At 42.5% G+C, this 144,179-nt stretch overlaps 4 protein-coding genes, 2 long non-coding RNA genes and 1 pseudogene across 6 annotated transcripts; 5 read left to right on the top strand and 2 right to left on the bottom strand.

The window, feature by feature from the left end:
• The first annotated feature begins 12,297 nt into the window (after positions 1-12,297).
• On the top strand, positions 12,298-12,700 carry LOC109277402 (60S ribosomal protein L31-like). Its single transcript, XM_019467066.2, has one exon. It carries the CDS (start codon positions 12,298-12,300, stop codon positions 12,601-12,603), a length of 306 nt encoding a protein of 101 aa, XP_019322611.1. The 3' UTR covers positions 12,604-12,700.
• A 4,199-nt stretch (positions 12,701-16,899) lies between these two features.
• Positions 16,900-19,622, top strand: LOC109277401 (uncharacterized). The gene is made up of 2 exons (XR_002085128.2): positions 16,900-17,115; positions 18,464-19,622. It is a non-coding gene; the product is annotated as an uncharacterized LOC109277401 (long non-coding RNA).
• A 30,049-nt stretch (positions 19,623-49,671) lies between these two features.
• On the top strand, positions 49,672-52,344 carry LOC109277400 (uncharacterized). The gene is made up of 3 exons (XR_002085127.2): positions 49,672-49,780; positions 51,176-51,233; positions 52,151-52,344. It is a non-coding gene; the product is annotated as an uncharacterized LOC109277400 (long non-coding RNA).
• Positions 52,345-76,344: 24,000 nt separating this feature from the next.
• Positions 76,345-76,698, bottom strand: LOC109277399 (60S ribosomal protein L34-like; annotated as a pseudogene).
• A 4,324-nt stretch (positions 76,699-81,022) lies between these two features.
• LOC109277398 (60S ribosomal protein L12-like) lies at positions 81,023-81,751 on the top strand. Its single transcript, XM_019467064.2, is given in 2 exon segments — positions 81,023-81,314; positions 81,543-81,751. Coding segments are annotated over 2 exon segments (501 nt in total).
• A 5,206-nt stretch (positions 81,752-86,957) lies between these two features.
• On the bottom strand, positions 86,958-112,954 carry DCTN6 (dynactin subunit 6). The gene is made up of 7 exons (XM_019466817.2): positions 112,826-112,954; positions 103,991-104,055; positions 94,501-94,606; positions 92,813-92,901; positions 91,477-91,524; positions 90,322-90,464; positions 86,958-87,420 (listed from the first exon to the last, which is right to left on the bottom strand). Exons 1-7 carry the CDS (start codon positions 112,846-112,848, stop codon positions 87,322-87,324), a joined length of 573 nt encoding a protein of 190 aa, XP_019322362.1. The 5' UTR covers positions 112,849-112,954; the 3' UTR covers positions 86,958-87,321.
• Positions 112,955-115,197: 2,243 nt separating this feature from the next.
• On the top strand, positions 115,198-125,361 carry MBOAT4 (membrane bound O-acyltransferase domain containing 4). Its single transcript, XM_019466819.2, has 3 exons — positions 115,198-115,661; positions 119,393-119,617; positions 122,758-125,361. The coding sequence occupies exons 1-3, from the start codon at positions 115,543-115,545 to the stop codon at positions 123,719-123,721; spliced, it is 1,308 nt and encodes a 435-aa protein (XP_019322364.2). The 5' UTR covers positions 115,198-115,542; the 3' UTR covers positions 123,722-125,361.
• The last annotated feature ends 18,818 nt before the right edge of the window (positions 125,362-144,179 follow it).

Here is a 144,179-nt window from a genome sequence, read left to right as displayed (position 1 = left end):
TGATGTTCATAGGAGCTTTGTTCATAATGGCCAACACTGGAAGCAACCAAGATGTCCTTCAGTGTGTGAGTGGAAAAATAAACTGTGGTACATCCAGACAGTGGAATATTATCTAGGGCTAAAAAGGAAATGAGCTACCAAGCCATGAAAAAACATGGAGGAAACTTAAATGCATATTACTTTGTGAAAGGAAGCCAATCTGAAAAGGCTACATACTGTCAGAGGCCGACCGTATGACATTCTGAAAAAGGCAAAACTATGGAGACAGTAAGAAGTTCAGAGGCTGGGGGAGAGAGGGGTGAATAGGTGGAGCACAGGAATTTTAGGGCAGTGGAGCTGTTGTGTATGATACTGTAATAATGGATACATGTTGTTACATATTTGTCAAAACTCACAGAATGTACACCTCATTCACAAGAATGAACTGTAAACTGTGGACTTTAGATGATAATTACGCATCAATATTGGCTCATCAATTGCGTTAAATATACCACTGTGGTGCAACTATTTCAATAGCATAAATGAGGGTATGGGAAATATGGGAACCCTCTGTACCTTTCTCTCCATTTTGTTGTGAACCTAAAACTTTTCTAAAAAAAAATAAAGTCTATTTAAAAATAAACACAGGGGCACATGAGTGGTTCAGTCAGTTGAGCATCTGACTCTTGATTTTGGCTCAGGTCATGATCCCAGGGTCACAGGATTGAGCCCTACATTGGGCTCCATGCTGAGCAGGGAGCCTGCTTGGGATTCTCTCTCTGTCTCCCTCTGCCCCTCTCCCTCGTTCTCTCTCCCCTGCCCCCGATAAATAAATAAATAAATAAATACACACAAACAAAAACCAAAACATCAAAAGAAGCAGCACATAGGAAACGATCAACAAAGCTAAAAGGCAACTGAAAGAATGGGAAAACATGTTGGCAAATGACATAGTGGATACAGGGTTAGTATCAAAGATATAAAGAATTTCTCAAACGCAACACCCAGAAAACAAATAATCCAGTGAAGAAATGGGCAGAGGACATGAATACACACTTTTCTAAAGAAGACATCCAGATGCTAACAGACATATGACAAGATGCTCAGCATCGCTCATCATCAGGGAAATACAATCAAAACCACCATGGGATACCACCTCACACCCGTCAGAATGGCTAACGTGAACAACTCAGGAAACAGTAGATGGTGAGGATGTGGAGAAAGAGGAACTCTTGCACTGTTGCAAACTGGTGCAGCCACTCTGGAAAGCAGTATGGAGGTTCCTCAAAAAATTAAAAATAGAACTACCCTAGGACCCAGCAATTGCACTACTGGGTATTTATCCAAAGGATATAAAAGTGCTGATTTGAAGAGGCCCACGCACCCCAATGTTTATAGCAGCACTATCAATAATGGCCAAATTATGGAAAGGGCCCAAATGTCCATCAACTGATGAATGGACAAAGAGGGTGTGGTATATATGTACAATGGAATATTACTCGGCAATCAAAAAGAATGAAATCTTCCCATTTGCAACAATGTGGATGGAACTAGAGTGTATTATGCTAAGTGAAATAAGTCAGAGAAAGACAGATACCATATGATTTCATTCATATGTGGAATTTAAGAAACAAAACGGATGAACATAGGGGAAGGGAAGGAAAAACAAGATAAAAAGAGAGAGGGAGGCAAACCATAAGAGAGTCTTAAATGCAGAGAACAAACGGAGGGTTGCTGGTGGGGTGTTGGGTGGAGGGATGGGTTAAATGGGTGATGGGCATTAAGGAGGGTACTTGTGGGGACGAGCACTGGGTGTCTTATGTAAGAGGTGAATCACTGGGTTCTGCTCCTGAAATCAATACTATACTGTATATCAACTAGCTTGAATTTAAATAAAAAAAATTTTTTAAAGGACACACTGACTATCTCTGGATGGTAGAATTACTGCTTACTTTTATATTTCGTTTTGTCTTCCCAAAATTTCTATAAAGAATATGTATTACTTAGAACAAGCTGATGGTTGCCAGAGGAAAGGGGGTGTAAGATAAACAGAATGGGTGAAGAGGAGTGGGAGATACAGGCTTCCAGTTCCAAAATGAATAAGTCACGAGAATAAAAGGCACAGACTGTGGACTCAGAACTAAATGCAGTCAAGTTCCACCCCTTAGGTAGCTAATGTGACCCAGCAAGGCACTTAGCACGGCCAGCTTCAGTTTCTGTATCTGTAAATGAGGATAATAAAACCTGCCGCACGATAGTTTTGTGTGTGTGTGTGTGTGTGTGAAGATGAAACTACACAAGGAGTATGAATGTGCAAGGCGCCTGGAGGATGTTCAATATGGATTAATTTCTGAGCCCTTTAAAGATATTTGGGTATTTATGGGTTCCAAGGAGATTCTGTTGGGCATACACAAGGCCTTTTGTTCATTCTTCACCCTTTCCCGTCCCAGCATTCCTGCTGAGACAGACACAAGAGGCGTAGGGCGGCCCACCCCCTTTTCCACGAAGCCCCTCCATTTCGGAGGAGAGAAGGGAGCCCTAGAAAGGAAGCCATGTAAACATTTCTACTTTGAAAACCCTACAAAGCGCAAGGCTCTGGACCAAGCTGATATTTGTTCTTTTTCTCCCTCTGCTACCCTTTAAACATGTTTCTGTTTTCCTGTCCCAGCCTGAGGGAAAGGCCAAGGGTACATGGCACCCGAAAATAGCTGCAGGGCCAGAGTCTTACATGAGGATTTGGATACACAACGGGCTTTGGACAGACAAGGAGGAGACTGTTGCCGGCATGGGGCAGCAAGGAAGCGTGCCCAGAGCCACAAGGAGGAAGGGAACAAAGAACTGAGTCTCCTAACAAGCCTGGACCAAATGAGGTGGGATTGGGGCCGTCATGAGCAGAAACCACCAGTCCCCTCCGGCTAAGGGTGAGGTGTGACGGTGAAAGGAAGTAACAACAGAGGGGACTTAGGCTCTTATTAACATTCAGTTTTGCTCTGAAGCATTCCAAACATGGTGGGAACAAAACCTGTCTGGAAAGGATTGTTATCTGAGGCCACAGCAGGACAGAAGGGACAGGGGGAGGCCCTCTGGGTGGTGATGGCTGATGGCTCAAGAGACCATTCCAGCTTGGAGATAAGTGAAGGCAGGAGGTCAGGGATGATTCAATGGAAGTCTACAGAACTGCTTGTTCGGCCTCTGACATATTTTAGAGAGAACTTTGGTGCTGCATTGGCCGTTTCCTAAAGCTGAAATAGATCAGTTGCTGTCAGATTTCCACTAAAGACGGGTCCCCTTGCTCTAAATTTTAATTTCAGAAAACTTGCCCATTCTTTCTTACTTCTCTAATTTTCACCGGCAGAATAGGATTTTAAAAGATAAGAAAATGTGAGTTAAAAAACCAATGACGGTCACATACTGAAGCTGATTGTGCAAGCAGTGTAGCGAGAGATGACGACAAAATTCTATAGGCACCTTTTAATGAGAAACCTGACTCTCTTACCTTTGTCACCTTGAGTGCCTCCAGCCAAATTCCCTTTTGTCCACATGGCCTCTTCCTGTGCGCTCGGGTGTAAGGCAGTTCCTGGAGGGCAGGCAAAGGACGGTGTGGCAAATGCACCCTCAGCATCACCCACATTCGCTGAGCATCACGAGGATATGAAGAGATAGGGGACTCACTCCCTGCTTTCAGTGACCTTATATTATACTCTTGGGAAGCGGAAGAGTCTTTGACATTTTGAATAAATGGACTATGAGGTTACGGAGGACACCACTAAGAGGTAGATGGGTCATCTCTGAGCTTGGTGCTTTAGACTTTCTCCCTTGACCTTCCAGACTCTATAGCAACTCACCAAAATGTTGTTCTGAAGGAGCAAGCAGTGTCTTTCTTTGCATTTGCTGTTCCCTCTGCTGTTCATGCCCTTCCCTCAGATCACAATGTGGTTCACTCCCACCCCCCACCTTCAAGCTTTTGTTCGAATGTCATTTGCACAGTAAAACCGTGTTAGGGTTTGAATTGTGGCCCCACAAAAGATGTTGAAGTCCTGACTCCCAGGACCTGTGAATATGACCTTCTTTGGGAAGAAGGTGCTTCCAGATGATCAAGGTACGGTAAAGTCATTCATTACAGTGGACCCCTAATCCAATATGATTGGTGTTCTTTTTTTTGTTTAAACATTTTCTTTTTTTCTAAGTTTATTTATTTTGAGAGGGGAACGGGAAGGGCAGAGAGAGACAGAGAGAGAGAAAATGAGAATCCCAAGCAGGCTCCGTGCTGCCAGCCCAGAGCCTGGCACGGGGCTCCATCTCACAAGCCCGGGATCATGATCTGAGCTGAAATCAAGAGTCAGGCGCTTAACCAATTGAGCCCCCTGGGCTCCCCTGACTGGTGTTCTTATGTAAAGGGGAAATTCAGACACAGAGACAGACACATACAAAAGGAAGATGGTGTGAAGGCACGAGAGTAGATAGCCATCTACCAGCCAAGGAGTGTCTGAGGTGACCAGGAGCGAGGAGACGGATAGGAACCAGGCCTCAGAAGGAACAAACCCTGCTGAGACTCTGACTGCACACTTCTGTGAGACAACATGGTTCTCTTATTCGAGCCACTCAGTTTGTGGTACTTGATCAGAGCAGCCCCAGAGAGCAAATACACCTTCCTTGACCCACACCGTTTAAAATTGCACTCCCTATACCCTTTTCTCCAGAGTACTCGTTACTGTCCAACACGCTGTCTTTTTAGCTATTTGCTTATTTATTCGTGTATTTGTTTATAGTCTGTCTCCCTCAGCTAGAATGTAAGCACCATGAAGGTGGAGATTTTTGTACACAGTCTTCACATATTCTCAGCATCTAGATTCAGTCTTGCGCCCGTAACTGTCGAGGTGCACGAGGCTCCCTCTGGTCCTCCCCCAGGTCCTCCCCCCCAGGTGAGGAGTCAGTGTGGCCGAGTGGATGTACTTTCTTGATGCAGGTGGTCCAACCTGGTTAATACCTACCGAATACTCACTTTTCGTAATAAAAATGGTTTACTTTTTGGGTAGAGTTTTTACTAGACTCATTGAATGTTAAAAGCTGAAAGGAGTCTTTGGTGATCATAACATCCAAACTCCAATTGTATTAGTTAGGAATATTTTATTGTGTTTCGTTTCGTTTCATTTCATTTCATTTCATTTCATTTCATTTCATTTCATAGGCTCCATATACAATGTGGAGTAATCTCAACAATGGTCCAGTTTATTTTCCCATCTTTCTCTGCCTTCTACACTGCCTGTTATAGATCAAGGCCAGGTTCTGTGTTGTCATAAGATGATTACCAGCAAATTTCATGGACTTTTTCATTCATGTCCAGGTACATAAGAGCATCCGTGTACATCACTTCCATGGAAGGATGAAGAAGTTTCTTTCCTTGTAGTCTCTAGCAAATGTCCCCTTGTCTTGCACTTCATTGGCCTAGAGTGGGGTATTTGCCCCTCTTTGACCAATCACTGCGGCCCACAGGGTGACATGATGTGGTGACTGGTTTAAGCCAAACTGGATTTGTCCTTTGTGATGGTTAACTTGATTGGGATATGGGGCTCCCAGATGTTTGGTTAAACATTATTCTGGATGAGATTAACATGTGAATCAGTAGACTGAATAAAGCAGATTGACCCCCTCCCCCCCCAATGTAGGTGGGCCTCATCCAATCTGTTGGAGGCCTGACTAGAACAAAAGGTGAGGTAAGGAAGAATTTCTTCTCTACCCGTTCCTGAGCTGGGACATCAGTTTCCTCCTTTACTCGTAATGGAATTCATACCATCAGCTCTCCTGGTTCCGCAGCTTGTAGACAAGAGACTGTGGGATTTCTCAGCCTCCATAATCACATGAGCCAGTTCTTTATACCTCTCCCTATCTCTCTCTCTCTCTCTCTGTCTTTCTCTCACTTCTGTTTCTCTGGAGAACCCTGACTAATTCACTCCTGGAGCCAAGAGTAGGGTCAGATTTTCCCAAAGGGCATTGACTGCTTCAGCAAGGAACATATGACTGACGAGAACTGGGATTCTTGGTCAAAAGGAAGGACGAACAAAAACTAGTAGAGAAAAAGAACAAGCATCCGCTTCACTTGAGCTTATCCTGTCTTGAGTGGTAGAGCCAGGTCCGGCACTTACATCTCTACATTCCATACTGCCTTTGATTATTTATTGCTTATCACGGGCAACTCACTGAGCGAGGTGCTGTGGGAAAATAACTCCCCAGAAGAAAGCAGAGATTTAGCATGATGCGGAAAGCACACGTGAATCGTTACAGAGGAACATAGTGTAGAACGTACGCCATCAAAAAGAAAGAAGTAGGGCGTTGTTCCCGATGGAAAAGCTTCCCCGTATAGACACCTAGTGCCTCCTTCCTTAGTAGACCGGCACACCATGTGTTGCACTGTGTGCCGAGAATCCTTAACCCACGAACTATGGGTTTCACAGACCCCATGCATTGCACAATATTTCCTTAAAGTTAACACGTAAGATGAACTAATACGGAGAAAATGTAAATCTCTTATGTCCGGGACTCTTACCACATTCTTTAGAAAAACTAAAGGCTTAACTGAGTAGTGTATTATTCAAACTTAAGTTTTAAAATGTGCCCTTGAGCCTCCAGGAAATATTCCTGAAATATTTTCCCCTACATGGGATAATGTCTAGTGAGAATTTTCTTCCTTCCTTAATCCTAAAATAGTTTACTTTTTTCACATCTCTCTGCTCAACACCAAAGAAGGGGCATGACTCTTTTTTTCTGAATTTAATGGACTGTGGTTTTAAAAATACCTAGCCTGGGGGCGCCTGGGTGGCTCAGTTGCTTAAGCGTCTGACTCTTGATTATGGATCAGGTCATGATCTCACAGTTCATGGGATCGATCCCTGAGTTGGGCTTTGTGCTAACAGCATAGCACCTGCTTGGGATTCTCTCTCTCCCCCTCTCTCTCTGCCTCTCTCCTGCTCACACACACACATTCTCCCTCTTTCAGAATAAATAAACATTAAAAAAAAAAAACAAAACCAACCTGGTGCACAGAGCATAATGGGTCCTGTATAAATGCTTGTTAAACCTGGTTCTATAGCTATAAATGATGATCATGTTGTCTTCTCTTTAAGTAACATCTGTTTTCAAAATCTCCCTAGCTAAAGGTTTCATTCCTCTGTGCTGTTTAAATGGAAGTTACTAATCTCTTCACTGGGCTCCTTCTCTTGGGCACCTAATATTAATGACTTCATCAAACATTGCAAACTCAAATTGCAACAGGGGCCAAGCAGGCAAACAAAGTAGTAAAGCAGTTATGATCAGCTTTCCAGGTAGGCTAATACCAATCTTGACATGGCATTGATTTTTTAGCATCCCCCCCAAACTGAGATAATTCAACACAGTAACGAGAAATTATTAACCTATTGAAAATGTTGGAGATATAGGAATGAGCATTTGAATACTAAGAGCAAAACAGTATTCCAAATTCTCCATTTCCCCCAGAAGATCTTTTTCCCTACCATCTACCTTGCTTCTCGGCCTTCTCAATCCCACATAGGCTCCATATGGATATCGCAGGATCCAAAATCAAACAAGGACAGAATTTGACTGTGGGGTGCACGTGCCCATCTTTCTTCAGGTAGATTCCATGCAGGAGGAATAAAGTGTGGTGAACACTCAGCATATTCACCACGCTGAAAGCCAGAGACCACAGGGAAAGGACTACAGCAGGCAGCCTATCCATCAGATGTTTTCTCTTCCCAAGAGTGCACTTTATACGTGGAGGGAGCGCTTTGAGTACAGGATGGAGGAAGTATTAAGAGATTCCAGAGTGGAAATTCTGACTATCTCCAATCCCTTTAGGATTATTTGCCTCAAGACAGTTGTAAAACTCTAGCTTTCCAAAGATCCTTAAACATTTGACTGACACAGAGTGGATGCCCTTGCCTCACCGTAGAGAATGAGGTGTTAACTTCCAAGAAAGGAGCTAAATCAAATGAAGGCCTGAGGCGCATTCACTCTCTGTGGCCAGATACTGTTTTTTATGGTAAGTCAGATTATTAGGAGATACCTTTCGGCGAAGAGCATCTAAAAATAATGAATAAAAAAGTTTTAAGATCTTCATAAAAGGACCACATTACTGATGAGATGGAAAAGAAATATCAGGCCCAAAGCGAAAAGAAAGCAAAAATCCAGCGGTAAACAGAGCTCTCTGAACTACTTTTGTCCTGATGGTATTTGAGAATTTGGCCTGAGACAGAGCAGTGGTTTTCACAGACTCATGGTGTGAGAGGCACAGATGCTAGGTCCAGGGTCCTCTAAACATAAAGATTTAGTGGAGGCCTTCACATTAAGGGGGACTCTCAATAGTGAAACCACCTTCCTGCTTTCACCCCCGGGGAGGGTGAGGAGATTTAACTGGGCCAGAAGGAGCAAGGGAGAAAACCAAAATCCACAAAAAAAGTTATAACTACAGATAGTTACTCCTGTGGATTCAAAAGACTTGAGTGGGCTAAGAAACTTTAAACCCTAAATGAAGTATAAAGTGGTAGCGGACAGAAAGGTACCCACACGCCTCAAAGAAACAAATTCAAATTCTCTTAGACCTTCATCTTCGACGATAGAACATCTCCACAGATAATTTTCTTTTTTTTTCTTGTTTTAAATAAATAAATATATGTTATATATATTTATATAATTATATAAGTTATATAAATATATATAACATATATTTATTATATATTTAAATATATATTTATTTATTTTGAGAGAGAGAGAGCACATGCACAAGCAGGGGAGGGGCAGAAAGAGAGGGAGAAAGAGAATCCCAAGCAGGCTCCACACTGTCAGTACAGAGCCTGACATGGGGCTTGATCTCATGAACTGAGAGATCATGACCTGAGCCTAAATCAAGAGTTGGATGCTTAACTGACTGAGCCATCCAGGTGCCCCCACAAATAATTTTCTAAGGGCAGTGAGCAGCAGATAATTAAAAACATTCAAGCCTACAAGGAAACCAACGGAAGTAACAAAGAGCCACAAAAAGACCCATATAGATGTAGATTAATGAATTAGCAGTTATAAGTTACTATAAAAAGTATCAGTGCATTTAAAAAATAACTAACTTTAAGTTTATCAAAATTAAAAGCTCAGGGGGTAGATTAAACACAATTAGAGAAACAGTGAAACAGAAAAACAATTTTTTCTAAATGCAACACAGAACCAAAAGATGAAAAATGGGAAAGAGGGTTTGAGAGACACGCAAGATAATGTTAAATAGGAGTTCTAGAAAAAGGGAGAGAAAGAACTAGGCAATATTTAAATTCATAATAACTGAACATTTTCAGAACTGCCAGACACGTATCCAGAGATTTGGTAAACCCGTTAAATCCCAAGCAGGGTAAGTAAAACATACTTAGGCACATCATGCTGAAGTTGCAGGAAACTAAAGATAAAGAGAAAAATCTTAAAAGCAGCCAGAAAAAAAGAGAGAAAAGATTGACTTTAAAGGAGTAGCAGCTCAGCTGACAGCAGATTTTCAACAGCAAACAATGGAAGTGAGAAAAACAGTGATACGCCTTTAGTGCACGGAGAGAACTAATGTGCCAGCCTAGAATTTTTCTATCTAGCAGGGGTAAAAAAAGTCTTTCAAGAATAAGGACAAAATAAATACTGCAGAGAAATAAAAATTGCTAGTTCATCACTAACAAAAGCTCTTAAAGGAAATGCTAAAGAAAATGCTTGAGGCAGGAAGAAAAAAAAAAAGGTCCCATATGGAATGTTTGAGACACACAATGAGTGAAGAGCAAAGCAAATGGCAGACGCAAATGAACACTGACAATAAAATGTTGGAATAATTCTTGGTTGTGTGTTAAAAGTTGACTTCATGGGACGTGTGGGTGGCTCAGTCGGTTGAGCTCTTGATTTTGGCTCAAGTCGTGATCTCACGGTTCGTGAGTTCAAGTTCTTCATAGGGCTCTGTGCTGACAGTGCAGTGCTCGCCTAAGATTCTCTCTCTTCCTCTCTCTGTCCCCCTCCCCCGCTCTCTCGCAAGCACATGTTCTCGCCCTCTCTCAAAATAAATAAACGTTAAAAAAAAAAAGTTGACTTAAACTATATAAAAAAGTCAATTTATAAGTAGCTAAGGAGGAATGGAATTTAAATGTTCTGAAGTTTTTGGATTGCCTGAGAGGAGAGGAAAGATGTTGATTAACTTACACTTTGGTGGGTTACGGGTGCAGGTTGGAATTTCTAGGGTAACCACCCAAAGAATAGAAGCAGAGTGTATATAACTTCCAAATTAATGTGTGTTAGAGAGATGGAATAATTCAAGACTCTCAGTTAAACCAAAAGAAGGACACACAGTGTAAACATCCAAGATTACACCATTTCCATCTAGTTTTGAGACATGTTGGAGACATGGAAAGAGAAGACTGTCTAACTCAAATGATTTTGCCACACAGAGAGTTGAGACCCTTGACTCCAGCTGTATTAATTAGATTCTCTCACGGGAACTTAATAACATGAACAGAGATGACAATAGGGGTAAAACACATGATAGCAGCCACTCCAGAAAATCTCCACAACCCCTGAGGTCGCTGAAGGAAGCCCCTGGTCCCTGTCCCCTGGTCTCCCTGACCCCCAAGGTCAAGCTGGCCAGCTCTTCCTAGGTGTGACCTCTCCCTCGTTCTTCTTCTTTTTTTTTTTTAAGTTTATTTGTATATTTTGAGAAAAACAGAGACAGCATGAGAAGGGGAGAGGCAGAGAGAGAGGGAGAAAGAGAGAACACCAAGCAGGCTCTGTGCTGTCAGCCCAGAGCCCCACGCAGGACTCGAACTCATGAAACCATGAGATCATGCTGAAACCAAAACTGAGAGTTGGACGATTAACCGACTGAGCCACCCAGGCAGCCCATCCCCTTGTGCTTCTAACACATTCTACCACCAATCCCTTCCCCCACATCCTCTTCTTTTTTTCTTGCTTAATTGGCCTTGATTCCGTTGAAACAAAAGAAACTTAAACTGATGCCAAGAACCATTGTGGCTCATGCCAGAAGTATCTTCACTCTGTTACACAAAATTCCAAATGTTTGGCATGGATGGTGAGTTGTCTTCTTAGCAACGACAATCTAAAATGCAGCTGGAATCTTTAACTTATATCAAATATGCAAGATGAGGATCCCCAAGATGTAACCCAGATGGGCTGGGCCTCCCATGGGGAGCCTTGGCTCTCACTTTACATTCACTCTGAGGCCCTACTCACCACTATGTCATATCCTCCAAAACATAGCTAATACTACAACACATTAATAAGAAAATTGGTGTTCTGGTGAAGAATTCTTTGGAGTCTAGGAAAGAGCGGTCACATCCCATACATATCACCAAGCAGACATTTAATCCATTACCCTATCAGACATTTTCCCTCTTCCTACCAAAGAGCCCACCTCTGCCAGTTGCCTCTTTCTCTTTTTTCTTTTCTCCCACCCAACTTGTTTTTAAATGTTTATTTATTTTATCTTTGAGAAAGAGATAGAGACAGAGACAGAGCATGAGCGGGGAAGGCCAGAGAGAGAGGGAGACACAGAATCTGAAGCAGACTCCTGGCTCTGAGCTGCCAGCACAGAGCCCAACGCAGGCACAAGATCATGACCTGAGCCGAAGTCAGATGCTTGACTGAGCCACCCAGGCACCCCATCTCCCACCCAACGTTAAAAGTTCTCTTTGTTCTCTTAAGAAAGTCAGCCTTTAGTGGCACCTGGGTGGCTTAGTTGGTTAGGGTCTGACTCTTGATTTCGCCTCAGGGCCTGCTTGGGATTCCCTGTCTCCCTCTCTCTCTGCTCCCCCTCTCAAAAATAAATAAATAAATAAATAAATAAATAAACAAACAAACATTTAAAAGGAAAAAAAAGTCAGTCTTTAACCAGTTTGTATACACCATTCAGCAAAAGAAAAACCCTGGTAGTTAGCAGAACAGCATATCCCTTGGGAGTGGGGATCTTGGTTCTTTTTACCACCTTATCCGATGAGTTCTTCCTCAATGAACAGAGTCCCTCAAGTATGGGAACTCTATAGCACTCCTAGCACCTTGAATAATGGCCTGGCAAAATAGACTTTTCATAAAGAGTTTGTTGAATTAATTTCATGTATCTTTGTGTACCTTTGTAGAGCCTAAAAAAGATCAACACATGAAATGTGTGCTTGATAAGTGGTCCTTGCATAGATGAGTGCCTCACTTCTATTTAGCTCTTACTCAATATTCTGATGCTGGACTAAGCTCTACAATGTATTCAAAATTAGAGGCGATCAGCTTTTCCAACCAGGGCCAGGCAGAATGGCTCCCCCAGAGAAGGGTAGCAAGAAGAAGGGCCATTCTGCCATCATCACGGTAGTGACCAGAGAATACACTATCAGCATTCACAAGCGCATCCATGGAGTGGGGTTCAAGAAGCGTGCCTCTCAAGCATTCAAAGAGATCTGGAAATTTGTCATGAAAGAGATGGGAACTGCAGATGTGTGCTTTGACACCAGGCTCAACAAAGCTGTCTGGGCCAAAGGAATAAGGAATGTGCCGTACTGTAACCATGTGTGGTTGTCCAGAAAACGTAATAAGGATGAAGATTCACCAAATAGGCTCTAGGTGTTGGTTATCTACGTACCTGTCACCACTTTCAAAAGTCCACAGACAGTTAATGTGGATGAGAACTAATGGCTGATTGTCAAATAAAGGTATAAAACTGCAACAACAAAAAAATTAGAGGCAATCAAATTAATAATGCACATACTAACAGAATAGAGCATTAATGCAATGTATCTATGGATTAAATTATGTTGCTTTAGTGCTCCATGCTAAGGGTGTGGGCCATTTAGAAGAAAGTTTGGAATTGAGAAGAGCAGTCTAAATTTCCATTTCAAAGATGGTGGAAAGGTAGATAAGCCATGGAAAGGGCTTCATTTCTATGGATAAATGTCTTTAAAATTTTTTTTAAAAATATTTATTTATATCTGAGAGAGAAAGAGACAGAGCACGAGCAGGGGATGGGCAGAGAGAGAGCAAGACACAGAATCTGAAGGGGCTCCAGGCTCTGAGCTTCCAGCACAGAGCCCAACACGGGGCTCGAACTCACAAACTGTGAGTTCATGACCTGAGCCAAAGTTGGACACTTAACCGACTGAGCCACCCAGGCACCCCAATGGATAAATATCTTTAAAAAATGACTATTGGGGGGTGCCTGGGTGGCTCAGTCAATTAAGTTACTGGCTTTTGATTTTGGCTCAGGTCATGCTCTCACAGTTTGTGAATTCAGGCCCCACATCTGGGCTCTGCATTGACAGTGTGGAACCTGCTTGGAATTCTCTTTGCCTCTCTCTCTGCCCCTCCCCTGCTTGCATGCTGGAATCAAAATACATAAATAAACTGAAAAAAGTGATTACTGGGTTAAAAATAAAATTCAGGGGCACCTGGGTGGCTCAGTCATTTAAGCATCTGACTTCGGCTCAGGTCATGGTCTCGTGGTTCGTGAGTTCAAGCCCCGTGTCGGGCTCTGTGCTGATAGCCCAGAGCCTGGAACCTGCTTTGGATTCTGTGTCTCCCTGTCTCTCTGCCCCTCCCCTGCTCACACTATCTCTCTGTCTCTCACAAATAAATAAACGTTAAAAAAAAATTTTTTTTTAAATAAAATTCAGACTGTGTCTAGACAGGGCCAAAATATTTAATCTAAATAGAATTACCAGATAAAGTACAGGATACCTGATTAATTTGAATTTCAGATAAACTACAAATAATTTTTAGTATAAGTATGTCCTATGCTGATACATAGTATGTATACATAGGATATACTTATACTAAAAAGTTTTCACTGTTTATCTCAAATTCAAATTTAACTGGGCATCTTACATCTTTATTTGCTGAGTCTGGTGACTCCAAATCTATGGGAAAAAAATATTCAGTGTTTTGTCTAGATATTTGATTGGTGTCTCATCTGGATAAATTAATCCCCTTTTCATATAGATGTTTGTTGTGTAAAGTGTTAAAGGCCCACTTTGTCCTATTCTTACAACTCTTCACTCCTTTCCTCCCTTAACCATAGTGTTCAGTTGAAATAAAAGATTTTTCTTGCACCCCCCCCCCCCCCCCCCCCCCCAGCTCTCAAGGACTCAAGAACAGAGGTTCTGGGTAATTCAGTTATTATTGACTTTCAGTGGAGGTGATATTGATAAAAGGGGTCAAAATGATTACTCTGAATATTGGAGATCTCAAAGTGTGAAAAAACTCAAAGTGAAAAAATCCACTCATCCTTGATATACTTTCCGATCTGAGTCACACAGCCCTGGCCATAGGGACCATGCCAGAAAAGCCGATCTTCAGGAATATGCCCAAAATTCTTCATACTGAATAATGACCAACATGGTCAAAGGAAACAAAGATTCTCTCCATAGAGCAAATCCACAAATGCTGGGAATCAAGGTACAGGATGTTGGTGACAGTGGAGGGGAGGAAACTGATCAAAATACAGAGGAATCTGTACACTAATAAATAGCTATAGATGGGCTCGATGCCATTTTGTTGTTGTTGTTGTTGTTGAGAGCCATATGTATACACCTGGGCATTTTATCAACCCATTTTAATTGGAGGTAAGGCCTATCTAGATTAGAGGGAAGTTTGATTTTAAAGGCCCCTTAAGGAAGAATCAGTTTCCTGCAAGTATATATTCTACTTGGAATTAGATTGACCAAGTGGAACAATTAAAAGTCCTATTTTAATGAATAGGTAAGAATAAGGTACATGGTTAAGATGACAAAGAACCACCCTGAGTGCTGATTGACTTTTTATGGCACCACTACATGGAGAATGGCTCCAACGGGTAGGGAGAAGCAAAGACACAGAGCATGTGTGCTGTTGAATTCACGTTTCTAGTTCGTTCTAGTAGTCCCTGAGGCCCAGCTGTTTCCCTGTACTTCCCACTGCCGTGTGATCTGCGGTGTGTGTTTGCCTAATAATTTCTCTTTTTGGCCTGTGTTAGCTATGTTCCTGCCATTTGTGATAAAAGCATCCTGAATTGCCCCACATGGTATGCCACTGCTGTGCTGTTGCTAGGAGGCTTTTACCCTTAAGAAGCTTACAGTTTTGTCTGTCAACCATAATACAGGGTGGAAAGTTATAAATGTTGCAAGAGGATTCAAGAGCTATAAGAAAGCAAAGGTGGGAAAAATCTCTTCTAGCAAAGAGGGTCTAGGGACAATTTCTTGTCGGTGATGGCTTTTGAGCTTGCCTCTAAGGTAAGATAAGATTTGATCATGTGGCAATGACAGACAGAAGGCCCTGAAGACAGAGAAAATAATGTAAGCAAAGATTTAGTGTCAGACAAAATGGAGTATGTGTGGAAAACAGCCATGCCTGGCAGGTCACATAATTTAGCAGCAACGGGGAAACCTGAAGATTTTTACGCAAGAGAGGAATGTGGTCTTTGGAATAATAAATCCAACACGGGGTTGGAAAGGAGGAAAGGATGGGTTGTGCAGTTAGGAGCTTAGTACAGTGTTCCAAGCTGAAAACAACAAGTGTTCTAATGAGGAGAAGGCTGACAGGGAGTGGAAAGACAGGAGGAAGCTCCTTATGTCAGATAATCCCAATGTTGTCTGTAAAGAAGGATCTCAGGAGAGAAAGCAGGGGACAGAGTTGAGCTGGGCCTCGGGGAGTAGAGTAAGAGCCTCGGAGGGCTCTGTGTGGGGGATGAGAAGGAGTCAGAGGTGACTAAAACACTGCCAAGGGCCACTGAAGTCTTCCTTGAGGTTAAATAATAGGAACTAGGTGCCTGGGTGGCTCAGTTGGCTAAGTGTCCAACTTTTGGTTTCAGCTCAGGTCGTGATCTCACTATTGGTGAGGTTTGAGCCCTGCATGGGCCTCTGTGCTGCCGGTGTGGAATCTGCTTGGGATTCTCTCTCTCCCTCTCTCTCTGCCCTCCCCCACTCTCTCTCTCTCTCTCAAAATAAATAAACTTTAATTAACTAATAGGAACTAGAAGTAAAACCAGCAACCAGCCTCCTCAGTTGGTGGTCTTGCAGCAGAGGAGAGAAAATGGAAGGCACAGCTTACGCAGCATAGGGACCCCTTGAAGTCTGTGAAAGAGAAACACAGAAGGAATGCTGCAGCGAGAAGCTTACAGAAATGCGTGAGGCCAGGAACGGGCCTCCCCCATCCCCCACCAGGGGATTGCGTAGCTTGAAGGTAGGACATCTCTGGTCTGGGTGAGGACACAAGCAAAGCCTGGAGGACACTCAGAAAACAGTGAGAAGAGAAGTGATAGGATCATTGGTTCAGCAGGAACAAGGGAAGTGAGGTCCTGTGGAGCTGAAAGGAGAATGTCTGGACTCGAGAGCGTGGGCCTGGAGTGGTTCTGTATGATGACCTCTTTGTGTCCTGATGACATAAAATCGGTGGAGATAAAGGTCTCTAGGCCAGAGACGGCTGAGGAACTGTTACAAAAGGATATCTAGGGGGTGCCTGGGTGACTCAGTCAGTTAAGCGTCCTACTCTTGGTTTCAGCTCACGTTGTGATCTCATGGTTCGTGAGTTTGAGCCCCATGTTGGGCTCTGCGCTGAGAGTGTGGAGCCTGCTTGGGATTCTCTCTCCCCCTCTCTCTGCCCCTTCCCCACTGGCACTGTCTCTCTCTCGAAATAAATAAATAAACTTAAAACAAAAAAAGGATATCTATAGATGTTTCTAGAAGGGGGGAGGGAGAGAGTAGGACACGTGAAGGCCATCTTAGACAGTGGTAGACAGGAAGGATTGGGAAAGGTGGACGGGCAGAATGGTGTGGACTTGCACAGGGCTCGCTGAGAGTCGATGAGGGAAGACAGAGTCAGGAAAGAGAGAGAAGGAGGGACAAGGAGAGGCACTTCACGGCCTGTCAGCTTGGAATGGGGAAGGCCGGAGACAGGAGGTATGTGTTGGAATGCAGCACAGGGCGGGGAGGACGGTGTCAGCCTGTAGATAAAGTCAGCTCTTTATTAAGGTGAGGTAATGAAAGGAGCATCTGAAACAAAGATGAAGGATCTGGGATGGTTTATTTCCAAGAGCTGGCTGGTCTCCCCGGGCGCCCTGAGGAGAGCTCAGGCCGAGCTGTGGAGGAACAAGAATGCAGAACGAACGTGAGCTTGGTTGACAACAGTCCACAGTGAGTTTAACAAAGTGAGAGGTGGCTCGAGACTCACACTGATGACCAGGAAGCAGATACAGGAAGATGTATTCTCCCGAAATTCTTTTCAAGATTGTTTTCACTAGTGGGTACATATTCTCCCTCCCACCCTTGAGACCTTTATTTGCTTAGCAAATCCAAGCGTGTGCGTACCTATGCCCGTGTGTGTGTGTCCGCGGGCATACGCGTGCATGTATGTGCGTGTGTGCACAAGATAACAACGGCTTACTGCACCTTTGCTATGTTTGGAGATGGGGGCCGGTGTCTCCTTTGTGATCCCTGCAGTAGACAGTTGAGTGTAAAAGATTCCAGAGCAAATAGATGCTTCCCTGACTCTCTTATTCAGCCTGCTGGAAAAGAAACAAAAAACCAAAGCAATGTCAGTTCTGACTGAGAGCTGAAAGTGGAAGCAAAGGTTATCTAAGGACCACCTTAGGAGATAAGCTCAAGTTCCCTTCATGGCATATTCTTTCCAAAGTCTCATGATCTGAAGATTTCTTGCTCCTTTTGTCTTCTCCCTACAGCAGGGGAGAAGGGAGAAGGTGACGGTCCCTCCTCTGGCCCCTTGCTGGGAAGGACACCAATACGAAAATAGAGGGGGACAGACCTTTTTTTTTTTTAATGTTTATTCATTTTTGAGAGACAGAGAGAGACAACATAAGTGGGGGAGGGACAGAGAGAGAGGGAGGCACAGAATCCGAAGCAGGCTCCAGGTTCTGAGCTGTCGGCGCAGAGACCAATGTGGGGCTCGAACTCACGAACCGCAAGATCATGACCTGAGCACAAGTTGGACACTTAACTGACTGAGCCCCCCCAGGCTCCCATGGACAGACCTTTTTGAACACCCAGCAGTGCCTTGTGATTTGAAGCCTCAGGAAAGCAGCTAAAACAGTAGGGAAGCAAATTAATGCAGTGACAGGAGCAAAGGCATGAGAATGTAAGTGAGCCCCATAAAGGCTGTGTTTGCAAAGTATGTAGGGCTGTACTCACAGATGTGTGTGTGTGTGTGTGTGTGTGTGTGTGTGTGTGCATACTCATGTGCATATGTGTGTGAACAATCCTCTGCAATAAAACACGTGGTCAGGAAAAATGTCTGCTTTCTTTCATAAACAGAACCAATGTGCCCGGCATAAAAGGGAAGAGCATTTTATTAAGACCTCTTCTGAGAGTACAAAAACCTCTCTCCAAAGATAAGGAAGGGGTTTTCCTTTTTCGTGAAATATAACTGGTCTCCGGATCCAGCTCTCCCTTCACTTTGTCTTGGCCCCAACAGCTTTTCTTTCTGTTGTTATTTTTAACAGAGAACACAAGTTTCCAGTTGACAGAGTCCACGGTCAGCTCCTTCACTGAACATTGCACAAGTGACACAGGCCTCTGGCTGCCCCTGTAAATAAACAGGGCAGGGGACACCGGAGTGTCCCAGCAGGTCCCTCCAAATGCCCCTGCCGGCGGCGTGGCCCTTCCTGGAGCCCCACTCGGGAGGCAAGACGCGGTGGGGCCCCTGCACCTGAGGCGACCCGGGTGCGGTCAGCAGAGACCTCTGTCCACACCAGCACTCCTTCGGAATCTGTCCTGTGTTAGTCAGGAATGTTCTTCAGATAAGGAACTGAGCAGAATGCAGGCCCTCAATCAAAGTTATCCAAGGACAGCAGGGATCTTTATCATGTGGCAGGCAAGGGCAGGCATGCTTCTGAGACTCCTCAGCGAGAAACCCGAAAACGACGATGACACAGAACGCACAGACTGAATTGCGGAAGAATGTGGCCAGGGTACTTTCTCCAGGATACCTTTGACCTGGAACTGCAAACAACCACTTATTTCCTTGCCTCGCTCCTCCTATGAGAATGACCCCAAGGGACTGCAGATTACTTAAAGTTATATTTAGCAAGTCATGGAGGCGACTAGTTAGCTCCAGTCAACTAGCCTTCCTGCAGAGGCCTGGATTCCTTCATCTTCTCCCTCTGCCTCCCCTCCTAGTCCTTCCTGCTGGCTGACCCTTAACCCCTTCATGGCTTGAGGAATCCCCTGCTGGCCCCAAACGTCCAGAACAAGTGCCCAGGTCCCCATACTTCTCCCTTGGCAGCCTGAAATTCCGCTCGACAGAGTTCTTTCTCTCTTGGAGCCCGAGTATTTTTTGCCATCCAGTGTTTCCTAATAAAATGATGCAAGGACCCTTGGGAAGAGACATGACTCAAGCTTTTATCAGCTCACAGACCGAAGAAATGGGCACAAGTCATGGCTTTGGAGGAGAGAAGACTGGCTGGAGACTGAAGAAGATGACTTCTGGCAAAAACGAGAAGACTGATGACTCCCCAGGATCCACTTTAGTGGAGCAGAAGGAATGAAAAAGAGCATAAACCCACAAGGACAAAGTGAGTGGAAGAGGGCACAGAGGACAGAGTACATGACTTGATCTCAGCTGTGAATAAAGGTCACGATCGGGGAAACCCTGAACATCGATGTAATCGAAATCTGTGAGAGGGAGGAGGGGGCGCGGGCGGGAGGCTGTGGGGGTGAAGCCCCGGGTCTACATCTGCCGTCTTAGAAAGGCATAGTCCACGGAAGCACGGAGAGATGATCTCTGAGCAGGCTTGCATTTTAGAAACGCAGAATAAATGGGGGGGGGGGGGGACCTGAAAAGAGGGGGATTAGAAGCCAAAGGAATGCAGCAAGGACTCTTGCTTTCCTTTCAAATTCTAGAGGTGTTGGGGCATGGGGCTGGCTCAACCGGTGGAGCATGTGACTTGCGATCTCAGGGTCAGGAGTTTGAGCCCCAGGTTGAGTGTAGAGATTACTTAAATAAGTAAGCATTTTTAAAAGTCTCAAATTCTAGCGGTGTTTAGTTTTTAGACCATGTGATGTGTTTCTTTTTCCATGAGAAAAATTAAAATGTAGAAACGTGACAGAAATGAGATGGAGTAAGAGGGAATGCCTGGGATTTCAAGTTCCTCCCCAGGGCTGGCTGGGCTGGCGTGTTCCTGACCCTGAGCCACGCAGAGACTGACTCCACCACACCCTTGAGAGGAGGGCAGAAGGCCCTGCCAGTGCTTTTCCGAAGTGTGACTTAGAATTCTCCGGAGTCCTTGTTTGGCTTGAAAGGGGGCAAAACTGGGGTGAACCCGGAGGACTGGAAAGCTGCAGGTCTGCGGGGCGGGAGAGAGGGAAAGAGGAACTTGCAAAAGGCAAGTTCCAGCCGAAGAATTTGCATCTTCTTTGCTTCCCAGGGATTTCTGTTTTCCAAGTTCGCTGAGGCCACAAACCAGGCCCCTCAGCCTTCCGGTGACGGCTCCCGCGCAGCGACTGCACTTGGGGACTCAGCAGCACCTGCAGGAGGCACCGCGGAACGGATGTGCCCGGGAGGGCGGGGCCTGGGCCGGCAGGGCCCAGGGGCTCAGAGCCTCTTCCAGGACCCCACAGGCCCCTGTGCTCCGGTGTCTGGGGAGCTTGGCCTGGGTGGGCGAGCAGGTCGTTGACTCTGCAAACCCAGCTCCCCCCTATAAACCTCCCACTGCTTCTCCTTAAAGCTAAGAAGTGCAGTAAATAAACCCCGGGACCTGGCTGCCAGGATCCCCAGGCTGTAACTCACAAGCTACCACCCCTCAGCATCATCCCCCTGGCAGGAATGATGCCTAGGGGGAAAACAAATTGCAACACTGTGCATGGGTAGGACTTGCAAAATGCATCAAATGAGATAGTATAAGGAACTCAGCAAAGCCCCCCAATATCCAGCACTAAAGAAAATCTTAGTTATGACTATGATAATTATTAGCACCTACTTTGGCCGCGAAATGTGCTAGAAACGGTGATACTTTTACGCTGTATTCTCTTACCGCAATACACGCTTTTCATCTTCTAACTAATTTTTAAAAGCTTAATAAATCCATTGTTTGGTTATAAACAAATCCCTGGATTCCAGACCTTTCAGCTTTGTAATGCATGAGAAATGAAAGGGCCTATGTTGCCCAAACAAGCTGAAAGGAGAGTTGATAACCTTCTGGAACCAGCTCTCTTTGTCCTACAGCTGACTAGACCTTCCGACTACCCGTCCTTGAAGACGATGTAATATTCTACTGAGCGAACCTGTCACGTTTTTTTATAATCATTCCCCAAGTGCTGAACATTTAGATTGTTTCTTACTTTTCAAAGTATTTATGATGCTGGATAAACATTTTTGTTCAAAAGGCTTTTTTTCCCCCATATTTAAGATTATTTCCTGTGTTAGAGTCACTACAGGGAAATATTTAAGGGGAATGAAGAGTGTAAAGGGCTCTTGAATTTTATTCCCTAGGTGTTGTACTAATTTATAGCCTTACTGAGACTATTCCCATTTTATTGAACTCTTGCTAACATCAAATACTATCATTTTAATATTTAATATTTAGTATTTTAAAAATACTTTTATTTATTTATTTATAAATGCTTATTTATTTTTGAGAGAGAGAGGGACACATCATGAGTGGGGGAGGGGCAGAGTGGGAGACACAATCTGAAGTAGGCTCCAGGCTCTGAGCTGTCAGCACAGACCCTGATGCGGGGCTCAAACTCAAGAATTATGAGATCATGACGTGAGCTGAAGTCTCACACTTAACCGACTGAGCAACCCAGGTGCCCCCATTTCAAAAATAATTTAATTATTTTTAAAAGAAAATGACATTTTCTTTTAATAATATTTCTTAAATTACTAGTGAGTTTGAACATTTTCTTATATGCCTGCTAATTCATTTTGAATCTTCTGTTCATATTCTTAAAGCAATTGTGCCTCTTTGGGACCAAATATGATAAATATAAATATTGATTATCCAGATCCTAAAACATCATACTGTTAATTACTTGACTTTTATTGTTTTTTTTTTTTTTGCATTATTTTCCTACTTTGCCTTAACAAGCCCTTATGGCTTATTGGTCACAATTTTTAAAATTATGAAACAGTTCATGTATACAAAGGTATATGTTATACATGTGAAGGTATAAACATTAATTTTCAAATGAGATAATTCGGGGTGCCTGGGTGGCTCTTCGGTTAAGCATTGGAGTCTTCATTTTGACTCAGGTCATGATCTCACAGTTCAAGAGTTTGAGCCCCACCTGGGGTTCTCTGCTGTCAGCGCAGAGCCTGCTTCAGATCCTCTGTCTCTCTCGCTCTCTGCCCCTCCCCCACTCTCGAAAAATAAACATTTAAAAAAATAAAATAAGATAATTAAAGTATTAAATAAAATGCTTGTAAAAACATTAGACTTTCACTTATTGCTATGATGGAACCAGAGTTCAGAGTTCCCATCCTACCTTAACCAATTAAAAACATGGGGGAAAATATATGGAAAAAAGCAAACCATTTTTCGGTCACTAGACAGCAGACAGTGTCTTGACAGTGACCCCGAGAGAATGCAAATGAATGAGATGAGCCCTAAAATCACCCTCTCTATTACCTGGAGAGAAATTTCCAGGCCAAACCATAGGGAGAAGGAATCTAAGCACATCCTGAGCTGAGGAGACAGAACTGAGAATTTGGGGAGGCCAAGGCAGCTAGAATTTGTAGGGTGGAGGACTGTAGAGGACAGAGTTGCCTAGAGAGGGCGCTCTAGAACCTGCCATTAGTTCTTTGGATTTCTGCTGCATGCCATTCACCGCAGGACACTAAATGAAGCTGGAGGAAGTTGTTGGGGGGAGTTCTTTTTGTGATTCTTTTTTCTTTTTTTCAAGATCTGCTTTATTAGTTTTTAAATGTTTATTTTTGAGGAGGGGGAGGGGCAGAGAGAGAGGGAGACAAAGGATCTGAAGCAGGCCCTGTGCTAACAGCAGAGAACCCCAGGTGGGGCTTGAAATCATGATGACCGGAAATGATGAGCGGAAATCAGACGCTTAACTCACTGAGCCACCCAGGTGCCCTTCTTTTATTCTTGCAACTTCTTCCAAGTTTGAAATTGTTTCAAATTTCAAAATAGAAAGGTGTTTTAAGTGAAAGGATGTTAAATGGTATATCATGCTAACATTTACCAAGAGAAAGGGGGAGTGTCTGTATTAATATCACACAAAGTAGATTTCAGAGCAAAGACTTGCCAGAGATAAAGAGTATCTTTTTATAATAGCAGTGGAGTCAATTCAACAAGAGCACATAACAATCCCAAGCATTTATGCCCCATGGATATTTATTTCCAGTATCTTTATATTATAAATATGGTGACAAAATTCACATGTGCAATAAGAGGCAATATATTATAGGTGAATTTTGTGTCTCTCTTGAATCTCCATTCTCTGTGATATCAAGAGACAGAATACTCAGCTGTAGATATTTTCAGTCATTTCAGGTTTAAACTTGGCCATTTTGTATTTTCCTTCACTCTCTACCTCTACAGAGATGATTCAAGTTCCAGGGCTTGATGTGGTGGCGGCAGCTGGTCCTTCATCATGGGCTCACCCAGGTCACTCCTGAGGTGTGCCGTTTCCCATCAGGTCTTGTTATCACATCTGTCTTCCGGGCATGCATCCTTGACATCCATATCTTAAGATGGTCTCTGGTTGTTTGTCCATGCACTCTATACCCTCATTGTAACGACCATGGGCTATTAGAACTGGAGAAAAATTGGAAGGTTACCTCGGCTGTTTCTGTCTAAGCCTACTCTGTTGGTTCACGGGGTTCCAGTAGAAAGTGGGCATAAAATCTGTCCACTCTTGGACTCCAATAATGTATATGGAATTCTATTGTTGAGTGAGCATTAAAGAGGGAACAGGGTGCCAAGACCAAATTAAGAGGTGAGCAGCATCTTATTCTCTTATGGTCTCTTTAACTCTCTTCCTCTAGCCTGGGAATCCTTGTCTGGCCCTCCCAGGGAGCGATATAGTCCAGCTCTTTGTCTGCTCTCTTTCTAGTCAATTGTTTATGGCACAAATTTTAGATTCTTTCATAGTTTTGACACTTAAAAACTAAGTTTTTGAAACGAAAAACTCCTTTATGTCTCAAAATGTCCATTAAAAATTAGGTTTCCATTCTTTCCAAATACTTCAGGGGTAGATCATTGTTTAGTTTTCTTAGTCGCTTAAACCAATACGTGTTTATTTTCTTAATCAGAAGTTGAATGCAGGTCTCACTTGGCTAAAGTCAAGGTGTTGGTAGGGGTGTGTTTCTTCTGGAGGCTCTAGGGGACCATCTTGCCTTTGGCATCTCCTAGAGCAGCCCACATCCATTGGCATGTGGCCCCTTTCTCCCCCCAAAAGTTACCAGCACAGAGCTGAGTCCTGCTCATGCCGCCATCTCTCTGGTTCTCTCTTCTGCCTCCTTCTTCCATTTATCAGGATCTTGGTGATTACATCGGGTGCAGCACGATAGTGTCATCTCAAGATCAACTCATTGGCAAACGTAATTCCATTTGAAACTTCATTTCCCCTTTGTCATATAACCTAGTATGTTTATAGGTTCCAGGAACTAGGGCATGGACATCTAAAGGGGGGGGGGCATTATTATGCTCACCACAGGCAGGCCTAGCTTCAGCCAATTAACACGATCCATTCCTCTGGCTACAGTCTTTGATGTATAGTTACAGGCACACAGCCTTATCATGGTATACAGTCATTGGTATAGCCATAGATGTATAGCCTGATCCAGTCCAATTAGACTGAATGTCAACTCTAGCTAAGAATGCTGGGACAGGAGGACTCTCCCTCTTCTTCTAGACCTGGCCTGCCCAGTACAGTAGCCAGTAGCTACTTGGGCAATTGAGCACTTGAAATGCAAGCAGTGTGACTGAGATGTTCTGTTAAGTGTCGAATACACACGGACCATTGAAGCCTTAGTACAGAAGAGAACATATGTAAGATATGCTATCAATAATTTTTTTAAGTTTATTTATTCTGAAAGACAGAGAGACTGTGCACACACTCCCCTGCGCGAGCAGGGGAGGGGCAGAGAAAGAGGGAGTGAGAGAGAATCCAAGCAGGCTCTGCACTGACAGTGTGGAGCCTGAACCCACAAACTAGGAGATCATGACCTGAGCCAAAACCAAGAGCCAGCTGCTTCACCAGCTGAGCCACCCAGATGCCCCTGTCATCAATCATTTTTAAATGATTTCATGTTGAGATGATATTTTGTAGATATTAGGTTAAACAGAATATATTATTGGAATTAATTTCACTCTTTCCTTCTTGTTTTTTTAAACATGACTACCAGAAACTTAAATCACACACTGTGGCTTGCGTTATATTTCCACTGGGAAAGGCTGTACTAGATGGTGTTGAGAATAGAAGTGAAGGCTGGGACTACCATAGCAATTTTTGTCTGTATGTGGGAAGTCAGCTTTGGATGAAGCTGCAAGTGAAGCAGGCAGAGCCGAGAGAGAAAGAAATTGGCTACTTGTTAACATCACTGGGCCACTGGTTCAACCAACCGCGAGCCATCCAACCATAATCTTTCCTCTCTAACGTCCCCACAGACTTTCTATCCCCTCCTCCTCAGCCCTACAAGTCAACACTCGCCCTTCCACTCAGAGACTGCCTGTGTTAATGTTTATTCTTCCCAACTGAAGCCAACATTCTATTCCGGAATGTGTAACTCAAATTGAGTTGAAGTCAAAAAGTACAACAATCATTACATCATCCTGTGAGCAGCGTCCAGGATGTGTTTGCTCGCAAGACAGAGCAGCGGGGAGGGGTGACTTCCCACTTCCTTCTTCTGGCACCTTCTTGATTTCACAGTCCCTCCTCTCATCTTCAAGACTTTGGAGGATTTGATCCCTCTCCTCAAACGGCCATTTCCAACTCATTCTCACAGAATATAGCTGCCAGCTCCTTGAAGATGAAGCCCTGTGGCTTCCCTTGTCGTTTTGCACTTCCTGGCCTTTTTGACCCCTTCAGCTTTGGTCTGTTCTGCGACTTCCACTGTGTAGGATTCTTTTCAATGCTGTAGGACTGAGCAAGTTCATGGTCAGCACCAGCAGCTCAAGTTGTTCTGTAAGCCTCCTGTTATTGCTGTCTCCTTCCGTTCCAATGGCCTTAAAGCTGTGTCTGTCTGCCCCTAAGCAAACTCTAGGATGCCTTAGAAAACTGTAGACAAGTTTTCAAAATTAGAATAAAGCTTTGCCAATAACAATACAGAAATCCCATAGGCGTAAGGTGAGAATGTCACAATAACAAAAACAGCATGAGGCTCAAAGCAAAAGCCCACCGGAGCAGCCATGTGCTCTTGCTTCAAAAGTCGTCCAGGCCTGGCAAGCTTTGTGTCCCCAAACATAACGCAAAATTTTCTGTGTCTCTAATGTTGTATTGTGCACCAGACTAACATTGACCCAGTTTACCTTTATTTCTAGGGAGGCTTTTGTTATGGGGGTGAGGGCAGGGAGGAATCACAGATCTGAGATACGGATATTCTAGGATATTTTCTATGTCATTGCATGCTATTTTTTGCCAAAAAAAAATTAAATAGCTTTTTAACAATTCAGAGGTTATTTCATTTATGAATAGAAGTAAGATTAAAATTATTCAAAGACCTTATAAAGACTCTATGACTAAAACAGGCTGTATTAGAAGTTAGAAGTGGGATTTTGCCATTGTTTGATTGCATTATGGCCAGGGGCACAGGACTTCCTCAAGCCTGTGGCTCACACCTCCAAGGGGCTGATCTGCTGGGAAGAAAAGTCGAATGGGAAACAAAGCATGACTTGGTAATCGTTGGCCAAGTCCTCCATACTCCCAAATTGGGTCGCGTTGGTGAACGTGGGTTGGAGAATGTGGCTGAGGCCAGGATGACACAGTGGGACTTTCTGTTCTCTGCCCTCTTGCCCCTAAGATGGCCTCAACAGAGCTGCCTTAAGCTAACAGACCCACCCCAGTGCAGGGAGAGAGGAGCAAGGACAGAGAGACTTGGCCAGACTTGACCACTCAGGGAAACTGAAATTGGCCCTTTCTTCTGCTTATTATCTCAGCAGGCAGGAGGCAGAAAGGGCCTAACACTGCCTGGAAGAGGAAGCTGCTTCAGAGAGTGCTTACCACAGGGGAGCAGAAAGTGTGAGGGGGAGTGCCATGGTGCCATAAATGACAACTTTTAAAATGCCTCATGATGAATCATCAAATTTACCCTCCCTCTGCATAAAGCAGAGCTGGGGAGGGGCACAGAGAGGGGCCAAAAGGTGAGCTGGGGGGAGTCTGCTCTCTGAAAGTCAATACTTAGCATGGAACCTCATACCTAGGAGTAAACTAGCAGCTATTTGCTACTTGTTTGTGGAATGAGCATCTTTGTTCTTATTTATTATGGAGTTATCAACTTGTATCTTCATGCAATGCTTAATTGAGCGTTTGTAATTAAAAATACTTTTTTGTGTGTTTTATTTATTTTTGAGTGAGTGCATGAGCAGGGGCGGGGCAAAGAGAGAGGGAGGGACAGAGGATCTGAAGTGGGTTCTGTGCTGACAGCAGTGAGCCCAATACAGGGCTTGAATTCCCGAACTGTGAGATCATGGCCTGAGCTGAAGTCAGGCACTCAACTGACTAAGCCACCCAGGAGCCCCTGTAATTCTTTTTAGAGAATTTTTTTTTTTTTTTAATTTTTAGAGACAGAGTGCATGAGGTGGCAGAAAGGAGAGAGAAAGAGAATCTTAAGCAGGCTCCATATGGAGCCCGATGCAGGGCTAATCCCACAACCCTGGGATCATGACCCGAGCCAAAATCAAGAGTTGGACGCTCAACTCACTGAGCCACCCAGGTGCCCCAAGCATTTGTAATTTTTAAGCTATAATATCTAGCTCTTCCCTTCAAAGAGGTTGTAATCTAATTGAGACGATACATAAACACAAAAAATTTTATTTGTAAAGATTGACTTAAATGCTGAAGAGAATAATATAAGACATAAAGCAGCCAACGGCTGCTCTCCGGTAAGTTTTAAGGACAATACTTACTGAAGCCTTTCCAAAGAAGGATGACCACTGAGTGAGGCTGGCCAGGGAGAGGCTGGGGGAAATGAGATTTCAGCTGAACCTTATAAGACAGTAGTTACAAGTTAGAAAGGAGAAGGGAAGTTGGGAGAATGTTCCAGGAAAGTATAGGGAGGACCAAGGTTGATTCCAGAGACGGTGAGTAAAATCATTTGACCAGAGCAGAGAGTTCTTCAGAAGAACTGTGGAAGGTTGGATTGACAGGTTATGTTGGCATCACATTTTGAAGGAGTTTACATGCCAGGCTAAGGGATTTGGACTTTATTTCTAGGCAATCAGAAGCCATTCAAGGCTTCTAAGCAGAGTTACAACAAGATCAAAGGGGAGTTAAAACCAAGTCTTTGGAAAATAAGGCTTAAAAGTAATGATATAGGAGTGGGTATGTTTTTCTTCTCTATTAACATTCTGCAATGATTTAGTTTTCATCATTCAAAATTATAATCAAGTCTTTTCTTGCTAAAAAGTAGAAGTGATTTTCTTCTTGGTCTCTCTATGCTGTGTTTCCTCTTTGAGAGCCTTCTTGGTTTTAAGCATTTGTTTTCAATTTGCAATAAGTTGAGGTGTCAGACTAACTTGCTGTCCCTCTTGTGATTCCTGACCAATAGAGTGTGGACACCCCCTTACCATAGGCATAAGATCTCCACTGCACTTAGCTAGAGAGTCCCTTGCCATGGGAGATCATGAGTTGCTCCTACAAACACCTAATTAGAAAACTTTGTTTCTCTTCTTCCATAATCTCATCAGCAGAAAGGAGTAGATATTTCTAAGTCAGTTCATTTCCCCACCAAATACACAGAGAGGACTCACTGGCTTTTTACTGGACTCCTGTCCCGGCATGTAGTACAAGGGTCCCTTCGAAGAAGTTATGCTGGGGGGGCATCTGGGTGGCTCAGTTGGTTGAGCATCAGACTCTTGATTTCAGCTCAAGTCATGATCTCAGGGTCGTGGGACCCAGCCCTGTGCTGGGTGAGGAGCCTGCTTAAGATTCTCTCTCCCTCTCTCTCTCTCTCTCTGTCCCTTTCCCACTCGTGTGTGCTCTCTCTCTCTCTCTCTCTCTCTCAATAAATACATAAATAAATAAATAACCAGATAAATAAAAATCAGATGCTATGCTGGGAAGGTATCCATGCTGCCAACCACAGAGCTGACGGTGTGGTCGTGTGGTGGCTTTGCGACGTCAGCCTGGCTGAGCTGCCCTACGTACCCACTACTCTCCTTCCCGTATGTTTCTAGCTGGGGTTGGCCACAAAAGGGATCTGCGCAAGAACTGGAAGATGGGAGTGGAGCAGTAGCCATGTCTACTCTCGGAAGGTCCAGGCAAGCCAGTCCCTCTCACGGCACACGCCGGTTTTTGTGGATCCAGTGGCTCCACTGTAGGGAGGGAAGCAGACTGGCAAATGCCGCAGCTCCCGTGGGCTCTCTTTCTCAGCTCTTCCACATCCTAGACCTAGGCCAGGTCCCAGTGTGGCACCATTGCCAGAGCACCGGCCTCTCCTACAGGCCCTCCATGGTGATGGAGTCAGGGGCTTGGAGCCGGGGTTCCGGTGAGAGGCAGATATGCTTTCAACTGCCCCTCCTGTCTGCCATTTTGCACTCGTCTTTCCTTCCCACCGCTCTGCCTAGCACGTGGCCCCAGGCACAGGAGGAACAGCTGGACTGAGACTGTTTCACCCGCTCTCTCAGTTGAGTTAAATCTCTACAATAAATCCCTTATTTGATGTCACTCCTAGTGGTTCTGCTTCTCGAGTTAGTGCTACCTCGTACATGAGGTTTTCCCCCAAACCAGTCATGATACCCCTAGATTATATGGAGACACTTAGTACGGTAAAAAGAGCACAAGTTGGGAAGTCAGATAAGTGTCACAATTTCATCTTTTCAACCAACTTGCTGTGTGACTTTAGTAATGTCACTTAACCCTCCAAATCTTGGTCTCATTGCTGTTTTTTTTTCCTATTTTTTTTTTAATGTTTATTTATTTTTGAGAGAGTGAGAGAGACAGACTGTGAGCAGGGGAGGGGCAGAGAGAGGGAGACACAGAATCCAAAGCAGGCTCCAGGCTCTGCGCTGTCAGAACAGAGGCCAACGCAGGGCTTGAACTCACAACCTGAGCCGAAGTTGGGTCGGAAGTTAACCGACCGAGCCACCCAGGTGGCCCCTCATCACTGGTTTCAAGGGGGTTTTGACTAGGTGGTCTCTAAAGAGGTTCCCAAGTTTAAACATACAAGTGAACATATGATATCAAAGTTTATTTTTAAGAGTTTCTGAACTCTTTAAAAGCAGTTGTGAAAATTACACTGTAACAGAACTATTACTGACTGGTTAATTCTAAATTTTATGACGATTCTTCTGCTACTCAGTTATGGTAAACACTTTCTGGGGCACATGCAAAATTCACAATTCCTCGTTCTTTGGGAACTGCCCCTGGTGCATTAGGGTAGGTCCCAGGCAGCCATGTTACTATTATATGGCCGCCTCCTCCCCTTGGCTGTTACTAACTAGACCAGAGGTGGACACCTGGCCCAAGGTGGACCTCAGGTTCTCCCTCCTGGAATTGAGAATTGGGACCAGAAAACTGCTGGTCAGCCTCTGTTGGTGCCCCAACCCCCAGAAACACTGGGGTGGCCATGTTCCCATGTTCCTCCACGAGGTCCAGAGAGGCAAGAAAAATGTGTCTGAGTTGAGAAAGACAGTGAGGCATTGCCCACAGAGAAGCAAAGAAAAGAGGTATAGAGAAAGAGTCCTATTGGTTTCTGGTCCTAGCCTGGCTGCATTCCTGCCCTTGGTTCCTTGAGACAACTTGTGGTTTTATTTTTTCCTCCTTTCTGTTTATGCTGGCTCAGGTTCATCTTTATTACCTGTCCTCAAAGAACTTTAACTGATAAGCCAGTAAGAATATCTGGGGTGTTTTTTTTTTATAGAAATTAGTTTAAAACTGCTTATTGATTCTTATTATGCTTCTTCATTCAAAGCAGAAACTTTGGTTTTGAAAAATTACACAGCCCTGTTAGAAAATGGACATTTTTGAACCGCTAATGATATTTATCTGATAGCAACAGTAAAAACTACTTCCTTAGCATCAGCCTCTTGCTCTGTGGCAAACAGTCATTAACCCTCCAACTGAACATTCTCCTACAAACACATAATGAATCATTAACGGTCTCATATTGGAGCACTGGGCTTGGCACATAAAGGTAGGGTTCAGGTCCCAGTACTGCCATTCACTACCTGTGTGCTCTTGGGTAAGGGCGTAAGGTCTCTGGCCCTCAAATATTCCATCTACTGCATAGAAACAATCCCTTCTTTACAATGTTGCCGCGTCATTTAAATGAACTGCTACATGCCAAAACACTATAAATCATAAAGCTCTTTACTAATGTGAATTTGGAATACTGAATATTTGAACAACTGTGTTGACATATAGTAGAAAACACAAGCAAGAGAAGGAAGACAAAGGAAATACTGTCAGACAATGGGCTTTCAAGTGGAGTGCCAAAACCTCAATGGAAAATTCCCTTCTCCACCCAGTTTAGCTAAAATAAGAGTGACTGTAATAACAGAAATGAACTCCTCTTCATGTTTACACTAAGGTAGAGAAGTAATGTTGTTCTTTCCTACAATCCAATCATGCAAACATGGGTATAAACAGAAATTCTAGCATACAGACTCAAAGACATGTTTCTAGAGTTTTAGCTCAATGAGATGTGACACATCATCTATATATACAAACACTTCTATGAAGGTACATAACACCCTATATATGGTATACACATATTTACATGGATGGCAAAGATTCCAGAGTGAGAGGCTAACTGGGATAACCACTGGGAACCCATACATGTTCAGGCACGCCTGAAGGGCCTGGATGTGAGACCACCCAGGATCTATTTACGTAAGGACCTGAGATGAGGTACACAAGGGACAATGATGGGACATGCTGGACACAGAGTAGACCCCCAAGAATAGGATCACCTGCCTTTGGGAAACAGAAATCTGCGAAGCCCTCCTTGCCCCAGACCAATGTGTCCATAGAGGAAGAGGGGCTATAGGTGCAAGCCTGTTGGCCCTAGAACTGCAGTTTAGGGTGGCAGGGACAGCCAGTTCCCTACAGTGTGCTGCACTGGTGTCACCCAGATGTCCTCAGTATCCCTCTCTTGTGACCAAGAACTAAGAAGACAGCTAGAACCATAGAGTCTGTGTGGGCCAAGTAAGAGTGTAAGAAAATACCGGTGAAGTCATTTCCTCCTCACTTCAATATGGTGCCTGTTTATTAAAAGCCAATAAGGTAGGGGCACCTGGCTGGCTCAGTTGGAAGAGTCATGTGACTCTTGATCTTGGGGTTGTGAGTTCGAGCCCCACGTTGGGTGTAGAGATTGCATAAATAAATAAAACTTGAAAAAATAAATAAATACGATACAATAGAAGCCAATAAGGCCTATGGAAACAAGAGATGATGAGGGGCGGCACCTGCCCATTGTTCTCTGGCTCGCCGACCCCACCAGCTCACGTCCACCTATCTCCCTCCACTCTGCATCTGGCCATGCCCATGGCAACCTCCTCCCCACCCAAGGGTGAGGCTGCTGGTACTAACAAACCCCTCTGACTCAATTCAAACGCAGAGGTTTGCATTCACTGTGCCATAGCAAGCTGGCGTACCGTGACTCCTCACCATGGTGATGTGGTCTTAACAGGGCAGACAGCGTGATCCTTTAATGCATAAATCATGTCACTTCTCTGCTCAAAACTCTCTAACGGCCTCTTGTCACACTCAGAGGAGAGTCCCTCCTGTCCTCATCTCCATTGACTTCTACTTTCAGAGGGGATCCAGGTTTTGTGGGGCCTGAAGCTTATACAGTTTGGAGGGCTTTTTAAGAGATATCATACAAAATTATGTCTGGGCATGAATATGTATTTACAATGAGAAAACCAATCACAACAGATTAAAAATCTTCCCAACTCAGGGCTCCTGGGTGGTGCAGTCAGTTAAGCAACTCACTCTTGACCTCGGCTCAGATCACGATCTTGCGGTTCATGGCATTGAGCCCTGCATCAGGCTCTGTACTGACAGTGTAGAGATGATCTCTCTCTCTACACTGCTGCTCTGCTGCTCCCCGACTCGTGCTTGCTCTCTCTCTCTCTTTCAAAATAAATAATTTTTAAAAATCTTCCCAGCTCAATTTTCCCTTACCTAGATCTCTAAAAAGCTGAATGTCAAGTGTCCAACACTATCCAGCTTGGGGGGGAAATGTGATGGAGGGGAAACAGAGGAAGACGGAGTCAGCAGTCATAATTAAGTGCAGTTGAAATATCTTATTTTTGTAAATTTTACAAAACGTGTGACCATGTGAACGCACCGCTAGGCTTCTCTCAGGGCTTGGAGGGGACCCAGGCAAGTGAGGGGCCCTGCCTGGGCCCTTTGCTGCTCTAGCCATGTTGGCCTCCTTTGTGTGAAATCAGCAAGTCGTTCCCTTTTCAAGACTTTGCCCTTGCTGTTGGCTCAGCCTGAGATATCTGAATGCTTTCCTTGCTCATCTACATCAGGTCTCCACTCAAATGTCATGTGTCAGAGGGTCCTTTGCAGACATTCTATATGAAACATAACCCCCAATCCATTTCCATCCCTCTTGCCCTGCTTTATTCCTCTCCCTGCACACATTAGCTCCAGATATGCTACCTAGTCCTCTGCTGGCTGTCTCCCCCTACTAGAATGTGAGAGCAGAGACTGTTTGCTTCACTGCTTTATCCCCAGCACCCACCACAGTGCCTCGATAATGGTAAAGGATCGGTAAATCATTGTTGAATCGATAAATATATATATTTTAAGATTTTATTTTTTTTAAGTAATGTCTACACCCAATGTGGGGCTCAAACTCACAACCCTGAGATCAAGAGTCACATGCTCTGCCCACTGAGCCAGCCAGGCGCCCCTGAATCAGTAAATATTTTGATAATTACAAGTATTACATTGCAAGTACTTGTTGACAGGCCTCTATTAGCCAGTATGATTCTTGAGAGCAAGGGACTTACCATCCCTGCATTTATTTATTCAACAAAGGTTTCTGAGCGCTCTTTGTGTATTATCAGTCTCCTAGAGCTGCCATAACAAAATATCACAGCCAAGGTGGCTTAAACAACAGAAATTTATTTTCTCACATTTCTGGAGTCTGGAATTCCAAGATCAAGGTGCTGTGAGGCTGGGTTTCTGTTGAAACCTCTCCTTCCAGTCTGCAAATGGTGCCTTTTCACTGTGTGCTCACGTAGCCTTTCCTCTGTGTGCACCCATGTGAGAGATCTCTGTCTCTCGCTGTGTCTCCTCTTCTTACAAGGATACCAGTCCCATCAGATCAGGGCCCCATCCTCATGACTTCGTTTATGACTCACCCTTAATTACCTTCCTAGAGATCCTGTCTCCAAATACAGTCACTTTGGGGGTTAGGGCTTCAACATGAATTTTGAAGGCACACAACTTACCCTGTAATACCATGTCAGGTGCTGGGGATGCAGTATGACCAAACCAGTCCTGACTCCAACCCCCATGGAATCTGTGGCACATACTCCAAAGAGTAGAATCTGATAAAAATGCTCAAGATGGGGATATGCTGAAGAGAGAGTCAGAAAGGACTCCAGGAAGCAGGAGACACCCATAACAGCAGCAATAATATTAGCAACATTGATTTCATACTTCTATGCGCCAAGGACCATTGCAAATAAGAAACAACAGGTAGATACTATCATCCTCACTTTACAGCTGAGTTAGAGAGGATGTATCCCTTGCCAAGTTCGTACAACCAGTACATGGCAGAGATGGGATTCAAACTCAGGCAGTCTGCTCCCACAGCCACTGTGCGATAGAAGGTTTGAGAACTGCCCCATTCCCCTCACCTTACAGACGAAGACCACATGACAGTAACAGCTATGTGGCAAGCTGATGTCAGGATTAGTGACAATGTCTGTAAAATTACAGATTATTACACTGATGACTCCCAGTGAGTCAGGATCCCTGGTAATCATGGTATTCATGCCTTTGGGTAGTCTCCTCCCACATTGGCTCTGGGCTTGGCCTTCTGACTTGCTTGGCCGATGAGACACAATTGTGACACAAGCAGAGGCTTGATAAACACATTGGGGCTTACCCTATTGGAATCCCGATGCCATGTAAAGAAGTTTATCCTAGGGAGAAAGAGAGGTTGCAGTCTTCTAGGTATCCCTGCCAGGTGGGGCTATATTAGACCTTCCAGCTCTAGCCAACCCACCAGCTAAATGCAGCTTCCTTTTTTTGTTTTTAAACCAAATCTTTATTTATTTTTAAAGTAAGTTCTATGCCCAATGTGGGGATTAAATTCACAACCTCAAGATCAAGAATCGTATGTCTACTGACTGAGCCAGTCAAGCGCCCCTAAATGCAGCTTCTTGAGTTAGCCCGAGCAAGACCAGCAGTAGAACCATCCAGCCAAACCACAAAATCATGAGAAATAATAAATGGTTTTGTTTTAAGCCACTAAGTTTTGGGATAGCTTGTTAAGCAGTGATACATATGGATACATTAATTCCTATTACTATGATCTGTTTTTACTTAGAATACTTCTGATACCAAATGTGTGGGCTTCCCCCCCCACCCAACATCAACCAGTTCTTTAACTCTCTAGACACCAACTGAGTTCTCTAAAATTTAATTCAATTCTGACACCAACTACCCAGAGTTAGTACAGACCCCATAGGTTAAGGGCTCAGTCCCACAAGACTGCTCCAACTTCAGAGGCCAATTGTAAATCCAGACCTCCCATGATTGACTGATCAGCTGCAAAGTTGGGGGTTTGTGGGGGATAGTTCCCACAACCTTGTTCTCAGTCTTAATAATTTGCTAAATGGCTCACAGGACTGAGGAAAAATGGTTTATTACTATTACCATTTTATTATAAAGGATACAACTCAGAAATAGCCAATGGAAGAAATTCACTGGGAATGGAGTTGGAGGGCAGCATCCATGCTGTCTCTAGTAAGGCCACCCTCCCAGCACCTTGGTGTGCTCACCAACCCAGAACTCCCCTAGCCTTGTAATTTAGGGGTTTTATGGAGGTTCTATCACATAGGCATGATTGATTAAGTCATGGCGATTAACTCAGTCTCCCCAGAAGTCAGAACTTTCAGCCCCAAACCCTGTAATCACATGGTTGGTCCCTCTGGCAACCACCCCCAGCCTAAAGTTATCTAGGGCCAAGAGTCACCTCATCAGCATAAACCCAGGCATGGTCAAAAGAGGCTTATTATGAAAAAGAAAGATGTTTCTCTTACTTCTATCACTCAGGAAATTCCAAGGGTTTTTGAAACTCTTGTGCCAGGAACCAGGAACAAAGATCAAATATATATATTTCTCATTATATCACAATGTCACACTCCTCTTTTAAAAATACTTATGTGTGCCTCTGAGGTAAGCATTATGCTAGGCTTTAGGGATACTATGGTGAACAAGACCAAAATGGGCTGTTCTTTCACATTTTAATGGAGAAGACAAATTAAAACAACAACAACAACAACAATTAAAATCACTGTACATTGTTCTGTGTAATATGATGAACAAAATTTAGGAGGTAAGGTAGAGAATAACAGCAAATGAGATCTGCATTTGATAAGGTGACCAGTGAAAATCTCCCTGAGATGAAATTTAAGTGGAAACTTAAAAAATGAGAAGAAAGAGGGGCCTGGGTGGCAAAGTCAGTTAAGTGTCCGACTTCAGCTCAGGTCATGATCTTGAAGTTCGTGAGTTCCAGCCCCGCATCAGGCTCTGTGCTGACAGCTCAGAGCCTGGAGCCTGCTTTGGATTCTGTTTCTCCCTCTCTCTTTGCTCCTCCCCCACTTGTACTTTGTCTCTCTCTCTCTCTCAAAAAAAAACATAAAAGAAAAATTTTTTAAATGAGAAGAAAGTAGCCATGTAGAGTTATATAACAGATCCTCAATAAGTGATAGTTATTTATTAATAGACATATAAAATTATCAATGGATACTTATTAATTATTTATGCAATTGGTACATAGTAAAAGCTCAATATATATTAGTTCTCTGCCCTTCCCCTTACTCTGTGTCACCATTATTATCACTCAGGGTCCAGTCAAGAAAACAGAAATCACATGAGGTATATCAACAGTGAGGATTTAATATAGAGAATTTGTTATAGGTGTTGGAAGGCTGAACGAGCAAGAAGGAATACTGAGGTCATCTAGAGGGTTTCAGGAAGCAACTAACATTTCCTAGTGCTAAAATAACTAAAGGGAAGGGGTTGGGAGATACCAGAACCCAGATGTGTGGAGGAGTGGCTCATGGAGAGAGAGCGTCACTCAGGTGCTATTGATATCTCTGAGGGGGCTTGAAGAGCTTGGTTCTCAAGGAGCACCCAGTTAGATAGAGGCTGGAGCCAACAGCTGTTCCTGAAGCCAGTGCTGTTGTTGGGGGGTGTTGACTGGAAGGCAAGTTATCAAGTTATCACAAGAAGGAAGACCCTTTCCCTACTTCTACAACCTCCAAGTCTCCCCCTAAGTGCCCACTATTGGCAGAGCCAAGCAGGAAGCCAGGAAGCAAGACATACTATTAAAGGGACATTGCAGAGTCCAGACCCAGGATGATAGAGAAGAGTATTCAAGGGTGGATTTGGAGCTGAGAAACAACAGGCGAAGGACTAAGGTTGTCCAAGTTGGTCCTACCTTCCTCGTGTGTTTTTTCCAGCATGTGATCCAGTATAGCATTTGTCCCGATTATCTGTTATTATTTTTTAGAGAGGATTTTTATTTTTGAAAATAGTTTCTGAATATAACTGTTATTTATGTGTATCAATAAAACTGTGACTAGGTATGTATATGTAATATAATACCTAGAGCAACCACTAAAAAGCTAATTAAGAGATATACTAAAAAACACAGTAATAAATAGGTGGAATTCTAAAAAATGTTCAAGGAAAGGAAGATACAAAATTAAAATGGAAACATGAACAAATATTGTTAAAATGTCTATACTACTCAAAGCAATCTACACATTAATGCAATCCCTATCAAAATACCAGCAGCAATCCTAAAATTTGTACGGAACTACAATAGACTCCAAATAGCCAAAGCAATCTTGAAAAAGAAAAACAAAACTGGAGGTATCACAATTGCAGATTTCAAGTTATATTTCAAATCTGCAGTAATCAAAACAGTATGGTGGTGTACAAAAACAGATAAATAGACCAATGGAACAGAAGAGAGAGCCCAGAAATAAACCCATGATTATATGATCAATTAATCTTTGAGAAATAAGGCAAGAATATACAATTGGAAAAAGACCGTCTCTTCAACAAATGATGCTGGGACAACTGGACAGCTGCATGTAAAAGAATGAAATTGGACCACTTTCTTACACCATACACAAAAATAAAATGGATTAAAGACCTAATGTGAGACCTGAAACCATAAAAATCCTAGAAGAGAGAACAGGCAGTAATTTCTCTGACATCAGCCCTAGCAATATTTCTAGATACATCTCCTGAGGCGAGAGAAACAAAAGCAAAAATAAACTATTGGGACTATATCAAAATAAAAGTCTTCTGCATAGCAAAGGAAACAATCAACAAAACTAAAAGACAACCTACTGAACGGGAAAAGATATTTACGAATGACATATCTGATAAAGGGTTAGTATCCAAAATGTATAAGAATTTATACAACTCAACACCAAAAGAACAAATAATCCAATTAAAAGTGGGCAGAAGATATGAACAGACATTTCTCCAAAGAAGACATACAGATGCCCAACAGACACATGAAAAGATGCTCAACATCACTCATCATCCGGGAAATGCAAATCAAAACTACAGTGAGATATCACCTCATACCTGTCAGAATAGCTAAAACCAACAAGAAATAACAAGTGCTGGCAAGGATGTGGAGAAAAAGGAATTTTCATACACTGTTGGTGGGAATGCCAACTGATGCAGCGATTGTGGAAAACAGTTTGAAGGTTCTTCAAAAAGTTAAAAATAGGATGGCCATATGACAATAATTCCACTACTGAGTATTTACCCAAAGAATACAAAAACACTAAATTCAAAAAGACATGTGCACCCCTACGTTTACTACAAAATTATTTACAACAGCCAATTTATGGAAGCAGCCTAAGTATCCATGACAACATGGGTGGATCTAGAGATATAATGCTAAATGAAATAAGTCTGTTGGAGAAAGACAAGTACTATGTGAGTTCACTCATATGTGGAATTTAAGAAGCAAAACAAACAAACAAAGGAAAAAAGAGACAAACCAAAAATCAGACTCTTAGCTATAGAGAGCAAACAGATGGTTACCAGAGGGGAGGTAGGTGGGGGGATGGGTGAAAGAGGTGATGGGGACTAAGAGTACACTCACCATGATGAGCATGGAGTAATGTGTAGGGTTGTTGAATCACTATATTGTACACCTGAGACTAACACGACACTGTATGTTAAGTATACTGGAATTTAAATTAAAAAGAGTATGGAGAATAAAGAAGCCAGTCACAAAATCATATATTGTATGATTCCATTTTTATGAAATGTCCAGAACAGGTAAATCTACTGAAACCAAAGAAGAGTATTGCTCTTCGGGGACTAGGGGGAGAAAGGAGACTGGAGAGTGGCCGCCAGTGAGTATGAGATTTCTTCTTGGAGTAATGACAATGATCTGAAATTCAACAGTGATGATACGTGAATTTTATGGTATATAAATTACAACTCAATAAAGCTGTTTTTTTTTTTTTTAAAGAAAGCAGGAGTAGCTATGTTAATATTGGATAAGGAAGACTTCAGAGAAAAATAATAACCAGAGACAGAGAAGAACAGAAAGAAGAAAGAAAGAAAAGATAGAAAAAGGAGGAAGAAGAAAGAAAGAAACAAAGAAACAAAGAAAAAGAAATTGTAAAAACTTCTAAATGCAATTGTTTTTTATATGTACTGATGTGGTAAAACTAATTTACCATTAAAAAATAATTATTTAAAATAGTTTTAAGGTTTTTTTGGTCTTCTACATTCTCAAAATTATTTGGGTTAGTTTCATTAATTTTCTTTATTGTTTGTTCTTTATTACTCTTATTTATGTTCTAATCTTCTAATCTTTATTGTTTCCTTCCATCTTCCTTTGTGTGTAATTTGCTCTGGGTTTTGTTTTGTTTTTTGTATTTCTTAAGGTGGAAGTTTAGGTTATTGGTTTTAGCTCTTTCTCTATTTTTTTTAATTTAAAAAAATTTTTTTAATGTTTATTCATTTTTTGAGAGAGAGACAGAGCATGAATGGGGGAGAGGCACAGAGAGAGGGAGACACAGAATCCGAAGCAGGCTCCAGGCTCTGAGCTGTCAGCACAGAGCCCGACGCTGGTCTCGAGCTCACAAGCTGTGACATCATGACCTGAGCCGAAGTCAGATGCTTAACCAACTGAGCCAAGCAGGTGCCCCATCTTTTCTCTTTAAAAAAAGGAAATTTTTTTTAACGTTTATTTATTTTTTTGAGAGAAAAAGAGACAGTGTGAGCCGGGAAGGGGCAGAGAGAGAGAGGGAGACACAGAATCCAAAGCAGGCTCCAGGCTCCGAGCTATCAGCACAGAGCCTGTCACAGGGCTTGAACTCATGAACTGTGAGATCATGACCTGAGCCGAAGTTGGACGCCCAACCGACTGAGCCACCCAGGCGCCCCTCTCTTTTTTAATATAGGCACTTACAGATTTTCCTCTAAACACTGGTTCAGCTTCATCCTATAAGTTTTGGTATGTCGCATCTTTGTTTTCATTCATCTCAAAGTATTTTTTAACTTTTGATTCCTTCTTTGATCCATTGGTTATTTAGGAGTGTGTTGTTTAATTTCTATGTATTTTTGCATGTTCCAAATTTCTTTCTGTTATTAATTTCTAATTTCATTCCATTTAATCAGAGAACACAAAGGTATATGGGTACCTTTACTGGTATTGTTTCTCTCTTGTGCAGATTGGAGTTACTGTCTAGTGTCCTTTCATTTCAACTTGAAGAGCCTTCTTGAGCATCTCTCTTTCCCTCTTTTTTCTTTAAGTCTACTTATTTATTTAGAGAGAGAGAGAGAGCATGAGCGGGGGCGGGCCAGAGAGAGGGAGTGAGAGAATCCCAAGCAGGCTCTGTGCTGAGAGCACAGAGCCTGATTCAGGGCTTGAACCCACAATGCATGAGATTATGATCTGAACCGAAACTAAGAGTTGGATGCCTAACCGACGGAGCCACCCAGGCACCCCTCCCTCTTTTTTTTTTTTTTTTAAGATTTTATTTATAAGTAATCTCTACACCCAATGTGGAGCTCAAACCCACCACCCCAAGGTCAAGAATTGCATGCCTCACCCACTGAGCCAACCAGGTACCCCAAGCATCTCTCTTAAGGCAGGTTTGCTAACAATGAATTCTTTTATTCACTTTTTTAAAAATTCTGAATGTCTTAATTTCCCCTTCCTTTTTAAAGGATAGCTGTGCTGAATATAGAATTCTTTGTTGACAGTCTTTTTTCCCCCAAGTACTTTGAATATGTCACTCCACTGTCTTCTGGTCTCCATGGTTTCTGATAAGAAATCATCTATTAATCTTTTTTTTATTTAAAAAAAATTTTTTTTAATGTTTATTCATTGTAGAGACAGAGAGAGACAGAGCATGAATGGGGGAAGGTCAGAGAGAGAGGGAGACACAGAATCTGAAACAGGCTCCAAGCTCTGAGCTGTCAGCACAGAGCCCAATGCGGGGCTCAAACTCATGGACCACGAGATCATGACCTGAGCCGATGGTCGCCCAACCGACTGAGCCACCCAGGTGCCCCAAAATCATCTATTAATCTTACTGAGGATTCCTTTTATGTGATAAGCCAGTTCTCTGGTGCTACTTTCAAGATTCTTTCTTTGATTTTAGCTTTCGATAGTTCAATTATTATATGTCTAGGTGGTGATCTCTTTGTGTTTATATCACTTGGGGATTGGTAAGGTTCTTGAATTTATAGATTAATGTTTTCCATCAAATTTGGCAAAATTTTTGGTCATTACTTTAAATATTCTTTATGCCTCTTTCTGTCTCTCACCTTGCACCTTGGGATTTCCACTATGTGTATGTTGGTTAAAAAAAATTTTTTTTTAATGTTTATTTATTTTTGATAATTAGAGAGAGACAGAAAACAAGCAGAAGTGCAGAGAGAGAGGGAGACACAGACTTCGAAGCAGGTTCCAGGCTCTGAGCTGTCAGCACATAGCCCAATGTGGGGCTCAAACTCAGACCAGGAGATCATGACCTGAGCCAAAGTCGACCCCTTAACTGACTGAGCCAACCAGGCGCCCCTATGTTAGTTTACTTGGTGGTAGCCCACAGGTTTGTGAGGCTCTGTCCATTTTTCTTTTCTTTTCTTTTTTTTTCTTTCTATTCCTCGGATTGGATGATCTCAATTCACCTACCCTCAAGGTTGCTAATTCTTCTACCTGCTCAAATCTACTGTTGTGCTTCCTGCTGGATTTTTTATTTCAGTTGCTGTACTTGTAAACTTCAGAATTTCTATTTGGTTCTTTATAATTTCTATATCTTAAGTTGCTATCGCCCATTCGGTTGCAGGGAGTATGGCCGGAGTCGCAAAAGATGAGTCCGCAAACAAAATGCAGTTAAGTGAAGGTCCTCACACTCGAGTCGGAATGAGGCCCCGACTCCAGAATGCAGCTTCTTTTTATTAGGATAATTGCTAAAGACTACGTGCATAAAGTCAGCTAAGCAAGTGTGTTAATCAGTCTAATGGTTTAGCTCTTCAAGGTTGAATTTTGAGTTAATGGTTTCTATAACACCAGGAAGGGTCAGGTGCGAAGGAGGATCCAGCCCTGGACAAATGTTAATGGCTCTAGATGGTCGTTACAAGCCTCAGCCTCGTTCAGCTGTGTAAACATGTCCTAAGGCCTTGCACCTTCTCCAGTCCTTCCCTTTTGAGGTCTTTTCCTTTGACGCTTCTCTCCTGCATCTCCCACACATATGGTGAGACATTGTTTTCACAGTTTTCATTAGTTGGTTAGACATAGTTTCCTTTTTTTTTTTTTGAACATATTTATAATAGCTGATTTAAAATCTTTATCTAGTAAGTCCAGTGTCTACACTTCCTCAGGGACAGTTTTTATGAACTGCTTTTCTTTCTGTGTATGAGCCATATTTTTGTTTCTTTCATACGTCCTAATTTTTTTTTGAAAACTAGACATTTTAAAGAATATAATCAGCAACTCTAGCTATCACGCTCCCCCTCCCTAACATTTAGTTCTGTTGCAGTTTCTGTGTTGCTATTTGTTTTAGTGATTTTCTGAAATTAATTTTGCAAAGTCTCTATTTTTTGTCATGTGTGGCCCCTGACTTCTTTGCTCACTTAGCTTAGTGGTCAGGGGCGATTGGGTAGATATTAAATTCTCTAAACCAATATATCTACCAGCCTGTGCTGAGGGGTTCTGTGTGCATGTTTGGGCTCACCATCAATGCTCCGGGAGTTTACAACTCTGCTTTAGCCTTCATTACCTGCTTGCAAACAGCCTCAAGTTCAAAGTGAGAGATTAGAGCCTTCTTGGACATCTTGAAGATATGCACACAGCCCTGCATGTGCTTTTGGCCTTCTAGATTCCTGTGAATATGTCAGAGCTTTTTTAATCTCCCTGTGGACATCTCATTCCACAGCTTTGCCTTTTGAGTTTTTGGTCAGCCTCTTGTGTGCCTCAACTGTTATCACCACTTCAGGCAGCTGTGATATTAAACAACCACTGCTAATTATTTTTGACAAATGCTCTGAATGGGAGAGCTCTGACTTCCAGGGAGCTGCCAGACAAGTCAAAGACAATTCTCTGGGAATGTGGCTTTTAGGAGGTCTCCAAAGCCATTCTGCCCCATCCTCTTGTTATCAGGCTGCTGGTTTCCACAATTAAAAGTTACCAAAAAAAAAAAACAAAAACAAAAAAAACACACACACAACAAAATAAAACAAAACACAACCAGTTACAAAGCTCTTTTTCAAGACTACTGCAGGGCTGTAAAGAAGGGATGGGCCTAGAGTGAGTTAAAATGCCATGAAGTTCACTGTTATTACCAAGATTCAAATGTTTTTCTTGAATAAATGCTCTTAGGATTGTTGCAAGGTTTTGTTTCATTTCCAAACTGTGACGAAGTTTATTTTGACAATCCCCCCCCGCCCCCCAGTGTTCTTGTTGCTTTTATGGAAAAGTAGATTTTCAGAGGTCCTTATTGCACCATTCCAAAAGCTGACTGCCATCATACCACTTTTTATGACCACTGTCATAAATCAAGTAACATCACTTTGTTGAGACAGTCACAGAGGCTTGCCCAGTTTTAAGTGAAATGTAATAAATTCTGTCACTTGATAGGGTAATGTCAAGGCTCTGGAAGAGCATGTGGGACTAGAAATGAGCCTTTTTTGGAAAATGTAATCTGCTATCCTTACTATTTTGGGAAATCAAGTCACCAATGGCAGTTCTGCACGTATTCAGGTCACCAGTTCAACACACTTGAATCAGTCTCTACTTGTACTGTCACACTTACGGAGATGATTTTTCCTTTGTTTGGCCACCCAGGCACCCCTGGGAGATGCTTTTTCTAAGTGTAAGCCTGCAATTACTCTTCTGGAATCGTAGTGGCCAATAATTTTTATGTCAAACTACTTTTCATAAATTATTTTCCTCTTATTTCCCTTTATATTGCAATAAAGGTATCACATTATTATTCTGCATTAAACTGATGGTTAAACTAAAAACTTTTTTTTTATAACGTTTATTTATTTTTGAGACAGAGAGAGACAGAGCATGAACAGGGGAGGGGCAGACAGAGAGGGAGACACAGAACTGAAACAGGCTCCAGGCTCTGAGCTGTCAGCATAGAGCCCGACGCGGGGCTCGAACTCACAGACCGCGAGATCATGACCTGAGCCAAAGTCAGACGCTTAACCGACCAAGCCACCCAGGCGCCCCTAAACTAAAAACTTTTTAATTGAGGCATTCTTATGGTAAAGCATGCATATCTTCAGTGTTTAGCTCAGTGAATTTTTTTTTAAGCAACAGTGCTCATTTAATATTTCTTGCAGTTTCTACCAGTCAAGAATTCATGAGCAGCTTGTTTGGTGTCTCTGTGCTCCTCATGAGGTTGTAGTCAGCAGTCACTTGGGACTTCAGTCATTTGCAAGATTCAGTGGGGCTAGGGGATTCACTTTTTTTTTTTTTAGCTTTATTGGGGTGTAATTGGTATACAAAAAACTGGACATAATGCATACAATTTGGTGATAGGATCACTTCTAACAGTCACTCCTAGCTGTGCTTTTGTTCGTGTCTTCAACAGCACTAAGAACCCTGTTTACAATTAGCCAAGCAGTAGCCCCTACTTCTGAGCTAACTCCAAGCCTCATTTGCTTGCTTCTCTGGACGTTTTTAAATAGACAGGGATGTGTTAATGGCAGAGTACATTATCTATCTGTCATTGTTGGGTGGGCAACATGGAAATGGGAATTTAAAAAAAAAATTATATTTTTATTTTACTCTTAAACAACCAAATTACTCATCAATGGTATGAATGTACCTGTTGGGCATCGCACCGTTTCTCAAACCATAGACTCAAATCAAACATTTCCAACCACATTTCCTGTTCCATGTTGACCTTTGCACAGTACTTGCTTTTCTAAAATTTATGTATGTATTTATTTATTTAGAGGGAGAGAAAGAGAGAGACAGTGTGTGTGTGTGTGTGTGTGTGTGTGTGTGTGTGTGTGTGTGTGTGAGCGGGTTGATGAGTAGAGGAAGAGAGGGAGAGAATCTTAAGCATGCTCTCTGCTCAGCGTGGAGCTGATTCAGGGCTGGACTCAGGGCTTGACTTGGAGCTTGACTCAGGGCTTGATCTCACAACCCTGAGATCATGACTGGAGCCAAAATCAAGAGTCAGATGCTCAACCAACTGAGTGATCCATGCACCCCACTTGCTTTTTATTTTTAAATAAAAGAAGACACTAATGAACACTTTGTTTTCATATTGTACCATTACTAACAATACCCCACGAATGCCTCATACACATATCCTTGTTCCTGCGTGGCACTGTTTCTCAATAGTGTATTAGAACAGGAACTGCTGGCTCATAGGGCATTTACATTTCCAGTCTTACTAGGTGATACTGAATTGTTCTCCACAGTCATTGTACTAACTTAAGCTCCTACAAGTGTCTAAGAATTTCCCTTGTCTCCACATCTTTGCCTGATTTCATATTATTAAACTTCTCAATTTTTGCCAATCTGATGTGTATGAAACATACCTCATTTTTTAATGTTTTATTTTATTTTAAATAAATATTTTATTAAAAATGTTTATTTTTTATTTATTTTTGAGATAGAGAGAGAGAGAGCAGGGGAAGGGCAGAGAAAGAGGGAGACACAGGCTCTGAAGCAGGCTCTTGCTGTCAGTGCAGAGCCCAATATGGGGCTCGAACCCATGATCTGTGAGATAATAACCTGAGCCGAAATCAGAAGCCCAACCAACTGAGCCACTCAGGCACCCCACATTTAATTTTTTAAAAGGACTTCCCTTTTTTAAAACTTTTATTTATATATTTTGAGAGAGAGAGAGAGAGAGAGAGAGAGAGAGAGAGAAAGCGAATGGGGTAGGGGCAGAGAGAGAGAGAGAGAGAGAGAGAATCCTAAGCAGGTCTCACACTGTCAGCACAGAGCCAGATGTGGAGCTCGAACCCATGAACCGTGAGATTATGACCTGAGCTGAAACCCAGAGTCAGACGCTTAACCGACGGAGCCACTCAGGTGCCCCTGTTACCTCATTTTTTAAAATCATGGCAAATACATGTAAAATGAAATTTCCCTGAACGCCATTTTTAACTGAAAAATTTATGGAGATAATTATAGACTCACATAAAGTTGTAAAAAATAACAGAGAGATCCCTTGCTCGATGAATTTTTATGTATGAATATAGCCATGGTACCACCACCCATATTAATATACAGAACATTTTCAACACCCCAGAAGGCTCCTTTATAACCCCTCCCAGTCAATACCCCAGCAAAGGTAAGTTACATTGATTTAAAATTGTATTTCATGACAATAATAAATAGAGTACTTGTTATAAAAAAGGGGAGCTGGATCTGGTAAGGTTGAGAGCCACTGTGTCTATTGAGACCTCCTACAGCTGCTAGGTTAGAGGTATCAGAAGATGTTTTCCACCCCTTGCTTATTCCCACAGCCTGTCCCTGGCACTGCCTAGACAGGCGTCGCGTTCAAGTGGAACAATTACATATTTTTTAATAATAACTGATGATGGTCTTAGAACTGTCCCCACCCCGCTGGTTCCTATACACATAGCCTGTTGTGTTTTACTGGGAGAGGCACGAGAGAAGGAGCGTGGTGGCCAGACGATGCCATCTTGGAGCACCAAGCAGCAGGCAGACACCTCGCGATCGCAGCCAGAGTGATGAGCCCAGGACCAGGCCATGTTCTTTTTATTACGCCTTATGGGGGTTGGTCACTCTTAGTTGCAGGGAGAAGAGGGAAACTAAGAGTTTCTGAATACATAAGGCACATATTATGCACGGGGAGATTTTCATATGTAGATTCTCACAACCACCCCAGAGGGTAGATGTTGCTGCTCCCTTTCTCTGGATGAGAAAGTGGAGCATTACTTCGAAATCACCCAGACACGGATGTGCATCCTAGCTCTGTTAGTCAACCAACCAGGCATCCAACCTCGGGCAGTCCCTTGTCCCTTCTATGAGAGACGGCCCTTTCACACCCACAAATTGCTTCCCATCTGAAATCCAATAACCTACGTGAGGGGCTTTTACTCATTGAAATAAACATACTTAATATTATCAATCACTCAAAAAGTCTCTGAAATACATGCTGCTGGAGGCCTAGCAAGGGAGTTTTGGCTTTTGGACTCAACAGGTAAGCAGAATCCTCGGCTCCAGAAACGAAAGCCTCCACAGATTGAGGCAGTGTGGGACCAAACTCAGTCCTGTCCTCTGTTTTGCCCTCCTCTTCACCAGCACAACCTGAACTACAAAGATAGACCTTCTCTGTTACACAGAACTGCCTACCTGGCAACCCTTCCTTGGTGGCCCATTGCAACTGGGGGGTGGGAAAGGCTGGGAGGAGGCTACTGCAAATCGGCTTATTAACATTCCAGGTTTAGCACAGCACAGCTGCACGGGCCTGGGTGCTCCCTGCCTGTGTGGGTTCACTTGTCCAGCTCTGTGTAGGTATACCTGATGGGGAGAGGGCGTGGCCACAGTATATGTTCAAAGGCAAACCAGAGCAAACCAGTAAAATAAGCTTCTGGGCCTCCTTTCTTCTGTTAATGACTCTCCCTTCCTCCTCCTCTCTACCCACACTCCCTGGGTGTCCCTGGTGTCCTCAGGCCTCTTCTGAGACAGAACACCTGAGTCAAAGGACAATGTCTAGGGGTGCCTGGGTGGCTCAATTGGTTAAATGTCCGACTCTTGATTCTGGCTCAGGTCATGATCTCGCGGTTTGTGAGATCAAGCCCTGTGTTGGGCTCAGTGCTGACAGTGCAGAGCCTGCTTGGGAGTCTCTTTCTCCCTCTCTCTCCATCCCTTCCCCTGCTTGTGCACATGCCCTCTCTCTCAAAATAAATAAATAAACACACACACACACAAAGAAAGTGTTCACCTTACCCCAGGGGTAAGTCTGGAATGAGTCTGGTAACTCATTCCCTCAGGTCCTGCTCAGCCTTCCACTGGTCTGTGTCACTCTTTCCTCTGTGCCCTCAGAGCCTTAATTACACTGCTAACCTCACAGAGCATTCTTCGTCTCTCCCACGATTTGAAAAAACTAGCCCTTAACCAGGGCCTCAAACTTTTTCATATTGCCCTATTCGAATCACTGATAAAGTCACCCTCTCCAGGCACATTTAGCCTACCTGCTATGAGGCATGCCTGAGTTTCAGCTTATATGCTCCTCTCCTCACTGGCACCTTTATGCAGTGCACAACTTGTATAACTGTACAGAGAAGCCCCTGCCATCAGCTGCTGTTTTATTCACCTCTGCGTTGCCCATTGCCTACCATTCTGCCTGATATCAATAAATGTTTGTTGATTGAATGCACATGTACACGCATAAAAGGATGGATGAATCACATCTTCTCTGTAACTCTAGTGACTCATGGGCTAATACCACCTAGATATAGCATAAGCCAAGACCACTGCGATCGCACACACACACAAGGATATGGGGTATCATTAAGGAAAGATTTGCGTTATTTATAGGTAAACCCACATTTTATGCAAAGGGGCTTAGAATCTACTAACCATTCCAGTTACAACCAGACATCAGCAATAGGCTAAGCCCTTTGAAGGAGACTAATGAGTGTAAGATATGCCCCTGCCTTCACTGGTGGTTAATGTAGCTGAGGAAGAAAAGAACCACACAGGAAATGTAGCTGTCAATACAGGACATTAATCAACAAATCGCACAAACTAATGGAAGATTGCACCTGTGACAGCCGGAACTTGCAGGACGGTTACATACGTGAGTAATTACGGGCACAGACCGAGCCAGAGTTTAGGGCAGGCTTTCCTGAGGAAGTAACATGTGAACACCCTCAAGGGTTCACCAGGTGAAACTGGCAGGGAAAGGGGTGTGACTCACGCCAATGTTCTCTCCTGGAGGGCATCATGGCAGGTATGGAGTAATAAGAAGGGCTGGGGTGTCTGGGAGGAGTGTGGCATGTGAGGAGGCTGGAGAAGGAGGAGGCAGACCATGAAGATCCCTGTGGGCATTTAGGGAGGTGGCTGCTCTCTGTCCTAAGAGCGACAGGAAGCTAATGGAGAGTTGGAAGCAGGAGGGTGCCAAGCTCAGATTTGTGTTTTGAAACTCTCACTTTTGCTGTGTGTGCTGTTAAGAGTAAGGCAGCAGGCACAAATGGAATCGTTTATGCTAAGCCAGTTAGGACTGAACCCCCGTTTCAGCTGTCCCGGGAACCACCTGGTCAGCATAGTTAGGTAATGTGCCTGATAGGCCCCTGCCATCGCCTAAAGGAAAGGAACTTCACAGATACCAACCAGCTCTTTCCTTCCTGCTCCCTTCTGCCCACAAAAGACTTTGACTTTGCTCACTTTCTCTCTGCTGGTTGGAGGCTGCTCAATTAGAATCGATTTTTGCTCAAATAAATGCTTAAAAAGTTTTAATATGCCTCAGTTTATCTTTTAACAGTTCTGGGGGCAGGAGGAGACCCCGAGAGCGCCCCAGAAGCAAACAGCAACCAGATGTAGGTACCTGCTCAGCCCCTCGAGCTCTCTGCTGTGTCGCTGCCTCTGGAGGTGGCCGGGAAGTCCCTCGGCGTCCTGGCCCTGCAGGTCTGGCGTCGTGAGCTTTCAGACTTCATTTGAGCAGTTCTCTCTCCAGACTGGGTCCAGAAACGCACCAGAGTCAAACTGGGTCACACTTAGAAACCGGGCTGGGTCTGGGAACGGACTGGGTCTGACCTGGAAACTGGACTGGATCCAAATTAGAAACCGGCCTGGGTCTGGGATCAGGCTGGATTGGACCTAGAAGCCAGAATGGGTTTGGGGTCAGACTGGGTCCAACTTAAACACAATTTTCTTTTAAGGCTGAACAAGGAGGCAAACCTTACGAAGGATAATCTGGAACTAGTGGCCACTCTGGAGAACTTTCAACCTAAATGAGCTTATTCACTTATGAGGTGGCCTAGAGAAAAAGGGGTCTCAGCCAAGCATTCACCATAACAGGAAGAAGGGAAATTATTTTTCCTCCTCTACAGTTTCTGGCGATCAGGATGAGACCCGCAGGGGCCCCACACTCACTGCAGAGCCCGCAGATGGGATCCTGGGAAAACCCGCAGAGCCTGCAGAGGGTGAGAATTCTTACCGGAAGTCAGCTCTCCCAGATCTCTAGCTGCAGTGCCTGCTTGACACGGGAAGGTAAATTTTCACAGGATCCTTCCCTTTCCAAATTCAGATTGGCGGGCAAAAAACATCTATAAGGATTCAGTCTTTGAATTGTGACACGTGAATTTGCTTTGGGGCACCTACTGATGGTTGATCTTTTTCTTTTCAGGGACAGCTATTGCCTTCTTGTCGGTCTCCTTTTGTGTCCTGAGAACTTGGCTTGGCAGGTGAGGAGGCCCGAAGATAGGGCAGACAGAAATGTGGGTTGTAGTCCATGTGAAGCCGGGTGCTATCAACAGTTGGCAGCTCTCAGGGAGATTGCCTAAGGCTTTCTTCTGCTTATCTTTGGGAGTGGCTCTGGATCCTGGGAGTGTAGCATCTTTGGTACTCTTTTTGGGTGTCCCACAGCATCTGCTTTGCAGGGAAAAATCCAAGTTCCTTAGTTTGGAGTGTAAGGCTCAGCATCATCTGATTCTACTCCATTTCTCCAATTGCTCCCCTGCCTTTCTTCCCCCGTATTATACACACCTGCTCCCCATAATGAGTGTGTGAATATACCTGACCTCGCCATGGCTACAGGCCTCTACACATGCTTTTCACATTCTGGAATGTTCTTCCTGTTTTCCCACCTGACCAGCTTCTACTCATGCCTCAAGAAGCCACCCGAAACATCACATTCTCATGCGAAAAATAAACTTGAAAGTCGACTAAGTTTCATATCGCTGGAATTTTATCAACTCGACTGCCATTGTGATGATACTTGTCATCTCTGATGGGCAGTAAAATATGTCCCAGAATATGAACTGACACAGTAAACTGCTACAGGACATTCTCTTCCCCACAGGTTTCTTATAGTGACGCTATAAGATACAAAACCATTTCATGGATCAATTAAAAATAAAGTTAGGCTGTGAGGGAAAAAAAAAGAGATGCTTTCTAGCCAGATTGTTAGTTGCAACTTATTATTACCTGGCCACAGTGCCGCCTAGCTAAGGACTACATTTCCAGCCGTCCTTGCAGCTAAATGCAACCACATGACTAGGCCCATGCTCTAGAATGTAAACAAAAGGGTAGGTGCACCGTCTGTGTTTCTTGCTTGAAAGGAAATTGCTCGCTTTCCCCTTTTTCTCTTCCTCTTTCCCAGGCTGAAGAGTGGATGTGGTTGTGACCCAGCTTTGACCATGCAACCAAGGACAACATCCTATGGATGATGATGTAACAAGATGGGAAGAAGCCAGGTCTCCAGCTGACCTGATAGAACTGAGCGGCCCCTGCAGTCTGGACTACTCACCTCTGACAATGGTCTCTTGTGTGAAAAATAAAGTGAATCTTCTTTAAGCTGCTGTGTGTGCCTGTGTAGATGTCTCTTTGCTTTAGCGTAGTAGCTTAGCCTGTTCCTAGGCGGACTAGGCAACGGGCTTCTCCAGAGCAGAGAGGAAAGCTCATGTTTTCATCTCCACACCCAGCATTGCACTTTCTTAAAAAAATATTCAGGATACCTCTCTGATTAAGTGGGTGCTTGAATCAGTAAGAACTAAGGCCATAAAAAGTGAGTTGGATCAAATCGGAAAGGCCGGGGATGTCCCAGCTAGGAGCTGGGATTTTACACCTGCCGCGTTTTGGTTCTGTGGGAAGTTGGAAGGCAGGGAAAAAGAACTTTGCATATCCAGGCTTCTCTGATTGTTGTTAGCTGGCTGCACCTGCTGGCAAATTGCAACACTGTTGCTGAACTTGGCCTGTAGCTCCTCAGACAAGTGAAAAGAAGGAGGAAGCAGCAGTTAAATACTGCAAGTTACAAACAGTAGATGCTCACCACATGGGATAAATGACAACAGTTTGGAATTCCTCTGGACCCAGCACTGGGATGGGTGCTATAGAGCGGATCTGGTAAACTTTAGACGTGGTTCCGGTGTGGGAGTTGTAGGTTTTGTGGGGTTTTTTGCAGCCATGTTTCTGTCCTTTGATCTTGATAAACTGTAAAATGCCTCTCCCACCCTTTCCCTCTTCCTGTGATTCTTTCTTGTCCATTTGCACCACTTACAGTTTTCTCCTTTCTACCAAAGGAGTTAGTCACCATGGCAATGTTAAGTTACTGGAGTCAACTTGTGACTTTGAGTTAAAAAAAAAAAGGCCGCGTTTGGCAGGGAGGGGCGGTAAACCACAACCATACAAACCAATCCAAACCAAACCAAATCCAAAACCCCAAACTATCATGAAAAATCAGCAGTTTTCCCAAATGAGATGGTGTAGCAGGACTCTGGCTGGGCCCACTGGGGAGATTTTTCTCAGTTCTCAAAAATTTTTCTGATGTTTATTTATTTTTGAGAGAGAGTGCACATGTGCACGGGGGAGGGGCAGAGAAGGGGGGGGACACAGAATTCGAAGCAGGCTGCAGGTTCTGAGCTGTCAGCACAGAGCCGGATGCAGGGCTCAAACCCATGAACGGTGAGATCCTGACCTGAGCTGAAGTTGGATGCTTAACCGACAGAGCCACCCAGGCGCCACCCCCCCACCTCTCAGTCCTCAGTTTTAAGAGAAGACATTCTATTCCTAAAACCCACTCTGCTCACACCTAAGGGCCCTGTGTGCCCCCTGCAATGATTGTTTGCCCTTTAGCTTGGGCTTCCAGGAGACAGAAAATTCTGGTCCCCTTCTTGTGTCTGTATAGGACTGTGCTTTTCTCTGTGCCTATACTATACCTGAGCTATTAATCTTTCTTTATGCTTTTGTAAACAACCTCCAGTCTCTAATACAGCTTATGACTAAACATTAGAATGAATGACCCAGGGAAAAACCATAGAAAGGGGTGCTCCAAATGAGTGCTGGCCCTTAGTGAAGGGTCTGTACACAGGGTCTGTCACCCTTTCCTTAGATCTCTTGCCTGGGTCTGGAAATGACAAAAGGACTATTTTTTGAGTTGGCTGTCAAAGTATCTGGTGACCTCTCCTGGTAGCTAGCCACACCCCCCACCCTACAGGGCACCAGCACCCCTACTGCAGACGTCACACCAGCAGGAAGCCCGACTGTGTGAATGTCTAAAATAAAGGCACCCGGCACCCTGAAATCCACTGCATGGCTTGTGCAGAACTTTTTTGGGGTGGGGGGACGTCTGCAGTGAATTAAGTTATGAATAGCAGGCGGGTGCAGCAGGAAGGGGCCGGAGTTTTCTGCCAAAATGTTGACATGTGGGGGCGCCTGGGTGGCTCAGTCGGTTAAGCGTCCAACTTCGGCTCAGGTCATGATCTCATGGTCCGTGAGTTCGAGCCCCGCGTGGGGCTCTGTGCTGACAGCTCAGAGCCTGGAGCCTGCTTCAGATTCTGTGTCTCCCTCTCTCTCTCTGCTCCTCCCCCGTTCATGCTCTGTCTCTCTCTGTCTCAAAAATAAATAAACATTAAAAACAAAACAAAATGTTGACATGTGTTCTGATCGCCTCACACCTCTGTGCACTGAAAGGTAATTTTCTGATTCCCTGTTTCCAACCGCTAGACAGGGAAGCAGACGGAGCTGCTGTCACTTGTTCGTGAGGCCAGGCTTTCCGACGTGGGCTTAAGGCTAGAATGGAGTCTCCCAAGGAAACATCCGGCTTCTTTTACAGACTCCCGGGCTGTTCCTCGGCGGGCAGGTGGGCAGGGCTCACAGACTCATGCAGAAGGGAAGCTGCTCTAGCAGATCGGCTGGGCCTCCAGTGTGCCGCTGGCTCTGTGAATTCCACTCGTGGCCTTGTCCCTCACCTCCCTCTCAGCTGCAGCCAGAGGCCCAGCACTGCATGTTGGCAATGTCCTGATGCAGGGGACTGCAGCAGAACCCTACCTAAATATTTAGAACTGACCAATCATGAGAATGATCAATTACTGCCTGAGGCAAGGTGTGTTATCTCTGCCCTGAGGCCAAGTGAGCAGTGAGGTTGGGAGGGACAGCTGGGGCTCTGGGGTTGAGTACGAGCCCCCATTAGTTTGCCAAGGGAGCAGAGCAATGCTGCCGAGCTGGGGGGCTGTGGCTGTGCCTGGATGGGGCTCGGTAGCTCCCGCCTCACCCTGATGGAGACTCAGAGGGTTGGGCTGGTGGTGGGGAGAATCAGACCCAAGTGTGAGGCTGCTGGTGTAGTGTATGCACATGTACGTGTGCGTGTTAGAAAGATGTGTTTACTCCTAGCCCCGGGAAACTTTCCTGTGCCTTGTTGTTGGGGGAGGGGACTGAGAGGAGGGAAGTTTATTTAAGCAGTGAGACTCAAACACCAAAAAATGAGGAGGGAGGATTATTTCCCAGCATCTATGTTACCTCGAGGAATGTCCATCACAGAAGTTGATCCCTGGGGAGGGGTGCATGTGAGCATGTGGGGTGCACTGAGGAGGGCTTGACCACCCAAGGGAGGGAAAGAGAGTTCCTATAAATAGGGCTGAAGTAAACTGCCCAGGAAAGCTGAGTACTACCCAAGACAGGGCTTAGGACACAATGGATGGCCATGGAGAAATGAGGGGGAAAGAAAGAAGATGAAGTGTCAAGGTCAAGACAGCTGACCCTCTATTCCCAGATCTCACCACATGTCCTAAGACTTGGGCCTGTTCTCCTCTAAGCAGAATGAAAGAGATTGAATATGGACTGTATGTTGGATAATATTATTGTATCAATGTCCAATGTCTTGGCCATGACAATGGTTTTATGATAATGTAGAATGTCTTTGTTCTAAGGAGCACATGCTGAAGTATTTAGGGATGAAGTTTTCTGATACCTGCAATTTTCAAGGGGTTCAGTAAAAAAGAAAGGACAAGAAATAGAAAGTATTAAAACAAATATGGCAAGACATTAACAATTGGTGGATCTAGGTCAAGGATATATAGGGGTTCATTGTATTAACTTTCAGTTCTTCTGTAGATTTGAAATTTTAAAAAATGATGCTAGGGGAAATGAATCACTGGTGCATGACAACATGAATGAATCAACATACTGATTAAAGACAAAACTAGACTCAAAAGAATACATACTATGTGATTCTATTTATTTGAAATTCTAGAACATGTAAAACTACAGTGGAAAGGTATCACAACAGTAGTTGCTTGAGTGTGTGTGTGTGTGTGTGTGTGTGTGTGTGTGTGGTGGGTGGGATGACTGGGAAGGATCATGAAGGAATTTTCTGTATTTCTGTAGGGGTTTGGGTTATGCAGGAATGAGGCATTATACAAAACTGGGACATTGTACACCTAAGATTTGTGCATTTAACGATATATAAAATTCATATGAAAAAGGAAAAAGTGGTTAAAAAAGAGTTGGGGGAAAATGAGTAAGGTTAGAGTGAGGTTTGTCTTGGAATTCTGACCTTTTGGGGATAGTCCTTAGCATCTTTCCCAGGTTCCCAATGTGGCTGGACATATTCTGAATGCTTCACTTTGAGGGTTCAGAAAGAATATACCGTTGCTCAGGTTTTGGAAGTTACCAACACTCGGGCTCTCAGTCAGCCATGGATCCAATGATGTGGCTAGACTGGTGGCTTAGCTCTAGGTACAGCGTGGCAGCCAGTCTCCAAGATGGCACCCAACGATCCTCACCTTCTGGTTTTGTAGTTCTCTTTCCCACTGAGTAGGGCCAACAGTATAATCAATAGGACATGGTGGATACAATGTGTGACTTCTGAGACTGTGACATAAAAGACACTGCAGCATCTGCCTTGCTCTCTCTTGGATCACTTTCTCTGGGCACAACCAACCCTATGGTGGCCGGCAAGGAACTGAGACTTCCTGCCAACCACTAGGACCAGTTCACCTGCTATGAGTGAGCTTTTCGGGAAGCGGATCTCCAGTCCCAGTCAATTGTTTGCATGATTGCAGCCCTGGTGGTCATCTTCACTGCAACCTCATGAGAGATCCCAAGCCAGAATTATGTTAATTCACTCCTGAATTCCTTACCCACAGAAACGCTGAGGTAATAAATGTTTACCATTGTGTGAAGCCACTAAGTTTCAAGGTTACGCACCAATAGATAACCTACACAGAAAGTGACGCTGGGATCATCAGAGGACACAAAGGTGCCTCTAGGCAGGGGTGGCCTGCCTTCCTGTGGCGAACCACGGGAGCTTCCCCTTGTGCCCACAAACCTCACCCTCCCTCCTGTTTTCATTCACAGCAGCCCAGAGAGAGAAGCATTTTCTCTTGCCATTCTGACCCCACAGTTGTACTAACAGTCACTAAACTTCTTCAAGGCTCTGCTCTCTAACACCGTCTCCACCCCCACCCCCACAAGAGGAATTCATCACCACACACTCGCCTCAGGACCTCATAGTACCTCATAGCACCACCAAGATTACCTTTTGGACCTGAAAGGTCCCCAGTTCTCACCATTGAAAAGTTATTGCCAGGGCGCCTGAGTGTCTCAGTCGGTTGGGCGTCCAACTTCGGTTCAGGCCATGATCTCGTGATTTGCAGGTTCGAGCCCTGAGTCGGGCTCTGTTCTGACAGCTTGGAGCCTGGAGCTTCAGATTCTGTATGTCCCTCTCTCTCTCTGTTCCTCCCCCACTTGTGCTCTCCCTCCCTCTCTCTCTTTCAAAAGTAAATAAACATTAAAAAAAAAAAGAAAGAAAAATTATTGCCAACGTCCCACCTGCGTTTTCCTCACCAACCTCGAGCCTCTCATCTGAGGAGAATCTCTGCAACCACAACCAATTTTTGTAGCAGACGCAGCACCGTCTTTTAAAAGAAATTTTATTAAAATATTTTCTTCATAAAATGTATATAAGGTCATTTTAGAAAAATTATAAAATACATATAGCAATCACTGTTAAGAGGGGTGTGTGTGTGTGTGTGTGTGTGTGTGTGTTCTCAAAGCACATTCACAATAAATAATTTAAAAGAAATGAAGTGCTGGGGCGCCTGGGTGGCTCATTCAGTTAAGCATCTGACTCTTGATCTCAGCTCCGGTCATGACCTCATGTGAGTTTGAGCCCTGCATCAGGCTCTGCGCCAATGGCGTGATGGTGCAGGGCTTCCTTGGGATTTTGTGTCTCCTCTCTGCCCCTCCCCTTCTTGTGCACGTGCACTCTCTCTCAAAATAAATAAATAAACTTGAAAAAAATAAAAGAAATGAAGTGCTAAAGTAATTTATTTTGTCACAGCCAAATTAAATTAACACATGTCAACCTGGAGGCTTTGTGTATTAAAGGCAAACTCTGGCAAACAACAACTTAAAACTTCTGGAAATAATACGGACACAGATCAAAGGGGGAGAAAGTGATCTTTGTGGTCTGCGTTCTGTCCGACCTGTCTGATTGGACTTTTGCCGACTGCCATTACATGCGATGTTGGTGGATACCACTGGACACCTCCTTGCCCTCTCACAGTGAGAACTATCGCCCCTTTCCTCTCACAAGTGCCAGACTCTGCTTAGACCCAGGTTCCTCCGAGGCCACGGCCCCCTGTACGTAGTGTATAAGGGCGGCCATAACAAAATACTACAAACTGGGTGACTTAAAACAACAGACATGTGTTCTCTCGCAGCTCTGGAGACGGGGAGTCCCAAATCAAGGCGTTGGCAGGATTGGTTCCTTCTTAGGGCCTCGGCGGGAGAGTCTGCTCCATGCCTGTCTCTGAGCTGCTGGTGGTTGCCAGCAATCCTGAATGTTCCTTGGCTTGTAGACGCGTTCCTCTAATTCCTGTGTGCATCTTCTCATGGTGTTCTCCATCTGTGTCTCTGTGTCTTCTCATGGCCTTCTTAGAAGGACACCCGTCATTGGATTTGGGGTCCACCCTAATCTAGTGTGGCCTCATTTTCCTGAATTATATCTGCAAAGATCTTGTTTTGAAATAAAGTCTCATTCTAAGGTTCTGGGTGGATATGAATTTGCGGGAGGACATCATTCAATCCCATGCATGAAACATCACACATTTTAGCCATCAGCAATGACAGTTATCCCAGTGGATTATAAATCCCTCCATCATGAGAAATAAAGGCAGAGGAAGCGATCAAGAAAAGAAAGGCTTTAAATTTTCTAAAATGTTTATCTATTTTTGAGAGAGAGAGAGAGAGAGAGAGAGAACGCACGAGCAGGGGAGGGGCAGAGAGAGGGAGACACAGAATCTAAAGTAGGCTCCAGGCTCTGGGCTGTCAGCACAGAGGCTGATGTGGGGCTCGAACTCACAAACCGTGAGATCATGACCTGAGCTGAAGTCAGACGCTTAACTGAGCCACCCAGGTGCCCCAAGAAAAGAAAGACTTTAAATTCGATCTCTGTTGAAACATTAAGCAAGTTTTATGGAGGTCCCAGGAGAGCGTGGATGAAGCCATTGCTTGCTGTCTTCCTTGTTGCTTGGAGAAACCAAAGGAGTGGTTTTCTGCAGGAGAAGACATTCTAAGACATGGGTAATGAAAGCGAATCTTCAGGAAACATAAGGGCTAGATCACAGCTAATTTAGGCAAGAAGACAGTGCCTTGAATATCACAAAACCTATAAAATTGTCTTTAAGAAGAGTCCTTCAGGACACGGGGAAAGGCTCATGCTGTAAAGCTGACGAAGAAAGCCAGCATTCAAAACCGCATTGGCAGCGTGAGCTCAACTATGCCATAAAGAGGAAGCATTTCCGGAAAATAAGGCTGGTGCCAGACGTGAGGTGGAGAGATGGACGCAGAGGGCGATTGCCTTTTATTCCACACAATTCTGCATTTGTCTGAATTCTTTTCCCCAGTGATCATGTACTTCTTTAAAAAATAAACTTTAAATCTGAAAATAGGTTTAGATCTACATAAAAACTGCAAGGATAATACAGAACATTCCCATATATCCAGTATCTTGTTTCCCCTATTGTTAACATCTTACGTTCGTCACCAATAATGAACCGATACTGACACATGATTATTAACTAATGTCCGTTATTTAACGGGATTTCAAAAGTTGTTTTGTAACGTCCCTTTCCTGTTCCAGGATTATATTTAGCGATCACGTCTTCTTAGTCTCCTCTAGACTGTAACATTTTGTCAGACTTGTTTTTGATGACCTTGACAGTTTTGAGGAGTTCTGGTCAGAGATTTTATAGTGTCCCTCAGTTTGGGTTTGTCTGATGTTTTTCTCATTAGACGGGGGTTTTAAATTTGGGGGAACAAGAAACACAGAAGTGAAGTGCCATTCTTATCACATCACATCAAGAGATATATTACTTTTTTAATAAAACACACAATAAAATATATTTTCAATAAGGATTATTCCAGGAAAAAAAAAAAAACAGTGCTTAACTCTGAGTGTGGATTATGAGGGTTTTCTCAATATTTTTCTTTATAGTCTTCCAGGAAATGTACAAAATACATTTTATAATTAGAAAACAAATTAACAAAAAATCTGCCTGTAGATAACCAGGAAGATCCGCAGTGGCTGTGGGGACAGGGGACGGAGGGAGGGGTCCAGGGCCCGTCTGGCGCGGGAACAGAGAGTGTCAGCGTGATGGGGAACACACCAGGGCCTGGCTGCATGCTGGGAGCAGTCAAGATTACTAATGGCAGGACAGAAAGTAACAGCAACAAAAGCAAAGCGAGGGCCAGGGCTAGGAAGACAGCACTAATGAGAACATTGAGATGCATTCCAGGCGAAAGGGTAACCCAAAAATGTAAGCAAGCCTGGAGCTGAGATTAGTTATAGCCAAATAAGTCATGCAGGATTCAGAGGGTGCAGGCAGCTGGGTGGAAACCCGGGCACCTCTGTGTCTCTGAATCCGGCAACGTAATGCTTTGTATAAATACTGACTTTTTAGGGAAGACAGAGAGGAGCCTCTCTCTTTTTCCACTGCAGGGATTAAGAAAAGTTTATTGATTTTTAAACAGGCTGTTTCTAATCAGGTCTTTTTTTAGATCTAATAAGGCTGTTATCATTATTTTTTTTTTTTTCATTGGGCACAGAGAAGGGAATTCAATGTCAATCTGGGTAAAGTATTTTTAATTGCTTTGGAAGATGTTACATGAAACTAAGATTGTAGCTCACACACGTAAGCCCCAGGGCACTGGTCCCGTAGGGACATTCTACAATCCATACTTTGCCCCCGCTGTTGGTCCAGCATTAAAATGGCTGGGCTTAGGGTGCCTGGCTGGCTCCATTGGTGGAGCATGCTACTCTAGATCTCAGGGTTGTGAGTTCGAGCCCCAGGTTGGATATAGAGATGGCTTAAAAATAAAATCTTTAAAAAATAATAAAGATAGATAAATAAAATGGCTGGGCAGACGGGTTGGCGTCCATATAATGGGATATATGGCCGTAACTTCCAAAGAAAGCAATCTCTCAGTCATGACTGGCAAACTGCTATTCATGTTTCCAGACCCAAATCAAGTGTTCTGTGAAGTCTTCTCAAATTCTCTCAGGCATTAACAGTGACTTTGTCCTCTGTTTCCTTCTATGGAATGTTGTAGCAATTTTCACCATTGTGTTTATCACATTGCACTAAATCATTAGTTTCTGCTTGTGGTCCCCCAGTAGACGGTGCTGCACAGAGAGCAGAGACGGCGACGTATTCTCATTTTGTATTATTTTCTCTTTCAAAGTAACTCACTTACTAGAGTATAGCAGGCACTCAAATCCATTTTTCTTTTTTTTTTCCTGAGTAACAGACTGGCTCTATCTCTCTCTAGGTCTGGTTTGTCTCGATCCACCTTCATGTGTAACTGATTCTTGAGTTACTACATCTGTGGTGCTTGTTTGTTGAGCACTTCCTGTGGGCTTAAGTTCTGTCCCAGGATATACAAGGTTATAAAAGAACTATGTGATGTGCTCTTGCTGCTGTGTAGCCCTTACTCTTTAAAGATATCCAATAGACAAAAACATTGCACAATCAGAGAAAACCAGGAGGATATGTAATTATGGAAAAGTAATACTAAGTGGCCTAATGCGCACGGCTTCAAGGTTGCTCCTGGTATGGGGGTGAGGAAGAAAAGGAAGATGGAAGAAATGAGGGTGCATGCTTCAGACTTACAACACAGCTGCCTGGGTGGGGTGGAACTCCAAGGAGAGCAGACAATAAGGAGACCAGTCTGGAACTTCCCATTTGATTTTGGAGCCTTTGGGGTGAGTGCACTCCTGACCCACCAAGAAGCCAAGTGCTGAAACCAGAAGCTGGGAACGAACCAAGTCAAACTGGGGTGAAGAATGGAGCTTCAGTGGGCAGGCTGGGGGTGGCCTCAGAAGCAGGATCTGGATAAACAAAGGGCATGGGCCCAGGGCCATGTGCCTCGGGGGATCTGGCAGCACAGGCACCAGATCCCCTGAGAGCCATGGAATGTTATAGATTGATGTGTCCCTGCCTCACTGGCCTTTATTCCTGCTCCTTTCTCAGAGAAAGAGTTCTCCCCAAAATGCTTAAAGGCCCCATGGCTATTCCTGATGAGTAGGGGGCAGTAGGAGAGGAAAGGAGAAATATTTCTGAATGGAGGGGATTAAGGCAGCAGCATGCACTTGGAGAAGACTTGGATGAAAGCTACGATGTTGCTACCTGCTAGCACTGTGCCCTTAGGCAAGTTGCCTGATGTCCCTGAGTCCTAATCTCATTTGTAAGACTCGATGACCATCTGTATCTTGCAACTGTCATTAGGACATACAGCACATGAGGCCCTTTGGGCTGCAAGAAATCCAGAGCCTGGGATTCACCTCAAGGATGTGGAGGGTGGTGGCCAAGTTTATTGTAAACATTTGTGTGGCAACAGGCAGATGGGATCTTAGGGTGGCCTTTCCCGGCCTCATGGCAACCCAAGGGCAGACACGGCTAGGACTCATTCAGAGAACCCAGAAGTGAGCCCGGGACCAAGAGCAGCCCTGCAGGCAGGGGCACCTCTCTGCCCACTCAAGAGAGGTTCAGTGCTTGCCTCTCTGCCGTTTTATTTGCTCAGTCCCTCTTGAACACCGACTGTGTGCCAGTGTGGGTGCTGGGGAGGCAGCCTTCCCACACATCGCTTGGCTCTGTCTCTGTGTGTCTTTTGGTTTCTGCCCCTGAATGGAGATATTTACACATTAGTCAGTATTCTTTATGTGTAAGTGACCGAAACCCAACTCAAAGTAGCTGAAAGAAAGGGAGCCTTTAGTGGCTCACAGTTTACACAAACCACAGAAAGGCAGGGAAGGGAGGGGAGGAGAGGGGAAGGAGAAGTAGGGGGAGAAGGAGCTGGCTTCAGGGTTAACTGATTAAGTTCACCAGAGAGAAGGCTGGGACTTAAAAAGAGCTGCAGGGGTGCCTGGGTGGCTCAGTTCATTAAGCATGAGAGAGAGAGAGAGTGTGGGCGAGCAGGGGAGGTGATGGTCAGAGAGAGAGGGAGAGAGAGAACCCCAACCAGGCTCTGCGCTGTCAGCATGGAGCCCGACACGGGGCTCTGACTCGCAAACCATGAGATCATGACCTGAGCCGAAACCAAGAGTCAGACACTTAACCGACTGAGCCACCCAGGTACCCAGGATTCCTTTTTTCTTTTTTTTTTTTTAATGTCTCTTTTCTTTTCCAGTTTCATTGAGGTATGATTGACAAATACAAATTGTATATATTTAGGTCGTACAATGTGATTTTTTTTTAAGGAGTATAACATGATGATTTAATATACTGTATGAATGCATTATGAGATGATTACCACAATCAAGTTAATGAACACATCCATCACTCCCATAGTTACCTTTTGTGTGTGGGGGGTGAGAACACTGAAGATTTACTTCCTTAGCAAATTTCAAGCATATGCTACAGTATTATTAACTATTATCACTGTGCTGTCCAGTAGATTCCCATCTTATAACTGAAAGTTCATAAACCGGACCATCATCTCCCTGTTCCCCCACCCCCAGCCGCTGGCAGCACCATTCTGTTCCTCTATTCTAGGAGTTTGACTTTTCCAGATTTCACATATAAGTGAGAGCGTACGTATTCATCCTTCTGTGTCTGGCTTATTTCACTTAGCATAACGTCCTCCCGGTTCATTCCTGCTGTTGCCAATGACAGGATTTCCTTCTTTTTACGGCTGAATAATATTCCATTGCGTATATGCCACATTCTTTATCCACTTATCCTTTGAAGAGGATTCCTTTTTCAACTCCCAGATCTGCCACTTATTAACTGCCTGCTAGCATTTATAATCTTGCTAGGGCTTCATCTGGAAAATGGGCATAACAATCACCTCCCTTTTTACCATATAAATGCCAGATGATATTATTATAAAAATATCTGCACGTTAACAGTTTGTGCCTATCTGCATGCTAAGTGCCTCTGCACAAAGACTCGCATGGGAAGAAAAACATTGACCAACATCGACAATTGATAATTCAACCTACTGAATTCGGGATGTGTGGTTTCCATCCCGTGTTCTTGACTTTCTCCACCAACTGCTCATAGCTGGGACCACTGACTTCACTGACCTCTATCCCTCAATGCAGGTTCCTGAGCAGGGCTCAAGCAATAGGTAATTAAAGAGTTTAGGGGTGGTCACCTGGGTGGCTCAGTCGGTTAAGTATCTGACTTCAGCTCAGGTCATGATCTCACAGTTTGTGAGTTTCAGCCCCGTATCAGCCTCCATGATGCCAGTGTGGAGTCAGCTTGGGATTCTCTCTCTCTGCCCCTCCCCTGCTTGTGCTTTCTCTCTCTCTCTCTCTGAAAATAAATAAATAAACTTAAGAAAAAAAGAGCTTTACGGGTGCCTGGGTGGCTCAGTCTGTTGACTGTCTGATTCTTGATCTCAGCTCAGGTCATGATCCCAAGGTTGTAGGATCAAGCCTCATGGAAAAAAAAAATTAGCAGTCCCCCCACTTCCTGTGGGAAGCTGTGCTTGGTAGCCTATGGGGTGGGGTGGGGAAGAGCCTCAGAAGCCCAGAGCTCCATCACCTCAGAACAAGGCTTCTGAGTGGTTCTCGATCTCTCTTCTCAGGAGCCAGAATTCTAGACAGGGCATCTAACATCCAGACTCCGGATCACTGGATGCCTAGATTTCTGGGCTGCTTCCTCTTCTCCAGGTGGGAACCTGCTGCCACCTAGAACCTAAATGATGGTTGAGAGCTGATCCCCTGTTCGTTTCCCTCTCCTGTTTCACATGGTGGGCTGAGCCTAGACCCTCTCCTCCCCACCTGCCAGTTTTCCAAAAAAAAAGTCCTGCCTAGGTGTTGTCAGTCTTAGGTTTTAACATGCTGCTTTACTAATTTGTTTTTGTCGGTACCTATTTCTCCATTATACCTTGCCAAACTGCCAGATCCATTAATATTTCAATAGTGTTCTACCCTAATGTAGAATCTCTGCTCTCATCTCAAATTTACTGAAGACCCGCATAACGATAAAAACAATAAAATAGACCACATCCGTGGGGCGCCTGGCTGGCTCAGTTGGTGGAGTATACAACTCTTGATTTCAGGGTTGTAAGTTCAAACCCCAAGTTGGGTGTAGTGATTACTTAAAAATAAAATCTTAAAAAACAATAGGGGCGCCTGAGTGGCTCAGTTGGTTGAGCATCCGACTTCGGCTCAGGTCATAATCTCATGGTTCACAAGTTTGAACCTTGCATCGGGCTCTGTGCTGACAGCTCAGAGCCTGAAGCCTGCTTCGGATTCTGTGTCTCCCTCTTACTCTGCCCCTCCCCCACTTGCACTCAGTCTCTCTCAAGAACAAATAAACATTTTTTTTTTTTTTAAAGATATAGACTACATCCCATGTGCCCAACACTGAGCCAAGTGCTTGACAACCTTCCTGTGAGGCCCCTGCTGTATTCCTCTTGACAGGTGAGGACACAGAGACTCAAAAGGTTAACCCAGGATGGACAGCCAAAGTTGCATGCTTAAGTGACTGAGCCACCCAGGCGCCCCAGGAATACACGATTTTTTGTGTGTTTTAAGGGGATAAGACTTGGAGGATGGGTGATGCTGTTGCTATCACTTGCCATGAAACATTGCAATCTCGTCCCTGCCCAGGGATTTAGGGGAGAATAAATTTTAGATTTGGTCACTGTAGAAGCCATTCTACTTTCTAGTCCTTCTGGCCTGCCTTGGAGCTATTGTTAGGTTCACTTTGGCAAACCTTTATTTTTGGCCCACCAGGGACCAGGTAGGATGCGAGGAAAGGGGGGCGTGGGTGTGGGGTTAAAGTTGCAAAGGGCATGGCCTCTGACCTTGAAGGATTTGTCACTGAGATAGGAGGACGGATTTGTCAGTAAAAGCTGGTCAAGTGTCTTCGTCTGAACACCACGCAGGTTCACTCACTCTTTGCAGTTCTCTCAGCCCAGTTACCACTGTAGTTTGACTGACCTACATGCTTAGACACGTATGAGGGGTTAGGCTATGCTGTTAGGCGGTGAGGGTCCTAACTCTGGGAGGTTTTACAACACCATTTATTTTTTTAAAGATTTTATTTTGGGGTGCCTGGGGGCTCAATCGGTTAAGCGTTCAACTTCAGCTCAGGTCATGATCTTGCAGTTTGTGAGTTCAAGCCACTTGTCGGGCTCTGTGCTGACACTCTGGAGCCTGGAGCCTGCTTTGGATTCTGGGTCTCCTTCTCTCTGCCCCTCCTCCACTCACTCTCTCTCTCTCAAAAATAAACATTAAAAAAATTTTTTTAAGATTTTATTTTTAAGTAATCTCTACACCCAACGTGGGGCTCGAACTCACATCCCCAAGATCAAGAGTCACACGCTCCACTAAGCCAGCCAGGTGCCCCACAACACCACTTCTTTTTCCTTTTAATGGAAACACATTTTCCTCCCCTCTCTCCCACCCACCCTTCTCCTGCCGGGCTCCAGGTCGTCCAGGTGAAGACACTGTGCCCACTCGATGGGGGATTCCTGTTACCTCAGGAACAGGCTTCCACTGGGAGAGTTTCCTTATAAGGGCTTATTCTTTGCTTCTAGAAGTCATTTCAATAAATATGTCAGAGTAGACTCTCATTTAAACATTATCTGTGGTGGGGAGAGGAGCAATTAAAATGTAATGAGACTGTTAGGAAGTGGATCTGGGACTTTTCAGCTTTCTTATTCTGGTGAAATCAAAACCAACAGGCAGTTTTGAGCACCTGACCTCCCAATGCATCGCACGAGGAAGTGGGGCCTGTATGTGGATGTGTGAGATAACAGCCCAGTCCTGTCCTCCCGGAGGTGGGTCCACAGGCCCAGGGGAGCACAGGGGAGAACAGCTGAGTGTGTCCAAGGGAGTCGGGGGTGCTTGTGTCTGAACTGGGTTTTGTTGTTGTTGTTGTTGTTGTTATTGTTGTTGATGTTTATTTTTGAGAGACAGACTGAGTGTGAGCAGAGGCGGTCCGGGCAGAGGGAGACAAAGAATCTGAAGCAGGCTCCAGGCTCTGAGCTGTCAGCACAGAACCTGACACAGGACTCGAAGCCACGAACCTCGCGATCATGACCTGAACCGAAGTTGGATGCTTAACCGAGACACCCAAGTGCTCCCAGCTGGGTTTTTGATTAAGTGGATGTTTGGCAAAGGCAAGGACATTCAGAGCTGAAGAGACAGATAAGGAGACAGTGTGGCCAGTAGTGGCATGGGGCACGGGAGGAGGTGGCTCTGGCACCAGAAGTTAGGGGTGTCTCAAGGACTGGGTCCTTGGGGAGCGATCAGGAGAGGCAGCTGACAAGGTGGCCTGAGGGCACCAGGCACCAGAACTGGGCTGTGCTTACAAGTACCCAGAAGCCACCAAATGTGCGCAGGCCTGATGCCGTTCATGTCTTAGGAAGTCAACTCAATGAACAAGAGAGGAGACGGTGACAATCAATCTGGAGATGGTTAGAAGATAAAGATGATGAAGGCCACTTTAGGCAGAGGGACGGAGAGAGAGAGAGATGTCAAGAGAGATTTCAGAGGTAGAGCCGAGCTGAGCTGAGCTTTCCGAGGTAGAGCCGATGGTACAGGAAGGAGTCAGGTCTGATAGAAGGCTTGCTGGTTTGGGAAAATAGGTGCTTACCACGCACTATGCTAGGATACATGAGGAGAGCTAACGCTTTTATATAAACTGCCTTCTGGTATCATCTCACGCGAATCTAAGAATGGAATCGCCTAACGACGTGGCAGAAGGCAAAATGAAGAGCTGAGGGAGGACGTACGAACAGAGGTTTGTTCTTTGTGCCCAGATAGAATCTGCCAGTTTGTGTAAGGTCTGCAATTGTGCCATTGGTGCCAACCACTATCTGCTGTGTAAAGTGGGACTCACTCCGGACTCCCACGTGAAACATTTCTGGGAGACCCCATCAGATGAAAGCACATGGCAAATGCAATGCTAGAAGGGCATGGAAGGGGGGCTCTCTAGAAAGCATCTGGGGCCTGGATAGGGGGAGCTAGATGAGCTGGGAATCCAGGCTGCACGGAATTAGCATACCGGAGGCAGTTGAAGCTGGGGTCGCAGGTGACATCACCCAAGGAGGGCCCAGGACAGACACTCAAGGAGCACTGGCATTCAGGGGGCAGCTGAGGTCGGTGGCAGTGGAAACTGAGGCATGAAGAGAACAAGGAGAGGGCAGAGGCTGGGAATCTGCCATGTGACGGACCAGGCTGGTTAAGGGCAAGTGGAACGTGTGAGGGGGGGAAGCAGGCACAGTGGGAACAAGGGAATCAGCAAAAATGGTGTGTGGGCCTCTATTGCAAGTCAGGCGCTTACATATGGCCGCTGTGTACTAACTTCTCTCAGTCCAGACCCAGCTTAGTTTGCTCTTGGCCCACGGCTCATGGCTCTCAGGGAGGCTGCCGCCTTGACCTTTTAGAGCTCAGGCCCCTGGGATCAGAGGTCAAGAAAGAAGGGGCTTATAACTTCCCTTCACTCATCTCTGTGATAAGAGCTTTTGAACCACTGGGCCAACGCACTCTCTCATTTTGCACCGAGAAAAACAATCAGTGTAGATACTATGCAAAGATATTTCTGAGTGTGGCTTTGATCTCGCGGTAGCAGCATTCCAGGAGAAAAATAAGAAAAAAGCTTCTTAAGAATCTGCTGCTTGTTGGCTGAGAGATTGGGTGTTGTGCTGATTGATGAAGGTCCCAACACTCAGCAGTTCAGGGGAGAAAGCAGGCCTTCGCTATTGGAAGAACTGCACGCGTGCTCTTGTCCTGGAAGGACAGCCCCTATCTTCGTGGTTAAGCACTTCCAATGGCTACCATGTGTCAGCTGGAAATTTTCCTTAACTAAAGGAATTAATCAACAATACGTCACAGCGTCACGAAGGGTTTTCTGCACCTGTGTGCCATCAAGAGTGAATCACATCTGGTAGAATTCTATGTGCAAACAGATTTTTTAAATAATTTTTTTAAAGTTTATTTATTTACTTGAGAGAGAGAGAGAGAGAGAGAGAAACAGAGAACATGAGCAGGGGAGGGAAAGAGAGAATCCCAAGCAGGCTCCACACTGTCAGTGCAGAGCCCAAAGTGGGACGTGAACTCATGAACTCTGAGGTCATGACCTAAGCCAAAACCAAGAGTCAGATGCTTAACTGACTGAGCCACCCAGGTGCCCCACCTCTGAAGAGGAATGTGATGGAACAGAGTTGAAGAAATAATGATGATGTAAATGTTCTACAAGTCAAACTGTTCTCGTAATCACACTGCAACAATACATACATTAGTATTAATATATACATATGTTATTATGCTGATTTCTTTGGTTAAATAAAAATTCCAACGGACAGGAGGTAGATTTGAGAAGGTTTTAACCATGAACGAATCAAGATAGGGTAGTACCTGGCCGGAGATAAATCCAAGATTACATTCGTTTTGGTGGATTGGGACCAAATGCAGATTTTTCAAGGAAAAGTAAAGTGGCATTTAACCTATAATTTCTCTTTTCTGGAAATTAGTGTTTTTTATTTGATTACTGATAGAAATTGATCATGTCCACATTTCTTCCTTGCCTCTCGTCTTAATTCAGAAAATAGAATGTATTCTGTCTGCTGTCACTCTCCTCACCCCACATCTTCTCATTCTCATTAAGGCAGAGTTGCTAAATAGTTGATATAGTTTCTGATGAGAATTGGATGATCATAGAGATTGAGGAACATGCCACACGCGTGATCAAAGGAGGAGACTGTGTATAGGTGAAACCTGTGAAGTCTCATTTTGACAATTTTATTTTGACAAGTTATTCCCCTTAAAAAAAATTTTTTTTATTCTGGCCTGAACTTGAACCATTAGGGTCATTACTGTTCTGGATGTTTTTTGTTCTCATCTATTTATTTACTAGCACCTAAGGTCTGCAGCTGTCCTCTGGTGCCGACCACTGCTGTATACGCAGGACTCTCACCCAGCCCTCCGCGCAGGTGCCATTTCTGGGAGGCTCTTGGGGACTGTAGTGGGCGTTGGGCTCTACAAGTGGGCTCTTGAGGGCAGGGATCTCAGATCCAGAAAAGGGTAAGAGGAGAATCCTGTCTGGTTAGATTCTCCAGTCTCTCTGACCTGTGCCAGAAGTACATCTTGAGAATCTTCCAGTTGAAAGTGTCTATTCTATGTAATGAGAACAATGTAACTTATTCTTTTTTTTTTATTTGTCATGACTCCCAAGAATAATAGAGATGTTTTTCAGGCCAAAATGTTGGGGACCTTATTGCCTCAAATTTTCCAGTCAGGGATGAAGGAGCTAAACATATGGCAAAAGCTCATTGCTAGTTTAATCCTCCTTTTCTATTTCCTAAAACACAAGACTCAAATGATTCTAAGTTGGAAGAGCAAGCTGACACACAGTCCAGTAGAGCTCGTGCTGGAATGTACTAGAAGATTCTGATCCAGTGGCGTCTTGTTACAATATAAAAGCCTTAAATATCGATGCAGCTGCAAATTCAGGTGGTGAAAAACATGGGTATTTGAGAAATGTGAAACTATGAATTATAACATTAACCACCATTTATTAGCCCTTCCATTGCTTTCAGGTTTTCTATTTCCTGATTTGTATACCTGCTCTCAAAGTCAAATCCAATGATCAATCACGGTAGTCAGCGGTTCCTCAGGGTCAGCACATCTGCTTCTCCTCATGTCCCGGCTTGCTATGTTCATTTCTATTTTGTTAACCTGTATACATACACATTCTTTATCTTCAAGTTTCTTTTGGAAAGAGGCAGCATTCTGCATACAGTTTTGGAATTAGTTTCTAAAGAATAATTAATTGCGAAGGCTTTAGTTTGTCTTAAATTCTAAATAATCAATGGATTACCTGGCAGGAAGACAACAGCCATTCTTGTTAAATTATTCTGCTAATGTTTACTTTGTAAGCAGTGGTATTTTATGCAAACAAAATTGGAAAGCCTTGCTTTGGGCCCTGTAGGGGCAAAGGCCTTTCTTCTATTACTAAGTATTGTCTGGTAGGCCTTCCTGAGGGAGGCTTTGTCATTTCCACACCTCCCTGGAAGGTGGATCGGAAAGGACATGTGGGGCTGGGCTGTTTTCTAGAATGAAGTCTGACTTACTCTCCTTTTCAGTATAGATAATTTGTATTCATAGATGCATAATTTTTACACTTGTACTTTAGGAACAATTTATATACCTGTGTATATAGTACATATGTGATCATTTCTCTAAGCTGTTTCATTTCTACCTGAGTGGCCCTCCATAATTAATCCAATATACTTTTGCACAATGACCCGAATGAAATATAAACTGTTCAAAAAGAATTTAGATTTCCAGAGAGGACAGTTGCTCATTGACAAGGACTCCGACCCTTGGCAAGCTGACTCCGAGGGAGCTGTCAGAAACCTGAGAGGGAGAATGAACTCAAGGGCAGCATAAGTCACCTCCAGGTGGCAGCTCACTGCTATCAGTTGGTGGTGTTAAATCAGGTGGCAGCCTCCTCTGGGGCTGGGGTCCCATTATTTAAAAAAAATTCTTTTTCAATGTTTATGCATTCTTGAGAGAGAGGGCAACAGAGCGTGGGCAGGGGAGGGGCAGAGAGAGAGGGAGGCAGCATCCCAAGCAGGCTCTGCGCGGCCAGAGCAGAGCCCAATGCGGGGAGCAAACTCACGAACCATGAGATCATGACCTGAGCCAAAGTTGGATGCTTAACTGACCAAGCCACTCAGGCAGCCCCATTTTTCTTTTTCTAATGTGTATTTATTTTTGAGGGGGAGGAGGGGTAGAGAGAGTGGGGACAGAATCCGAAGCAGGCTCCTGGCTCCAAGCTGTCAGCGCAGAGGCTGACATGGGGCTTAAACTCACGAACCGTGGGATTATGACCTGAGCTGGAGTCCCCATGCTTAACCGATTGAAACACTCAGGCACCCCTAAATTCGTTTTTCAAACAATGGCAGATCTCATAGCACTCCTGGAGAAGGGAGAGGGCTTGTGAAATAAAATACATATGGGACACTACAGGTTGGGATTCACCTCTTCAGATGATTGATATTAACCAATATACCAACCATGACAACTTTTAAGCTAAATATTGAGGAAGGCATCTATCTTTTCAGCTAATGTGTGTATGGGTGGGTGGATGATGATAGTGACCATGATCTAAAACTGTAACATGAGAAAGTGACACAAATTCCACAAGTTTGCAATACAGATAAAAGACTTAAATCAACATAATGGAGATTTCAATCTAAAAGTAAGATCATGGTTTTATGTAAAGTTTTCTCTCTTAATGCTCTCCATAGGAAAAGAGAGTATTTTAAGATTATAGAGACTATTATCAATGAAAACTTCCTGAAATTCAGGCATACAGACCATCAAATTCACTTTCAGTGGAGTGGACTAGGACACACAGATGGGGTGCCTCTCAGCCTCTGCTCCCCTTTCTGGGAGTTGCCCATGGTCACACCCAGCAGCCGCACTCACATTTGCCTTCCTGCCTGTGGCTGACGAGACCAGCAGTGGGTCCAGCAGAGACTCCGTCCTGAGAGTTCTGAATGGGGCACTGTGAGATGCTGTGTCGTCATTTCCGCAGGCCAGTGAACAGAGCACGAGCAAACCAGGGAGTGAGGGCAACCGCGGCGGGTCACATGCACGTATAAGCAGTGACCGCTGGTCTGCTGAGAAGCCAACAGAGGGGACAATGTGAGAGAGAACTTGAGTAAGGGAAGCTTAGCTGACTGCCAGGTTCCTGGTCCAGTCCTCTGTGGGTCCCAGCTCTGCTTGATGCCCTTGGATTCCATTAACTATCGAGAACCTTCCATGAAGGCCTTTTTGCTTAAATTAGTTTTAACTAATGTCTTTACCTTGTGACCCAAAAAGCCTTGACTAGAAAATATGGTAACCAAAGCAAACTGTGTAATGTAACCAGTAATTAATATTGAGAAAGAAATGTAAATGGAAGCAAAATTAGGAATGTATTAGTCATTTTTCCCTGCTGAAAATTTCAGAGCAGTCATTCTTAGCTTTTTGCGGGGGGTGGTAACAGAATTCTTTAAGAAGTTGATGGAAGTTACAGACACTTTTTTTTAGGGAAAAAACCCACTTTTTGCATATAAGCCATGTACCACAGGGTAAGTACTTAGATAATTTGTGTTTTTATTAAAAAAAATTTTTTTTAATCTTTATTTTTGAGAGCGAGACAGAGTGTAAGCAGGGGAGGAGAAGAGAGAGAGGGAGACACAGAATCTGAAGCAGGCTCCAGGCTCTGAGCTGTCAGCAAGGAGCCAGACATGGGGTTCGAATTCATAAACAGCAAGATCACGACCCGAGCTGAAGTCATACATTTAACCAACTGAGTCACCCAGGCTCTCCGATTAGTGTTCTGATTTGAGCCTTAATAAATGTACATATATACCTATCATCCTCATTGTGTCACCCTTATAAGCTTCTTTCTGAAGGATAAAACCAGTTTTCTCTATAAATTTTCTTCAGTTCCTTTAACTTGATGGCTCAATCAGAATTATTCAATTCTATTGAATAACTGTTGAATTCAACAGTTATTATCTGTTAAATTATGAGATATATATTGTACCAAAAACCTTTTTTAAAAAAGTTTATTTATTTATTTTTGAGGGGGTCAGAGGGGAAGAGAGAGAGAGAGAGAGAGAGAGAGAGAGAGAGAGGGAACCCCAAGCAGGCTCCATGCTGTCAGCACAGAGCCTGATACAGGGCTCGATCTCACAAACCATGAGATCATGACCTGAGCTGAAATCAAAAGTCAGACACTCAACTGACTAAGCCACCCTATCCAAATACTTTTTCATAATATTTAAAATACTTTTGAATGCAAATCCTGATCGATGCCTGAAACATAAATTGTCTTATTAAGGTGGATTAGATATACTTCACGTTGAAATTGAATGCCCTCTTCTGTAGGCTACGCTTTTCTTCCCTATGTTAAACTTGTAATTTATCAAAGGCTCCAAGTAGCTATTAAGTCAGATGGTCTGTATTTGAATCCAGCCTCTGCTACTTACCACATAACCTTGGGCAAATTATTTAGCCCTTTGAGAGTAAATTTCCTCATTGGCAAATGATGTCAAGAGTGGTACCTAATCATAAGGTTTTTGTGAGGTTTTAGTAAAACCCATTTAAAGCACTTAGCAAAGCCTAACATAAGGCAAGTAACTAATAAATATTAATTTCTTATCTAGATGAATTGACATAAAAACTTAATCACGATATACTGTTAACTTGCTTCTCTTGAAAGCCTTTTCTCCTGATTTGTCCTGCATACTTACACGGATAGAGTAAGTGCCAGGATTGAGTCAGGGTCAGGTCCATTCAAGGCTTTTCTCCTCTGGGAACCTCCCTCCCTCTTCTAGACAGAACGAGTATAGCTGAGTTCCACCCCCAGACTCTGGGACAGGGATTGTATTATTCTCCTCCTCTGTATGCCATGACACAATTTGTTGAATAGATATATGAGTAAAGAAGCACAGAGCCTGTATTGAAGGAGATTCCTGCCCTTTCCCTCTCATTGATCAGACCCTGAGGGAGAGTATGGAGAGGTTACAGACATGGAAGAGGTTGGTATGAGAAAAAGAAGGATCCTACCAAGTTAGGGAAAGATGGATTGTTCTGTAGCCGTGGTAACAAGAAGCCACCAGAACTGGTTGTTAAGTCTCTTCAATCTATCTGTGACAATTAGCTGAACTGAACATACTTTTGCAAACCAACCAGTGTTCACTCTTGCTTTTGAAAATCAGTCAATAAATAAGAATGGACCCGCTGTGGTAAAAGTGCACCTGAGCACCTGCAAATCAGTATGTCTCACCTGAGCAACCACACTTCCACAGATGATGTCAACCCATTCACACTTCTGAAAGGCCATCAATCCATGAATTCCACACTTCTCAAAAACCCTACAGGAGATCAGCAGTCTGCTCTGCTCTTGGAGACCATGCCTGACAAGCAGTTCTCCCTTACTAGAGACCGCCATAAATCCAGTTTTGTCCTTTAAAAAAAATTTTTTTTCAACGTTTTTTTATTTATCTTTGGGACAGATAAATATCTGAGAGAGACAGAGCATGAACGGGGGAGGGACAGAGAGAGAGGGAGACACAGAATCGGAAACAGGCTCCAGGCTCCGAGCCATCAGCCCAGAGCCTGACGCGGGGCTCGAACTCACGGACCGCGAGATCGTGACCTGGAAGCGTCTGACCTGAAGTCGGACGCTTAACCGACTGCGCCACCCAGGCGCCCCCAGTTTTGTCCTTTAATATCAGATATGGGGAAATAGTCTCATCATCCTTTCCCATTTCTGAAACAGAAAACTCTTCTATTTAGATAAATTTCATGTAACATAATTCACCACCTTGAACATTTTAGAGTATACAATTCAGTGATTTTTAGTATATTCGCAATGCTATGCAACCACCATCCCTGTTTAATTCTAGAATATTTCTACTTTAACCTAAAAGGAAACCTGTAGTCCCCAATTGCCCTTCTCTTCATCACCCATCAACTACCACTCTACTTTTTGTCTCTGTAGGTTTGCCTATTCTTGACAGATCATATGAATGGAATCACACTGTGTGTGTGGCCTTTTGGGTCTGGCTTCTTTTACTCAGCATGTTTCAAGGTTCATCCATGTTGTAGGATGGATCCATACTTCATTCCTTTTTTATGACCAAATAATATTCCACTGTATGGACACACTACACATTTTGTATCCATTCTTCTGTAAATGAATACTTGGGTTGTTTCTACCTTTTGTGAATAATGCTATGAACGTTGGTGAACATTGTTGGTGTGCAAATACCTATTTGTAAATACCTCTTTTCAATTGGTTGACAATTTTTTTTTCAGGACTTTAAGTATATCACCCTAAGGGCACCTGGCTGGCCCAGTTGGAGAAGCATGCAACTCTTGATCTCGGGGTTGTGAGTTCAAGCCCCACACTGGGTGTGGAGATTACTTTAAGATAAAATCATAAAATCACAAAATCAAAAAATACATACATACATACATACATATGTCACCTACTGCCTTCTAGCCTCTGTGATTTAAAAAAATTTTTTATTACTCAAAACTTCACTTTTTTAGTTAGCTTTCTGACTCTGTGCTTGTGCCTTCAACACTTTCAAAACAATTTTCTGCTCATCAACAAGGAAAGCACAATTGGTCCTATCACAAACACACTTAGCTCACATGGAACCACCATAGGTCCTGATGATATGTTCTTTCATTTTAGATAACCTCAGAAGAACTCTAGGTCTCATAGCATGAACTCCTCAAAGTCGGCCTGGGCACACCCCACAAGCAGAATTGGATGCTTTCCCAATCTTCTTGGTATAAAGGTAAATGATTGTATTACCAGGGGTTCAGGACAGCCTGGTTTTGTTAGAGGCTGTATCGTAGGACAGCCAACGATGGTATGTCAAACACTAGACCATTCTGAGTGCCTATGGACACCATCCCGAGAAGAAAAAGCTAGCCTCCATGATTTCTGATAAGAAACCCAGCCATTAACTTTATCATCACATTTTATGTGATGAGTTGCTTACCCAGAATAGGCAAATACAGACACTGAAAGTAGATCAGTGGTTGCCAGGGTTTGGAGGAAGAAGGAATGAGAAAACTGCTCATGGGTATGGGGTTTTGGAGTGAAAATGTTAAAAAAAGAAATTAGTAATGATGATTGCATAGCTCTATGAATGTATTAAAATCCTCAAAACTGTAGATTTTAAAAGGATAATTATGTCTCGAGCTGCTATAGAAAAATCTACATTGGATATCTCAAAGGCATTTCAAAATCAATGTTTCCAACATCAAATTCTTGTTAATATCAACCTGTCTTCTTCCTGTGCTCTCTCGAGCTCAGTGAGTAGACCACCACCCATCTACTTACACTAAATAGAAACTCTAGGTCATGCTTGCCACCTTGTCTCTCCCTTCCCCCAATAGTCAATCGCTGAATCTTATCAATTTTACCTCCTAAATGTCTAAGTGTTCCACTTGTCCCTATCTTTAACAGTCCATCCCAAAGCCACCACAAAACTTCTTATCTGGTCTCCTTGCATATGCACACTTGCCCCTCTTCAATTTGCTATCCCTGCAGCACCTGGCAGTGCTGGACTGCACAATAGTTAGACCAGGCACTTACTGACTACATCAGCAAAGCAGGCCACTTAAAAATTGAGGCAGGGGTGGGGCGCCTGGGTGGCTCAGTCGGTTGAGCAACCGACTTCGGCTCAGGTCATGATCTCACAGTCTAGGAGTTCGAGCCCCTAGTTGGGCTCTGTGCTGACAGCTCAGAGCCTGGAGCCTGCTTCGAATTCTGTGTCTCCCTCTCTCTCTGCCCCTCCCCCGCTCATACTCTGTCTCTGTCCCTCAAAAATAAGTAAACATTAAGAAAAAAAATTGAGGTAGGGGTGCGTGGGTCCATCAGTCAGTTAAGCATCTGACTCTTGGCTTCGACTCAGGTCACAATCTCACAATTCGTGAGTTTGAGGCCCAAGTCAGGGTCTGAGCTGACAATGCCAAGCCCGCTTGAGGCTCTCCCCTCCTCTCTGTCCCTATCCCACTAGAACACCCCTACCCCCTCTCTCAAAATCAATAAACTTAAAAAAATTGAGGCAAAATTTCTTGAAAACTTTTGGTATTTTGTATTAGGATATAAAATTTCTGTAACAGAAAACCCAGCTCACACTTGCTGAGATAATGGGAAAATGTATTATCTCACCTAACAAGTCCAGAGTGAAGCAGGCTCTAAGGTTAAGCTCAGCCACGTCTTAAAGCACCTCCATTTTTTCTATATTGTTGTTCTGCTACCTCTCCTCGTGGTGGTAAGGTGGCTGCCAGGAGCAAATAGGCAGTATGTCCCCTTATTCACATCCAGTGGTAGAAGGAAAACCTCCCTCAATGACAAGTTAGTTCGTCCTTCAGCTTGTATCAGGCAAATTTAAGTTACAGGCACATTGTGGACCAGGGAAAGGCCCAACACTCATTGGCATGGACTGATTAAGGTTCACCTGTGGACTGGACGGACAGCTGAGTAAAATTTGAGGCTCTGCTGAGGAGGAAGAAGAGGGGGATGGATGCTTGCCCTTGATCTAATAACATGGCTTTTCTTTTGGGCAAGGGTTGAAATATAGGGAGGGGCCCTAACACATTGTAGAAAGAGGAAGTCAACTTTAGCAGAGTACCATTTACAGTACAAGTTTTCCCCTTTCATATTTCAGTATTCAAAACTCAAATGCATTTGATTTTCTGTCATCTGGCACAAATTTAACAATTTATCTGCAACTGGTAAAAAGCTTTCCAATTTTTTTTACTGCATTATAATAAAGTTCAAATGTAAAGATTATCATACAGGACCAAGTGTGGGTCATTCTTTTTCTAATTATAAAATATACTGAGCACAATGGCAGAAGTTCACTAACTACAGGGGCAAACACAAAGTCAAAGACTTCTCTTTTGGGGGCTCTACGCATTTAAGCAATATATATGACACATCTACAATTGTGCTAGCGAGCCTTAAGTAAAAAAAAATGTATTTTAGGCAGTTACAGGATAAGTTGAAGGACCTGAAACCATTCTTTCAGCTAACAGGTCTAGATATATTATAGGTAATTAAGTTCTAAAAATCTGCTGTATTAAAAATCAAGTGCACTTAACCCAGAGATAAAGGGTTCTGTGTGTTAGGTTATTCATGGGGTGCCTGGGTGACTCAGTGGGTTATATGCTCAACTTAGGCTCAAGTCTTGATTTCACGGTTCATGAGAATCAGGCTCTCTACTGTCAGTGCAGAGCCCACTTTGGATCCTCTGTCCCCTTGCACTCCTGCCCCTCCCCGACTCATGCTCTCTCAAAAATAAATAAACATTAAAAAAAAAGAGGTTATTCATTCAACAGTATGCATAAGTCACTAACAAGCATTGAGGTCAATCGTTCCGCTACCTATGTGTGGTTGGCCAGCTCCTACAAGTCTACGGTAGAAGCTCTCTTCCCTAGGTCATCAGGATCTGCTGATCAGAGTGGAGAATCACAAAATTATAATAAACATTAAAATGTTATTTAAAAAAAAAAATTTTTTTTTAATGTTTATTTATTTTTGAGACAGAGAGAGACAGAGCATGAACGGGGCAGGGTCAGAGAGAGAGGGAGACATAGAATCTGAAACAGGCTCCAGGCTCTGAGCTGTCAGCACAGAGCCCAACGCGGGGCTCAAACTCACGGACCTTGAGATCATGACCTGAGCCGAAGTCGGACGCTTAACTGACTGAGCCACCCAGGCGCCCCAAAATGTTATTTATTTTAACGTTTATTTATTTTTGAGACAGAGAGACAGAGCACGAACGGGGGAGGGTCAGAGAGAGGAGACACAATCTGAAACAGGCTCCAGGCTCTGAGCCGTCAGCACAGAGCCCAACGTGGGGCTCGAACTCATGGACCGCAAGATCATGACCTGAGCCGAAGTCGGCTGCTTAACTGACTGAGCCACCCAGGTGCCCCTTAAAATATTATTTTTAATTAAAAACATACAATTCCATTCATCCACCATTCCTCTGATATCGGGCTAAAAGGCCTTTTCTGATTGGAGTCTATGGACCAGGGCTGTACAAAAGACATACAGAGCAAGCAGCACTATCAATTTTAGTTTCATTGGACTGAGGACTCAAGACACTTGTAGAGAAAACTGAGGGCAGAATTCTGCTGGATTTTGACCTTTCCTCCAGCCGAACTTACACATTTGTTTGCCCATACCTAATCCCACAGCATTTTTTTCTTGAGAAAGACAATCCTTTAGAGCTACTTCTGGGTATCCGATAGGTCTTTACCAGGACTTTCTAAGTATTCAACTTATTTTCATGGACATCACAACTCTCTTCACGCTCCTATTTGTTTCATTTGGGTAATATTAAATTAAATTATATGATTACCAAGTACAACTTGCATAAACAAGTTTGGGAACAAATGACTGACTTTTGGAGAGCATACGAGTCAGGAAGAAGTGATTAGCCCGTCAGGGACTAGCCTACTTACTAGTTGTAAAAATTGTGTGGGTCTTCAGCATCAGGAGTATTTTTCACACAGAACAGGAACTGGTTCAAAGGTATGAACCACAGGAAAGCTGAGCTGGTTTTAGAAACAGAAAATCTCAATTCAGAAACTTAGCATTCAAATTCATATGAAGCTGTGAAACTCTTGAGGGGAATGCTAACAAATAAGATTTGACCAAACCCTTCTTTGCTAAGCCGCCAGGAGGGCCAGTAAGGCTTCTCTGCAGCAGGGCATAATGCCGGGGTCTCCCATTGGATATGTTTGGTGTCACCGGGTCCAACATGGTGAATGCTCTGAAATATTAAAATACATCTCTTTGAAGAAGGCAGGAAAGGAACTGTTCCTAGTTTATGTTTAAGAAAATATTGAAGGGGCGCCTGGGTGGCTCAGTCGGTTAAGCGGCCGACTTCGGCTCAGGTCATGATCTCGCGGTCCGTGAGTTCGAGCCCCGCGTCAGGCTCTGTGCTGACAGCCTAGAGCCTGGAGCCTGCTTTGGATTCTGTATCTCCCTCTCTCTCTCTGCCCCTCTCCCGTTCATGCTCTTTCTCTGTCTCAAAAATAAATAAAACATTAAAAAAAAGACAAAAATTTAAAAAAAAAGAAAGAAAGAAAATATTGAAGTCAAGCTTTCGGCTTTCGGCTCAGAAGAGGCCAAGGTGCAACTGTCTTCGGTCGTCCCGAATCCAGGTTCACCTGACACCAGCCGCCTGCAACATGGCGCCTAAATTTGACCCCGGCGAGATCAAAGCCGTACACCTGAGGTGCACTGGTGAGGAGGTTGGCACCACATCTGTCCTGGCCCCGAAGATTGGCCCCCTGCGTTTGTCTACAAAAAAAGTTGGTGATAACATCACCAAGGCAACTGGTGATTGGAAGAGTCTGAGGATTACAGCGAAGCGGACCATTCAGAACAGACAGGCCCAGATTGAAGTGGTACCTTCTGCCTCCACCTGGATTACCAGAGTCCTCAAGGAACCACCAACAGACAGAAAGAAGCACAAGAACAGTAAGCACAGTAGAAATATCACTTTAAAATTTTTTTAAATTTTGTTTTATTTTGAGAGACAGTGTGTGCACACACACAGGCACAGGCAGAGGCAGAGGGAAAGGGAGAAAGAGAAAAAATCATCAACAGGCTCCACGCTCAGCACAGAGCCTAACTCGGGGCTCAATCCCATGACCCTGGGATTGTGACCTCACCCAAAATCAAGAGTCAGAGGCTCAACCAACTGAGCCATTCGGCACCCCAGAAATCTCACTTTTGATGAGATTGTCAATATTGCCTGATAAATGTGGCATGGATCTTTAGCCTGAGAACTCTCTGGAACCATTAAAGAGATCCTGGAGACTGCCCAGTCTGTGGGATGCAATGTTGATGGCCACCACCCTCATGACATCACAGATGACATCAATAGTGGTACAATGGAATGCCCAGCTAGTTAAGAACTACTAATAAGGAAAATATTTGAATAAAGGATCATTTGACAACGAAAATAAAGAAAAGAAAAAGAAAGGAGGTAGGGAAGAAAGAAGGAAACAAAGAAAGAAGAGGAAGGAAGGAAGGAAGGAAGGAAGGAAGGAAGGAAGGAAGGAAGGAAGGAAGGAAGAAAATATTGGTAGCTTTAATAGTGGGTCAGATTATGGGGCGCCTGGGTGGTTCAGTCGGTTGAGTGTCCAACTTCGGCTCAGGTCATGATCTCATGGTTTGGGGGTTCGAGTCCTGTGTCAGGCTCTGTGCTGACAGCTCAGAGCAGCTCAGAGCCTGGAGCCTGCTTCCGATTCTGTGTCTCCCTCTCTCTCTGCCCCTACCCTGCTTGTGCTCTCTCTCAAAAATAAATGTAAAAAAATTTTTTTTAAATAAAAAAAAATATGGGTCAGATTACTAAGGATAATAAAATTCTCAGGGCGCCTGGGTGGTTGAGTCAGTTAAGTGTCAGACTTCAGCTTGGGTCATCTTGCGGTTCATGAGTTCGAGAGCCCTGCATCAGGCCCTCTCCTCTGCTTTCAGCTTGGAGCCTTTGGATCCTCTGCGCTGCCCCCCCCCCCGCCCCCATTCTCTGTCCCTCCCCTGCTTGATCTCCCTCTCTCAAAATAAATAAACGTTAAAAAATAAAATTTCTTCAAGGGAACCTATTTGCTAATCACTAGGGGCAAAACTATCCTGTTTCCTGGTGCCCTCTTGTGATAAAACAGCAGGTCTACAGGGCGGATTATGAAGCTTTAAGATTCAAGTATCTGAAAGAGATCTTCATTTACCTTCATTAACGGTTGGACTGTATACTGAGAACTAGCTACCAAAATGATATAAGGAGTTCAAGCAGTGGTGTTTAAGGGTGGGCCATAGAATTATAAGTATTTCCTTCCCACCCCCTAAATCATCTAAAATGAAATTATATTACGTTTATTAGTAAAAACAACAAAAACACCACCATGATTTACTACCACGGTTAATAATCAGCAGAACCAATTTAAAGTTTTTGGATAGAATGTCCTATAGCTTCAACATGATGACCCCTCTTTTAGTAATTCTTTTTTTTTTTTTTTCCAAGATTTTATTTTTAAGTGATCTTTACACCCAATGTGGGGCTTGAACTCACAACCCAGAGATCAAGAGTTGCATGCTCTACTGACTGAACCAGGCAGGCATCCCCCTTTCTAGTAATTTTTACTGAATTCAGGGGGAAGACCAAATAATTCTTTTTAAGTTTTCCTATTGTTTTATCTCATGCTATTGAAGAACTTTAAAAAAAAAAAATTAATAAGCAAGGCAAGTCTACAACTGTTTTTCTAACTAGCATTAGGAAGCCCGCTAAATTATGGAATCTCTAAAAAGGTTTAACACGCCTTCTAAAAGGCAGTATTGGGGCGCCTGGGTGGCTCAGTTAAGCAGCCGACTTCAGCTCAGGTCATGATCTCACGATCCGTGAGTTCGAGCCCCGCGTCGGGCTCTGTGCTGACAGCTCAGAGCCTGGAGCCTGTTTCAGATTCTGTGTCTCCCTCTCTCTGACCCTCCCCTGTTCATGCTCTGTCTCTCCCTGTCTCAAAAATAAATAAATGTTAAAAAAAAAAAAATTAAAAGGCAGTATTGAATGGGGTTAAGATTATTAACTCTGGGGCACCTGGGTGGCTCAGTCGGTTAAGCGTCCAACTTCAGCGCAGATTATGATCTCACGGTCCGTGAGTTCGAGCCTGGCGTCAGGCTCTGGGCTGACAGCTCAGAGCCTGGAGCCCGCTTCGGATTCTGTGTCTCCCTCTCTCTCTGCCCCTCCCCCACTCATGCTCTGTCTCAAAAATAAATAAACGTTAAAAAAATAAATTAAAAAAAAAAAAGATCATGAACTCTGGAGCCAAATGCCATTTACTCAGTGACCTTGGACAGTTACTTAGCCTGTCTGTGCTTCAACTTCCACATCTGTAAAACAGTGATAATATCACCTGATTGTCAAGAGAATTAAATGACTTAGTGTGTAACTAACCAGTTAAGTGTAAACTGCTTTTAACAGTGCCTGTCATGTAGTCGGTTGTATACACATTTAATAAGTTAATGCCTAAGTATATGTTAAGAATAGTTTTTGTAAGGATGCCTGGCTGGCTTAGTTGGTAGAGCATGTGTATAACATGTGACTCTTGATCATGGGGACATGAGTTTGAGCCCCACATTGGGTGGAGAGGTTACTTAAAAAATTTAAAAGAAGAAGAGGAGGAGGGGGACGAGAGGGAGGAGGAGGAAGAAGAAGAAGAGTTTTTGTATCGTTTTCATTCTCTTACTCAACATTCTTACCCTTCAGGATTTTTATTAATAATAATTTCTACTAGGCCTAGAGAAGTTAAACTTATGGTTAATGAAATATATATTTAGGGATGAGTAATCTAAATTTCTAAGAAGATGATGTTTAGAGAAGTTTATAAGCTGAAGACCTCAGATGAGGTCATGAGGCATGTCCATTAAGAAAGAGTTCTTCCTGAACCCATCTTCCCTGATGTGGAGAGCCTTGAGATGCTGACTGCACACTAGTAAGGAACCCAGGTATAAAGGGATGTGTGTATGGTTTTAGAATATGAACATGAATTCTTGGATGCTCCTCCCTTCAAAAGGTGGATCTTAATCCTCTCTCCATTGAGTGAGAGACGGACTTAATGACTTGCTTCTAAGTAGAAGGGATGGTATGCAGCTCTAGAGACAAGGTCCTTCCTCACATGGATCTGAAGGAAGCTGAGGGAAGCTGGCTGCCATTTCATGGATACCCACCAGCCCTATGGCAAGGCTCACGTGCTCCATCTTGTAAGTGGGCCATCCAGCCCCAGTCAAGTCTTCAGATGACTGCAGGTCCGACTGACTGGCTGAGAAACATCATGAGGCACACTGAGCCAGAAGCACCAGTTGAGTACTCCTAGATTTGACCTGCAGAAAGCATGTAAGATATGTTCACCAGATCTAGTTGCTACATCTCAAGGTAACTTTCTACATAGCATAAGTAAGTATTATAGTGTGTATTCATGGATGAGTAAGAGAGCAGTGTAGAGTACCCTTTCTGGACCTGATACTATCCAACTGGTGAAAATCTATCATCTTGACCCAAGAGCTATCACCACATTGCAGTAAGATGCTGTGATAAAATGGTTTCTTTCTTCTCCCTGCCCAATTGCTACCATTTTTGTCACAAGCTTGTCAGGGTTTGTCCTACCATTAGCATAATTGCCTAGAATGTCTGTGATGAAGCTGGAGTGCAGTCTCAGTGAGAGAGACTATTAGAGAAAGTGGCAACCTGGCTATGGAGAAGCCCCAAAGAGCGAAGTTTCGTAATACATTGTCCAGGCTTTGGTTCTTTGTCCTAAAGGATCAGAAACTGTGTTTTATCAGAATATTCAGAATTCATAGACTAAATGGACAGACTTGGGGGCCGAACTATACAAATTAAATTCACATGAGACTAATGTATAAATCAGAAAGCTTCTCTAAATTTGCCACGTGTAGGGGTGCCTGGATGGCTCAGTTAAGCATCCGACTCGATTTCAGCTCAGGTCATAATCTCATAGTTCGTGAATTGGAGCCCCACCTCGGGCTCTTTGCTGACAGTGCGGAGCCTGCTTGGGATTCTCTCTTTTCCTCTCTCTCTCTACTCCTCCATTTAGTGTGTGCACTCTCTCTCTCAAAATAAATAAACTTAAAAAAAAAAAAAAAATTTGCTATGTGTTGAATGGAATTCTGGTGCTCTGAGCCAGAGTTCTTCCCTTTCTTGAATGATAGCTTGGAGGTCATATTAGCAAATCGGAAGATGGTTCAGTTAAGCTTGTAATTAGAGCCCAAAGCTGTGAGTCTCAGGTATGTTCTTCTCAAGCCATGGCAAGTCTTGATAAACTGATACTAGCTGAACAAGAGAACACTTCCGGTCACTAAACTGTTCACGTGTCTTGGGTTCAGTACCTCCCTTCCAGGGAGAACACTGTATGTACACAGTCATATTTTGCTTCTCCAAACTCTTGACAAATTGACCATTTATGATCACATTTTCTTTCCTCAAATGAGATAATATCACTTAAAAACCACAGAGTACCTAGGAAACAGAGGCTTACCTTCCCACAAACTGACTTAATTAGTTTAACTCTCTGGGGGTATCTTATTACCGAGTCCTTGGGAAAGGTCTCACTGTTGCTTTCACATATTACCTGTACAGTTAGGAACAGAGGACATTTATTAGCATGTCAGAGCTTGTCCAGAGATAATATTTTAAAACTGGCATAGCCTACATGAAAGGCAGTTTTGTAATTTTTTATCTTTCATCTAGAAAAATTTTCCATGATCAACAAAATCCTAAGTTGAGACCACCAGGGGTGGAAAAATGAATAAATCGGTTGTCAAAAATAGGGCATTTATGTGATGTTATTTTCCTTTTTTCAATCCACCATATGTGGTAGTATAGTTTTCTAACTTGAGTCATGAGTATTCTTACCAAAATTTAACCATTCGAATTTGGAACAAAGGCTAATGTGCACCTGTTCCGTTTCAGAACTTCAAAAATAGTTTTTAGTATACAATTATTTAATTTCAATAGGAAATATTTTGGTATTTAATGTCTTAATATTAACCAACAGCTACTGACTCAGAAAAAAGTATGTTCCATCAAATGTACACATTTGAATTATTAAAAAAAACCTTAGGATTACAATAAAATCCTCAGTATGTTGCCATTATGTAATTAAGATAAATAATATGTAATTAAGATAAATAATAATAAGATCAACAGTCATTGGTAATGTGCCAAAGTAATTTCATAAATTTATAAATATATCAAAATCTCTTTTAGTTTTATTATCCTCAGAAACTCAGGACTACTCAAGGGTCATTTACTTGTCATTTCCATCAGAGATCATTCTTACTGATTTTGTTTGTATGCTACAGAATACATCTTTTTCTAATACCTGTTTTACTAAAATGAAAATAAATTTTTTTTTCTTGGAAATAAGATGAAGTCAAATTAGTTCAACAGCTGCTGAAATTTCACCTGAAATACCAAACAGCTCCAAAGTAACAAAAGGAAACGATAAACACATTAGCTTTAATATGGCTAGTACACAGTAAAAATTAAAAGAGCTATTTTAGCGAAGTTAACACAAGTAGAAAACTTGATCAAAGTATGTTCACTGAAAGTCCCATCACTAGCATTTTTATTGAATACAACATATGCTAGAATATAAATACATAGTAATATGCCCCTTCTTATCACAGGGAATCTTTTACACAACTAAAATCATGGCCAACATATGACAAAAGAAAAATAAACCAAACCTGTAAATTCTCAGAAAAGGAGTTAAGGATATAGGAAAATAATGCATTTTATGTAATTACAGAGGACAGTTATAATGAAAATCCATTACTTTCCTCTCTGACTCAATTTTATAAAATAAAGTCAACATGTATTAATCTGTGAATTGCTAAGAGCACATAAACACTGTGGCCCTCTCAAAAGACAGTGGTCAAAGACAAACTGTTATCTTGATGTTGTATATTGTTCTTAGTTCTTAACTGGAGTTGAGCTTCCTTTCATAGTCTTCTTTAGGTGGTGGTAGTTTGGCAAGATTTTCATCAGGAAATCCAGCTGTAGTGTCTGGGGCTAAAAAGATAAGAGAATTAAGAACTGACAAGCAGAAAGCAAGAGTACCAGGCAGCTCAGGGTCAGGGAAGTATAGGTGATTCCCACTGGCTGATTTTTGCTTACCTGTTTTTTGTGGGGTTTTTTGGTTATTTATTTATTTATTTATTTTGGTTGTTTAATTTACAATGAATATACATTAAGTTTGGAAATACGAAAAAGCCAAAAGATTTTACATATAAAAATATACATGAGGGGCACCTGGGTGACTAAGTATCTGACTCTTGATTTCAGCTCAGGTCACGATCTGCCCCGCGTCAGGCTCTGTGCTGACGACAAGGAGCCTACTTGGGTTTCTCTCTCTCCCTTTCTCTCTGCTCCTCCCCTGCTCCAACTCACACTCTCTCGCACACTCTCTCCCTAAATAAATAAACTTTAAAAAAAAAATTAAAAATATACATGACTCAGTTTTCAACCCTGCTGTTACAGGCTTTACGCTGGCCTTGAAAAAGTTAAAAAGTTCTAATCGGGGCGTCTGGGTGGCTCAGTCGGTTGAGCGTCCGACTTCGGCTCAGGTCATGATCTCACGGTCCCGTGTGTGAGTTCGAGCCCCGCGTCGGGCTCTGGGCCGATGGCTCAGAGCCTGGAGCCTGCTTCGGATTCTGCGTCTCCCTCTCTCTCTGACCCTCCCCCGTTCATGCTCTGTCTCTCTCTGTCTCAAAAATAAATAAATGTTAAAAAAAAAAAAAAAAATTAAAAAAAAAAAGTTCTAATCATAGACAACAACCTAAGTAGAATTCTTGGAACGCACAGTTTTCCACAGGCCCTACAAGTACACAGCTGTACTCTCTGCTCTTCACTCACCAGCGCCGCCCAAACTTCCCTCATTGCAAAACTCACTAGGGGTACTTGTGACAAATATGGATGATTATGAGGTCCTTGCCCGAGACATTTTGATTCAGTAAGTTCTTTAATAAGGACCTGTGATGAGTGAGATGTGGAAAACTGTATTCAACTTCAGATATTCTTACTCACTGAATTCTAATCTCTTTTAACCCAACTCCAGTTTCTTTTCTCCTTCTTCAATCATTTTTGCTGGTATGCAGAAAGATAGTGAAAACAACCCTGGTTTGTTTTACTGCCTTTTTGGTCTATAGAAGTAATACTTGCTTATAATAATAATAAAATCCAAACATTACAGAAACAGAATAACCCAAAGACAGCTGGAGTTTTAACATCTGATAAAATATGGCTAAGAATCAGATGCAAAATGATAGATGTCTTGAAAAATATTTTCTTTTGGAGGAGGGGAAAGAGGCTGGGTAACTAAGGAAATATATTGTGTGCCAAACAATGAAGTTCACAACTTCAATCAGAATGTCTTCTGTCCAAAGGAAGCCCCAAATGCCCTATTTTATCTCCTGTATGAAACTCTAAATATATATTCTTAATTATTCTTGGTTCTTAGTAGGAAGAGAGAATTTCTCGTAAGCCAGGAAAATATCAAAACACACTTGCATATTCACAAACTGTGTTTATTTTCAAGTCAGCTATGTTGGTAAACTAACAGATGGACCAAAGTTGGTTGGCCAGTATAAATTTGGTAGGATCATTCCTTACCTTGAGGATTGGTATTTTCGGAGTGAATCAACAGTTTATAAAGTTTGGTGATACATTTTCAGTGAAAATACATTAAGATCAGGAGCAACATCTCTGGATTTTCTTTGCTCATTATCAATTTGTCATTGTCATCTTTGTACATATTTTTGATAATAACTTAAAGACTGAATAATTTCAATGCAAATAAATTCTAGTTTTAGGAATGTTTCTCTGATTTTAATCATTTGCTTTTTATTTTATTTTTTTAAGTTTATTTATTTATTTTGAGACAGAGAGAGGGAGGGGGAAAGAGAGTGGGAGAGAGAGAATCCCAAGCAGGCTCCACGCTCAGTGCACATCCTGTGACCTACGACCCCACAACCATAGATCATAACCTGAGTCAGACATTTAACTGGCTGAGCCACCCAGGCGTCCCTCTCATCTGCTATTTTTTTTTTTTAATTTTTTTTTTAATGTTTATTTTATTTTTGAGACAGGGATTGACATGAACGGGGGAGGGTCAGAGAGAGAGGGAGACACAGAATCTGAAACAGGCTCCAGGCTCTGAGCCGTCAGCACAGAGCCCGACGCGGGGCTCGAACTCACAGACTGCGAGATCATGACCTGAGCCGAAGTCGGACGCTTAACCGACTGAGCCACCCAGGCGCCCCTCTCATCTGCTCTTTAAATGGCAAACTTGCTGTCCCATTAAAACAATTATGTGGTAGTTTTTTGAAAATTAGTAGCGCCAGAAATTTTTTCTAATTGAAGTATATTTATTTAACATTATTCAAGTGTTATATTAGTTTCAAGTGTACAACTTATCAATTCAATGATTCTATACATCACTTGGTGCTCATTATGATAAATGTAGTCACCATGACAACCATAATTACAATTTACTGACTATATTGCCTGTGCTGTACATTTCATCTCTGTGACTTACTTATTTTAAACTGGAGGTATGTACCTCTTAATCCTCTTGATCTGTTTCACCCATCTCTCTCCCCCCCACCCCACCTCCCCTGTGGCAACCACCAGTTTGTTCTCTGTATTTAAGTTTTTGTTTCTTTCAGAAAGAACTCCTTTTTGGGGAGCCAGGGTGGCTCAGTCAGTGAAGCACCCGACTTTGGCTCAGGTCATGTTCTTGCAGTTCATGGGTTCCAGCCCTACATCAGGTTCTGTGCTGACAGCTCAGAGCCTGGAGCCTGCTTCTGATTCTGTGTCTCCCTCTCTCTCTGCCCCACCCCTACTCATGCTCTGTCTCTGTCAAACATTAAAAAAAAAAAAAAAAGAACTCCTTTTAAAGACAGGTTCCAGTACCTGTGGTCGCTCAGTCTGCACCCTACGAAGGCAGTCTGCACCATAGATCACTGTATTCTCAGGGATGACCTCAAATGTATTCAGGTTACAGCAAGCCCCAATGATGCAACCACTTGTCAGGATTACGTTTCTGCCCACATACGCTGCAATAAAAACATAGAAAGAACTGTATTTTAAGACAAATGATTAGAATGTTACATTTTTCCAAAATGTCTTAAAGTATGAAAAAGTAAACTAGCTTTAAGAAAAAAATTAAAGAAAATACTTCAATTCAGAGTTGGTAAAGCATAGAGGCAGGCACCAGACTAGTATTAGATGGATTAAACACAGAGCTCTGCTGCTGACTAGTTGTGTGACCTTGGACAAGTCACTAAAAATTCTGAGAAGCTTATCTATGAAATGAAAGATCAACCTACTTACAGTTTGTTGTAAGGAATAAGTGAGATATTAAATGGAAAGTGCCGAGCTCAGGTTTGACACATAGTAAGTATATAATAAGTAGAAAATAACAACGATAATAATTGGTAATCAAATTAAAACAAAAACCATTAAGTAGACTAACAACAAGTCTAACTTTAGTATTTAAAAAAAGAAGCATTTTTCTTTCATGTCAGTTAGGACCACCAAAGATAAATTATTATTCTAAAGACATCTTATTGTTCAGGTTCTTTCTGGACTTTAGTGGGGCACGCTCTTGGGAGCTGCTTTCCCGTAGTGGTGACTTTACATGACCTCCTGCCCAGCTCCACTTATGATAAGTTGCTTATATTTGTTCCTGACTGGCTAGGTAAAGTAGTCCTGAAATTAAAGAAAGCAAACTGATACAGAAAATGATTTTTTTCTTCAATTCTGCAATTATATTAATCAACTAAATTATCACGGACACTAGTATTTAGCAGAAATCTTTTCAAATCTTTCATCTGAACGTTATGGTTTAATCCAATCCCAACTTATGTACACAGCTGAATTTTTAGTTCAATGTATTCAACACATTATTAGGTTCCTTAAAGGCAAAGATTTAGTCTCCTATTGTAGTCCACTTCCAACCATGCCTTCCTTCCACTTTGCCAGAGGTTATACTTGGGTTGTTTTCTAGGACACCACAAAGAAAAAGGAGGTAATCATTTTCACAATAAAATTCTGAATACAGCTTACCTTTTGATTCAATAACATTATTATCTCCCATTTTCATGGCTTGGGAATCTGTAAGCCAGAGTTAAGTAAACATTGTAAACATGTGCATCTTTTCCCCCTACCAATTCACTATATCCTTATCCTGCCCTGGGACAGAGGGTAGGAGCATGGGCAGGGCCATGCAGGCTCAGCCTGGTGAGAGCTCCTTTGCTCAGGGCAGCCTGAAAGTAAAGCTTTAATCTTTAAATGTAAGCATCTCTAAGTAGATATAAATGCCTTCTGTGTTTTTTAAGGAAATGAGCATCTTTTACCCCCATTCTATAAGTAACATATTTTCACGACTGTTTGAAGAAAATTAAATTTATCACCCAATCACTTAAAGATAACACTGCTAACAGTTTGATATATCTTTATGTAAATACATATAATTCCCTTAACATAACTGGGAATCAAACTGTATAAACTTTTACAGCTCGCTTTATTTGCTTCAATTAAATTTGCAGGCATTATTCCATACGATTAAAATCTTTAAAACCGTAATTTAAGATGACTGCTTAATGATCCGAATAGTCCATTTTGTGCCTGTAGCTTAATTTATTTAAATATTTTGCTATCACTAAATAGATTTTATTTTCCTCCAAGTTTTTCTGTCATAAAATTATATCTTTCTGACAACATGAAAAGAGTTTACTAGCTTTTTAGAGTACAAAAATCAAGGTAAGAACTAGTAGCACTCTGGGGAAAAAAAAAACAAAGAATGAAATATTTCCAGGGGTGCCTGGGTGGCTCAGTTGGTTAAGTGTCCGACTCTTGATTTCAGCTCAGGTCATGATCTCATGGTTTGTGAGCTCAAACCCTGACATCAGGATCCGCTGTTAGCTTGGGATTCTTTCTCTCACTCTCTCTCTCTCCCTCCCTCTCTCTCCCCCTCTCTCTCATTGCCCCTCTCCCCCTTAAAATAAATAAATAAATAAAATAAACTTAAAAAAAAAAAAAGAAATATTTCCATCCCTTTCCACCATTTCTTTGCAGCAGACAACATACTGTTAACCTAAACTATATAGGAATTGAATGGACAGAGCTGTGGTTCTTAAAGCAGGACAGAAGCCAGGATTCTTCTGTTTCTTTGTCTACTGCCACTCAGTTATTGTTACCTATTGTTACCTGTGAACAAGCTGTAACACTAGGAGCAGTGTGTGTGTGTGTGTGTGTGTGTGTGTGTGTGTGCGTGTGAATGCATACTTATAATATACTTGATATATTTGACAGGTAAAATATGATGATTTCTATGGAATAGATTTTGGATACTAAAAACAGCTGGGAAGAATGTTTTACTTTAAACTATTGTAAAGGATACAACAGCCAACTTCAAACACATTATTGGTGCCAATGATCATAGGTTTTGGTTCTGGATCTTCAGCATCAGGGGTGATATTATCAGGGTGACTATAAAAAGAAGAGACAAATCATCAAAGTCAATAATGCAATAAGCAATTCTCTTGTTTTAGAATTTGGGTTCATTCTGTCAATTTGATCTCCATCAAGCTTAAAATATGTAACTATATAAGTAATTTCTTATTCCAAGTGAATTATTTATCATCTATGCTGAAGACTTGATTCTGAGTTGAAAAAGAACTACTAAAAGGTAAAGAAGTCACAGGTAATTTTAGAAGGTCAGCCTTCCTTTGCTGATTTTTATTTATTTTTTTTATTTTTAATTTTTCCTTTGCTTATTTTTAAAGCTCATAGCCCAGAGGGCCTTTTCCAGGACAAGGTAAAAATGATGCTGGCTATAATTTTTAGCTTATTAAACTGGAATCAAAATCATGCCTGGCTCGAAAAATTTCCATTCTCAATAATCATTTGAGATTGTGAAATGTAAACAGAAATTCATGTAATTATTTTATATGCTCTTAGGTAGTTTGAAATATTTGGAACATAAAATGTTTGTGGTCTAAGAGGAAGCCATTTTTTAAATGGTGCTTTATCTCTGACAGCTGAGTTACTGCAGAATATAGCTATTACTGACTTACAATAAAGGTGCCAAAATAAGATTTTAAAAAGAAACTGCTTAATATAGTAAGAAACTCCCAAATCCTAAGTAAGTGTTATGACAAATCAATCTCTTTATCACAGTCAAATATTTTCCCAAGGTCTTTCTTACAAATTCCATACATTGTTGCTATAAATTAGGTATAAGCTTGAATTTCCTGCCAAAATTTTATCTAGAAAGCTTTATTAAATGCTTATGAAAATGTCATAGGTATTATAGTCTAGCTCACTAAGACCATGTACATGTTTGAATATTTTATCACTTTTTATTCTTGAAAGTTAAAAATTGCCAGGGCGCCTGGGTGGCTCAGTTGGTTGGGCATCCGGCTTCGGCTCAGGTCATGATTTCACGGTCTGTGGGTTCGAGCCTGGCGTCGGGCTCTGTGCTGACAGCTCGGAGCCTGGAGCCTGCTTCAGATTCTGTGTCTCCCTCTTTCTCTGCCCCTCCCCCACTCATGCTCTGTCTCTGTCTCAACAATAAAAATAAACATTAAAAAAAAATTGCCTCTAAGGCCCCCAAAATTTCAAATATAATTCTGGGTGCTACCCCCACAAAGCATATGAAAATATATATCAGAGTAAAGCTCATGTGTCTGGGCAGGAGTAATAACAATTCAGTCAGAAGTGAGAAATCTAACCAAAAGACTCTCTTCAAGGGTGGTGAGCACAGCACTTGGTTGCTGGAGTCAGGAAATGTTTGCTTAGCGCACAGCGGAGGTAGTGATACGTAAGGGGAAGATTATCAGACTGAGAGGAGGAGATTCTAGTCAGTCACCAACAAGTTATCTCACCTTGGACGAGTCTCTTCACCCATCTGGTCTCTGGTTTCCTTATTTACTAACCACTTGTGTTGAAAAGATCCTTAATGTTTCTCTAGTTCTAAAATAGTAGGCTTTCCAGATGTCTACCGTAAAAGGTTCCTATAGATAGCTGAATTAATAAAAACACAACCCGAGGTACTTAGTTCAGGGTATCTGAAAGTGTCTTACTCACGCATTTATGATAAGCGCCTGTTCTTCTATTAGGTTACCTTCCCCAATCACTATTGGCCCGGCTTCTGCAATAATCCGTGCTTTAGGGTGGATCACTGTCCTAGGTCCTGTTAAAAATACGGTGAAAAGAAATTATTGGTGGAGGCTACGCTTCCAATAGGAGGGGAGAAGGTGACCAAGAGGGGGTCGAGGCTATTGGGAGGAACATTTTCTAAAGTATGTGCCAGGCACCACACTAGGTGCACTTTACAAATGTTATCTCCTCAGCTGTTATCAATAGTAGTTAGTGCCAAATCTCAAGGCAAGGTGAGTGGAGACAGCACAGGCTTTGGAGCCAGACAGCCCTGGCTAACCAGCTGTTTGGAAGCCTCTGTTATCTCAGCAGTGAAATGGGGGTGGGGAGAATACCATCTTACAGAGGCACTGTAAGGATTAGATGAGATCATGTTTGTAGACACAGTATTCTGGCACATTGTTGGCAATAACATTAATTCCCTTCCCTGCTTTCTCTCATAAAAGTAAGGCTCCCTTTGCTTATAATATTGGGCTTTCTCATGCTAGTGAACCACATTAACACTTTCTCATGCTTGTGTACTATATAGAGTTAGTCTTCCTATTAAGTGGCTAAGAGGAAACATGGGTGGAATGGGAGAAGGGAAACATGGAAACCTTATCTCTGTTACTTTGTCACCATCCCAATAACAAGCCTAACCACTGGAAGGAGGCAGAGATACTGTTGTGTCTGGTCTAGGACATGATTTTAACCAGTTAAAGGTTGAAAAGGTTACAGGGAGGCAGTGGAAGGAGCCAATATAATTACTGGAATCCTAAGACTCTGAAATAGGCAGACTGAGGGGACGCCTCCTACCTCAAATCGAAAGGAGCGGGAAGGGGTCTTACCACATCCATTTCACCACCAGGGTGGAGGTGGCCGGCAATGCTTAAACAGGGACACGATTCTGGACAGCTAACACATTCCCTCCCCTGGTTCTTAATTTCCCAAAGGCCTAGCATTTTGGTGATAATGAAATCACTCTTGAGAAAATATAACCTCATTACTGCCACTCCCTGCAACACTAGCCCCACCCACCCCCAATGCCATGGCTATTTTTATTGGTAAATAAGTGGACATGAAGTAACCAACTCTGAAAGTAAGACAGCCTGGGTAGAAGTGTTGACAGTGGGAAGGTAGTCAGGAAGATGCACTGTCCCTGTAATTCAGTACTCAACTATGTAAGTTAATTTATTCAATAATCATTAGCTGCGTGTGACAGGCAAGATCCAGTGCTATATGTTAGAGGGAAATAAAAAGAAATATAAGCTACTTTTGCCCTTTTGAGCTTGCATTTCTTCTTTATTTTGTTTTGTTATCTTGAAAACTGGAAATACTTAACATACTCACACACAAATGTATTAAATAAGGTGTTCCTGGTGCTCAGAGAACTGGAAGGAACCTCAGTGCAACTTTATTTTTTCCCCCTAACAATGAAGAGCTGGGGATTGATAAGGAGGGTGGGGTCCAAGACAGGATGCACAGTCAAAAGACGCACAGTCTGATAAGAAATAACATGAGAGTGGTTGTGTTATTTGTCACCCCTGGCTCCCCAAATCCTGAGCTGCCCAAGTAAAATTGCTTTGGTAAATTCTCCTATTCAGGATAAAAGATGGGATCTCTTGGGTCCCTGGGAAGATTCTCAAGTTGACCATGATTGTGAACACATGTGCCTTTTTTTCTGTTAAGAAATACACATATTTACAAAGGTAATACATACTCATTATAAAAATTCAAACAAAGCAAAAGTGAAAGATCCTCTCTTTGCGCTAATCCTGTTCCCTAGAGGTAACTATTCTTAAAAGTTTGGGGTATATTATTCCAGACTTAAGTTCCACTATACCCTTAAGACCCGTAAATATCATTGTATATAAATATCTTTTACCATGAAGTTAAAAAATAAATAGAATATAATTTGAAGGTGGAAAAATATGGATTATAAGCACATAGTTGATTTTTTTTTTTAATCAAGGGATGGTACTTATTATTGTCCAATTTTCTTAATTCACCTAAAAAGTCATGGTGATTTTTCCATAAAAGTACATTTAGCTAGCTCTTCTTTTTAATGGGTGAATAGTACTTCATATCATATTAACATATCATAATTTACTTAACCAAGCCCTTACTGACGGGCATTTAGATGTTACCACTTTTGAGGGACAGGTGCTAAATAATACTGAAACAAACACTGGATTCCTCCAAAATGAGAAATTTCTTACAGGTCTTCCAGCTGTGTGAACCAATTTACATCTGTAGTTTGCACAATACCAGATTCACACTTTACTTAAAAATGTTCTGTGGTAAAAGGGACAAATCATTCTATTTTAGATTCTTTGTAATTAAAGCCCCTACCAGCACCCCACTCCTTGTCTAGAAAGTCTAGACTCTGGTCTCTACCACTTAAAGGCTATATGCTTAATCTCTCAAATGCCTGTTCTCTCATCTATAAAAAGATGAGATCCAGAATAACCTACTTCATTGTGTTGAAGTGTGGATTATACGAAATAATGTCTGAAAGGGAGATCACAGGGTCTGGCCCATAGGTGTTAAAAATGGGAAGTTCATCACTATCTGACACTAAAAGCTAACAAATAACTATCAATAAGCAAAACAACTCCTTCTGGTCTGAGAAACAGAAAAACTCCTCTCCTCCACTCAGGTTATTAGGGTGGTAACTCCTTTTAAACAGTGGGGGAAAATTCACATATTACTATAAGATAGTAAAAGAAAAGAATAAATGTATTTTCTGTACTGGCATTAAAATCTTAGACGGGGAAGAGATCACCATGCTGTGATAGAAAGCAGATTGTCTGCCGTGGCCAGATAAGCCAGAGGCACTAGGTATTCTGCTGGCCCCTAAGCTGCAGCTTTGACGACAAGCAGACTTGTAAGAAGTTACTGGAGAATGGACTAGTATGATAAGGTTGTCACTGAAACCTGTCTTTCTTTAAAAATTCCTCTGAAATAGCTTTGAAAATAATTGATATTTTCATTTTTCCCTTTCAAAAATGATCTAATATATGTTAACTATACAAACACAAATTTTAAAAATGAAACTAAACCCAAGTCCCATGTCTTATAGAATTTTTAAATATAATGCCTGAGCTATTTTTTTTTTTTTTAATGTTTATCTATTTTTGAAAGGGAGAGACAGAGCATGAGCAGGGGAGGAGCAGAGAGAGGGAGACACAGAATCCAAAGCAGGTCCAGGCTCTGAGCTGTTAGCACAGAGCCTAATGCAGGGCTTGAACCTCCCAACCCCAAGATTATGACCTGAACCGAAGTCAGACGCTTAACCGACTGAGCCACCCAGGTGCCCCTAATGCCTGAGCTATTTTAAGCAGGTTTTTTATTATTGTTGTTTTCATCTTTATCATAATTAATAAGTTAGCAAGAAGATAACTGGATATCTGTTTATAAATCCAAGGGCCCTGGGATATAATGCAGGATCACCAGCTTACATGAGACACCGCCTCCACCTGGTGGCAGCACTGCCAAACTACAAGTCCTTGTGTTTCAGGGCTGAAATAACTTAGAAGGTTCAAGTATCAACTCTGAATTGTGGTGCAACAAAAGTCATGGCTGATAATAAACTGAACAGTTCCCCTAAACCTCTTGCAGGTCTTTTGGGGCAGAGAGTAGAGGGGTTAGTATTCATGTACTTCAGTACATGTGACTGCTAAAATTTTGGTTTCTAGAACTTGCTAAAGGGACATTCTGACTCAGGTGTGTAACCTGCACAGTGTGGGCTTTGTCTCTGCACAGTTTTGTGCTGGAGATTGGCACCAGTGGGCCCAGGAATCCGAGTGGTATTCCAAGACCCGGGCAGCCACGGCACACTGAAGTCTGGGCACAGACTGCTCCACACTCTTCTACATGTAAGAAGCACTTTTACCTAGAACGGGTCTGATTTCAAACCAAGTTTAAGGGTCTTGAGGTTAAAAAATGCTTTAAAAATAAAAATGTATCACTATAGAAAGTTGCTTTTTTTTTTTTTTTTTAAAGGCTGTTGTGAACTTTTTTGGAGCTCTTAACTGGCAGGGTAGTTTGTATATTTGCTTACCAAATGTGCTGAAATCCTATTTGGCTTATCTCCCTGTTTGGATAAATGTGTCTAGAGCTGACGTTGCCTTACTGGCTGATGAATTATTTTTCTAAATGGTTGGCTGGGCTTGATGCAACACAGCCAGAAAGGCATTCCTTGCATCAAACTTCCATTCCCCTCATTTGGTAAAGGACATTTTTCCTGTCTATCTTTGCCATAGGAAGCTATCTTTGTGTACATTTTCATATGTCAATAAACAGTTCAAAAAGCCACAAGCTCTCTTTGGAAAGTTAAAACAATTCCTTTGAGCTGTAAGCTTAAGTACCTGTAAGAACTGCTTTATATTTGATGAATTTCAAGTCAAGGTCACTGTTCTGCCTTATTAAAAAAGACTTCCACAGTAAAGGGAAGCTTTTGATCTGTATTAAAAACTCTAATGGAGAGAAAGAATAAATGGGACAAAGGGGTTCCATCTCCGTTTTCCCACTATGTGGAGGTCTGCCTTCCTACCTAGTACCTTGTCCCAACCGAGCCCTGTCCTGAGACCAGGAGACTGACTTTCACCCTATAATGGGACTACAGAAAAGGGGCTTAGAAGTAACTTTCTGAAATGCTTTTCAGCTTTCAAAACAAAATTTAAGGAAATAATGCGTGGTCCAAAAATCAAGGCAGCCTAATTAAAAACAGGCTGGACGCTATGAAACCTTGTTTACCCACATTGTAATTAACAAGAGAGCTGTTATTTTTCCCAAGGTCTGTTTCCTGGCAGCCTCTAAGGAAAGGGGTCAGGCTCCAGCAGTGCCTCAAGTCCTAGGGTTTCTGCTTAAGGACAATGCTTCAAAGCTTCAGACTAGTTTCTTTGATAAACCAAATACCTGATTTTCTAGGAGAACAGATCAGGTTTAAAGTTCTATTACACTACTGAAACAAAGAGAAGGAAAAATTACTTTCTTTCTGAAATATTTCAGAATAGAATAATTTGGTAAAAGTATAACCAACTAGGGGATGTAAAGTTCTGCATAACATTCTGAAAAATCTATTAAACTCAACTACACTTAAGGTTATTGCTACTTGACTGAGAAAACAAAGCGTATTGTGTTCAAATCTCTATATCCCTAATATAACAGAAGACGACTTTGGTCTGGTAAATTAAGCAAAAACAAAAACAATAAAAGCCATAAATTGGGGAAAAAGAAAAAAACATGGTGGGGAGAGTGAGTTTTTTTTTTAATTTTTTACACTTATTTTTGAAAGAGTGAGACAGAGCACAAGTGGAGGAGGGGCAGAGAGAGAAGGAGACACAATCTGAAGCAGGCTCCAGGCTCTGAGCAAGCGTTCAGCACAGAACCGAATGTGGGGCTGGAACCCATGAACCGTGAGATCATGACCTGAGACGAAGTCCGACACTTAACCGACTGAGCCACCCAGGTGCCCGGGAGAGTAAGTTTTAATCACATAACTTTACTCTCTCGTTTAACTTCAGATCTCCCTGGTGCTTTTTAATCTCATGTATTACATCAGAAAAATGAATTAATAGCAGTCAGAAGATTAGGGATATCTTATTCCAAATATAACAATGATAGAAATGGCTATCTAAGTACTGATTCTGGAAATTTTCCATTCTTATATATACAGTTAAAGATAAACACAAACAAACAACAAATAAAACAAAATGATAAGAAACATACATAATGATAATGAGAGAAGAATTATAAAAGACTGAGCACTGGATAACTATATCACTTCTGAATCTTTTCCTTAGTTTTAAAAATTGAGATGTTTCTATAAAGTGAGCAAATTTTCCTGTTTTAAAACACTGGGTCAAAAATAAGCATAAAAACATTAATTTAGATCCATTCTATGATAAACTTCAAATCACTAGTTAAAAATTACGACCACTTCTTATGCTAAAAAATCTGTGTTGAACTGTCATTTTACATTGTAGCCATCTCTGTACTGTCAGCTACTGGAAAAAAAAGTAGATTTAAACACTGTATTCCTTACATAATTTCAACATTTAGGGAAGGTTGGTGATTAAAAGGATAAGGAAAGGGGAGGAGCACAAAGTAGTGAAAGACAGCAGGAGAGACTGGAAAGTGAGTGCTGACTCCTGATACTCCCATGTCCCAATCCTATGCTGCGGTCCCTGGTCCACCTTTTCTTTTCATAGGAGAAAAGGAGAAAAGTAACAGGAGTTTTTTTTGTTTTTTTTTTTCAAATCTGAAATATACCTACAGACAAACATGTACCTACACCTGTGTGTACATTTTTGCCAGCAGAGGTTTCTATACTATCTATCTATTATATAATAGGTATACCATACTTCGTTAAAAATGAGGAAGAAGTAGAAATGAAAGGGCAAATTTGTGTAATTAGCTACATTATTTTAGTCTTACTTTCCTTCTAATTAAAAATACTTGGGGGTGGTTCAGTTGGTTAAGCTTCTGACTTTGGCTCAGGTCAGGACTTCGCAGTTCCAGAGTTCGAGTCCCATGTCAGGCTCTGTGCTGACAGCTCAGAGTCTGGAGCTTGCTTCGGATTCTGTGTCTTCCTCTCTCTCTGCCCTTCCCCTGCTCACACTCTGTCTCTCTTAAGAATAAATAAACATTAAAAAAAAAAAAAAAAAAAAAAAAAAAAAAAGAGTACCTTGTGGGTGGGGTGCCTAGGTGGCTCAGTTGGTTAAGCGCCCGACTCTGGATTTCAGATGAGGTCATGATCTCACAGTTCATGAGTTTGAGCCCTGCATCAGGCTCTGCACTGACTGCTTGGGATTCTTTTTCTTTCTCTCTCCCTCCCTTTGCCTGTCTCTCTCTCTCTCTCAAAATAAATCATTAAACTTTAAAAACAAGAAAAAAGAAAAAAACAATACCTTGTGAGCTAATAAGAGGGTTATTCCTTGAATCATGATGAAAACCATAAAAATACCAGATTAAAGGGACTTCTGGGTGGCTTAGTTGATTAAGCATCTGACTTCAGCTCAGGTCATGATTTCACCGTTCAGGAGTTCAAGCCACGACGGCTCTGTGCTGACAGATCAGAGCCTAGAGCCTGCTTCAGATTCTGTGTCTCTCTGTCTCTCTCTCTCAAAAATAAATAAACATTAAAAAAATTTTTTTAAATACCAGATTAAAAATAATGCAGAACAACATCTTTGATAAACATGTGGCCATCATGATTTCTACTCATTAAAAGTTTGCAAATGGTTTTAAGAATTAACAAAAAGTTAACATAGCACTGAAAAGAAACTGTGTCACCTTCTAAACTCTGAAATACTGTCAATCTAAAATAAAATCCAACCTAGAAAATTCCTAATGATATTCCATAATACTGGTACAATCTTTACTTGTTTTATAAGACATGATGTCTAAATTGGTTGGAGGCTTAGACTTACTAAAATTCACAGGTTTTTTTTTCCTATTAAAGATAGTGTTAGCAGCGCCCGGGTGGCTCAGGCAGTTAAGCGTCTGACCCTTGATCTCGGCTCAGGTCATGATCTCGCAGTTCATGAGATGGAGTCCCGCATCAGGCTCTGCACTGACAGTATGGAGCCTGCTTGGGATTCTCTCTCACCTCTCTCTCCAAATAAATAAATAATACAACAACAACGACAGATACTGTTAGCATAAGGGACCAGGGTGTGTTTTCTCTCTGAAATTGTACTTAACTCACTGAAAGCTCTACTCTGGTAACATGCAGCTGCTAGTGAGGATGGACTCATGTTAGTTCGTAAAGCTACAAAGGCACAAGATGCAGTGAAAACATACGTAAAAGAACTAGTGGCTAAAATGTAGGTTCAGGGGAACTTAATCATGTCCATATACGCAAGTTACCACATGTTAAACTGTTAATTTGATTTCAGTGTTGGACCTCACCTCCAGCAAGGCTACATACTGCTAAGATTTAACAATGTGGTCAGCTAGTGTTAGGTTTCGGGCAATGACTTTCACAAATATTCTCTTACTTAATCCTTCAAAAAGTGCCTGTAAGGTGGGCACTCCTATTTTGCAGGTCGAAAAACCTGCTACTTGCCACTAGATATCCGTTCTTCCCTTTCCCTAGTAGCTGAATCCCACTGGATTGGGGGCAGCAATGCACCCAGTTCAGACTGTATCTCCCAGCCTTCCAAGGCTGAGACTAAGTCCAAGGCATCAGACATACAAAGAGAGAATGTGTGAAACTTTCAGGAAGGCTATGTAAAGGAAGCTGATCCAACTTGGAGGTACACCCTTTTGTTTCCACTCCTCCCCTTTCTTCTTCTTTTTTTTTTAGTATTTATTTGTGGGAGAGAGAGAGCGCATGAGCTGGGGAGGATCAGAGAGAGGAGAGGGAGACACAGAATCCAAAGCAGGCTCCAAGCTCTGAGCTGTTAGCTCAGAGCCTGACTTGGGGCTCAAACTCATGAACTGCGATATCATGACCTAAGCGTAAGTCGGATGCTTAACGGACTGAGCTACCCAGGTGCCCCAAATCCTCCCCTTTCTTATCAAAGATCACTCTTGGTGCTTTAGCTATCACATTCGGGCCTACAAGGCTGGAGCTCCTGGACAATCAACTGACCAGCCCTGAATTGCCTACCTCTAGACTTATTTATATAAGAGAATAAACTTTTGTGTGTTTAAGCCACCACTATATGCAGCTGAACCTAATTCTAATACACACACTTACACAGATGGGGAAAATGAAGGCTGGTGAGGTTATGTATAATAATATGTGCAAGGTAAACCAGCAGGTAAAGAGCAAGGATGCTAACCCAGGTCTGTCCGACTCCATGGTCCACCTCTTATTAACTACCTAGTAGTGTATAAGCTCCATGAAGGCAACACCTTTGTCTGCTGTGTTCATCGCTGTGTCTCTAGTGCTAGCACAGCGCACACTGTAGTACATAATAGATGTTCCTCAAATAAATTAATGACTCTATTACACCGCCTCATTCCTTTATCAGAGAGGGGTTTTCAAAATAGAGAGTCCATCCAGGTGCCTGGCTGGCTCAGTCAGTGGAGCATGTGACTCTTGATTTTGGGGCTTTGAGTTTGAGCCCTACATTGGGTGTAGAGATTACTTAAAAATAAAATCTTGGGGTGCCTGGATGGCTCAGTCAGGAGATGTGACTCGATCTTTGGGTCGTGGGTTTAAGCCCCATGTTGGGTGTAGAGATTAGTTAAAATAAATAAATTTTTAATTAAAAATAAAATAAAATAAAATCTTTAACAAGTGCCCATCACACTTACTTCTTTTAGAAATACTAAACATGGGAGAAATACATCATTTTCTCAATAAAATTAGGACGTCAATGAAACAGACAAATATATAACACCTAATTAATTGTAAAGCATTGAAATAAATTAAATTACATCAATTTTTGAGGAAAAAACCACTAATAAACAATTTCCTTACCTATGGTTACATCACCCCGGATTTCACTTTCTACACATACAACTGCTCCAGGAGCAATCTTCACACTGTAGGAAGAAAAAGGTAACATTCACCAGTATTAAAAAATACTGCTATAGGGGCGCCTGGGTGGCTCAGTTGGTTAAGCGGCCGACTTCGGCTCAGGTCACGATCTCACGGTCTGTGAGTTCGAGCCCCGCGTCGGGCTCTGTGCTGACAGCTCAGAGCCTGGAGCCTGTTTTGGATTCTGTGTCTCCCTCTCTCTGACCCTCCCCCGTTCATGCTCTGTCTCTCTCTGTCTCAAAAATAAATAAACGTTAAAAAAAAAATTAAAAAAAAACATTGCTATAGAAGCTATCTAGACACTTCAGTGAAAAAAAAGTTAAAAAAAATCTGATTAAAAAAAGAAATGATAAAAGGTAAGGTATTTAATATACTATAAGTTTCTGAGGGGGCATACTATCCATCAGGCTAAAATCATATATGATGCCCTATTAAAATGCTTGAGAAAAGAGATTTTGGATTCTTTTAACACCAGCATTGTTTCCAAACAGCAAAAGGCTGAATACAACCTAGATATCCATTAGAAAGGGACAGGTTAGTAAAGTATGGTACACCACAATTTAATACACAATCATTAAAAAGAATGAATAATCCTTTATGTAAAGATTTGGGATGATTTCCAAGCTATATATATTTTTATATTAAATATAATTTATTGTCAAATTGGTTTCCATGCAACACCCAGTGCTCATCCCAACAGGTGCTCTCCTAAATGCCCATCATCCACTTTCCCGTCTCCCCCACCCCCATCAACCCTCAGTTTGTTCTCAGTATTTCAGGGTCTCTTATGGTTTGCCTCCCTCCCTCTCTGTAATCCAACCTATCTTAAGTCAAAAAAAGTAAAAGCCAGAAAATGGACAGTATATAATACACCACTATTTTTGTAAAAGGAATGAATATTCACAATACATAACAACTGGCAAGGTAATATTAATATAGAAATCAACGTAGAGATTCAAAATTTACAAACATTCTCTATTTATATTATAAATCAGCTTATCAAGTGATATAAACTAGAGTGCAAGCTGTTCAAAATTACTAAATTCCAAATAATTTATTGATGCTTTTGATATTCCGTGATGTCCTGTTTGACACAGCTGAATCTAGCTGAATGCAGCTGTAGCTGAGCCATGAGCTGACGTGAAAAACTGTACCAAACGACTTTCCCATTAAATTGACAATCATTTGGTAACTTGTTCTAAGTATTTTTCTTAGTAGGAATGATATTATTCATGGTTAAATGTGCACTCGCTTCTATAAAATAACAATACCATTTTAGATATTTTGACTTCATAATTCTATTTGGATTTTTCAAAAATTTTGATTTCCAGTCGTTCACTGCAAGTACACAGGAATACAATATAATTTTGTATATTGACTTTGTATCCTGAAACTTTGCTAAACACACTGAGTTCAAGTAGATTCTCTGGGATTTCTCACATAAATAATTTTGCTGTCTGTGAATACAGTTTTTCTTCTTTTCCAATTATTTATTTTTCTTGCCTTATTGCCGTAAGATTTCCAGTATAATGTTTAATATCCTTAACCTGTTCTAGTTCTATGAGATCAACAAAACCTATCAAACTACTTTTCTAAGCCATGAATTTTGCATTTTAATGTTTATTTTTGAGAGAGAGCAGGGGAGGGGCAGAGAGAGAGGGAGACACAGAATCTGATGCAGGCTCCAGGCTCTGAGCTGTCAGCACAGAGCCCATGCAGGGCTCGAACCCACCAATGGTGAGATCATGACCCAAGCTGAAGTTGGACGTTTAACTGACTGAGCCAACCAGGTGGCCCAATTATGCATTTTAAATAAACTATTAAAACCTGATATATAAAACAGCGGAAACTTTCTTGACCAAAATGTTAATATCTTGACTAATTTGTTAAGTTTTCTAAAAACTTGTTTTCAGAAACTTTAGCAAATGTTTTCCAACCAGTAAGAACCAGAAATGTAGAGTGCAATAATCACTCGTATTAAGTTCTATAAATATTCATGTATGAAAATACTGATGTTTAACTGATAGTAGATAGTATAAAAATGTCAATGGTACTTTCTATTTGTTTTTCATGCCTTTTTTTGACATTGCTTTGATAAAAAAAAAATTGTTACTGCCAGGTTTTATTTTTCCTAATGTTTTACTGTGAGATGGGTTCATTCACTTTTTAAATCTGTCCTCTTTGATGAATGCAAATCTTCATTACATGTAACATGAACTTAAATAGGACATGCTTGCCATTCTAATAAAATACTTGTGTTTAGCACATTCAGTTTCTTTGATATAACTTTTGAGCATCATTTACAACTGATGCAACCAATATAGCTGTTCTAGTGTGTAACTGCTGAATATTTGTATTTGCTTCAATATTCCCAAACTATCTCTGGAGGGACACAGAAGATACTAATAATATTCACTGCCTTCTGAGAGAGGAGCTGGATAGCAAGGACACAATGGTAGATGGAAAATGTTTTTCTTTACATCCCCATTTTTTAACTGTTTGCATTTTGAAGCCCACAAATGATTACCTATTCAATATATAACTAAATAAAACAAGACAGAAAAGAGATTGATAAAATTTTCTTAACACCAGGTGCCAAGGGGATCCTGGATTCATTTCTGTAACTAGGCTGAAAATGTATCCTTATTTCCTTAAAAAAAGTCTCCCTCAAATCATGATTCTTAAATGCCCTCCCCTACCTATAAATACTTTCTTGTAACTCGTATCATTTAATGAATTTTAGACTCCTAGTTTCCCTTTTTAAGACCAGTTTTTTTGTTGTTGTTCTTTAAATCACTGTTCTCACTGATTCAGCAACAATCTTTCTTAACCCAGGATAAAATTATTATTCATTAGTAACACTCTCATTACTTCCAATCTTCAAATAAACAATCAGCTACCATAAATACAACCCTATCATGCCGATTCACAATGGCATTGGTTATAGTATTTCTACGCCACTGTCTGTCACTGTTCTGTGTCATATTACATGAAGGATGGTTGATACTATACTAATAGAAACATGACACAAGTCAATGTAAGTAAGAAATAAAAGGCTATGTTATGAAATAAATGCAAATAGTTGGAATATTCAGTATAATCACACTCCAGTCCATTTCCTGTATTAGTTTGTTCAGGATAATGAGGTGTTTTTGCTTTTTCATTTATTTTGGCTATCAGATGATGTATCTGTAATTTAACTGAGACATTTGGACACTTTTGATGATAATTATCAGGATACTTCTTAGAAAATACTGTACCAATATGCATCAGGAATCAACGTAGTCACAATGTTTGACCTAGGAAATCTATTTCTGGAGTTCTACCATCAAGAATTCCACAGGAGGAAAACATATGCACAAATTGGCAATGTTATTTAGAATAATGAAACCATAAAAGGGGAGAAGTAATGAAATAAAATGTAATCAACTTACTGGAATACTATATACCCCTAACAATAAAAACAAGGTAAAACTACCATTTTATAGAAAAAGTTTGCCCCTCCCTGCGGTACTGCACCCAAGAAATCAGGCCCAGAGGTAGGTGATGAGGACTGGCTGAGCAACAGTGAGCCCACCATCTCCCCTTCCCCTGTGTGCCTCCCTATCCTCATACAGAATTTTAGGCAACAGGGGAATAGAAGAGGATTCTTTTCCAAAGAAACTACCAGACAACATGAGTTCTTCAATGAGAAGTTCAGCTTCCTGCCTGATTTGCTCCACCCTGAAGCACATCACAAGGTAAGCCTAATGCGTATACCTGGAGCTTCCAGTTGTTTAAGTTCCCATCCTTAATAATGGACAGAGAGCCAGAGATGATTAGATAAATCAGGAAAGCCTCCAACTAAAAAGGAAAAAAAGCAAAACAAAGGAAAAAAATAGTCTGAAGAAACACAGACAATTCAGGTAGTAAAAGTAAACTTAAAAAAAAACAAACGTATAATTCACGAGAAATAAAGGACTACTGCATTAAACAAGGCAGAAGTCTATTAAAAATGAACAGTCTAAGAAAGAGTTCCTAAAAATTAAAAACATAGCCAAAATGTGAAATCACTAGGAATGTTAAAAAAAGAGCTCTTCCAGAAAGTAGAACAAAATGCAAAATAAAATAAAATAAATAAAATAAAATTGAAAATAGGACAGAAAAAGTGAGAAAATTAGAGTACCAACATATGAGGTATAGAATCCAAATAAATCTCAGGGCACCTGAGTGGCTCATTTGGTTAAGCATCCAACTTTGACTTAGGTCATGATCTCATGGTCCATGGGTTCAAGCGCCACAGTGGGCTCTGTGCTGACGGTTCAGAGCCTGGAGCCTGCTTCCGATTCTGTGTCTCCCTCTCTCTCTGTCCCTCCCCTGCTTGCACTCTGTCTCTCTCTTTCAAAAATAAACATTAAAAAAAAAAAAAGAATCCAAATAAAAAGGAGAAAACAATTTATGGAAAAAAACTATTAAAGAATAATACAAGAGGGGCGCCTGGGTGGCTCAGCGGTTAAGCGTCCGACTTCGGCTCAGGTCATGATCTCGCGGTTCGTGAGTTCAAGCCCTGCGTCGGGCTCTGGGCTGACAGCTCAGAGCCTGGAGCCTGTCTCAGATTCTGTGTCTCCCTCTCTCTCTCTGACCCTCCCCCATTCATACTCTGTCTCTCTCTGTCTCAAAAATAAATAACGTTAAAAAAAATTATTTAAAAAAAAATAAATAAATAAATAAATAAAGAATAATACAAGAAAATTTCCCACAGACTAAAGAATATTAATCTCAACCCTAAAAGGATGTGAATGCAAAAGGCCCATGCCAAGTAATATCATCTTAAAATTTCTGAATGCTATGGAAAAGATCCTTAAAGTTTTCAGAACGAAAACAAAAACAAAAACACAAAAACTCAAAACACCAAGAGAGGTTAAAATAATCAGAGTGGCAACAGAGTCCTCAGTAGCAATACTAGAATTTAGAAGACCACAGACAATCCCTGCAGAATTCTAAGTGAAAACTATGTTCAAACCAGAGCTATCCACCCAGCCACACTAGCAATCAAGTTTGGACAGAGAATAAAGACATCTTCAGACTTGCAAAAACTTTAAAAAAGTACTCTTTATTGGGAAGCTCCCGAAGGATGTACTAAGCTAAATAAAAGTAAGCCAATAGATAAGATAGAGTCTAGAAACAGAGGCTCCAGTGTGTTAGTACAAAGGGAAATAACAGGACAACAGCCATGCATCAGCCTCAGAGAACAAAGATGATAGAGGGTTTCATGGGAAGATCTCCAAAGGGAAAAAAAAAAAGACAGATTATGTGATAATTACTAGATATTTGATATATCTGCTATATCTGTTAGAAGATTTGAAAATCATCAGTACATAGAAAAGTAAGGCAATGACAAAAGTGAAGTCATTTTGTTAAATTTTATATTAATTCAGGTTGAGGGTCCACAGAAAATTCAGGAGAAAGACTCAGTAAGAAAGTAAAAACACAGAGCTCATGAGAGTTCTAGACCAGAAAGATAGCTCTGACAAAAATGAACTATTACGACTTCATCAAGATAAAAAGCTTCTGCACAGCAAAGGAAATAAATCAACAAAACTAAAAGGCAACCGGCAGGAACGGGAGAAGATATATGCAAATGACATATCCGATAAAGAGTTAGTATCCAAAATCTATAAAGAACTTACCAAACTCAACACCCAAAAAACAAATAATCCAGTGAAGAAATGGGCAAAAGACATGAACAGACACTTTTCCAAGTAAGACATCCAGATGGCTAACAGATGCTCAACATCACTCATCAGGGAAATACAAATCAAAACCACAGTGAGATACCACCTTACACCTGCACCTCACACCTGTCAGAATGACTAAAAGTAACAGCTCAGGCAACAACACATGTTGGTGAGGATACGGACAAAGAGGAACTCTTTTGCACTGCTGGTGGGAAGGCAAACTGGTGCAACCACTCTGGAAAACAACATGGAAGTTCCTCAAAAAATTAAAAATAGAACTACCCCATGACCCAGCAGTTGCACTCCTAGGTATTTATCCAAAGGATACAAAAATACTGATTTGAAGGGGCACATGTACTCCAATGTTTATAGCAGCACTATCAACAATAGCCAAATTATGGAAAGATACCAACATCCATCAACTGGAGAATGGATAAAGATGTGGTGTATACACACACACACACACACACACACACACACACACACACACACAATGGGCTATTACTCAGCAATCAAAAAGAATGAAATCTTGCCATTTGCAACAATGTGGATAGAACTAGAGTGTATTATGCTAAACAAAATAAGTCAGTCAGAGAAAGATAAATATATGATTTCACTCATGTGGAACTTAAGAAACAAAACAGATGAACATAGCGGAAAGGAAGGAAAAATAGAGAGGGAGGCAAACCGTAAGAGACTCTTAAATATAGAGAACAAACTGAGGGTTGCGAGAGGGGTGGCGGGGGTGGGCTAAATGGGTGATGGGCATTAAGGAGAGCTCTTGTTGGGATGAGCACTGGGTGTAATATGTTAAGTGATGAATCACTAAATTCTCCTGAAATAATTAAAAAGAGAGAGAAATATAGCTCTGAAAGTCAGCAGAGTACAAACTCTTTAACATGTCTCTCCATCATTTACATTCTAGAACCCCCCTAAATATTTCCTGATACAAGTGCAAAGTGACAGCAAAAATATATTTCTTAAATCACACCCACTTCCTTACTGATAGGGAAAACTATAAAAAAGGAGACACAATTTTTTCTTCTACAAATTTCAGCAAACAAACCTTCCTACCACAAAGCATTTTTTAAAGCTCTAAGTAAAAAGAATATATATCAAACAAAAACTAGTAATTCCTGAGTCTATCTAAGAAATACTTGTGAGATCAGACACAGCTGTATCTGTTTCCATCATTTTGACATACACTGACTTTCTACAAGGCACAAGTTAATGAAATTCTAAAAACGATGCATCGGGGTTATGTGTCTGACTCTGCTGAAGTCACAGTAAAAAAATACAATCTTTCTACCAAGTAAAGAAAAACTTCAGTAACATGGAACAGAAAGCAGAAAATGGCCTGATCTTCTCATCTTATAGATGAGGAAACTGAAGCCCAGAGACTAGAAATTTCCTGAAGCAGTTTGTCCCTGAAGCATCATTATCCTAACACCAATCATTTCTTTTCTGTTAGTTGAAAGTTTCTTGGAAACTTCCTGACATGTTGGGTACTTTTCCTGTGAGAGCTGAATGATGCTGTCCTTGAATGGATCACCATTTGAAAATGCTATTCCTCTGATGGTTTTCATTTAGAGTGGGTTTGTGTGTTAAAATAATGCAATCTTATTAAAATGCCTCGTTTTAGACCTTATTTCCCATTTCAAGTTTCCATTCCCTCAGCCTCCCTCGATGATTTTTCTTTATGAAAACAGCACTAACATATAACTTGTCCTAGACAAGTGAGGATAGGAACGATTCCCAAGTGTCCCCCTGTCCGGTTTTATGTCTAAGGGAGAGGACCCAGGCAGAGTTTGTGGTCCCATCAGCATACTTCTCCATGAGGCAGAAAACAATTAAATTCATCACTAGACCAACTAAAACGTGGTCCAATCACCTCTGTGTAGACTCCACTGCACCTCCGAGTGATGGGGCTGAGGGGGCTCAGGCAGCTGAGATGAAAGGCTTAGCTGAGCACCTATTTACATAACAAGCCATCTGGGGAGCCCGGGTAGCTCTTGATTTCTGCTCAGGTCACGATCTCACAGTTTGTGAGTTCAAGTCCCACGTAGGCTGTGCTGGCAGCTCGAAGCCTGCTTGGGATTCTCTCTCTCCCACTCTCTGCCCTTCCCCAGCTCTCTCTAAATAAATAAATAAATACACTAAAAAAAAACCCAAAACACTCCACTGTACACGGCTATATACTGCACACAATTTTCAGAGTATACCTGGTTCTCTTTAGCTTATGAAAAAAGATTATAGTTACCTGCCTCCATAGAAAAAAACCCTAAATTTTAATTTACTGCAACAGAAACAAGGTGTGTCGGTTTCCCGTTCAAAGAGAGGCAGCAGAGGGTGCTCAACGCCGCTGCTTTTCGAAATCGTTAACTTAAGCATTTCTCCCATCCAAGCTGTTCGCAGCAGTGAAGGCTGTTGGGAGGAGCCCCCACTGCTGTCCTCACACATTTACAAAGTAGCTTAGCCACGCCGAGCAGAATGTCTCACACTGTTATAGCCCAGGCGCAGTCCCCCTTGTGACGAGCGACAGCGATGGGTTTACACACACTGCGCCCACAATGGGCAAGAGGGTTCTGGGGTGCGGCCAGCACTACCGTGGGTGTGTCGGAACGTACAGCAGAGAATACTGCTACAAGCCGCCCTCCGTGAACAGCTGCATCAAACAGCGCGGAATTGGGGGACAGGGGGTGAGGGTCGGGGTGGGGGGGTCCCCCCGGGTCCCGAGGAAGCGGGCGACGCCATTCTCGCCGCGCAGCGCCTCTCGGAGACCCTTTCCGCGCAGGCGCGTTCTGGAGGAGGGCGGCGCGGTGGCGGTGGGATCGAAGAACAAAAACCTTCCAGGCACCGATTCCTCATCCCTTCCCAATCCTCCCTTACGCCCGCTTCGTCGTTTTCTGCCTCAGCGGCTGCCAAGGCTGGGCTTTAAGAGCCATCCAGGCCGAGCGCCCGGGATAAGACATCATCTTAGTCCCTACCGTTGGCGACCAGGAGCAGATTCCACTCATGTGGAGTCTAGAAATAGACTTTTCTCAAACAACCGACTCACCTCTTTTGAGCCTTCTCCGCCATGGTTTGGACCCTGTCTCCAGTTGGAGCGGAGATCGACACAGCCGCCTGGGTCCAGCGATGGTCTCTACAAGCGATTGGAGCGCCTGGCAGGATCGGGATAGGGCAGGGGCGGGCCTGCCCGGGGGCGGGGCCTGCCGGGGCTAGTGGTTGCGCCACTCCCTGCCTGAGGAGGATTGTGCGAGGCGACCTCGCGTGGCCGCTGGCTTATTTTTAGCGCAGTCCAGAGATGGATAGACTCGGATTTAAAGCAGCCGTTTAGTCTAATCCAGCGCACATCATGATGACCTCATTATACTCCACCATTCTTTTTCAGCCTGCTTTTCGGTCTTTGCCCGTTAAATTCCTGCCAGGGCCTGGGCCCTTTTCGTTCAGTGTGAGCTCAGCTCTTGCTGGGTGAGCTCAACATTCCCATAAGTACCCTCCTACCTGCTGACTTTCTCGGGTTAATATCTCTAGTTCTGTCCTCTTTACCGAGCTTCATACATGGTTATTTCATTGCATCCTCCACTTGGATGCCTCAAAGTCGTATCAAACCTAAAACGTCCGGGGCAGAGCTTTTGATTTACACCCCTTAGTTGATGCTTTGCTCTCCACCTCAGTAAAGAGATCCACCATTCACTTAAAATTGCTCAAGCTAGAAACTCAATAGGCATCTTAGACTTTCCTCACCTCCCCGTTTATAATTCGTATATAATTCACCGGCAAGACTTCCACCTCCCTAATGCAATCTCAGCCGCCATCTCTCCCGGGGTGTCCCCCATCCCCTTCCCACCGCCTCCCCACCTCCCTCATTGAAGCCATTCTCCTGTCGCCAGAATCATCCTTTATCTTATTTTTAAGTTTTTTCAATGTTTTTATTTTTGAGAGAGACAGTGTGAGCAGAGTAGGGGCAGAGAGAGGAAGACACAGAATCCAAAGCAGATTCCAGGCTCTGAGCTGTCAGCACGGAGCCCGATGCAGGGCTTGAACTCACCAACCAGAGATCATAACCTGAGTCGAAGTCATATGCTTAAGCGACTGAGCCTCCAACAAAATCATCCTTTAAACACTAATCCAATTATTGTACTTTCCATTCTTTTCGTTTTTCTTCCTAACTCCTTTCTGTAACCTACCTCTGGACTAGATCCAGCCCCTGACTACTTCTCTTATTCAGTTCTTCTGACTACTTCTTCATGTTCAGTTTCTCTTCCTCTTTCTCTAATCACGCGTTCATTCTCTATGAAGCCAAGCTGACTGCCCCAGAGCGCTTCCACCTGACCCTGCTCTCCACCCTGCCTTCCTATGATGGTTTAAGTCTCAGATGTCACATACTCTGTGTATTGGTCAGGGTTCAACCAGAGAAACAGAACTGCTAGGAGTTATAAATTAAGAGGTTTATTGCAAGGAATTGGCTTACACAATTGTGGGGGCTGGCTAGGCAAGTCAGAAGTCTGTGGGGCAGGCTGGAACTCTCAGGCATGTGGTGTAGCTGCTGTCTGTAGGTGGAGTATCTTCAGAGAAGCTCCAGGCCTGCTCTTAAAGCCTTTTAAGTGATTGGATCAGTCCCACCCGGATAATCTGGGATACTCTCCCTTCTTTAAAGTCAACTGGTTATGGACTTCAATCACATCTACAAAACACCTTCACAACATCACCTAGATTGGTGTTTGATTGAATAGCTGGGAACTGTAGCCTACTCTAGCTAAACTGATACAAAAAACTAACCATCACACTCAGAGACACCCTCTCTGGCCACCCAATCAGAAATAGGTCATTCTTGCTCTACTGCTGGTTTTCTCCATGGAATAAGAAGAGGACCCATCATCCAGGTGCCTCGCTGGCTCAGTTGGTACTACATGGGACTCTTGATCTTGGGTTGTAAGTTTGAACCCCATCTTGGGGGTAGAGTTTACTTTAAAAAAAAAAAAAACGCAAAAAAAGGACCCATTGGCAGCTGTAATTGTTTATCTTATTATTTTCCCCAAAGACTTAGTTCCTTGAAAGTAGCCACACGAATTTGTCCCCGTTTACCCAGCACTGACCACAGTACCCGACACATAATAAATACTAAAAAAGAAAATTGTTGAATAAATATATGGATGAATTTAAAACATTCTATTGTCCCCAAGCATATAAGCACCTGTTTTCAAACAATGTCTGTCTAAATTAATTTGAAAGACTTCCATGGTGTATGTATTAATCACAGTTCTCCAGAGAAACAAAACCACGGGAGATTATACACACACACACACACACACACACACGCACATGCATTTATTTTAGGAATTGGCTCACGTGATTATGGTGACTCCTTTCCTCGCTCACATCCTTGCTTCTCCTTCCCAGCCAGCCAGTTGTCTGTCTACAACTGGAAAATGACATTTTTCTTTAACTTAGTGAAGAAAATATGACAGACAGATGACTGGAAAAGCAAATAACACAGTATGTAAACTAAACGAGAATTGTGAAAGCAATGTTTTTTGTACGTTCTTAATATCACACCAAGACGCATTTTGGTTTCTATAGTGCAGTTCCCTTTATCAGAAAGCCAACTTTTATGCTGCTTCTCGCCAGTGCTTTTGTTTGCTTTTTACTCACCCACGCCTTCCTGAGCCATATAAGCAGATCAAAGAGAACCTGGTTGAGATTTCTATTCCTGAAGGAAGGCACCTGTTAAGGACTCTGGAAAGCACAGTATCTTTGTCCCAGTTCACAATGGATTGGCTTCAGCTGTTCTTCCTCCATCCTGTATCACTTTATCAAGGGGCCGCTTTTCCTTTTGCACTTCTGTTTAATTATCTCTGCACTATGGATTCATTTTCCACCCCTGCCAGGTAGGTTTAAAGGCTAATTTTGCTCTTACATCTATGAATACCATAGTAGGTCAAAAAGCACGGATTGGCCTGAAGACATGAAGATTAAATAATTAATTATACAGGGCCGCCTGGGTGGCTCAGTCGGTTAAGTGACTGACTTCGGCTTGGGTCATGATCTCACGGTTCACGGGTTCCAGTCCCGCATCAGGCTCTGTGCTGATAGCTCAGAGCCTGGAGCCTGTTATGGATTCTGTGTCATCCTCTCTCTCTGCCCCTCCCCGGCTCATGCTCTGTCTCTGTCTCTCAAAAAATGAATAAATGTTAAAAATTTTTTAAAAAATAATTAATTATACGGTTGTTTTTAAGTACTTATCACTACCACTGATTATTGATTGCTCAATCATTGATATCTCTATTAGAGTGCAATGGTAGTGGAAATTGACATCATGTCTGCATTGACTCAAAGTTTGACAGGTTTACATTAAAGGGGAAAACGGTGAAAATAAACTCTGGGGAGAGATCGATGTTGAGTTAGTACAGGAGTTCCCCAAACAGATATGTCTATACCCTCACCATATGTCCTGTACTCTTGACCAGTCCTAATTTCATGGAATTTTATAATTTTCAATAAAATTAAATTTTATTAAATATATAACTGATTTTTAAAATGCCTTTGTATGATTTCTCAGAGAAATGGAATAAGTCGAAATAAATTATGTTAGATTGGCTGGATCTTAATCTGGGGTCCAAAAATTATTATCATTAGAGACTTGATAACTTGATTGAAATGATTTTTGTGTAGTTAATAAGTTATTATTATTATTTTTTTAAATGTTTATTTATTTTTGAGACAGAGAGAGACAGAGCATGAATGGGGGAGGGTCAGAGAGAGGGAGACACAGAATCCAAAGCAGGCTCCAGGCTCTGAGCTGTCAGCACAGAGCCCGACTTGGGGCTCGAACTCACAGACCGTGAGATCATGACCTGAGCCGAAGTCGGAAACTCAACCGACTGAGCCACCCAGGCGCCCCAGTTATTATTATTTTTTATTTGAGAGAGAGCACAAGCAGGGGAGGGGGTAGAGAGAGAGAGAATCTCAAGCAGGATCCATGCTCAGTGCAAAGGCTGATATGGGGCTCCATCCCACAACCCTGGGATCATGACCTGAGCCAAAACGAAGAGTCAGACTCTCAACCAACTGAGCCACCCAGGCGCCCCTGTATAGTTAATACATTATATACATTAAAGGCAGCCCGTGTTTTTAAAGAAGTTTGTGGAATATCCTTGTGTCACATGAAAATCCATTGCCCGAGGGCTACCTCCTAATGATTCACTTATTTTGGAAATTAAGATTTTTATACACTGGGGATTTTTAAGTAAGATCTAGTTGTATCTAATAAAAAAAACTAGTGAGTTTGACTAATCTGTGGTATATTACATGTTCACAAGTGGTTGACAGCCCTTACCCTCACTTAGGAGGGGAGCAGTTGTAAAAAAGTTTCCTATTGAGAAAGAATCACAAATAATAAAGCAAAGCAAGTGCAAAAACAAGGGTTAATTCCCATAGGGTTAAGATTGCCGGCTTTGGGGGACGCCTGGGTAGCTTAGTAGGTTAAGCGTCCAACTGTTGATTTCAGCTCAGGTCATGCATGATCTCATGGTTTGGTTTGTGACTTTGAGCCCACGTGGGGCTCTGGACTCTGCTGACAGCATGGAGCTTGCTTGGGATTCTCTCTTTCTGCCCCTCCCCTGCTTGTGTGCACATATGCGTGCACGTGCGCTGCCTCTCTCTTGCAGAGAGAGGGAATATCTCAAAAATAAATAAACTTAAAAAAGAGAGAGAGAGATGGCTGGCTTCGGAGTCAGCCTGACGGGTCCTGGGTCCTTCCCTTCCTGTGTGTCCTGTGTATGTGAATAAATTCTCAAGTTGATCTATGAAATGGAAATAATAATGCCTATCTCATGGAGTTATTTTAAGGATTAAATAAAGCTATTTCTTACAAAGAGATTATTAGCACAATGCCTAGAATAAAATAAGTACTCAATACATCATGTAGCCTACATTGAACACGTGTAGACATTTTAATGTTTACAAAGCCTGAGGGCAGTTGCCACTTCAGGCTTCTACTTCTGCTGTGTAAGGAATACGTGTTCCCCTTATTTTTCCGTGGCAGGGAAGCACAGGAATGGCCCAGACCCTGTGTGATAGAGCAACTTACACGGGGACCACCTATCAGTCCCCCCACAGGAAAGACATTCTTACTAATGTGTGTGTGTCGCTGAGCCATGATACATACCCTGCAGTGGTCAAGAAAATGTAGGCCTCTTTTTAATCTTTTTGTTTGTTTGTTTTAGTGTTTATTTAGGTTGAAGGGACGGAGGGGCAAAGAGGGAGGGAGAGAGAATCCCAAGCAGGCTCTGTGCTGTCAGCGCAGAGCCAGATGTGGGGCTCGAACTCACGAACCATGAGACCATGACTTGAACTGAAATCAAGAGTTGGACGCTTAACTGGCTGAGCCACCCAGATGCCCCAAAAGCATAGGCCTCTTTGACTCAATTTTCCTATCCCTGACCAGTCAGGACCTATTTTCACACCTCTTCATTCAGATTTATTAATTTGGCACCCATTAAAACAAACAAACAGGGGCACCTGGCTGGCTCAATTGGGAGAGCATGTGACTCTTGACCTTGGGGTCATGAGTCCAAGCCCCACAATGGGTATAGAGATTAATTAAAAAAAAAAAAACTTTAAAAAGTAAACAAACAAACTAACCTCCATACACTGTGGAAAGAAGAACTGAGTCCTCATAATGTGAAATTTCCCAGGTCTCTGCACATCCTCAGGGCATCTATCAGCTTCTGAGGGAGGCAGTTTGCATAAACCACTTCACTGACGTGGATCTTTAACAACATTAAGAAAAACCATCAACTCCTAAGATCTTTAAAGTGCAATAGGGAAGATTAAGAGCACCTATAAAGATTTTCTAATTGAGTTTTGTTGTTTTTTTTTTTTTCTAATTGAGTTTTCAAACAGTTAGTGGAGAGAGGCACAGAGTCCCCTTTCCCACTCTCTCTGGAATGGTGCAGGGCAGTGCAACCCAGCGAAAAGGAAGGAGGCTCATCTCAATGAGACGATGTCTAGAGAGCTGTCCTAGATCCTCGACACTAGCTTCCCATCACTTTTCAGTCAGGCAGCAAACCACTAGATTAAAAAAATTTTTTTTCTTAATGTTTATTTTTTAGAAACAGAGAGACAGAGACAGAGTACAAGTGGGAAGGGCAGAGAGAGAGAGAGGGAGACACAGAAGCCAAAGCAGGGTCCGTGCTCTGAGCTGTCAGTACAGAGCCTGATGCGGGGCTTGAACTCACAGACTGCAAGATCATAACCTGAGCCAAAGTTAGATGCTCAACCTACCGAGCCACCCAGGTGCCCCAGCAAACCACTAGATTTTTTAAGATGTCCCCACCAGGGAACCTTCCAGAGCTGTCACCCACAGGATTGTCAGGGGAGGGTGTTGTTCCCACTTGAATGGTGGGTATCAAAATTTGTTTCCTGAGGTAGGTGTTTTCAAATGGACTCTGGCTTTTTCTCCCAGGGTTCTTTCCCTCAGAAAAACAAAAAGAAGACTTTGGAGTGGTAACAGTATGGCTCCCTTAGGTGTTACATGGGATTCTCCAGAATGACATCTGAAGTGACTCATCTGTCACACTGTTCCAAGTCAGTCTCACACTTGTCCTTTTTCTTCCAGGTACCTCTTTCTCCTGGCTGGAGGCGGGGCCCTGGCCTGGGCTGCTATGGGTTCCTTCGCCGTGCTTGTCCTCATCCCTGCTCTGTGCGCCGGGGTTCTGATTTCCTTTCTCGGCCCCCAGGATGTCCACAGGTGGGCTTTCTTCTTTCAGATGAGCTGGCAGACGCTGTGTCACCTGGGTCTGCACTATACTGAATATTACCTGCAAGAACGTCCTTCCATGAGGTAAAGCGGCCTGTTCCCTTGGCTGTATTAAACCAGCCAAGGCTTTGCTTGTGCCTGGGGGACGTGGAGAGACCCTGAGTGTGGAGTTTGAATCTCAGTTCTTGCACATCTGAGCAGTGTGACCTTAAGCAAGTCATTTAACCTCTCAGCCTCCATTTCTTTTCCTAAAAACAAAAGTGTGCGTGTATGTGTATATGTGTGTTTATGTCTCTGAATGCAAATCTTTGATGTTAGAGATAATGTATATAAATGTAATGATGTGACTATAAATAACTACCATGTATTTCCTGTGTAGCACAGTATCTGGCACTTAGCTGTACTTAACATTGTGCCTGAAAGGGCGTTGAACCAGGGGTCCCAGGGCCCCTGGATGAGGCCTGTCTTGAAGTGACTAAGCACTATTTGCTGAACTCAGAGTTGGTGGTTTAGACACACGGCCAGCGGCCTCTCCTCCCCTTTAATAGGACCAGGAAGGTATCAATCCACTGTAAACCTTTGCTACCTTCCCATGGAAGCTGCTGTGCAAGAGTTTTGCTTCTTCTTCTTTTTTTTTTTATGTTTATTTAATTATTTTGAGAGAGAGAGAGAGAGAGAGCAAGAGAGCAAGCAGGAGCAAGGGAGGGGCAAAGAGAGGGAGAGAGTAAATCCCAAGCAGGCCCCACACAGTCAGTGCAGAGCTCAACGCAGGGCTCGAACTCACAAACTGTGAGATCATGACCTGAGCTGAAATTAAGAGTCAGATGCTGGGGTGCCTGGGTGGCTCAGTTGGTTAAGCGTCCAACTTCAGCTCAGGTCATGAACTCACGGTTCATGAGTTCAAGCCTCACGTCAGGCTCTGTGCCGACAGCTTGGAGCCTGGAACCTGCTTCGGATTCTGGGTCTCCCTCTCTCTCTCTTCCTCCCCTGCTCGCACTCTGTCTCTCTCTCTCTCTCTCTCTCTCTCTCTCTCTCTCAAAAATAAATAATGATTAAAAAAACAAAACAAAAAAAAGGAGTTGGATGCTTAACTGACTGAGACTCATAGATGCCCCAAGAGTTTTGCTTTCATTGAGACTCAGCTATTCCATCCTCCCAGAAGGGTGGTCACCTAGTGTAGGAAAAAGAATCAGTCTAAAGAAATGTTTTCATGAGTCCCTGAGATCACCAAGATTAGAGGTATCTAATACAGGTATGTCTGTATTCTTGAGGCCTGCGGTCCCTGGCTCCCTCTGTTATCACAATTGGCGTGGGTCCATGGTCACTCACAGAACAGGGGCTGTGACCTGTCGAGGCGGGTCTGATTCTAGCTTGCCATTGCTTCACTCATTTTGCCATCCCTGCCACACCCAGAATCCTTTTCTTTATCCTCACTGTCTTCACCAAAGGCTTTAGGGTTTGCTTCTCAGAAGAAGAGGCAAGATGGCAGCCGGTAGGGAATGGGGAGTACTGACTAGGGTGTGGTGAATTAGCATTTCAGTGGGAAGCCAGGACCTGATAGGGGCTGGAGGAGCAAGTTCAACGGGATCTGGTTGATGGAAGGAAGGCTGAGCCAGAGCTGAAATGGGAAGAGGTGCTAATTTGCTCTGGTTGTCATAACAAAGTAATGAAGACTGGGTGGCTCACACAACAGAAACTTACTTCCTCTGGAGGCTGGAAGTTCAAGATCAAGGTGTTGGCAGGTTCAGCTTCTTCTGAGGCCTCCCTCCTTGGCTTGTAGATGGCTCTTTCCCCCTGTGTCCTCATCTGGTCTTTCTTCTGTGTGTGTCTGTGCCCTAATATCCTCTTCTCATAAGGAGACCAGTCATATTCGTTTAGGGTTTACCCCAATGACCTCATTAAAAAATTTTTTTTTAATGTTTATTTATTTTTGAGAGAGAGAGAGAGAGAGACAGAGTGTGAGCAGAGAGAGAGGGAGACACAGAATCGGAAGCAGGCTCCAGGCTCTGAGCTGTCAGCCCAGAGCCTGATGCGGGGCTCGGACCCATGAACCACAAGATCATGACCTGAGCTAAAGTCAGACACTTAACCAACTGAGCCACCCAGGCGCCCCTGATGACCTCATTTTAACTTAATCAACTCGTCTCCAAATATAGTCACATTCTGAGGGACTGGGAGATAGGGCTTCAAAATACGAATTTACGGGGAACACATTCCACCCCAACAGAAGGAGTGTGAACAGGGGTTGGTGGCATTTGGAGGCAATTTTACTTACTGTTTGGATAAGTCAGATGAAGTCAGTTGTCCTTAAATCCTCAGACTCACAGAATGAAACAGCAGCATTTGGGAAACAGTGCCATTTTCTCTCCACAGGACAGCAACCCTGATTGTAGAGTGCACCATATAATTTTCCTTAATTTTCTCCACAATAACTTTGCCAGTAGTATCTTCTCTACCTTGTGACACTGAAGCCAGAGCAGTTCAGGTGATTGGTTAAGAACACCCCTCAAATTGCTAATGACTCAGTGCACACCCTGAACCCCTAGCTTGACTCACATTCCTCAGCACAGAAACCACAGCCTGCAAAATCTTACTATCAGGGACCGGTTCATATTCAAAATCTCTGCTTCACTATAGTCTCTTCAGTACTAAATTTTTGTTTCTTCCATGGCAAATTTCTTCCAGGTCCCTGATCCTAATCTGTATAGGCCATTCTTAGAAATATTATAATCAATATTTCCCCCATGATATTCCTTGTCAGTCTTTTAGTTGCCTCTCGGATTCATGATTAATTTCCCCATTACCTTAAAAAAATTTTTTTTAAATGTTTATTTTTGAGGGAGAGAGAGACAGAGTGCAAGCGGGGGAGGGGCAGAGTGCGAGGGAGACACAGAATCCAAGGCAGGCTCTAGGCTCTGAGCTGTCAGCATGGAGCCCAACGCGGGGCTTGAACTCCTGAACAATGAGATCATGACCAGAGCCGAAGTCAGACACTTAACCGACTGAGCCACCCAGGTGCCCCGATTTCCCCATTTACCTCTTGATCCTGCCCAGAGTAGCTTGTGGTCTGAACTAATCTAAGAGTCTTTGTGGGGGCACTGTAGGCCAGGACATCGGTCTTGATCATTCAGAGCTATTATCTGCTGTGGGGTCATGTGTGAGGGACTGTACTGGGATGAAATAAATATGGGGAGCGTTTTCACATTTAAATAAATCTCTTTCAGGTTCTGCATCACTCTTTCCTCCCTCATGCTCCTGACCCAGAGGGTCACATCCCTCTCTCTGGACCTTTGTGAGGGAAAAGTGAAGGCAGAAGCAAGAGGCATCAGGGGCAGAAGCTCCGTTCTTGAACGTCTGTGGAAGACACTGCCCTATTTCAGCTACTTGCTCTTTTTCCCTGCTCTCCTAGGAGGCTCCCTGTGTTCCTTCCAGAGATTTCAGGCTCGTGTTCAAGGGTCCAGCAGTTTGGGTCCCAGGTGCTCTGTCTGGGCTCTGACCCGGATGGGTCTGCAGATTCTGGGCCTCGAGTGCCTAAAGGTGGTCCTGAGGAAGGTGGTGGGTGCAGGAGCAGGTCTGACTGACTGCCGGCAACTCCAGTGCATCCGTGTCATGTGGTCCACAGCCGAGCTCTTCAAACTCACCTACTATTCCTGCTGGATCCTGGATGATGCGCTCCTCCATGCAGCAGGCTTTGGACCTGAATTTGGTCAGAGCCCTGCTAGGGAGGGATACGTCCCTGATGCGGACATTTGGACACTGGAAACAACCCACAGGATATCCCTGTTCACGAGAAAGTGGAACCAAAGCACAGCTGGGTGGCTCAGACGCCTCATATTCCAGCACAGCAGGGCCTGGCCGTTGCTGCAGACATTTGCCTTCTCTGCCTGGTGGCACGGGCTCCATCCAGGACAGGTGTTTGGTTTCCTCTGCTGGGCTCTGATGGTGGAAGCTGATTACCTAATCCACACCTTTGCCAACTTGTCTATCAGATCCTGGCCGATGCAGCTGCTCTATAGAACTGTCACCTGGGCCCACACCCAGCTCATCATTGCCTATATAATGCTGGCTGTGGAGGTCAGGAGCCTCTCCTCTCTCTGGCTGCTGTGTAATTCTTACAACAGTGTCTTTCCCATGGTGTATTGTATTTTGCTTTTTCTATTAGCGAAGAGAAAGCATAAATTGACCTGATATCTTTCCCCAGCCTTCATCTTATACATCCATGAAATAGAGTTTAAAAAGTGCCAGATGGTGTGTTGATGATGCATATGCTTGAACTTTTCCATACTAGGTCTTTTTTTTTTTTTTCAAGTATTGGATGCGTATACCTCATGTCTTGCCATAGAAATTTGGGCATCTACTTTAACAAGCTATTATACTGGTACCGAAGTCCCGCGCCACCCCCCCCCCAAAAAAGAGACAAAGACATGGTTTCTTCCCTTGGGGCTTACAGTGTAGGTGTGGAAACAACATTTAGGTAAGGGGATAGATAAAAACATTAGGTACTGTGAACCAAATGACAAACAGTATATACATGGACACCTAAACACTGAGTGTCCGATTGGTCCACTTGATCCTGGACCGTGAGTTCAGCAAGACAAAAACAACAAAAACAAAAACCTAAGTCAGGGGCGCCTGGTTGGCTCAGTCACTAGAGCATGTGACTCTTGATCTCGAGGTCATGAGTTCTAGTCCCGTGTTGGGTGTAGAGATTACTTTAAAAACAACAACAACAACAACAAAAACCCTCTAAATCATATAATTGTGTGGGTTTGTTACATGAACTAGAGACTCATGCTGATCCGTAAGTAATTTGAAAAATTTGGTCTCAGAATGGAAAGGCTGATATTATCTCAGAATATGTTAATAAATTGAAAATCTGGCTGAGGCTTGATAAGCACTTACATAATTGTTAAGTACAAAACTGACCCATGAAATATGTCACACAAAGAGACCAAGAACAAGAAGTAAATCCTATTTTAGTACAACGTTGAGGGTCCAGTTCCCTTTTCTTGGCACATCCTAAATAATTGTCTCCGTTTCTTCCTCTGTTAGGACTTAAAATACCCCAAGAGAAAGCTGTCAAGACCTCCAGTGGTAGTGAAGCCACAGTCACATAACGATCGTTTTCACATCTGTGGGCCACCTGGCATGTTACAGAATTACAATTTCTCTTCAAATCAATTTTAGCTCAGCTTACTTTAAAAACTTACCCTCTTTCTAAGCAATGGCATTGGTGAAAATCGAGTTTAGTGCATTAATTATATTTTATTCTCATATTCACTAAAAGGAATACATACAAATCGTTTGTGTCCCACTTAAAATCATCTGCTGACTCCGTTTATTGCACCATGGGAAGCACTGCACAGCATCTAATCTTCCCAAACCAACCATTTTCATTCTTTACAAAATTTAAACTTGCAAGTGAGCTTCTAATTTTTAAAACCTGACGAAGACAGTCAGAAGTTATAGATCATTTAGAAAGTTGTGTCGGGGCGCCTGGGTGGCTCAGCTGGTGAAGCATCTGACTCTTGATTTCGGCTCAGGTCATGATCTCACAGTTTGTGAGTTCAAGCCCCACGTCAGGCTCTGTGCTGTGTCAGCATGGAGCCTGCTTGAAATTCTCTCTCCCTCTCTCTCTGCTCCCACCCCACTCAAGCTCTCTCTCTCTCTCAAAATAAATAAATAAACTTAAAAAAAAAAAAAGTTGTGTCAATATCACTCACTAACAGACAGCAAACAAACAGCCCGATCTTCACACACAGAATATAGCACAACAAGCGGTGAGGGCCCTGAACAGATGGCAGGAATTTGTAGTGGCCTTAACCCTCCGACACAGAGGAGACAATGTGGACAAACAGGATTTTCCAAGGTTGGGGATAGTCAAGGGGAAGCAGTAGGTTGCCAAGGGGATGTTAAAGTACTCTAAGACCATTACAAGCACGTTGCTGGAAGGACATCCCTAGAATCCGACCCAGACGGGCAAGTGGGATGGTAGTGGTGTTATAGGATGGTGTTATAGGTTGGGAAGAAAGATAAATAACCATTGCAGCATTATTTATCATTAAAAAAAAAGTCAGCATTAGGAAAATGGTTAAGCAATTACGATGGGCTATGATAGAGCTATTAAAAATGAACGGTTGAGGGCGTCTGGGTGGCTCAGTCGGTTGAGCGTCCGACTTGGCTCAGCTCATTATCTCAAGGTTTGTGAGTTTGAGCCCCACGTGGGGCTCTCTGCTGTCAGCTGGGAGCCTGCTTTGGATCCTCTGTCTTCCTCTCTCTCTGCCCCTCCCCCGCTCACACTTGCACTCTCTCTCTCTCTCTCTCAAAAAATAAATTTAAAAAATAATAAAACCATTAAAAAAATGAATGCTTGTATACAGGCACGTCTGAGGAGCTAGCTACATGGATGTATGTGTTCAGTTTATGAAAACCCTTCAAATTGTACACTTAAGATATGTGCAAGTTTATGTATGTACATTACACTTGAACAAATTTTTTACATGAATGCCTTTAATGATTAGGAAAATGCTTACGATAGATTATTCAATTTTAAAAAGTAGTTGGTTAATAAAGTTTTTTTAAAGGGCAATTTGGTCTCCAAATCTATCTCTCTATTGATGGCCAGGGGTAATTTCTGCTCCTCCGATTGGTTAAAACCAGGACATCTACTTCCTTCGCTTTCTATTTGCATCCTATAGAAATGCTTCATTTATATTGGACAGTATAAAGAACAATGTGATTTGAAGGACTTAATCTAAGGAAAAAAGTCTGAGCCAGACATGTAGATCCAGAAGCCATCTGTCTGCACAGAGGAGATTCGGGGATCCAAGAGCAGAGAGCAGAGAATGTATCTTCTTCCAATCCTCATTTCCTTTGTTAGGACTTAATTTTTGAGTTCCTGACTCCTGCTTCAGCTGCTCCCTCAGCATTTGGCAACTTTAGTTTCCCTTTCCTTCAGTTACTGATTATCACTCCCAAGACCCCGCCTATTGCCTCCCAAATTCCCTTTGACATATCACCGATAGCACCTGCTTTTTCATCTCTGTCATTATTAATCTCATGGCTCTGACCTTGCTTTCGGAACTGGATATGACACTTTTCTTCTTTTGTTTGATCTAGAAACTGGCCTTCAGGCCACCCCTGATTTCTGTCTCATTCTGTCCTACTTATAGGCCCAACCAGAATAGTATTTTGATAAATTATGTTTATCCTCTATAAATGCAAGGAAAGGGCCAGCAGCTGCTGTCCTGTAGGTGGTACCCTGGACAAGTGAATTAGATTATCGGGGCCAAGTACTAGAGCTAAGTAACCCATAGAAACAGCCCCCAATGGGGCTGAAGCCCCTGGCTTCTGGCATCCTACCTTTTATCAGCCAATTTACTCTAAAGAGTTTGGTAGGAGGCTTCACAGATCCCCCCATGGGACCTCATCCAAATTTTGAAAAATATCATTGTATGAGATTCTGTTGATTAAGAAATTTCTAAAAGTGGGATAAGCCATTAACAGACACATGAAACAAATGCTCAGCATCACTCATCATCAGGGACATACAAAACAAAATCACAATGAGATACCACCTCACACCTGTTAGAATGGCTACAATTAACAACGCAGCCAACAACAGATGTTGGTGAGGATGCAGAGAAAGGGGAGCCGTTTTGCACTGTCGGTGAGGATGCAAACTGGTGCAGCCACTCTGGGAAACAGTATGGAGGTTCCTCAAAAAACTAAAAATAGAACTACCCTATGACCCCCAATTGCACCACTAGGCATTTATCCACGGGCTACAAGTGTGCTGTTTTGAAGGGGCACATGCACCCCAATGTTTATAGCAGCACTGTCAACAATAGTCAACGTATGGAAAGAGCCCAAATGTCCATTGATGGATGAATGGATAAAGAAGATGTGGTATACATATACAATGGAGTGTTACTTGGCAATCAAAAAGAATGAGGTCTTGTCATTTGGAACAACATGGATGGAACTAGAGGGTATTATGCTAAGTGAAATGAGTCAGTCAGAGAAAGACAAATATCATATGACTTCACTTATATGTGGAATTTAAGATACAGAACAGATGAACATAAGGGAAGGGAAACAAAAATAATATAAAAATGGGGGGGACAAAACATAAGAGACTATTAAATACAGAGACCTGAGGGTTGCTGGAGGGGGTTTGGGTGCGGGATGGGCTAAATGGGCAAGGGGAGTTAAGGAAGACACCTGTTGGAATGAGCATTGGGTGTTATGTGTAGGGGAGGAATCACTGGATTCTATTCCTGAAATCATTACTGCACTATATGCTAACTTAGATGTAAATTAAAAATAAATAAATAAAATAAAATAAATAACAATGGGATAAGCCATGATAACTGAAAAGCTCAGAATACTAGCAAAGCTTAATTAGAAAATCTTTAACAAAAAACTGCAAAATTTGCCTTCCTAAGAGGACCAAGGAGCTATAGGGGCCATCATTTGTCTGTTGAGATGGCATTGCCCGGGAAATGTTCCATGAGAACTTCAATTTACCTTTCAATTTTAGGTAAGGTAGGCTCACAGCCTTGTCCCCCTGATGCACATGTAGCCACTCACCCACGCTGGCCTCTTTCTTCATCTGTTGGCAGCTGCCGTGACCAACAGGCAGCCAGTGGCTCTAAATGGGTAACTCAAGTTTAGTGATCCATCTCAATTGTTAAACTTCTCTGAAGGACACAATCCAATCTTGATTTTTTTTCTATCCATGTAGTTTTATAAAGCAAACCATAGGGAGACATCACTGACACACAGTTAATTCATCAATCCTTGATTCATCAATTTCATGAGAACATGGAAAAGGAGGCCCAGGTGGAGCGTTTTGAGGAGTTCGTCCTGGCAAGCATTAGTAGTTATTTCAATCCAGAAAAGTACTAAGAAAGCCAAATTTTATCTCTGCCCAAAGGATGCTACTCTGCCCACGTGACTGATCTCTTACAGGCAATGAACTCTCTCTCAGGTCGCTTGAGAGGCTCTGGCAGCCAGCCTGCCGAGCCTGGGTGAAGGGGAAAGGATCAAACAATGAGGAACAGATTGATGGTGAATCAGGTTCAGTAGGTGTGAAAGAACAGATTGGACCAATGTATTCCTATAAGCACTATAGGGGCCACTAGATTATGAACATTGCAATGCCCAATTGTTATCAAAGAATAAATGGCAATCATTAGTAACAACCCTGATTAAAATGGCAACTATTAGACTGTAGATTCAAATCACTTCCAACAGATTCTTTTCTACACGTTTTAACGTAGCAGAAACTTGGTGGGGTTCAGCACTAAGAAGTAAAGGGTTAGTGGTTATATTTTATGTGAACTTTGTCAATGGCACCTATTTCCAAAACAATAAGAATGTGCAAAAATGTTGAACAGACACTTCACAAAAAACCCAGATACTTCACTCTTTGGCTATCATGAATAATGCTATTATGAACATTTGTGTTCAAATTTTTGTGTACATGGTTTTTTTTTTTAATTTTTTTTTCCTTAACGTTTTATTTATTTTTGAGACAGGGAGCAACAGAGCATGAACAGGGGAGGGTCAGAGAGAGGGAGACACAGAATCTGAAACAGGCTCCAGGCTCTGAGCTGTCAGCACAGAGCCCAACGTGGGGCTCGAACTCACGGACTGCGAGATCATGACCTGAGCCGAAGTCGGCCACTCAGCCGACTGAGCCACCCAGGCGCCCCTGTGTACATATGTTTTTAATGGTCTTATGTATATACATATGAGTGGAATTTCTGGGTCATATGGTAACTGTGTTTAGCTTTTGAGGAACTGCCAAACTCTTTTCCACATCAGCTGTACCGTTTTACATTCTTGCTCACAATTTTTCCATATCCTCGTAAACACTTGTTATAGATGTCTTTTTCATTCTAGTCATTGTAGTGGATATGAAGTAGTGTCTCACTGTGGTTTTGATTTGCATTTCCCTAAATGACTAATAATGTTGAGTACTTTTTCATGTAATTATTAGCATTTGTATCTCTCTTTTTTTTTTTTTTTTTTGGAGAAATGTCTATTTCGATGCTTTGCCCATTTTTACTAAAATTTTTTTTAATGTTTATTTATTTATTTTGAGAGAGAGAGAGAGAGAGACAGGCAGGGGCAGAGAGGGAGAGGGAGAGAGAATCCCAAGCAGGCTCTGCGCTGACAGCCCAGAGCTGGACATGGGGCTCAGTCCTACAAGTCCTGAGATTATGACTGAGCAGAAATCAAGAATCAGACCTTTAACTGATTGAGCCACCCAGGTGCCCTGCTCTGCCCATTTTTAAACTGGGTTATTTGGGGCTTTCTGCTGTTGAGTTGTTAAGAGTTATTTAAATATTTTGGATACTTGATCCTTATCGGATATGTAATTTACAAATATTTTCTTCCATTCTGTGGGTTGTATTTTCACTACTTTCTTGATAGTGTCCTTTGAAGCACAAAAATTTTTAATTTTAATGAACACAAATTATACATTTCCCTCGGTTGCTTTTTGCTTGTCATATCTCTGAAACCATTGCCAAACCAAGGTCATGAAGATTTGCTCTTATGTAAATCTTAGACTTAGCTTTTACATTAGGTCTATGATATATTGAGTTAACATTTGAAAGTAGAGTGAGGTAGGGGTCCAATTTCATTCCTCTGCATGTGGATATCCAGTTGTTCCAGCACCATCTCTGAAAAGACTAGTGTTTCCCCTTTGAGTTAATTGCCTTGGCACCTAAAGTTGATTTTTTTCTTTTAAGATAAGAACTGAAAGAAAAAAAGAAAGAAAGACACAAAATCACTGAGAAACTTGGGGGAGCAAAATCTTAGATCTCCACTAGAAATTCCATATTTTAATCCGGAGGTCAGAAAGTTTCCAGTAAAACCCACAGGTCAGGAACTCACACATTCGGCTTCAGAGCAGTGGAGTACAGTCTTGTCAACCCTTGAGAAAACTCTCATCTGCTTAAGCCTGCACACCACTGTTGGCAGAGGAAAAGCATCTTTTGGTCTCTTTGTGTTTTCGAAAAGCATGGTGAGTGTATTTAATTAGCAAAACAGATTAAACTCGGGAGCCTGGAGGCAGAGGGATCTGGAAAATCTAGTTCCAAGACTTCTGTAATAGTGGGAATGAATGCTGGTTGTCACTAAGCAATGTGCAGCTTATCAGCCAGTCACAGAAGGACAAATACTGCGTGATTCCACTTACACGAGGTATCTAAAGTAGACACACTCATGGAGACAGAAGGCAGAACAGTGGTTGCCAGTGGCTGGAGGAGAGGGGGAAATGAGTTGCTATTCAACAGGTGTAGAGTTGCAGTCATGCACGATGAAAAAGTTCCAGACATCTGCTATATAATGTACGTATAAGCTAACAATACTAACTGCACTCTTAAAAATATGTTAAGACAGTAAATCTCATGTTTTTTTAAATATCTATGTATGTACGTACGTACATAAGTATGTACGTAAGTATGTATGTATCTATCATCTTATTGAGGGCTCATTCAAAGGGTTATTTTGCTCTCCTTATATTCTACAACCAATATAATATCGCATAACCTCTGTTGTGGTGTGTTGACATTTCTTATTCTTCTATTTTTTCCCAAATGTCCGGGGAGATCTGGATGCACCCTATTCGTTTTTGTTTTCATAGAGTGGGCATCTATTAACAGATTTTTCCCTCACTCAGAATCTGCTTCAAAGGGGTGAACTCTTTGGATCCTTTTTATAACCTTCCCTGGGGCAAATACAATTGGTAATAATGACAATCATCTATAATTTTATTATTTCATTTGAGGTGGCTTCATATGCAACATTAAAAGTAAATTGGCATAATTGCCTCAAGAAATTTGCAAGGATTACATATTTGCAACAATGCAAAATTTAATTTTTTGAAAAAGTTGCACATGTATCTTACTTATGAACAGCAATTAACAGTCATCCCTTTTCAAAACTGCTTCTGTTGTGGTAAAATATGCATAACATAAAAGTTACCATTTTGACCAGTTTTAAGTATACACTTCAGTGGTATTAAGAACATTCACATACTTGGGGTAATCACCACCATCCATTTCCAGAATGTTTTCATCATTCTAAATAGAAAGCCACTAGAGAATAACTCCCCATTTCCCAACCCCCCAGTTCCTGGTCACCACTGTTCTATCTCTCGTCTCTGTGTGTTTCCCCCTATTCCAGGTACTTCATATAAGTGGAATCATACAGTATTTGCCATTTGTGTCTGGTTTATTCCATTGAGCATAATGTCTTCAAGATTCATCCATGTTGTAGCACGTATTAGAATTTCATCCTTTTTTAAAGCTGAGTATTTGAGTTGTTTCCACCTTTTGGCTACTGTGAATAATGATGCTATGAACATTGGTGTAAAAATATCTGTTTGAGTTCCTCCTTTTAGTTCTTTGGGTCATATACCTAGAAGTGTAATTGCTGGATCATAGTCAATGTTTCATTTTTTGAGGAACTGCCGTACCATTTTCCACAGTGGCTGCACCATTCAACATTCCTACCAACAGTGCACAAACATTTCAATTTCTCCACGTCCTTGTAAACACTTGTTTATTCTGGCTTTGTTTTATTTAAATATAATAGTCATTCTAGGGGTGCCTGGCTGGCTTAGTTAGTAGAGCATGTGACTCCTAATCTCAGGGTCATGAGTTCAAGCCCCATGCTGAGTATGGAGCTTACTTAAAAAAGTATATATACATATATGTGTGTGTGTGTATGTATATATATACATATATATACATACATATATATATATATGTATAGGTAAATACATATATACATATGTTTGTGTGTGTGTGTGTTCTAATGGGTGTGAAGTGATATTTCTTTTTTTTTTTTTTTTTAAGATTTTTATTTTTAAGTAATCTCTACATTCAACATGGGGCTTGAACTCACTACCCTGAGACCAAGAGCCACATGTTTTGCTGACTGAGCCAGCCAGGCTCCCCTCATTGTGGTTTTTATTTGCATTTCCCTTCTGATTATTGATGTTGAGCATCTTTTCATATGCTTATTGACCTTTTGTATATCTTCTTTGGAAAAATGTTAGTTCAAGTCTTTTGTCCATTTTCAAATTGGGCTTTTTTTTTTTTTATTGTTGAATATAGGAGTTCTTAACTCATTTCTTATTTTAATCTTTTTTCCTGAGAGAGAAAAATAATAAAAGGTATAGTCAATACCAGGGGCTTTAGTCCTATATTGGGCAATTTGACAAAGATCTCTTCAACCAGTCTTACCCTGGAATTATTGATCTGCAAGGAAAAAGAAAGATCTTTTATAAGGTGTTTAGATTAAATTCGGAAGTCATTCTCTAAACCATTATGATTCATTCCCTATAACTGTTCACATAGCCACAAACAAAATATGTTCCTTTTTTTTTTAATGTTTATTTATTTTTGAGAGAGAGAGAGAGATTGCCGTGCAGGGGAGGGGTGGGGGGAGGGGGGATGGGACAGGGGATCTGAAGCAGGCTCTGTACTGACAGCAGAGAGCCCCGTGTGGGGCTTGAACTCAGGAACTGAGAGATCAAGACCTGAGCTGAAGTCTGGTGGTTAACCACCTGAGCCACCCAGGTGCCCCCAAAATGTGTTTCTGCTAGCAATTATTAAGAGAGAAAGAGCTGTGGGGTAAAGAAACAAGTGTCTGCCTCCTGTAGTTTGTCTTCTTTGTTAAACTTTTTTTTTAAGGTAAGAATTTAAATCTTGAGTATAAGAACATAATGAAAAATACCTGGGGCCTATTTATCCAATCATCAGCGCTCCCAAATACTGCCAATGCATCTGGCTCTGTTCCGCAGACTCTGGCTGCTGCCCAAGTTCTTGTCCTTTTCAAGACCAGATTTGCAGCTTCTCCATAGATTCTGTGAACTAGTCCAGAGTCTTCCTATATACTCCTGTTGTTGTCGTCATTGCTTAAAGAATGGAGAGTTTTGTTTTATTGTACAAAACCGTCCATAGATAGATGACAGTCACCTAATGTTAATATTGGCTATTTCTGGGTGGTAAATGAGGATGGGAATGATTGCGTTCTTTGAATTCTTTAAGAGACTGCTTTATTTGAAGAGTTTTCTCAATAGGGTTTAGATGTAAGCAGAAAGATTTAGGGGTCCCCTGAAAAAAAAAAGACAAAACACAGCTTTTGTGACCCAAGAGAAGTCATTTTAGATCCCAGCTATTTACTGTGATCTGTGCCCAGGCACACTGCTGGCAGAGCTTCCTAGGTGTCAGAATCACAAAGAAATGCAAAACCTAGTAGTTACAGATTTTAAGAAAACAAAGGGAATTGCGGGAGGGTGGGGGGGGGGGAGTCTCTACCAAGTCAAGAAATAGCCTAACAAATTCAAAGACAATAAATCAATGGTAAAACTCGCAAAAGTAAAGATTGACCGAATGCCCATTCTTGAGTTGTTTCTGCAGGTTTGAAACCGTGACCCATAGGGTTAATGAGTTTAAACTAGCAGAAAATTTAAAGTTTGTTTTTCAGAGAACTGTTTCTCCCTAATCAACTATTGTTTCTTTTCAGACCCACCAACAAATAGTCTGTCTCTGCAGAAGCCTGGACTCCTGGTCAACTGATTGATTTCAGCCTATGAACAAGCAAGGCCCTGCATTCCTTACCTTAGGAGCCCAAGACCCCATCCAGGTTACATCTGCTCTCAGAGCACAGCCATAGTCCCTTCCCCTAGTCTGATATTTACCTCTGCTTCTTTGAAGTCTCCACTCTAGAAGGAACACAAGCTTCATTAACATAACATAGGATGTGTGTATAGGCGTTTGTGATGACAAAGCTTCCTTTTCTGAATATTTATCCCAAAACTTAAATTAAAACAATCTGCTCACCCCTGCAAGGCGGGGGGGGGGGGGGGGGGGGGGGGGGGGGGGGGGGGGGGGGGGGGGGGGACGACGACGGGGGGACGGGACATTGTGAGAAATAAGGGAGATGATTCATTTTCAGAAATACCAAATAAAAGCTGTGATGTGTAGTTAATAGTAGGTTTACAACCTATTGGAAATATGTACAAACCCCCACCCCCCTCTGTTGCATCCACACCACTCCTGAAACAGAATGCTATGGGCACCAGTGACAGTTGCAACAAAGTTTATTACAATGAGAGGCAAAACTGACCGATCAGGACCAACACTCTTGATAAGAGTGTGGCTGACCGATCAGGACCAACACTCTTGATAAGAGTGTGGCCGACTGATCGGGACCAACACTCTTGATAAGAGTGTGGCTTCGAACAGCCGGGGTACAGAGTTTTTAAAGCCGATCACATCGTTTTATCATTATCTGGGAACAGAACAGAGAAATAGTTCCCAGATGATTAGAAACAGTTGCCAGATGAGTCACAAACAGTTATCGAATGAGGTGATTATTTTAGACTTTTTGCTGCTAAGTTGCAACCAGTGGATCTCCTTGACCTTGTCTCTGATGCTCCTTTTTTGAGGTTTTGTTTCCTTCATTGGTAAAGCCTGATTCACAAGAGTATGAAGTATGATTTACAAGAGTAAAAGCAAGGTTGTTATCTTTTGACCTTTAGTGTCAGAACAAAGTTGTTATCTTCCAAGCTAAGTGTTAGCCCTATAGTACAATTTAACCTTTACACCCTCCACCAATGGAGCCCCAAACCTTTAGACACTTCACTTCCTGGTTCTTCTTCCCCTCTGCATTTCGAGGGCTTATTTTAGTGGGCTTTGCAATGAGCATGCGCCAAAGAACAAAAGGAGGAGGGACTGAAAGTCTCTGTCACCTCAGGGAATGTATATTTGTTCCAGACTATTTTTTGTCTTACACGGGCACAGGCGTGGCCCTGAAGGCTCTAACCTCTGTAGTACTCAGCCAATGAGGAACCGGGGAAGGGACTCGCACACTAGGAGATAAATTGTCTGCTGTAACTGCCCAGAGTGTGCCTGTCTCTCAGACGCCTGCTCTTGAAAGAACGTTGATTAAAGTCTCCCTTGACTCTGCTCCAAGTTTCCGCGGCCCTCCTTTGATTGGGTTGGTGGGCTTAGTCCTCACATGGTGGCTTTGTAAATTATTCCCCATCATCTCCTTACTTGCTGCAAATGAAGTTTCCTTTGTGTGACAACTCAACTGGTATAATCTCTATCTGAAACTCACCAAGGAGTGAATTTACGTTAGTTCAGTTACTACATAGATAGTCCCCATGTTCTGGCATTTAAAAGCCTAGTCTTTTTTGCACCTGGATGATTTAGTTGGTTAAGCATCTGAATATAGATATTGGCTCAGGTCATGGTCTCACAGTTTGTGAGTTCCAGTCCCGCGTTGGGCTCCGTGCTGACAGCGCGGAGCCTGCATGGGATTCTGTTTCCTGTCTCTTTGCTGCTCCCCCACTTATTCTCTCTCTCTCTGAATGAATAAATGAATGAATGAATAAATAAATAAATGCCTAGTCTGATGTGGGAAACAAAAGCAAGAGGAAAAAATTAAGTTTCCTTGCTACTTAGAGCCCATTGACAAGTCCTTGAAACAGAGACCTTCCTCTGAGAAGGTACATAGATACGTCCCCACCTTTGCCATTAGAAATGCATTCACCTTTCTTTCTTTCTTTCTTTCTTTCTTTCTTTCTTTCTTTCTTTCTTTCTTTTTTAACATTTATTTATTTTTGAGACAGAGAGAGACAGAGCATGAACGGCGGAGGGTCAGAGAGACAGGGAGACACAGAATCTGAAACAGGCTCCAGGCCGTGAGATCATGACCTGAGCCGAAGTCGGACACTTAACCAACTGAGCCACCCAGGCGCCCCTCAGCTCATTTTCTTTGCAGCCCTGATGATCTCTCCCTCTGCTTTTCTAGCTCAGGATGATCTAGCCAAAGCTCTCATTCTAGTACTCATGCCATCCAAGCTCAGGGAATACATGCCAAGTTCCCTGAGTGGCTCCCTTAAACTGCTTCTCCCTTGGCTTGAAGGAGGAGGAAGCAGTTTCTTTTCACACCCTTGGAGGGGGAAATGCCAAAGTGCTCCAGTGACTCTCTTCAAAGGGTTACCGTCTCTACTCTTTGATCCTCCATGTTTTACTTCTACAGGTAGGAAGCGGGTACGTGTTTAATAGATGTGACTTGGCACCACATTTAGGACAAGGGGACAGAAATTGGCACCTATAGTATTATTCTTGGTTTTGGGGACTTCAACTGAGATTGAAAGAGTCCCATTTATCATTAGTGTAGGAAGATCTCATTTTTACAAAAAAACATTTTTAAAATTACTTAGACACATCTAGTTAATATTTTGATATATAGGTATAATGGGCTGAATTTTGTTCCATCAAAATTCATATGTTAAAGTCCTAACTCCCAGTACCTCAGAATGTAACTGTATTTAGAGATGGGGCCTTTAAAGAAGTAATCAAGATTAAGTGAGGTCATAGCATAGGTCGTAGTCCAATATGACTAGTATTCGTACAAGATGAGGTGATTGGGACAGAGAGAACACAGACTGAGGGATGACACAGTGAGGAAGAAGGTGGCTTTCTGCAAGCCAAGGAGAGGCCTCAGAAGAAATCAGCCTCCAGAACTGTGAGAAAATAAATTTCTGTTGTTTTAATTTTATTTTTTGAAAGTAAGCTTTATGACCAACGTGGGGCTTGAACTCATGACCCCGAGATCAAGAGTCACATGCTCTGGGGCACCTGGGTGGCACAGTCGGCTGAGCATCCAACTTCAGATCAGGTCATGATCTTGTGGTCCATGAGTTTGAGCCCCACATCGGGCTCACTGATGTCAGCCTGTCAGTGCACAGCCCTCTTCAGATCCTTGGCCCCACTCTCTCTGCCTCTCTCCTGCTTGTGCTCTTCCCCAAATAAATAAATATTAAAAAAAAAAAAAAAAGAGTTGTATGCTCTGCTGAGCCAGACAGGCATCCAGAAGTTTCTGTTGTTCAAGCCACCCAATCTCTGGTACTTTGTTATGGTGGCCTGAGCAAACTAACACAAAAACCTCCCAACTTTCTCTACATATACATACATATGTATTTATATACATGTACTTACATATTCTCAGAAAATTAGGATCATACTCATTTTCTAGCCTGCTAATGATTAACAATATGTTGTAAAATGTTCTTATGTCTGCATTTTTTACAAGGTGATTTTTAATAACTGCCTAATACATTCATGACTTAATCAATCTTCTGCTATGCGACTTTAACATTTTTAAACTTTTTACTGCTATAAATAATAAGGTGATGACTATCTTCTATCTCTGATTAATTCCCTAGGATTACTATTCAAGGACTTAATAGGTTAAATAGTATGCATACTTGGAGGCTTTTAATATTTATCACCAAATTACATTTGAGTATGTTTTTTAGTTTTTTCTTTTAATGTTCTTTTTAAAAATTTTTAATGTTTATTTATTTTTGAGAGAGAGAGAGAACACGAGCAGGTAGAGAGAGAGAGGGAGAGAGAGAGGAGAAACAGAATCTGAAGCAGGCTTCAGGCTGTGAGCTGTCAGCAAAGAGCCTGACATGGGGCTCAAATTCATGAACGGTGAGATCATGACCTGAACCGAAGTCGGACGCTTAACCAACTGAGCCACCCAGGCGCCCCTTAATATTTTTTTAAAGTTTTTATTTATTTATTTATTTATTTATTTATTTATTTAGAGGGGGACAGAGAGTATGAGCAGGGGAGGGGTAGAGAGTATGAGCAGGGGAGGGGCAGAGAAAGAGCGAGAATCCCAAGCAGGATCCACTCTGTATGTCAGGACAGAGCCCGATGCAGGGCCTAAACTTACCTCACAAACTTCAAGATTATGACCTAAGCTGAAGTCAGAAGCTTAAATGACTGAGCACTCAGGCGCCCCTCTCTCTCTCTTTTTTTTTTTTTTAATGTAAACTCCACACCCGACATCAGGCTTGAACTCATGACTCTGAGATCAAGTGTCACATGCTCTACCAACTGAGCCAGCCAGGTGCTCTGCATTTGAGAATGTTTGTACCAATTTATACTCCTACCAAAAATCATGACCTGAGCTGAAATCAAGAGTCAGATCATTCACCAACTGAGTCACCCAGGTGTCCCCATTTTCCTGTCTTTAAAATAAATATCAGTTGGTTAAGCATCTGACTTAGGCTCATGTCATTATCTCGTGGTTCATGAGTCCGAGCCCTGAGTCAGGCTCTGTGCTGACAGCTCAGAGCCTGGAGTCTGCTTCAGATTCTGTCTCCCTCTCTCTCTGCCCCTCCCCCACTCACACTCTGTCTCTCTCTCTCAAAAATAAACATTGAAAAAAATAAAAATAGGGGCATCTGGGTGGCTCAGTTGGTTAAGCGCCGACTTCGGCTCAGGTCACGATCTCGCGGTCTGTGAGTTCTAGCCCCGCGTCGGGCTCTGTGCTGACAGCTCAGAGCCTGGAGCCTGTTTCAGATTCTGTGTCTCCCTCTTTCTCTCTCCTCCCCTGCTCATGCTCTGTCTCTCTCTTCTCAAAAATAAATAAACGTTAAAAAAAATAATCAAAAAAAAGTGTAAAGTGTAACAAAGTGTCTGTGTATGTACCATGAAAATTTTAAAAAGTGAAACATTGAGAATACTGTTGAAGTCCTTTTTGTATCCTTCCTTGATTACTTCTCTCCACTTTATCACTTCAGGAGAGATTTTTTTTTTTTTAAGACTTTTTTTCTTAATGTTTATTTATTTTCGAGACAGCAAGAGAGCAGGGGAGGGGCAGAGAGAGAGGGAGACACAGAATCCAAAGCAGGCTTCAGGCTCTGAGCTGTCAGCACAGAGCCCGAAGCGAGGCTTGAACTCACGAACCTCGAGATCATGATCTGAGCTGAAGTTGGATGCTCAACAAACTGAGCCACCCAGGCGCCCCAAGATTTTGTATTTTAATGTCACAGTTTATTTATTCCAAAACAGTATGTTGTATTTGGGGCATGTTTTAAAACTTTACAACAGTGGGTGTTATTGTCTAGTATTCTTTTGTAACCTGAATTTTCATTCACAAATCCTTGTCAAGTTCATCCATGCTGGATGTCCTAGTCCCTTCTTTTTTGCTGCTGTATGGTGTCCCCTTGTGTGAATGTACCACAATTTATTTACCCAGTCTCCTTCCCTCCCCGCCCCCCCCATTTGTCATTAAAATAATTAGTGATGTGCATTCATATGTGTGTAAACATGTTTCCTTGAGTGCATGTATGAGGGTTTCCCTACGATATGTTCACAGAGTCGTTTGGTTATGTTTACGTATCTCCATCTTTGCTAGGGGTTGTCAAATATTCCTATATATTCTACAAAATGGTTGTACCAGTGGACACTTACACTAGCAGTATTTGAGGGTTTAATTTGCTCCCTGTCCTTTCCAGTTCTGGAGACTGTCAAGACTTAAAATTTTTCTGATCCGATGGGTGGTAACAGTAATTTAAAAAACTTATTTTGAAATAGTCTGACTTACAGAACATTGCAAAAACTAGTATAGAGAATTCATATATACCTTTTACCCAGCTTTCCCTAATGTTAACAAATAACATAACCATAGCACAATTACAAAACCAAGGAATTAATATCAGTACAATGTTATTAACTACTAAACTATGACCTTATTCAGATTTCACCGATTCTCCCCCCTGTCATTGCTCTGCTCCAGATCTCATGCAGGATCCCCTTTACATTTAATTGTTGTGTCTCCATAGTCTCTTTCCATCTGTGACAGTTCCTCAGTTTTTCCTTGTCTTTCATGACCTTGAGGACTCTTGCCTTTCATGATTTTTGAGGAGTACCAGTTGTTTCATAGAATGTCTCTCAAATTGGGTTTATCTGACGTTCTGTGATTCGATGGAGGCTAAAATGATACCTTCATTCTAGATTAAAATGGTTGAAAGGATAATGTGCTTACTTAAGAAGAACCCTGTCTTCTGTGGGCAGGGTTGCATTTACTGCAGATGATGCTGTTTTGGAGCAGGGGGCCTGGACTCATGTGAAGGGACCTCATAAGTCCCCTCACAAGGGCTTCAAGAATCCCTACTGTCCAGAGGAGGTAAAGTGCTACCTGCAACCTGGCACAGTCAGAGCTAGAGACTTGAGGCAAGCACATGGCCAAGATTGTAGAAGACAGTGAATACAACATTCAGTTTTGTTTTTGTTTTTTTTGGAGGGCGGTGAGGGTTGTGTAGTAATTTCTCTCTTTTCCTCAGGTCTTTGGTAAATGATTTGTTTAAAGTTATAACCTGATTTTATTTTTATCTTTAAGGTTTTTTAAAAAATGTTTATTTTTGAGAGACTGAGAGAGAGAGAGAGAGAGAGAGGCAGAGAGAGAGAGAGGGAGACACAGAATCTGAAGCAGGCTCCAGGCTCCGAGCTGTTAGTACAGAGCGCAACTTGGGGCTCAAACTCACAAACTGCAAGATCATGACCTGAGCCGAAGTAGGATGCTTAATGGACTGAGCTACCCAGGCGCCCCTACCCTGATTTTAGATGTGCTTTGCAGGATCAAGAGAGAGGGTCTTATCCATGGTTGGGTGCAGGCTATAGGGAGAAGAGGAAAAGTAGTTAGAAAGTGGTAAAAGGTGGCTGCAGAGAAGTGGAAGTCAGTCCAGTGCCAGAGTTTGGCTGAGGTACAAGCATGTTACACGTAACATGTAAGCATTCCTGGGATTCCCAGAAATACTTTGGAAGACAAACATGAAAATAAGAACATTAACCGTCACACAGGTTGGGGGCTGGAATGGTTCATTACTGTCCTAGACCAAGATCGATCACCATTTTCTTTCTTTTCCTTTTTTTTTTTTTTTTTTTTTTTTTTTAAGTAATCTCTATACTCAACCTGGGGCTCAAATGCACAACTCCAAGATCAAGAGTCACACGCTCTACTGACTGAGCCAGCCAGGTGCCCCAACATCATTTTTTTTTGTGAAGCATTCCTATCCTCCCTTCCCTTTGTAGGGAAGTCACACAGCTACTCGGTAGATACAATGTAGTACGGACCTCCAAGAATCTTTTGTTTGTTCTCATCCCACCTTCTATTTTTATTTTGTAGTCCTGGTGTCTGATTCCAAAAATGTCTGTGGAATTAATAAATGCCTATAGTGGGCTATGCAATATTTCAGGTGGGAATCCAAATCATCATGTAAGATGTGTGATACCAGCTATAGCTTTTGCCTTCCTTCCCATCCAAGCAGACAGCAGGTTTCAGGTTCATTGTCATAGGACAGGATGTCACAGAGAGGAGAATATGCTGTGGGGAAAGGTTCATCTATAGTAAGAGGTTCATCTATAGTAAGTTATACTATGTGTCTCTGAATCAAATCTGGTGTGATATGAGGTAGAGCCTCTGAGGAAAAGCAAAATAGTGGTCTTGGGTAATCTAATTGGACTTGGGTGCAAAAAATGTAAAATGTTCTGTAACGTAATTTCATTAGCCTGATTTTGTACACCACTTGGTATGGTCTTTTGGATGGTTTCCATTCTCAAAACTGGAACCCTGGAGCTTCTTTTTGTTACCTGTTTCCTCGCTGGTAAATTGTCAGTTTGCTTTCTTCCAGTCGGTACTCCTGAACTGTTTGGTTTTTCCCTGCCTAGGAACTCATCTTTGCTACTGAGAACCCCTGGGCTAAACCATCAGCTACTCCTGCTCGTGCAGCCTGACTAAAGGGAGAGGCATGTTTCCAGCGAGTAAGGGATAAAAAAAGATGTGCAACTGAGTAGGGTTCCTTGGTGACTGGTATCCTGGACTCGGGTGTTTCCATTTCCGCTCCTTCAGGAAACACGTCCTCCTCCCCAGACGGGAAGGTGTGAGACGGGGACGGGAGTGTATGCAGAGATGCTTAACGATCTGCTGGCTTGGCTGCTCCCACCGCAGCGCCCTCGGGGATCCCTCAGGAAGTTGCCAGAGCCCCCTCCTGCCTCTGGCCGCCTCCACTTGCGATGAAGGCCTCCTTGGCATGGCTCCCGTATTTTATGCGGTGTCTTCCCATGTGCTTGCCGCCTGCGTTTCAGGCTGCGGTTTCTTCTTCAATTTGATCGCGTTTTCATTCTCTCAGGGATTTCTTAGTTTCAGATCCACCTAAACTCTTCCCTTCTTGTTTCAAGTTTGGCAATGTAGCTTCCTGTTCTTTAAAAAAAGTGTGTCATTTTCCAGGTTTGGTGCAGGGGTGGGGGTAAGGAGGATCACGGACACTTAACCCACCGGAGGCACATGTCAGGGCACCCTGCAGTGTTTAATTAGACAGTCAACAGGTCTTCATGATTACCTCGAACTACTGCAGTGAATGCCTGGAAACCAGGTAGGTAGAGAATTTCCAAGAGATATTATGAGGCTGACAGGGGGAACTCCTGTTGGCAATATATTCTATTAAGATTGGATTATTAAAATGTTTTTTTGTCTGTCTACTTACGTAAGAGGGAACTGCTTAGCGGTACAGAGAACTGGTAAGAAACAGTAACAGTACCTAACATCAGCTGTGAGCCCTCTGCACATCACATTTCAACATCACAGCCACTCTTTGAGGTAGCTACTATTATTATCCTCATTTTGCAGCTGTGGGATTGAGACACAGATTAAATAACTCACTTACGGTTGCACATCTAGTCCAAGAGCAAGTTAGCGGTATGGGCTGGGTGTACCCCAGAGCCCCCGGTGTAACCGCTATGCCACGACGCGTGCCACAATGTCCACCCTCAGGAGTTTGCAAAGGTTCAAGCGTCAATAGTACTGTTTTGTCTGGTAAAGGTTTGAAACAAGGCAAGTGCTGTCACTTCGAGGTAACAAACGGATATGACGAACTAGTAGTTTGGACATACGGTCCAGACTTTGCTGTTTTCGACTCTCCATACTTCCCCCCCCCACCCCCCCAATCCCCTGACAGAACTATCAAAAACTTGTTAGTCACCCTTGACTCCTCTCTTTTTCCCACACAGTTCATCAGAAATCTTGGTTATTACTTTAAAATTAAATCTCCACCCCTCTTACATCTCCATTGTATCTGGGATCCAGAGTGAGGGTGTCAGAATCAAGAAGCGCCCGCCATGATTTCTGCTGCCCCTGAATCCCAGGAAGCTTAAGAGCCAACACTACAATGCTGCTCCAGAGAAATGCTCATCTTGCCAATACCCTGCCTGCCAGCAGAAGATGGGCCAAAGCAGAGCAGGAAATTACCCTCTACCTCCCTTTTGCTTCCCAAATCTTTTCTTCCTGTGAACCCCCATACTTCCCTTTTGGCATGTATAGGAATCGGATAGGAATCAGCTTCCTTTGAAACCTTCTTGAGTGTCTAACTAGATTACTAGTTCAAAGAGGGACTGTATTCCTATTTTTTTTCCTATCCCCCAATATTACCTAAATGCTGTCATTGTAGTATAAACCTGCCATTGGAAAAAAAGACCTTTTCTAGATAAAAAACTTGAACCTAACAGAGTTTCAGCATAAGTGTCTCAGTGACATAGCCAAGGTGGAGTATAGACCATTTCTACCTAATCAGCTGGACACTCTAAAGTGTCTGGAAGGTGTTTTTGTGAAACACACACACATACACACACGTATGTGTGTGTGCATGTGTGTGTGTGAGTGTGTGTGTGTGTGTCCCCCTCTGTCTATAGGATATATTTTTTAAGTAGGCTCTATGCCCAACATGGGCTCAAATTTACAACCTTGGGATCAAGAG

The sequence above is a fragment of the Panthera pardus genome, unplaced genomic scaffold (assembly GCF_024362965.1).
Source record: "Panthera pardus isolate Hobbes unplaced genomic scaffold, ASM2436296v1 HiC_scaffold_13, whole genome shotgun sequence".
Taxonomy (NCBI): domain Eukaryota; kingdom Metazoa; phylum Chordata; class Mammalia; order Carnivora; family Felidae; genus Panthera; species Panthera pardus.
The sequence above is the reverse complement of the archived record's forward strand: the minus strand, read 5'-3'. Positions and strand labels throughout refer to the sequence as shown.

Excerpts from the sequence above, each read along its gene's own strand:
- LOC109277402 (XM_019467066.2), top strand. The coding sequence starts at position 12,298 with ATGGCTCCCCCAGAGAAGGGTAGCAAGAAGAAGGGCCATTCTGCCATC.
- DCTN6 (XM_019466817.2), bottom strand. The coding sequence starts at position 112,848 with ATGGCGGAGAAGGCTCAAAAGAG. Across the intron at positions 94,607-103,990 it reads CCGGGGTGATGTAACCATAG|GACCTAGGACAGTGATCCAC; the intron begins GTAAGGAAATTG and ends TATTTTTAACAG. Across the intron at positions 87,421-90,321 it reads TGCAGACTGAGCGACCACAG|CCCCAGACACTACAGCTGGA; the intron begins GTACTGGAACCT and ends TTATCTTTTTAG.
- MBOAT4 (XM_019466819.2), top strand. The coding sequence starts at position 115,543 with ATGGATTGGCTTCAGCTGTTCTTCCTCCATCCTGTATCACTTTATCAA. Across the intron at positions 115,662-119,392 it reads TCATTTTCCACCCCTGCCAG|GTACCTCTTTCTCCTGGCTG; the intron begins GTAGGTTTAAAG and ends TTTTTCTTCCAG. Across the intron at positions 119,618-122,757 it reads CAAGAACGTCCTTCCATGAG|GTTCTGCATCACTCTTTCCT; the intron begins GTAAAGCGGCCT and ends AATCTCTTTCAG.